General features: G+C 41.7%; 2 protein-coding genes across 8 annotated transcripts; one reads left to right on the top strand and one right to left on the bottom strand.

The window, feature by feature from the left end:
* Positions 1-14,171: 14,171 nt before the first annotated feature.
* Positions 14,172-51,725, top strand: GAS6 (growth arrest specific 6). The gene is made up of 15 exons (XM_042867179.1): positions 14,172-14,329; positions 14,482-14,648; positions 29,255-29,279; positions 30,060-30,122; positions 35,315-35,437; positions 37,287-37,406; positions 39,228-39,353; positions 39,776-39,897; positions 40,852-40,970; positions 41,358-41,547; positions 45,182-45,346; positions 46,820-46,988; positions 48,312-48,484; positions 48,905-49,133; positions 51,152-51,725. The coding sequence occupies exons 1-15, from the start codon at positions 14,185-14,187 to the stop codon at positions 51,301-51,303; spliced, it is 2,088 nt and encodes a 695-aa protein (XP_042723113.1). The 5' UTR covers positions 14,172-14,184; the 3' UTR covers positions 51,304-51,725.
* A 4,267-nt stretch (positions 51,726-55,992) lies between these two features.
* Positions 55,993-123,479, bottom strand: TMEM255B (transmembrane protein 255B). Of its 7 annotated transcripts, none has more exons than XR_006178235.1 (11): positions 123,412-123,479; positions 114,988-115,130; positions 110,668-110,730; positions 94,337-94,426; positions 92,384-92,509; positions 73,188-73,268; positions 69,585-69,670; positions 67,459-67,618; positions 61,916-62,059; positions 59,977-60,081; positions 56,622-56,703 (listed from the first exon to the last, which is right to left on the bottom strand). XR_006178235.1 is itself a non-coding variant. In XM_042868075.1 (10 exons), the coding sequence occupies exons 1-10, from the start codon at positions 123,470-123,472 to the stop codon at positions 56,536-56,538; spliced, it is 1,122 nt and encodes a 373-aa protein (XP_042724009.1). In that variant the 5' UTR covers positions 123,473-123,479; the 3' UTR covers positions 55,993-56,535. The 7 variants fall into 7 exon arrangements, 5 of the variants coding, with proteins under 5 accessions (XP_042724009.1, XP_042724011.1, XP_042724010.1 ...); XR_006178236.1 differs by lacking the exon at positions 56,622-56,703 and adding an exon at positions 56,716-57,471; XM_042868075.1 differs by lacking the exon at positions 59,977-60,081 and having other exon boundaries at positions 55,993-56,703.
* Positions 123,480-130,490: the final 7,011 nt, after the last annotated feature.

Genomic DNA, 130,490 nt, shown 5'->3' with positions numbered 1-130,490 from the left:
TTAAACATCTATTTTTGATTCATTTCTTAAGATATTATTGCCATTTATTTTCAGAAGGAAAATATTATGTTTGTTTTACTTTTGTTAAGTGAAATAAATGAGCTATGCTCACTTGCTACCAAGGGGAGTATTTCATATTATCAGTTCTCTTCAAGTCAGAAATGGGCTTGCAGTGACCTCACAGAAGGGGGCATTTCACTGTACAACAAAATGCAGTACTTCTTCCAGCTTTGTTGAACGTAGGCAAAATACATCCATCTTCAGAGATGATCCATGCACTAGCAGAAGCCCTTTCTCTCAAGAGTTCCACCTTGAGGTCCAGTGAAGGAGCATCATTCCAGGTAGTATAATCTGGGTTCTCTTCCAGCCCAAGACACTTTAGATCTACTCAAAGCAAAAGCAACTTCATTAATGACCGAAGGAGCTTGGCCTCTGTGTTGAGAGAGACTTGAAAATAAGGAAGGACTGGTTTAAAGCTGCTCATATCCCATTCTTGTTGTTTCTCCCCTTCATTCAACTTTATAATTCAACCATCAGTGACGTGAGGCTGCTCAAAATGGAAACATATTTGATCTAAATATTTATCACTCACTTCAACCCTTCCTACCGTGTCACGCAGGAAGGACAAAGTTATTTATGTAGAGGTGCAATGTGAGATACACACTTGTCTACTGGAAAGTGCTTTGAGACCATCTTGCTGATTTTGCATGGTTTGCTCAATTCACCTATCTGAGAACTTTCCTTTTACTTCTGAATAGCTTTGAATTGGCAATTTCATTGATTTTTGGAAGGCTTTATTGCCAGATGCAAACCAACCTCTTGTAAATCTCAGGGAAAAACAAACAAAACCAAAGCAAGGACAGAAGTATCACTTATCACAGATTCAGCAAGAGCAGGTCATACCAAATTAAGGCAATATCTTTCCATGGGATGGAAAAAGATTTATTCATTTTTTACAACAGATTTGTAGATAGGGTTGGAGCAATATCTCTTCAATTTAGCAAGACCTTGCTACCTGTTCACACAATGTTCTCATGCAGGTCACATACAAAGAAGAGAATTAAGTAAGTGGATGGAAAACTGTAGTCATAATGTTGTTATCAGTAACTCATGATCAGAATAGAAGGATGTATGAACTAGGCATTTCAAAGATTGGAGTCTTGGGCTATTCAATACTTGTAAGAATAACTTCAACAGTGTACTGAAAAGTGTACTTAGTACTTCCTATTTTGTAAACCAGGGAATGAAGGCAAGCCCTCTGGTGAACAGGATGGACATTCAAAAAGATCTTGAGAAATGAACAGTATAATTTGAAAAAATAATTCAGTAAAGGGAATATTGAGTATCACAGTCAGGTTTGCAGCTTGTAGTGTCTGTTAAGGTGCAGTGATTCAATATTGTCAAGCTGCTGTGAAAAACAGCAAAGTTATGCTGCTGTATGTATCTCCTCTGTAGGACAGATGACAGACTCCTCCTGAATCAATAGAGATCCACTGTGAGTGAAGAAAAATTAAAACATAGGCAGAAAGGAAACGTGAAAAGTATATGACAACACAGTCAAACAAGTTCCAAGAGAGAATTAAGTAAGGAAGAAAATCGAGTTCCTTGGAAAGAAATCAGAAGCATAATGTTTCGTGGTAATGGACAGATTTTCCAATGAAGGGTTGAAAAATATTTCACTTTTAGTTTTTCATTTGCTCTGGGAGGATGTAGAAAAGTCTTGATTAGTGCAGTCTGAGCCTGATTATTTCTATCAGCTTTGATGGAATAACAGTGCAAAGGCTGTCAGAGAGGGGAAAACACAACATTGAAGACATTATCTCAGTTTTGCTGTTGTCACTAAACACCATATGTGTAGTAGAAACATATTCCTCTCTTTCTTCTTTTCTTTATTATTGAAGAATATGTTTTTATAATGGTTTTTATAATCCACATTTCTGTCACTTTACTTGTTTTTGGATAGCATGTCAGAAACAAACAAACAAAAAACCCCAAATTTACCCAACAGTTCAAAATGAAGTGCTAGATCTAATCTCTTTGACTACCCTAAGATGTTCCAGAGTTCCCTTATTACTGCCATAGAGGCAACAGACTTGTGGTATCCTGTCTGAAAAATAGAATGCTTTCAAAATTTTACAACATGACCATGGCACTGACATGCAACTTCCATACTGATATAAAGCCTCACAATAAAGTACACATGTCTGTGATGGAATGGGGAACTGGAAATCAGTCATTGTAAACGAGTGTTCAGGAGACTCTGAAGACACAAACAGATGTTGGCAATGTCCCAAACATTACCATTTCCCCCATCAACAACAAACTGCTTAATCAGTAGGGAGCTTCCTGGAGGACTTAAGGATTTCCCCTTTATATCATTCTTCATCTGTAGGAAAGAAAATTCTCCAAGTAATCCCAGTCACACTCATCTTCTCTAGCCATAGATGACATTTCAGTTGTTGGTTTGGTTTGGGTTTGTGGTTGTTTGTTTTTTTTTTTTTTTTTTTTTTTTTTTCAGATGTTCTGCAGTCACAAAGACAAAACAAAAAGGACTCACAAAAACAAAAGAAACAGCTTTCAACCAGACAGGAATGTATAAATATAAACAGTGCTGCTGAACAGTCCAGCCAGTCGCATTTGCAGCTGCAGGGACCTATTAGGTCTTTTGAAACAAGATAGGCTGCAGAAGTCTTAAGCCTGCATGTAAAAACAACTGGACGTGCTACTATTACTGATAGTAGGAATATCTTCCCTAGATGCTGGAATTTTTGTCAGTGTATATCTTCCCATGGTTGTCCCATGAGCCTTTCCACTTTAAGATATTTCCTTGCTAACTGTAATCCCAAAGTGCCCGATAATGAGGAAAAAGGAAAAATGAGTGGGTGTAAACAAAGCTGAAGTCTTTGGAACTGATCAGCTTCCCTTCTTACAGTCCTCACTGCAAACCCTCTGATTCCAATTGCAATCCTTTGTGGACTTCCCACAGATGGAGAAACAAAATAAAGATTGCCCCAGTTTGGGTTGTCTACTGCCATCACTCAAAGCAGCATTAAGCCAATGGATGAGAGCAGGCATGAGAGCAGTGCAAGCATGCTTGTGTGGGGATTGGTGTTCAGAAGTTTTTTATATGAACGTCTATAAGCACTCTAGAAAAACTGCCACACAGCTATCCATTCACTGTCTATCCTACCTTGTCCTATTCTGATGAGCCCCATCACAGCCTACCGCACACACACTAACAAATTCCTGTGAGACTTGGAGCTTTTTATGCTGTAAGAATTTATTCTAACTTAAATTCTATGCTAGCTAAAGAAATCGCCCAATTGCTTAAACTAAGCTTTTATGTTGCCAACTTCATTTCTGAATGAGATGTAAGAAATTTAGGCACGTGGGCACTTTATAGATTTCACCATACTTCCTGTTTCTTGATGAAAGAAGTGTTTGCTGTAGACTCCAAGTTCATGAGACTGCACCTAGGTTAACAGTTTCTTTCATTTTTTCTTTTTCTTTTTCTTTTTATGCTTTGGGTGTTGTCTAGAATAAACTATCCAAGAGTTCTCAGAGAAGATTAATTTCAGGAAGGAATAGAATTTCTCAGTTCTTCTTTGGGATCTGGATCCTATGTAGGAATCTGGAGTTTTAGCTCCATAGAACATAAAAGAAAGAACATAAGCAACTTGACTCAAATCACAAAGGACTTCTTACATGCCGTAAGTAACATATGCTTGAGAGCTCTTATGGAGTGATCTTACTTCAGAAAACCTGATAAGGTGTAACTCAATACCCCTGTAGGACAATGTAATGAAACGCAAAGCACTGTGTCCATATGAATGCTTATATACATATATTCCTTATAATGTTCCCTTAGACTTACATATAGACCATCAAGATTGTGCGTTGATTTTCAGTCTCAACACACAAATACCTGCATGTGCTTCTCCTGCTAATTCTCCATTCCAATTGAACTGGACTTGAGGAGCCACCAGCAATCCTGGATGATGTCCAGGGACTGCCGGTAGGGAACGCGATGCCTCTGTCACCCTCTGTTCAGCCCTGTGGTCTCTTGGGACCATCTGCAGAATGTCTGATTGCTATCAACACTTGTTTGGTGTGGAGAAAGATCAGCAAACATAGTTTTTGCTGCTGTGGTAGTGAATGTGATAGTTTATTGGCCAGTATGGGCTATTGGATGGGCTATTTCTCACTCTTCCCAACATAAATGGAAACGTACAGGCAGGAGTTAGGACATATGCCAAAATACATTTTTATGGGCAAACAAGGCCCTAGGCATAGGGAGGAAGGAACATCTCGGGTCCTGTCTCAGTCTGCAGGCAGTACAATGGATGGGAGTGTGCTACCATGGCCTAATGGAGCCAATCCTGAGGTCAACTGAGCCTTCGGTCTTCTCTGCACAAACAACCCAGATCTGGTTCCAGATATTCAGCCAAAGATTTTCTTTCATAACCCCACATAATCCACCATCCACACATTGCACTAAACCATAAGGAACAAAAAGCAGTGTCAAGACATCACAATCAAATGATATTGGTCACAGCCTCCCTGGTGGGGAGGACAAGGGTCTTCTCATATCAAAGCACACTTCCTACCTGCTACGGGTAATTCCTGTCACTCTTCATGTTGCAGGACAGCTTTACACTCTTGTTCTGGAGAGTTAGCATCTTGAACATGGGAAAGAAGGCTTCTGGTTTCCATCTCTCCCATTGCCAAATGCTATAGTTCCCAGTGGCCAAAGATGACAGCTGACAGAATTGCCATAGGGAGCTCTCATGCTGACCTGTGGGCTTCTGTGATGAAATGTTGATGTTTATACCATAGACATCTGCCATGCAGCAATCTCTTTTTAGTTGATGAATGTGTATTCAAGAAGTGAGTACATGCATTCCAAAGCAGACACTTGACATATCTCAGATGAACTGTGCCACTAAAGATGTCTACAACCCTCAGTGTGCCATAGAAAAAACCAGAGGTGAGGGGCTTAGACACAAGCATCTGCCCCAAACACATCTGAAGCCAGTGGATTGCTTTCCCATGGATGTGTCTCCCTGAGCCACCATCCCAGCCTTCAGAAGGTGCCCACTTTGCAACAAACCTGGCTTCTTTGTGGGCTTTGTGCTTTCTTCTTTGCTTTAGGAAATCCCGTCACAGAAAGCATTAGTTGGGCATTTTGAGGAATGCTTAATTCTGTCTCTTCCTCCCAACCCCTTTCTCCCCATCACCACGGTAGGCAAAAATAGTTAAATGTTTGGAGTTAGGTTGCACGCATTGTTTATCCACACTTGCTCCTGCTTCTATGTCTAGCAGAGGAAATAACTTGCTACAATAAAGCATCACCCCATGAGGTAACATCAGATAAGCAAAGCTGGACAAAAATGTTTGCTTTGGCAATTCTCCACTTTCTTTAAGTTGGCTGGAGAACCTGCTTTGCTCTTAGAAATGTGAAGGCCCTGGTTGCACTCAACTGTAACACAGAGCTTCATGGTTTTCTTGGTGAGGTCCCTGTAAGACAAGGAGAACAATCTCACCATATCTGCCCCTCATGCACAACTGGGCTAATAAGCATCAAGCCAAACACACATCAAAAAACCACATCCAATGTTATTTGCATTAATTTCCTGCCCTTCCAGAAAAATTAGCCTTTGCAACCTGCTTATCCTCTGCAATCGGGAGCTGCACAATGCCACAGCCATATGCAATTCTGATCTAACACAGGGAGAACGTCTGGGGTCAGAGGCAGCCTCCTCTCCACCAGTGCCCCGTGCAGTCAATGCCAGGGAATGGGGGCAGAGCCAAGAAAATCAGTTGCCACACCAGTGGCACTGCCATGGCTTTTTACTTTGCACCTAACAGAAACTTTTCTAGTTCAGCTTCATTTCCAGGCAGAAAGTGCATCTGTCACAGCACGAGCATTGCACCTCATATGCAGGCTGGAAGCCCTAAATAGGCTGGGCTTACTTGTTGGTTTATTCTCTGACCCTCCTCTTCCTCCTTCAACAACAACATGTGTGCAGTAACAATATTTCTAGAGCACAGTGTTAAAACAATGCACACCTGATGACAATAGAAATACCATCTGGAAAACTTCAGTACGAAACGTTAAACCTAACTTTCTAACCAAGTAATAACTGAAGGGAATTTCTCAGATTTTGAGGTGTTTTCACTTGTGTTAAATTGGCTTATGCGGGAGCTTTCTGTTTAACACTGAGTACTTTGATAGGACAACGGGGAATGGTTCTAAATTGAGACAGGGGAGGTTTAGGTTAAATATTAGGAGGAATTTTTTCACACAGAGGGTGGTGATGCACTGGAACAGGTTGCCCAAGGAGGCTGTGGATGCCCCATGCCTGGAGGCATTCAAGGCCAGGCTGGATGTGGCTCTGGGCAGCCTGGTCTGGTGGTTGGTGACCCTGCACATAGCAGGGGGTTGAAACTAGATGATCATTGTGGTCCTTTTCAACCCAGGCCATTCTATGATTCTATGATTTTATGATTCTATGATTCTATGATACTTAACAGGATACTTGACATTTACACTTAGCAATAACCAGTGTGTAATCTCTGGGACTTAAGATCTGAATTTCTGGTTAAACAACATAGAAACAAACTATAATTTCACACAGTCATATATTTTTTGTGGTGCCGTGGGTGCCAAATCAGGGATGAAAGCAAACTGATGACAGACAAAGGGAACCCACTGACTCGCTGGGTGGCTGGTTTCATCTGGAGAGAGTCGATACAAGCCATGTGTCAGCAAATGGAGAGCAGAACTGCAGCAATGTCCAATACGGTTCTACACACAAGGCTTGGGGGTGAACCTGCCCACACACTGTAGCACTGCCATCCCCATCGCTGACAGACCCAGCTGCACAGGCATAGGGAGAGGAAAGAATCTGTCTCGAAAGGCAAGCACAATTCCATCTTTTTTTGTGTGCGTGTTGTTCTACCCATCATTCCTCCTCTTCACCAAAGAATTTGGAGATCAAGTCAAACGTTTATAAGAAGCAAACATTTATAAGACAGCATTGTAAACCTTGGACTGAAAAGACCAACAGACTTAAAAAAAAAAAAAAAAAGAAAGCCAACTTTAGCTCTTCCTGCATCTTATGTCTGAACTTCTTCATTTCCAGGCTTCAGTTTTCTAGTCTGTAAACAGGAACAATCTTTTCCTGTCTCAGAGCAGTACTGTAAGAAGATCCGTGATTCGTGGTTGTAGGGTGCCGTGACATGGCAATATGGAGATACACAGACACTCATATTTGTATGTAGTCACAGGTGGACACATGGACTTTTTACATTTTATTTTTTGCACACCTGCTGTTTTTCTCTTAGCCATATTACTGCCTCCCTAAACACAAAGCTTTCTGGTAGGCAAGAGGGTCTTGATACGTTTAAGTGAATACAGGCTTGCACAGGAATGAAATAGTGCACTTCCTTGATATATAAGCTTCATGCATCTTGCAAATGACAATGGCAGAAAGTTTTGACATTTGATAACAAAGGCAGAACATGGGCTCAGAACAGGCTTTCATTTGCAACATACAGTCACATTATCGGGTCTTTCAGAGCAACCTAGAACTGAAAAGTGAGGCAACGCATCATCTAGATCTGCCTCCCATAACTTTGCTGGTTCAAATAACACACTACTGAACTATATTTTGAATTTAGGCAAAAAAGGAATTTCTCTCTTTCTGCTGCCAGTGCCCTCAGACACAGGTCACACAAGCTCCATGAGAAGCTCTTTGTTTGCCTGACTCCCACATCGCAGCCCATATCAATAACACCTTTTGTTCCACGTTCTTGTGAGCCCTTCTGTATACCCCAGACCTCAGTTTTGTTTGCCTTTGCTGTAGTTTTTTTGTTTGGTTTGGTTTTTTAATAGAATCATAGAATCATTTGAGATGGAAGGGATTTTTAAAGATCACCTAGTCCAAATCCCCTGCAATGAACAGGGACACCTGCAGCCCAATCAGGGTTCTCATGTTGGGCCCTCCTTTCCTTGAGCTTTAGGAGATGGGAATCTCACAGCAGTCAGACTGATCAACAACATCACATCTAGAAAACACTTTCCTCACTGATGACAAGCTAGCAGCACAATAGCTCTGGCCTAACCTCCACTTCCACGTCACTATTAGTGGCACAATTCACTTTTTATTTCCTCCCAACCTGGACAGCAAGGATTTCCCTTCTAGAAGCACAACAAACCAAACCAAAATACAACACACCACCATCTATTTTAGAACTAAACTCAGAACTCCTGCTTTACTTAGCCTACAGAAATCTTCATTTTGTTGTTATAACAAAACAGAAATCAGTTTCTTGGTCACATCCATGGCTTACCTTGCTCTGGTGCGCTCCCCTCCACTGTTTCACTTTCTCCATCCTTTGCTGTTCCCTTTCTCCATCCTTTGCTGCAGCACCATGCAGACAAACCTTGCTGGAGCATGTAATTCATTGACAAAAGGCCACAGGAAGCCCTGCTGTCATTTTGCAATGTGGATCTAATGCAACTGCACTGCAAATACAAAGTAATAAAGATTTCGACTGGAGGGCAAAATGCCTTCCTTGTTGTATTTAACAAATACACATTCAGACACAGAATGTGCGTCTGTGTGTGTACACAAACAGGATGGTAGCAGTCTGTGCTTTACATTTGTGGAATTTCATTTAGGCTACCCCTTTTGTTCACCTTTTCGTAAGGGACAAATAACAAATGGACACATTTGGCTTCAAGAAGGAGATAAGTATTTCCTGCTGCCATTAGGAAAAATGTGAGAGACAAAAATAAAGTGTTACAGCATGGAGCTGCACAGCAGATGACTTATCGGCATTTTTACCTGCTTAAAATAAAACACATCCACATGAGAAATGTTAATTATGGCAAAAGATTGAACAGTTTTTGCTTACTTTGCCAGTACAGAACATTTAGAGTTGCCATTAAAGGACTGCTATTTTGTTACATTCAACTCAACAACATTAAGCTGCATTTCTGCCCTGGTGCTATTTGGCTCATTCAGAATATTTCGGCAGCCAGAGAGAAGGAGGCAGCTCTGAGAGTTCAGAGCATTTGCACTGCCACATCTCAGGGAAACAACAAGCTCACCTCTCACCACCCCTTCACACCGTGTCACAGCCTGGAGGTTAGCCAATGCCTTCCAATAAGCAAATCTTATTTCCATCTACAAGCCATTTTTGAGTTATGTCCTTATTGCTTCGCGTTGATGAGCGCAATAAGGAAAGCATCATGCCCTTCTGATAAGAAGCCCACTTCAAAGGCAGTCCTGGACATATCAGCACACTCCCTCCTGCCTCAGGGACCATTTGCACACGTGTTATCTCTCAGCTTGTCCATTCGCCAGCTTAGTGCTCATGTCATCCCTGCTGATATTTTGCAGGGCATAATGCACTGTGCAGGCTTGTATTTGTTCTGACAACTTGGCTGCAATTTTCTTTGCCTCTTCATGTCACATTTGAATTTATTTGTATTTATTTTCTGCTTTATTCAATCAATTAAGGGTCCCCTAGAAAACAAGCAGTTGTGGACTTCCTAAGACTAGAAATCATGATGAACTCATATGGGACTTTACACTTCAATATACAATTGATGATAAAATGACAGACAAATCACTTCTACTCACAGGGTTTATGAAATACTTTACACCACTCACAAATTCATTCACATTTGGGGAGCCTAGCTCAGAATGCAGGCTTCCTGAACTCTTGTCCTTGCCTTAGGTCAGGAATGGGTCCATATGCTCACACTACTTTTCCTCCTCCCTCTTGGTTTTGATCAATTTTTGAAGAGAGATACCAACTGAGGATTCGATTATGAAGTTTACTTCTGAGCAAATTATATGTGGAAGGTAATTCACTTACCTCCCATATCTTTCTCCACACATCCAACTCTATTTCTTTATCCCAAGATTCTTCTTTCACTCGACCCTATACTTGCTTTGTTTTCTCATTTGTTTCTTCCTCTAAAGAAAAAAAATTATGTCCATTTTGAAAATAAACATGCTATTTGCCTAAAGAGTGAAGTGGTGTAATGAAACCTTCCCAGCATTCAGGGAGCTGGGCTTGTTCAGCCTGGAGAAAAGAAGGCTGCAGGGTGACCTCATTGCATCCTTTCAATACCTAAAGGGAGCCTACAAACAGGAGGGGAGTCAACTCTTTGAAAGGGAAGATAACTGCAGGACAAGGGGAAATGGTTTGAAGTTGAGGGAGGGAAAATTTAGGCTGGATGTCAGGGGGAAGTTCTTTACAGAGAGGGTGGTGAAGGGCTGGAACAGGCTGCCCAGAGAGGTTGCTGATACCCATCTCTTGATGGGCGTTCCAGGCCAGGTTGGATGGGGCCCTGGGCAGCCTGGTCTAGTATTAAATGTGGAGGTTGGTGGCCCTGCATGTGGTGGGGGGGTTGGAGATTCATGATCCTTGAAGTCCCTTCCAACCTGGGCCATTCTATGATTCTGTGGTTCTGTTTGTTTTTCTTAGGAAATGTTTGATTCTAGCATGCTGGATAAGAGGCATTTTACAACATCACTAGAGATCTCCTCCTGAAATTTCACATCCTCCCACAAAAACATTGGCTTAATCTGAACGAACATACATGGGTGTGTGGTGCCAGGAAAGATTCATATTTGGAAGAGGAGAGATGAGATCATTTTTTCATATTGATCCAGGCAGAGGCTCCAGCCTCATCTACCACATGGCCTCCCCAGACAGGAGGAGATGCACTGCTACCATGAAGGATTCCCGTACTGCAGTCTGGGTTTCATTCCCATTAGATGACAGGAAGAAATCTTCATTACTTAGAATTTCTCAAAAATTCAGGTCTGTCTGGGAAAGCTCCATATACTGCTACAGGAGATCCTATCTTTGGGTGATGAAATGCTCAGCTGCTTCAGTAAGGATTTTGTACACCATTTTTCCACATAATTAAAAATAATTTGGTGGTGCGTTAAGACAGCAGAATATTTGAGATGCTTTAATGCAAAGTCATTGTCAGGCATCTCCATGATAACCTTTCTGCCCCGTGTTTTCAGTCTGTGGGCTCCCCTCCCAGCCTGCTCACATGTGGGTAAAAATTGACATGTTTCTCAACCTCTACAGAATTCTTGTGCCTGGAGCAACAAAAGGAGATGTGACAGGAGCATGGTATGATGGGCACGTCATCCTCAAGAAATAAATAGTTTAGGCCTTAATTTAATATCCTTAACTGGAAAGCACACTTGCAAAGGCCGGTTTGTGGAGCTTGGAGCAGGAGGTTGACTGCTTTATCTCAGTGTTGTTCAGCATGGTGAACAGCAGTTTGCACATTTCCTCACTGGCAGCAGACAGAATGCCACTGTCCAGGTTAACATTTAGGTTTGCTGGTGCCTGAAGACATTTTTCTGAGGTCAGTTCACTATTCTGACCTCTAACAATGGGAAATCCTATTGAGGTGGCACCAAGAGTGACACGGGGGGGATGACAGTGCAGAGCTTCCTGTCCTTGAAAATTCCAGTTTATTTTCTGCATCAGGCTGCAAATTATAGTTCACACAATTAAGGAGAAACTCCTGGGTCTTAATGTGCTGAGTTTGGCACATGCCCAGCCTGCAATGCATTCTAGTCAAATAACGTGGAATCAGCTTTCTCACTCCCATAGATGTTGCATTGACTCCTACACATAGAGATTTGCTGGTTAAGCCTTCCACAACCATCTTTTTTTTTTTTTTAATGTTCTCATGTGATCCCACATCCCTTTACTCCCTCCTACCTTGCAGAAAACTAAAGAAAAAAACAAAACAAAACAGAATGTCATCTTGGCAGCACTTTTGAAGGAAAAAAAAGCAAGAAATAAATGTGGAATAGTATGTCACACCATCATTTACCTCTAAAATCGGAGATAACCTTGTCATTGTGAGAAAATTTACAGTACATAGGTCTGAGCAATATGTCCTTAGGGTTAAGGTAGCATGTTATATGAACAAGGTGACACCAGAGAAGGTCAACATTTCACAATGCCCTAGGCTCAGGAAATGATATATAGGTGGATGGATGGATGGATGGATGGATCAGTGGATCAGTGGATAACTCGATGGATGAGTGGATGGAATACCCAATCCAGGATTTGTTACCTAGCAAATCTTTTTTTTTTTTAACTTTTTTTTTTTTGCTCTTTAACATCTTCTTGTAATATTTTTAATGATTTTTTTTCAAGTGATATATTAAATCTATTGCATTTTGCACATATTTCTTACATTATCAGTGTCTACTAACCACTAGAATCTATGAGTATCTACTAATCCTAAAGGTTCAGAGATATACCTGGAGATCTCTGCCTAGGTAACACGACCTTTAAGTCAAAAGGGAGTCTAAAGTGGGATATGCTGAGTTTACAGAGTGTTCCTATAACATTTGTTTCAGTATTTTCTGCAGCATTTTTCTGTCTTGATTCTCATGTTCCCTGAGCCCTCACTGCAACAGCTGATCAGATGGTATGAGCATGCAAATTCTGAAGAAAACGAAATCCAACTAACTGCTTAAATCAACCTTAAATTCGACATTGCCAGAAGAATGGAAGGTGGAAAATATGACTGTTAAAAGGACCTTGGGGCTCACCCAAGTCAGTGTTTGAGGTCTGTGCCAGGCAACTTACTGGAAGCTGTAATGAGGAATAGAATTAGTAGACTCAATGACACATTGGAGAAAAGTAAGCATTGCATATCAAGTAGAAGTTCACATTTTTGCAAATCCATTAGATTTTCGAAGAGTGATTTTGTTTGTAGAGAAGGTGATTCTGATCATATTATTTACCTGTATTTTTTTATTTGCCTTTTACCTTAGGTTCTCCAAGTGTGTTCTTATGAATAATAGGATAAAAAACTGTCTGAAAGGAAACTTGCCACTAGTTTACATAATATAAAGTAGTTTACAGAGCCCACAAAAATCTCTGCCTCTCGACATATTCAGAAAAGTTATGAGGAAGTGTAATGCCACAGTGATGTCTTGCAGACAGAAAGGAAGGTGGAGGGCAGCACTGGGGCAGCCACCTCACTGATTTGTTAGGTTGCTCTCGTTAGGTTTGCTGCATGCCAGCACAAGAAGCGGACGTGACTAAAGGGTGGGAACAAGAAGCACTAGGACTGTTCCTTGGAGCAACGCTGGAAACTACGGCCCAAATGGCCCAAAGCTCTGCTACTTTGGAAAGGAGTTGCTCCAGGCAGGACACAACAGAGGCCTATGCATGCAAACAAAAAGGGCGTTATCATTCACTCCTAAAAGACAGGAATTCAGGGTACCCTCCGGCATTACCAGGCATGGAATGCAAGGCTCAGGGTAGGCAGGAATCATAGAATCATTAGGGTTGGAAAAGTCCACTAAAATCATCTAGTCCAACCACTAGCCTATCCCACCATGCCCACTGACCACATCCCTCAGTGCCACATCCACACGGTTCTTCAACACCTCCAGGGTTGGTGACTGCATCCCCTCCCTGGGCAGCCTGTGCCAGTGCATCACCATTCCTGAGAAGAAATGCTTCCTAACATCCAACCTGATATATATGTAATAAGTATTGTTTACACTAATTACACTGTACATGCTATAGATAATTGTGGATATACAAGTGTCTGTTAGATATAGCAAAATAAATGACATCCTATGATCTTTCACATTCACTTGTCTGCTGAAAACGGCAGCAATAAACCTTGGTGGACTCCAGGCGCAGTTGGGAGCTCTGACCCACAGCTCTGGGGTCAATTCAGTATATAGATGTGGCACGGAGGGGCAGTTAATGGGGTTTCATGGAATTATAAGGGTTGGAAGGGACCTCTGGAGATCATCCAGTCCAGCCCTTTGCAGTAGGTTTTCTACACAGGACGTGTGCCCTGTAACCGTGGATGGAGAGCGGTTAGCATAGCGGTGAATGACATAGCGGTATGGATCGTGTCAACCTCTTCCTTCAGGAGCTGATTGTAAAACTGCAACATCAGCGGCGAACAAAACACGCCGGGACGCGGGGCAGAAGCCCTTTCCCGCAGAGCTGCGCGGTCACGCGGCCCGCCCCAGGCGGGGGCAGCCCCGCAGGCAGGTGGGCGGCTGGGGGCGGGCAGGGGGCGTGCGGCCGAGCCCGGTGCTCCGCCGCGAGGTGTGTCCCGCCCGCGGCGGCCGGGAGCCATTGGATGGGATGGGCGAGCGGCTTCCCCGGCGGGCTCGGCAGGCTCCTCGTTCCACGCCCGCCCCGCGTCGCTCCGCTCCGCTCCGCCGCACCATGCCGCAGCCCCTCGGGGCCGCCCTGCTGCTGGCGTTGCTGGCAGCGGACTGCTCGCAGGGTGAGTACCGAACCGGACCGGGAACCCGGCGCCGGGCGCGGCATCTCCATGGGAAGCGGCGGCGGGGGGCGGCCGGGCGCGGGGCTGCGCCGCTACCGAGCTCGGCCGCTCATCTCTGCCTCTGCCCTTCTTCCTCCCGCCGTCTGGCCCAGCCGTGCTGCTGCGCGCCCCGGAGGCTGCCCAGTTCCTGCGGCAGAGGCAGCGGCGAGCCTACCAGATCTTCGAAGAGACTAAGCAAGGGCACCTGGAGAGAGAGTGCGTAGAGGAGCACTGCAGCAAAGAGGAGGCCCGGGAGGTCTTCGAGAACGACCCCGAAACGGTAAGGAACGCGCAGGTGGCGGGTCTCCTCCCGGTGGGGATGCAGTGGGAGGAGGACGAAGAGCTGGGAAGCGGCTGGGAGCCCCGTGGCACAGCCAGCACCCATTGCCGGGGCCGCTGGAAGTGCCCCTGTGAGGAGGATGCTGCGGGTACTTGGGCAGGGCGTGCCGGCAGGATGCTGGCTCAGGGAAGGGCACCGCGCCGCCCTGCCGCGAGAGCACTGCAAGGTGACGCGGTGCCTCCCGGACTCCTCGCTGCCCTCCCGCCGGCTGTGCTGAGGGCTCCTCGCCCAGCGGGGAGGCAGAGCTGAGGTTTCTGATGAACACACGCTGACGCTCCCTGGTCAGCTTCAGCTGGGTGAGCGTTTCGGAGCAGGCAAGTTCAGGAGCTGTCACTATGGAGGCACGCCTGTCGGCCTCTATTGCTGCTACACTCTCCCATCCAGGTGTGGCTAGAAGCAACCAGCATGAAAGGCTGACCTTGTTGGGCTCCCTGTTGCAGGCTGTCACATCTGCCATCCTCTCACTGCACAACGTGTGCATGCGGCTGTGCTGCTTTACAGAGCTTGGCTCGCCTGCCCCATTCCTTCCTCTCCACGCTGCTTGGAAGCAGCCGCTCCTGATCTGGCACCCAGTAGCAGCAGGAGGTGTTTTTCTCAGGCCCGCACTGCACAGTGTGTTCCAGTTAATAGCTTGGTGCTTCGAGGAGATAGGGAGCGTGTATGCGTGTGCATGTGTAGGTGTGTTTGTACACAGCACATGCACCAGAGGCGAGGGAGGGACGGAGGAGCTGTTCTGCATCTCCTTGGGACAAGCCTTGACATGTGCGCTCTGTCAGGCACTGGCTGTTCTTACAAAGCAGTGTTAAGGGCAGCAGAGAGGTTGGCTTTGCTTTCTGCCAAGTTTTAATTTAGAGCTTAATACAGAGCTGCTGCCCAGGCAGTGTTTAGTTGTTCACCAGTTCTATGTGCATCTCATCGGCAGCTTCTGCCTGCAGCTGGGGTGCATTAAAAAGAGCAGGGCCAGGGGGTTGAGAGAGGTGATCCTCCCTCTCTGCTCTGGCAAGGCCACGTTGAGAACACTGCGTCCGGTTCTGGGCTTCCCAATTCAAAAAAGACAGGGACTTCCCAGAAGGAGTCCAGCAGAGGCCCACAAAGATCATAAAGGGCCTGGAGCATCTCCTGTATGAGGAAAGGCTGAATAACCTGTGTCTGTTCTGCCTGGGGAAAAGAAGATTGAGGGAAGGGATCTGATTAATGTTTATAAATATCTGAAGGGAGGTGGGATGCAAACAGATGAGGTCAGGCTCTTTTTGGTGGTTTGTAGCAATAGGACAAGGAGCAATGCCCTAAAACTTGAACGTAGGAAGTCCTATACAAATATGCGGAAGACCTGCTTTATGCTAACGGTGATGGAGTGCTGGAACGGGTTGCCCAGAGAGGTTGTGGAGTCTCCTGTGGAGATGTTTAAGACCCAGCCAGATACCTACCTGTGCAACCTTCTGTAAGGATCCTGCTTTACCAGGAGGGTTGGAGTCAGTGATCTCTTTAGGTCCTGGCCAACCAGGACAAGCCTTGTGATTCTCTATAATATCCAGTTTAGGAGAGTGGCTTGCACTGCTTTTTCAATATTCCAGTTGATATCCACAAGCTTAGAATAAGTATTCACTACAGAGCAGTGAGTGCAGGAGGAATCTTGCAAATGGAATTTGTAGTGAGGTAACCCAAGGTGAGCAGCTCTGCTGTCTGCTATGGGTGGTGGGCTCTGTAGATGTGTTTGAATCAATATTTGGGACTTATACTGTGTACTGAAAAAAACATAGGGTTCTCCCTGCGTTGCCTTGCTAATGAAAAGAGTGAAATCATTTGAGTTTAAATTCTTTCAGTGTGCAACATAAGAGCCAATCACACCATTTACGCGTGTTCAATAGTGCAAAGTATTTCAATTTTTTTGTGGTGTTCTCTTTATTACTGATGTTAAGGCTAGTTTTGGAAACCTCAGAAGAAATACCACTGAGGCTGAGTGAGCTCCTAGTACCTGTGTCCCCTTGCTGATTTCACACATGCTTTGTCAGTGACCTGGATAAAATGATAGAGTGCACCCTCAGCAAGGGGAGAGGCTAATGCACCAGAAGGCTGTGCTGTAATTCAACCAAACCTGGACAGGCTGCTGAGTTGGGTGGAAAGGAACTGAAAGAAGTTCAACAAGAGCAAGTGTAGAGTCCTACACCTGGGGAGGAATAACCGCATGCATCAGACCAGGTTGGGGGCTGACCTGCTGGAAAAGAACTCTCTAGTGAAGGACCTGGATGTGCTGGTGGGCAGCAGGTTGGCCATGAGCCAGTAGTGTGCCGTGGTGGCCAAGAAGACCATTGGGATCCTGGGATGTATTACAAAGAACATGGCCAGCAGGTTGAGGGAGGTGATCCTCCCCCTCTCCTCCACCATGGTGAGGCCACATCTGGAGCACTGTGTCTAGTTTTGGGCTCCTCAGTTCAAGAAGGACAGCAAACTGCTGGAGAAAGTCCACTGGAGAGGCCATAAAGATGATTAGAGGCCTGGAGCATCTCCCATACAAGGAATGGCTAAGAGACCTGGGGATGTTCAGCATGGGGAAAAGCTTATAAATATCTAAAGAGCAGGAGTCAAGAGGATCCAGGCTCTTTCTGTTGGTGCCTAATGATAGGACAAGGAGCAAGGGGCACAAACGGGAACACAATTCCATCTGAACATGAGAAACAGCTTCTTTGAAGGTGACAGAGCACAAGAACAGGCTGCCTAGAGAGGCTGTGGAGTCTCCTCTGGAAATACTCAAAACCCACCTGGATGCTTTCCTATGTTTCCTGTTACTGTAGGGAACTTGCTTTAGCAGAAGGGTTGGACTTGATTTCCAAATGTCCCTTCCAATCCCTACAATTCTGTGATTCTGCAGCAAAGCACTTTATTTTATCATGTAAAACTTCCTGGCTGCTGTTCTGACTCAGAGCTCCCAAGAGCTGTGAATTTACTTGCTCTGGGCAGTGTGTCCTTGTTCCTCACTGCCACATTGCTTGAATTTGGCTGAGAAGCAGCCATGGCACCTCCCATCAGGTGGATTTATGGCTTTCCCTATCTTTTCCAGCCAGCATATGGCACAAGGCATCAGATGCACAAAGCTTGGAGTCATACATGTGAGCTGTTACTACTGCAAACACTTGAAGCCACCAGTTGTTTGTAAGGCATAGATGATTTCTGGCAGCACCTGTGGATGTGATGAGCAGAATATTTTCCTCACCTGCCTTTCCATCTGGCTTAATCTTGTTACATTTTCTTGCTACACACCTGAAGTAGAGGAGGTATCTCTTTAATAGTGGAAATTATTATGCTGCCATCTCCCTGGTGTTGCATTTACACCCAGTCCTATTGGCTGACAGAAGGAAGCTAGCTGAGAGAGAGCTGGCTTGGGAAAGGTGAGAACTGTTCAACAAACAGTTGAACTAGCAGTTTGTGAGTTGCAGAAACTGCTGCCACACTTTGGCATATTTGGTACAATGAAGACTTCTTAGTGACTGGGGAAATGTACTGATTACTGTTGACAGCTGATGATTTCTTGCATGTTGGAAGGCTGAAATGTTTGTCTCTGAAGGCTGAATGTGGTCACAGAGGCTAACTGCTTAGGTCGTGTCAGAAAGAAAAAGCCGCACAACTTACTTCTTTAGGTTGGATATTAGGAAAAATTTCTTCTCACAAAAAGTGGTGATACATTGGCACAGCCTGCCCAGAGAGGTGATGGAGTCACTGACCCTGGAGTTGTCCAAGAACTGTGGGGATGTAGCACTGAGGTACATGGTCAGTGGACATGGTGGGAATGGACTGGTGGTTGGACTAGATGATCTGAGAGCTCTTTTCCAACCTTTATGATTCTTGCCTTCCTTAGCCCTGCAGGGATCCCCATGTGGGCTTATTCATAGGGAACATATCTGTGCATTGCTTGTATACACTATCAGGTCTGTCCACGTCTCCCCAGTTTTATGGCATAAAATTCCAGCATAAATCTAGCCCCATGGGTGCTCTCTGTGCTGGTGGGCAGTCTTGTAGCCATGATGGTTGAAGGTTCATTAGTGATTAGTCGGAGCTTGCTCTGCATCTCACCTTTCCCAGCCCAGTGAACAGGCTGAGGGTGTGCAGGAGGCCAGGCTGGTGACCTAAACCAACCAAAGAGTCATTCCATGGTGTGTAGCAACATGCTTGGCAGTAAAAAGGAAGAGGAATGGGGATTGGTTGGACATCTTTTGCTTGGCATCTGGCTGGACATCAGTCAGCCTGGTGGTGGTGAGTGTCTGCCTTTGCATAACTTGTTTTGTTTTCTTTCTCTCTCTTCTTCCACTTCTCTTTTGCTTATTAAGCACTTTTTACCTTGACCTGCAAGGTTTCTTGCTTTTGCTCTTCCTTTTCCTTTCTCCCTGTCCTTTTGCTGACAGGCCAGATGGGTGGCTGCATGGTGCTTGGCTGCCTACCAGGGTCATCCCACCACAGAGACCTACGACTTAAAGCTGAGATGTGAAATTACATTAAGTGGTTCAGTCAGACAGCTCCAGATGTTTAGATGAAATGGAGCAAGGCTGTTACGTGGCTTCCTTGATGCTTCCCAGCCAATGGATTCAGGCAATGGAAACATCCAGCCAAGAGTAATGTTATGGAAAGGTGACCATTAACTGGACGAGGCAGTAAACAGCAATGAAATTGCATGTTACTGTAACAGAGCACATTTGTTCTACATCAGGCCTTCATTGTTTCAGTGATCAGCTTTTCAAAGAAACTGCAAGCAGTCAGCAGAACATTGGCTTTCCCTGAAACCTGTGTGCGGGTGTTGCCACATGTGCCATTACTTACATCAACTGCTAATAATAGCGTATTAGGTGGGGCCAAAAAGCCATCCATTTGCAGGCCGGCACAGCTTTTGTCTTTTAAGTCACGGAAAATATAAATATCAGCTTGCCCAGACTGGAGGAAGGAAGATCAATTGAAACATTTTTAGATTGCGAGGTTTTTTTTAGGAGGCAGAACAAAACTCGGTCTGTGCAATTTGTATGACTATACATGGTAAAAACAAGTGCGAGCCCAGGTTAATGCATCTTGCAGCCTTTTTTTCATGGAGCTGGTGATAACATCCTTAGATGTTACTGAAGAATTCTAGGAAGGATTTTGTGTTACAGTTTCAGTTAGGCTACAGATACCAAACAGGAAAATGAAAAAATGATATGGTGGGACAAAATAGAGGTGAAAAGCATATTCCTCGAGTTGTGAACTGAAATGCAGTGCATTATGTTTGTAAATGGGATCTATTGGAAAGATATGCAAAGTAAGATGGATGGTGAAGTTGCAGAATATTTTGGATGTGGAGATAAGAATGTTATCTCATTTCAAATGTTGATGAGGCCTTATAAAAGGCTTTGCTGCAGAAATATTTGACCTTGGTATGCATTCAAGGTACTACAGCTTGTTAACTGACTGATAAACTGCTCTGGAATTTGGTTGACCTGTTCTAAAAATGTGGCTAGCCAAGCATGTAAAATTGAGGGCAAAAGGTAACTTGGCTGCTGGTGTTCTTGGAAACTTTGGAAAGTAAATACAGCAAAGCAGGTTTCTTGTGCAAGGAGTTTCTCTGTGTAGAAAGGCTCAAAACAGTGAAGGTATGAAGCCTCATCATTTTGGACCACATCAGTACAGCATCTGTTTGTCACTGCTTGTTGTGTTTGCTGCTGTTGTTGTTGAAGAGCTGCAACAGGGAGATGGTGGAGCCACTGTCCCCAGAGGTGTTAAAAAAATGTGTGGACGTGGCACTGAGGAACATGGTTAGTGGGCATGGTGAAGATGGGTTGGGGTTGGACTAAATGGTCTTAGTGGACTTTTCCAACTTAATGATTCTGTGAAGGGATGCACATGGCACAGAACTGCAGAATTACAGGCTCGAAGGTAAGTGGGAGGTCCTGTCCTGGCCCCAACTCACAGCAAGGTCAGCAGTGACTGCACCAGGGTACTTGGGGCGTTTTGATTTCATGGCTTGAAAACTGCTGATCCTAGCATCCTAACGTCTAGCAATGCCAGCATTCTTTCTTCTAGGCTGGGTTTAGCAAGAATCTGAAATACAGATGAAGCGATGTGTAGGGTATGATAGCAGTCAGTTTGTAGGTTTTCATAATGTTGCTGAGTCATTGTTTTTATTTCTGTATTTGATCTGTTACATAACATGGTCACAGTAACATAGATGTGCTTGCATGTGCTAGAGTCCAAACTTCACTCTGGTCTTTTAGGAAGAATGAGTGGCAGATAATATTTATTTCTAAGAATATCAAAATAGATGCACGTTTGTAAATACTAATAGCAAAAGTATGAAGGCATGTAGGACAAGAATTAAGTGGGAATGTTAAGCAGAGTAAGGCTTCTTTGAATAATTCAGTAATAGATATGTCATCATTCCTGTGTAGAATATTCCTCTCTAGATCCAGGCAAAAGTCTGATTTTATTTGCAGAGAAAATTCTTCTCAATGCATCAATTTGCTATGGCATTCTGGCAGTGTTCAAGAAGAGTTGGATTTATAACCAGTATAAATTTTTATATTTGTTCTTACTGGTACAGAATTTATCTAAGAAAGGAAGACAGTTACCAGACAACTCCTCGCTGCAGTTGACCTGCTTGGATTCGATATATGGAAGAATGGCTTCCCAGGCACAGTGCTACCTGCTTAATAGATTTCGAGAAAGAAAATAGGAGGAGATCTAGACTTTTGTGCAGAAATGTCTTGAAGGACAGAAGGAAGTTGAGAATTTTGACAGTTGAGCTTTACGCTACAGTGACATGAAGAATCCCAGCTCCCTGTTGTGGTGAGATCTGAATGTTCACCAGGTTCTCCCTTCCCTTTCTTTCTTCTAGGATGGAAGAGAATTGCACCAAACTCTAGTAGGTCTGCTTGGTCTTGATGGGGACAGTGGTGCAGGATGAGTCTATATACTTGGCAGTATGGACTGCCATCTGCTTAAGGTAGTGGACTGTAGTAGCAGGAGGGATGACAGAAATACTCAAGCCTGCCCTAGAAGGTAGCTTGTACATTCATTAGCTACATGCTACATTATCAGAAATCACTGAGAGGGGTGAGCCAGGTTTGCTGCTGGTCAAAGCAGACAAACTTCCATCAACTCTGCAGGAGTTAGGCCTGCCTGGTCCTTAACTGTTTCCACTTGTATGAATTAAGTCCAGGTTTTCAGAATAGAGCTGGAAATACTGATGCAGCCCATCATGGAAGCATTCTACATTTCAGTAAACCATAAGGCAAGGAGCTAGGGAGAGAGAACAAAAGTGGCTGAAATTGCACCAAGGGGTTATTTAAAGCTAGAATGGAAAAAGGCACTGAGAACGGCAAATTGAAGCAGGGATTATATAGATTTGGGGCAAGGAGGAGGATAATGGAAAAAACAGATAATGTTAGGTTAATTTGGAGGTTTTTTTTTAGCAGAATACAGTAGGTTTTAATGAGAGGGGAAGAAAGCCACTTAAATAAATGAAGAAAGCAGTGTTGTGGTTATGGCCTCATTTTGTTTTCTTTCTAAATTAAAAAAAAAAAAAAAGGAATAGCCTACTGGCAATTAATACAGACCGTGTTAGTACAGATGCTTGAGAATCAGGTATGGGAAACACTGAATGTGTATAAGTTGGCAGTTGTGGTTCATGTGCACTCCAAACTCAAGATGAACTTAATGGATTACAAGCAATTACTTTCCAGTAGATACGAAGAACAAGGATGGAGCCAGCACCAGAGATTTAGAGAAGGGATATAGCAAGGGAGATGTGGGCAGCATGGCTGCTCTGGAGGCTGTGGGACATGGAACTGGGTTGTGAAGAGGGGATGTCTTGTGGCAACACAGCTACAAAAGCAGCATTTAAAATGTTCATTAGCTCATAGTTCATTTCATGGTGAAGTAATTCAGCAACTGCTAAATGACCCAAATGTGGCAATTTGAAAGCAGAACCACTGGCAAAGAATGGGCTGGGATTCTCTCAATTTGCTTCTCCTCCTGAAAAGTAACTCACATTACTTTTCAGCAACTTTGCATTTACAGCTCAACTGATCTAGTTGGTTTAAGCCCATTGCCTTTGCCCATTCTGTTCACCCTCCCTGCACAGCAGCTTGTGTGACTGAATGGACTAATTTAAGGAACTGATCTGAAGAAAAGTAATCTGGAAGGAAAAAGGATCATTTTGTGTCTGGGTTGGTTCTACTAGCCCCACAAAGGGCTGTACCACATCCTGAAAAGGATAGTGTATTTTCAGGAAGGGAAGGCCATGTGCTGAGAAGAAGCAAAAAGATCCTCACAGCACATGCTGTTGAAGTAATGAACGAAGAACCAAGCTGTGGAGAATGAGACTGAAGTTCTTCAGCAGGTCTGCCTTCCATATTTGTACCTTCATCACTATTTTGTTGTGTCTTGCTGTTCTAGAGGCTCTTCATGCATGTACAAAGTCTGTTGGGAAGTTTCTGTATCTGTTGTGTGGAGTTTTCTTCCTGTTCCTTTGAGTAATGGAACCAAGAGGAAGAGTAAAGTTGCAAACCAAGGTGGATACCCAGGAAAAGAGGCGAGTGTTGCTGTTCTCTTTGCTCTGCATCATTTTACACTACTGGCCAGTGGAGTGTATAAATAAAGAGATAAAAGGAAAACCTGTCATGGTTGTACTGTACAAATTCACGTGCATCTGGAAAGCTGCTGCTGCATTTGGCTGCCTCCTGGAACAGCAAGTCCTAGCTCAGTTCCAGAAAATGTGTGGGGCTGGGACAAAAATGCAAAAGTTACTTAGTTATTAAAGTTATGAACAGGGAAGTGTAAAGTCGGATTCTGTCACAAGGGCCTGGCGTTGTCTCAGATGTACTTCCCCATTCCTGCTTGCCTATCCACGCTGTGGCAGAATGTGGTGGTGCCTTAAAGTGACCAAACATTGCTGCTGTGAGATGTGCATAAGCAGAATCCTAAGAAACAACTTGCAGTATCTTTAGAGTACAATAAAGGGGAAAAGTACAATTTTGTCTTCAGTGGATAAAATACTGCAGAACTTGTAGGATAGATCACAAGCATTTAAGCTACATTCACTGGGATGTATAATCTCTTCCATTTTAAATATGACTTAAATAACAGGAGAGCAGTGACACAATATAGGATGCGAAGTGGAGATGGTTTTTTTACTTACGTGAGGTGTTTTGTCAGATCCAGTTTCCCTGAATTTGCTTGAAGTCTGTAATTGACAATTGAACCACAACTGCCAGTGTTATCTGAGCCCTCTCTTGCCAGACTGTGAGGAGTTTGCTCTTTGCATGGAGAATGCACGTTGTTCCAGAGCAAGATAGGAAGAAAACTGGCTGAGCATAGAGCTCCTCAGAGGAGAAAAGATTTTGCAAGTCTAATGGCATCGACTGAAGCTTAACTTCTATGCCTGTAGTTTCTATTGAGATAACGATCTGAATTGTAGGACTGTTCAATTACACAGTATGGGAGGGAGACCAGTCAATCAGCATGAGCCTAGGGCCCAGTTTAAAAAGCAGTGCAGAGTGCTCTTCAGCATTAATGAAATTTGCATTCCCAAGCTGCACAGTTAAACAACGGTTGTTGTAAATGCACACCCAAGTCAAACAGTAACTTGCAGCCAATTATGGTTAGCAGTGCCATTGCTCTGCAGGCCTGTGGAGTGGAAACATGAAGTGTATTTATAAACAAGGAGGTCATACAGTGCCCCAGGCAGACAGTCCTGAAAGGAAAAAAAAGGAGTCACTAGATGGAGATGAGAAAAGGGCATGATGTGGGTGTTGTCGCTGTGCTGAGGCAACAGATGACAAGCTTGTCTGGTACTCAGCAAATAGAGCCCTACAGAAACATCAGTTGTGCCGAAGACAGGTTTTTTTTGCTGACAGGCAGAGCTGTGTGTTCTGATACGGGCTTTTTATTCTGTATTTTATTTCTGAAGGCAAATTTTATCTCATAAGCAGAACTGTGAAGGCAAAGTTAATTGGACTTGTGCCCTTTCATGCTGCTCTGCAATGTCTGAATTTGGTATAGCTTTTGTTTGCTTTATTCTTTGTAATCTTAGCAACCTGGAAGCTGCCAGTGACAGTAGCCTGCCTGCACTAAGAAACTGTTTTTCAGAAATTACCACTGCTTATGCAAGTCAGTGAGATCCCTCAGTGATGGCAGTATTGAAGTCCTGCTCTAGATTTTCATCTGCTGCTGTCGCGTCTCAGACATGGGGTTGGTTGGGTTCAGTGCTGATCAGGATTACTTGACCTGGTGCTCAAACAAAGTAAACAGAAGCAGCTGGCAGACCCTTCTGGCTCAGGTTCTCAGTGCTGCCGATTACTTTAAGCAATAGTGAGAACATTTTCCTGGTGTAGACATGGTTATTGTTATGTTTGCAGAAGGGTTATTTATACACAGTGACTCATGGAAGGGCTGTTCTGATTTGGTGTTCTTCCATTGTCTCTAAAAAAGTAGCAGGACGAATGGATGCCCTGTAGAATTTTATTAACTTCTGGATCCTACCACTAAGCAAGAGCTTGGCTGTGGAGTTGAAAAGAGGTTGTGAGCATAGGAACATTGCAAGTTTCCTTTTGCAGGGAAGTCGACAATGGTACTTCTGCCCAGTTAACCCCACAGCCCTGCAGTGCCCTTGCGAGTCCCCATCTGAAGTACTGTGTCCAGGTCTGGAGCCCCCAGTACAAGAAAGGCAGAGAGCTGTTGGAGAGGGTCCAGAGGAGGGCAACAAAGATGATCAGGAGGCAAGAACACCTCTCCTATGAAGACAGGCTGAGGGAGCTGGGCTTGTTCAGCCTGGAGAAAAGAAGGCTGTGGAGTGACCTCATTGCAGCCTTTCAGTAGCTAAAGGGAGCCTACAAACAGGAGGGGAGTCAACTCTTTGAAAGGATAGATAACAGCAGGACGGGGGAAAATGGTTTGAAGTTGAGGGAGGGAAGATTTGGGTTGGATGTCAGGGGGAAGTTCTTTACAGAGAAAGTGGTGAGGTACTGGAACAGGCTGCCCAGAGAGGCTGTGGATGCCCCGTCCCTGGAGGTGTTCAAGGCCAGGTTGGATGGGGCCCTGGGCAGCCTGGTCTAATATTAAATGTGGAGGTTGGTGGCCCTGCCTGTGGCAGGGGGGTTGGAGATTCATGATCCTTGAGGTCTCTTCCAACCTGGGCCATTCTGTGATTCTGTGAATTGCCTAAGTCTTGCACTACTGTTGAATGCTGGAATCCTTAATTGACTTTACTGCATCAAAAAGTGTTTCTATACCATGCATATGTTTGTATGGCAAGGGTGAGGGAGTAGTGCTTAAATCTCTGCAAAGAAAAGGCCTCTTGAGCTGAACTGCAACCAGCCTGCAAGAACCTGTCTGGAGGATGGGCGTACTGCCGTGTATGTGGCTGGAAGGGCGGAGGCCTACAAACACAAGGCAATTCTCCCTCTCTACCTGAGAGCTGTGCTGAGTTGTACCGCTGGGGCAGATGGCATACGTTAACACTAGTTGACAGGTGGGAACCAGGCAGAGAGAGGGGTCACAAGAGGCAGGAGTACATTTTGGTGGACTTGTCAGGGGCAGAGTTGTAAAACCATCTCTTGTGAGGGTTGGTCTCTTTTGAAGGTTGGTGCTCTTCTGAAGCCTTGGCTGGAGCACCTCTGTCTTTCTCGTGTATGCGCTGTGATGTTACCACCTGACAGTGAAGTCAGCATCTATACAGAAGCCACAGTGGTCAGAGTTAACTAACCTGCCTTTGGATCCTGGGAATCCTGAGGGGCTTTCTGGGTAGTGAGATGTTGGTGAGCCCCAAGTTTAAAGTGACTAGTTGAGAAATGAGCAAAACAGCAGCAAGGAATCTTCTTACTAACAAGCCTCAGAGCATTTCTCCTGACATTCTTGTTGGATCCCAGAAACAGAACTGAAGACTTCTGGTGGAGGGACAATGAATCTGAGACTTCCGTTAGGGACGTGATGTATATAGGACCGAAAGATTTCATCTTCCTCAACTGCGGGTCATTAAGACATTACAGCACTGAAGTCTGACACGGCGTTGTAGAATTGAGTGTTCTCCATTTTTCTTGGACTCTCAAAATAGAACTGAACTCTTCTGGTGGAAGGAAAATGAGTCTGAGACTTCTGTCAGAGACGTGATCTGTACATGGCTGAGGGATTTCATCTCCCTCCGTGCTCATGGTCAGTAAAACATTACAGAAATCTGAGAAAGCGTTACAGAATTGCACACTCACACTGGAAACAGTGCGTGTCTGGCTGTCCTGTGCAAGTTAGACACAAGATGAATCTTTGACTGGACAAACTTCTGATAAGTTTGGTTTTCTGTTTTGTTGGGTGTGTTTTTGTTTTTTGTTTGTTTTACACCTTTGCTTTCACTGATTTCAAGCAGTTAAGCAGGCAGCCATGCAATATGAAAGCTCCTAATTCTTGTCCTGTGAATGCAGAAAAATAGTTCTTGCCAGTGTCTGGATTATTCTAGTGGTGGTGGTGAAATACATCTGCACATTTTTGTGTGAATATTGAACGAAGGGGAAATAATAAATATATATGTGGTATATTTCATCACTTGCAGCTATCTTTTTCTCTTTGAGTGCTGGCTGAAGTTCAGTTTGTGGCTATAGCTGAGCTGGATGCTCATCTGAATAATCCCAATATTTAGACTGCGTAGATGTACTTTTCTTTTGACTTTATTTTTTGACTTGTCTTTTCCAAGCCTAAGCCTCAAAAAAAAAAAAAAAAAAAAAAAAAAAAAAAGGATTGGGAAATGTACTGAGTTCTGCTCACTCAGTTTCTTAACCCAAAGAGGTATTATAAAGCTCAGCCTCAAAAGATGGTAAGTCTATTACCTTAATATTGGAATTGGAAATTAGATTAAGTGTGGGCTGCTTCTGCTGCTTCTTTGTTGAGGCTTTCATGATTTAGACTGTTTATTTACATGGCACATTTCAGTAACTGGAGCATATTTTCCAGAAATGATTGATTATTTTCTGGAGGATGACAGCAGTGAAAAACTCTTTGTTTATATGACCTTGACAACCAATTGATTGCATTAGACAGTCCAGGTCAAACTGAATCACAGTGTGTGCCTGTCAATGCTCTTCATACACATTGTATATATGCATGATCTTATCCAAAGATCTGTAATAAGGGGAGAAAATAAAATGTGTAGTTTCCAATCTTAAACATTGCATGGTCCAAATTAATTTTGTAGAATATATGACATCTGATGTCCCAATCTCTCTGTAAATACATTGTGATACTGAAATTGCTTACGTTGTGTAAAGGAGAATTATAGTATGAGTACAGTTTCTTGGTTAGCTGAGAAATAGCTTAATTTAATTTAACCAGAAAAGTTAAACACATATGATTCATGAGTTTTCCCTCAATCACATGCCTCATTTACAACATCAACAGTTCTCAAACTAGTGACTTATATAGACATCACAAAATACAGTATGAAGTTGGAAAGTTACTTGTTCCAAAGTGATGAATTTTTACATTTTTTTAAGAACGCAGTTTAACAATCTGCTTTGACCATTTTCCTACCCTTCATGCAGCCCAGCTGCATTTTCCTGCTTTACTGTGTTGGTGCAAGCAATCATACAGCTAGCAGGGTCTCATCAGGCTGAGTATTTTCAATGCTCAAGGTCAGATCAGCAAAGTGCTGGTCTTGCCATGTGGCTGCACTTTGCTGACACAAAGTAGGGAGTGACGACATGTGGCCATGTACTGCCAGAGAAGTGGGAGAGCCTTTGGCAGTCTAGTTGTAGTTCAAAGGAAGTCATTTCTAGGCATTTTTTGCCCGTATTAAACACTTCTGAGATACATTTGGACCTCTCCTAAATGAGCAGCTGTGATCACAGAATATCTCAAGTTGGAAGGGTCCCACAAGGATCACTGAGTCCAGCTCCTGACTCCACATAGCACTACCCAACATTCAGACCATATATCTGAGAGTGATGTTCAAACACTTGTTGAAATCCAACACTCAGTGTCAGCTGCCCTAGGCAGCCTGTTCTGTGGCCACCGCCGTATGGTGCAGGACCTTTCTCTAACCCCCAACCTGACTAGGAGTTGTAGGATATTCACTGTTAGAAAAGCAAGAAGTACTCTTTTTATTTTTGTGGCTACTGTGTCATGTGCTCTGAGTCAGCAGAGGGACTCTGAGGAGGCACAGGGTGACTAAGCTGTTCCGTACCTGCCCTCTGGTTTTCATCCATAGATCCATCTTCCTCTCTGTACCTTACGGTGAGCAGCTTTGCCACTGAGATAGTGATAAGGTGGCTTAATGCTCAGTCACTACCATTGGCAGATCAGCTGTCCAACCATGCACTGAGATAGGAGCAGATGTTCCTCACTATGCTTGTGAGACAGAATGCATCTATGACCATGTATTTCTTCTGGCTCTGAATGAAGGAAATGAGGATGTTTATGTTTGGATCTTGTTTAACAACTGCTGTGCAAGACCACCAAACTAATAGCAGCTGTTAAACACTAATAGAATGACAATAAAAGCAAGTATCATTCAATAAATCTTTGCTTTTTTTTTTTTCCTCCTACAGGAATATTTTTACCCGAAATACTTGGGTGAGTCGCAGCTTTTATGTTGTTACCTCATTGATACGTGATGCCTAGCACTGGAGTGTGTCACAGCTGAAGCTTTTCTAAGGAAAGCAGTGGAAACCAGGCTGCAATAAGCATGGGTTTCTAGTTTTAAGACTGACTCTACATTCATATGTGATTTTAAGGGCTTTTTTTAAACTTATGTATTTGCATAGATTGTGTGTTTTTTGTGTGTTAAAATGTTGATGTTGCATTTATTATTTGTAGCCTCTAGAGCTGCTAAATAATTTAGTCTTTCACTTTCATCCCTTTTAAATTATCTTAGCTATTAATTAATCTCCATATTTTAAAATTTTACTGATTGGTCCACTGGCTTTTTCTACTGCCTGTATCATCGTTGTGCCACCATACTGCTTTCTATTTGTGTTTAACCTGTAGCACTTAAAATCATAAATTCCAACTTTCTCCAATTCCAATTTGAGAAAACTCCATGTGCCTTTTAGATTCAAAAGAGATTTACTTGGCCAGATTTTAGTAGCTACTAAAATGCATTTAGAATATAGTATCGTCTGGTGAAATGATCGCTCTGTTCAGATGGCTTATAACTCTACATCAAAGCTAAAAAATGTTTATGAACTTTAGAAGTCTAAGACATCTGGGAGATTATACTATTGCATAGGTTTTGCATCCACCCTCCAAAACCTTGCTTAATGTAACATCAGCAGGCTAGCTGTCTTTTTACATGCTTTGAACAGCTGCCACGTAATCACTGTAATAATTTCAATTTCATTTTCTCTTCTTCAGATTGTATTCACAAATATGGGTCGCCGTATACAAGAAGTCCAGATTTCCTTACATGCGTACATAGTAAGCACTTTTGTTTTGTATATTGTAGTTAAATGTTCTCTTGTGCTCCCTGAAATGATGAAACCAGGCCAGTTACCTACATTTTTAACTAGTATTTTAGTACTGTTCTTCCTATTTTCTATGCTTGACCTCCTGTACTGATTGTCTAATCTGAGCAACAGAACGAGGCTTGTTCACTTTTAGAACCTTTTGCCTTTTCTCACACATCACTCAGTGGTTTGATATTTTATGATGGAGGACATTTATTTCCTACCAGTTACCTGATGTCTGAATGGACTGAAAATCAAGAGGGACAAGTAGTAAGATTTACCATAAGGTTGTATTCCATGCTTGTCCTTTAGTTTCCTTTTGAATGCTTACTTTGGCTTTCCCCTGATAAGTAGCCTTAAAAAAGCTTACAGTCAAACCCAGTCTTATGTCAGACTTTTGACAGCTTTGAGTAGGAGGTCCTTTGTGCTCATCACATGACTATGCTGTAGGTTTTACAGCCTTTAAAATTTCAAATCAATTTGGAAGTCAATTTGATATCTGTATAGAAGGGAGAGAGGTATTTTGCTCATTGCTAACAGTGGAGATTGGTGTTTCAGTAACTTACGAGACCTTTCCAGTTCCCTCTTGAGCTTAGCAGCACTAAGGATACCATGTAAATATTCTCTTAAAGATTCTTAGTTCCTGTGGAAGCAGATCAGCAAAAATGGTGAGAAAAATGTGCGCACATGTATTTATTTTCATTTTTGTCCCTGTGGTTCAGTTTTTTACTGTGACCAAGCTGCGTCAATCTTGTGTTCATACCAGTGCTACCAAAGCAGGATCAGGATTTTGTCAAGCTTTTGTGTTTATAAGAGCTCTTTTCTGAAGAGTGAATTCCAGAGTTAGTAAGTGGTGTGTCTAGACTTATCGTCATGTAATGCCCTCGTGTATCAGTCACAGAAGTTGGAGCCAACAGAATGGGAACAACTCTCAGGCCTGTGGTACCTGTGTGCTGTGCAGACTAATTCAGTGTGGGATATGAGGCTGGGTGCTTCCCTTTGCTCTTGTGCATAGCACGCCAGGGAGGTGGGAGCTGCTGCTGCAGATGGTGGCATCAGCTGGAAACACTGGTTCTGAATAGCCGATCCGTGCTTCAGAGACAGAAGTCTGAAGGGTGAGGATGTTTTCTGTGTTCTGAAAAAATGAGAACTGAGTAATTGTTTTTAGGGATTCAGTCCACTGGAGATGCGGTGGTTTGGCAATAAAATGACAATGTTTTCCCCCATTAAAATACTAAAATATTTTTAAGTGGCTGAGTTTTGGCTAGCCATTGTTAATTCACAGGAAAAGGAGCCTGAAATGTGCTTGGAAAAATGACAGACCTTGTGCTTAGCTGATTCCAGCGTGTCTTATTTTTCCTAGATGCTGCCAAAAGGCTATGTAGCTCTCCAGGGTTAGTGACTGCAAGACACATTTAAACACAATGTTTCTTAACAGTCTCCTTCTCTTCTCAAAACAGGGTAGTAGAAGGCTCTTTTAATCTGACAAGCAAGGACACTGCATAACCCAACAGTTGGAATGTGACTAGTTTATGCTAGAAATAAGGTACGCGTTTTAACTGTGGTAGTGAATAGGCAGCTTACTGGGGCATATGAATATTCTCTTTCATAGGATCTTTAGATTGGGGCTGCAGGTAGGGTTCAGCTCCAGGTTCCAGCTGCAGGTAGCTGCAGGTGTTTCCAGCCTATGGCTGTGTAGGTCCTGTTGTAGTCAGTGGAGAGTAACTCTCTGTTCAGTAGCTGTGCAGTGATGCCACTGACCAGATTGTGTCTGCTCTAGGGTGAGCCAAATCAGTTTATGGACTCCACAGCACTGACTAGATCTCCACTGACTGCAATCAGAACTTAGACGCTTGCTTCACATATAGATATTTGCTTTACACATAGATACCAATATTCTGATCTGCTGAGATGCATTTTTTTTTTTCTAAAAGAAGGTATTATGGGTCAGCTAGGATTTAGGGATTTGATTCTGCAAGAGTTTGGAAAATGCTACAAGATTTTTTGGAAACCCAAGTTACATCTGACCTTAAAAAAACAATAAGGTTTTTGTTATGCGTTGAGTGTTGTAATCTTCAAAACCTAGCATTTTCCAAAAGACGTTTTAATTTGTACCATTTATTTATATCAAAATACAAGTTCAGAATTCAGACTTATGAGCTGGAAGCAGCAATGGCTGTTCTTAGGTAAAGTCATGTTTCCACATGTACTTGAGAAATTGAAACAACATTGTTCTCTGTCTGCAATTATGGGATATATATGTGCCATCAGACAGACCAAAGCACACAAAAAGTGTCACTTGTTTATTACTTTTAATACTTCTACTGAAGTCTGATGTGTAAATTAATGGGAACAAGAGCTCTTTTTTCTTTTACAGTGGTGTAAATCAACTTCAGTGAAGTTGGTGGAATTACACAGCTGTGAAGCCACAAGGAGTGCACAGGACTGTCTTGTGTTTTCAGATGCTCATGAGAAGACAAGCAGATTGTCAGCATATTTTTGATGGGATATAAATATTTTATTATTACACAGTATTATTTCCATCTGGGTCTGCAAGACACAGGAGAATCAAGTTTGAGGGAAATTGTTGAAGCACAAGGGGGCTCAAGGTAGCCCTGTTGATCTGTATTGGCTACCAATACAGGTGACTGAGAACATTGCCATGTCTGGGAAGGTTGGTTAGTTCTGCTTCAGAAAGACTTGGCTTACCATCTGTAAACTGTTCTATTTACAAATTCTGATCTGCTCAAGAAAAGGAGCTGCTCTGTGATGGTTCATCCCCGCCTTAACCACTACCTCTGGTGGTGTGTTTCTGGGCAGGGTTTTACCTGGGATATTCTGATGGGCACATGCTGGAGGCAGCCCACATGACTGTGCTGTATTTTGTGTGGCACATCTTCTGTCTTATCAGTGGCTTTGCCTCAACTCTGCAAAGCTAGAGTGGTGGGGAAGAAAAGTAATGCGGCCTAGTTTGTGCTGAGGAGATAATTGTTTCTGTGAGGCTCTTACAGGTTGGGTTTGTATGCTTTTCCTGTAGGGTTACTCAGGCTCTAGTTTCTGAGCATCAAGATGAAATACTGAAAATACACATTTATTTGGCAGGATTCTAGTCACATTCCATCCTGGAACAGCCCTCTGGTTCTTTCCTCCCTTGTCCTCTGTAGAGCATTTTGCTGAGGCTCAGGATGAGTTCTTATCTGCTCAGTGAAGTTTCCCCTGGCTAGGAACTGAAGCTGTGCTAGTTACAGAGGAGCAGAACTTGAAGGGAGGGAGTGGCTGGAGCTGTGTTTTGATAGAGGTGGGTGAAATGATAAAACTGAGATAAATGCCCTACAGAGAAATAAATGGCAAACACTTTTATATTGCGCATTGTGATAAATGAAGAATGGACACCAAATAAGAAATCAGTTCTCCACAGTAACCTGGATAAACTGCAGCAGTAATGTGTGGCTAACTTCAGCCTTCAGGTAATTCTGTCTAGTGTGCAGAGTTTGGAGTAGATTGGGCTGTCCACTGGGGGTTGCATTAATGAATAATGTGCAGTGCAGCCCATGGTAAGAATTTGACATTTTTTTCCTGGCAAATATAACACGAACACAGTCCAAACCTAGTGCTTATTCTCTTACCTTATTTTTCTGCCTAACATAGCACCTAACAGCTGGCCAAAACACAGCCCAAAAGTCCAAAAGGCCCATGGGCACAGTGTGGTGAACAGAGTGCAGTAGGAAGAAGTGTGTAAGGCTGCTAATGTTGCACATAAATAATACTTCTAAAACATTGTTTTGACTGCATATGGCACTTCTCATGAAGTTTCTCTAATAATTTTTTACAGCAAAATGTGTCAGATGTCTGTACTTTGTCATTTAAATCAATGTATTTTTTCTAAGCAGCAGACATGGTCCTGTGCAGAGGGCTGCTGCTAATTGGGTGCTGCAAACTTACCTTTTGTAAAACTTTTTGTGTAGTCTTCCTTTTGTCTGGGCTGAATGGGTTTCTGCTGAGTTGTAAGGATTCGCTGCCAAGACTGTGGGATTGTAGAAAGTGTTGCTAATAACAGCAGACCTTCCCCTAAAGGCTGCTAGCTGCAGCAGCTGTGACAGCTTCTGTCTCCTCCACCAAAAGGACAGGGTAGTCACTGCTCTGTGGTGCTGCCAGCCCCACTCTGGCACAAAAAACTTCTACATCTACACACCAGAAGAGAAGCCCAAACATCATGTGTTCATGTCTTAGGACTTCCTTTTTAACGTATCCTGCATTGCTCCTTCTGGTTAAGGTTGTGAAAACAGCTAATACCTTTACAGTCTTAGAAAGTTGTAATCTGCAACACTGCTAGAACATATAACTACATAAGAGCTCCCAACTCATTTTTCAAGAGAACAGGGAAATCCTTAGTGCCATCATTCAGCTATCTCTGCACAACACCATCCCTAGAGTAATGGTGAATTCTGTTCTTTACTCAATTGTGCAATAGTTTGATACTTGTTCCCTCAACCCTCCCCAGAGCATGGGCATTGCTTTCTTTGGCCCTGTAGAGACCGTCCATTGCTGACTGTCGGAACTTGGCTTAAAAGTCTGTGTAGGACTTTATTCTGCGTTGGCCTGCTAGGAGCATAGCATTGTCTGCAAACCGGATGATTGGTTTGCAGTTCTGATGCCATTAACTCATTGGTGTTTCTTATTTATTTTCATTCTACGTAATAGAAAAGCCTAAATTGCTCAGCTCTGGCAAAAATATCAGATAAAAATTTTTTATAGCAATCAGTCTATCAACCTTGGTGAAATCCTCAGTTAAATTACCAAAAGTAAATGAAAAGATCACTCTTCTTCCTTGAGTGTTTAATTGCTGTCTGCTTTCTGTTTTTCCAAAAGTGAGGAGAGTAGAATTATAGTTATTTCAGGAGATACCCTTCAAACATGGGGGGTAGCAGCTCACTTCCTTTTGCAATTAAATGAATTTCACCTCACATTCCTGGCACAGCTTATTTGGCAAGTCAGCAATAGGCATTGTTTTCCAGTTTTCTCAGGTGTGAGTTCTTCTGATAGTGATTCTCTGTTAGTATTTAAATGTCTTGATTTTTAATAGGAGCTTTCATCATTGACCTCAATGCATTGTTCTGTTTTGTTCTGTGTTTGTGTTTGTTTTTAATTCCTTTTGTAAATCAGATTTGCCAAATCAGTGTTCTCCTGATCCTTGTTACAAAGAAGGGACTGTCAGGTGTGAAGATCTCAAGGGGGACTTCTATTGTGAATGCAAACGTGGCTGGCAGGGAAAAACATGTGATAAAGGTAATGCATGTTTTGTTCTCTTTCAAATCTGTAACAGCAATGTGTTGGGTTTTGCTGTATTTTAAATTAGTCACTGATACTGTGATGTCCAATTCAAAAGTCATAGTACTGAACCTGCATTACACACCACTCATATTTTGCCCTTATAGAAATCATATAACTGCCTCTCAGCATTTTAAAAATGTCTTTAATGGATTTCACCTTGGTGTTGACAAGGAAATTTAAGAGGTTATGCCCCAGCTTTCCGTCCCACTCCTCTGGAAAGGGCAGCACAAGTGAATTGGTAGTTGCTTTGCAAATGCAGCTCCCTCGACTGATGCTGTTAGCACTGTGGTAACAGAGGGCAAATTGCAGATCTTGTTAAACTGGCCCATCTTCCCATTCCCTTGTAGAAGCAACAGACAATTCTGGCAGATTGAATCATAGAATCATAGAATCACCAAGGTTGGAAAAGACCTAAAAGATCATCCAGTCCAACCGTTCACCTATTACCAATAGCTCCTACTAAACCATGTCCCTCAACACAACATCCAGCCTTTCCTTGAACACCCCCAGGCTCGGTGACTCCACCACCTCCCTGGGCAGTCCATTCCAGTGCCTGACCACCCTTTCTGAAAAGCAATACTTCCTCATGTTGCCATTTCTTGCTAATGCACGAACAGGTGACGTTAGTCTGCTATATCCCTTCTCAGCGGTGCGGTATTACTCCAAATCCACTCATAGAGTGGCATAGATTGGATGGGACCTCAAAGCCCACCCAGCCCCAGCCCCTGCCGTGGGCAAGGCTGCCCCCCACCAGCTCAGACTGCTCAGGACCTCATCCAACCTGGCCTTGAGCACCTCCAGGGATTGGGCACCACAGCTTCTACTACAGTTTCTATTCATTTCCCACTTATATTCCCATCGTCTCCAAAGAAAATATTCAGGCAGAGTATTTTTTCATACAGTACGTCCCAAGCGCAAAGAGATCTTCTGTATTCTGTAATGAAATACTGAATAATTCCTCCCGTTGTTCTCTGATTCCTGATTTTTTTTTCTGGCTGTCAGGGCTGCTGCTGTTCTGCCTGCCAAAATTAAATGGCTGCCAGAAGGCACGGTTAGCCAGTCCAAGACTGTGGCCACTAAGAGAGCAGCAGATCCAAACCCTGAGTTCCCATTGTGAATATCGTGGTGAAATTACAGGATCACTCACAAGCAGTTTATTTAAGTGTTTGAGACAGTTGATCCATGGGCTCTCAGCAGCCTTGAGTAACTGGCCAGTCCAAAGCATATCCCCTCTTTTTCATACAAAATGCCATGAAATTGCTATTCTACTTACCAGTTGACTCTGGAGTCCCTTATGCAGACAAGGCATAGTGAGCAGGTAGGGCACACAGAAGGCTCTGCTGAATCAAGTAGGCCTTTGCTGCTGGTGTCAGTGGAGCATAGTAGCTGTGAATTCACTATCTCTTGTGTTCTCTTGTGCTCTGTAGTAGTGAGGATATCTTTATGTGTTGTTTAATACCAAACTTACTAGTCATTGTACCATCATAAAAGTTAGTTGTAGTACATGTTCTGCAAGCAAATTCTTCTTCACCTCTATAGGCTGAAGATACTCTCCTGCACTATCTGACCTGTGGGGGAGGGATTCAGTTGCAGCTCCTACTCTGTCTTTTCTGTTATCAAATGAACTCAAGCCAATGCACTTGAAGTGCTTGAATGCAATCTCTCTGCTTCTTGTAACCATCAGGTTGCAGATGTGATAGTGTTCCTCGTTTGCTCTTTCCCTTTCCCAGCTCCTTGCCCCAGTCTCATTCCACAGATCATGTCAGAGGTGAAAAGCTGACTGCAATACTTTCTTTTGGTGCAGATATTGATGAGTGCAAAGTGCAGCACGGTGGCTGTAACCAGATCTGCCTCAACAAGCTTGGCAGCTACCGCTGCTCATGCTACAGTGGGTACGCTCTCAAAGACAGCAAAACATGTGAAGGTAAGCCTTCCTGTCCTGCCTCCCAGCCCAGCAGAAGCTGAGGTCTGGGATGGTGACAGGTGCTCATGCCATCACTGTATCCTGGCTTCTCTGTGGTCCCACCACACTGCTCTCCTGTGCCCCTAGTACAGGCCAGATTCACAGAGGTCCGTGGTTGGGGTTGTGCTAAATCAGTGTAACTGATCAGTGCTTGTATCCTGACAGAGAGGAGGAAGGGCTGCCCGGGTGCATTGCTACACTCCTTCCCAATCTCATGAGCTGTAGTGTATGTGATTATAGTTTTTATTTTGCTTACTTATTGTTTCATTTTTCCAAATTTAGGTAAGTGCAGCAGCAAGTAATTAACTGAGATAGATAAAGACAGATAAATGCACTGCCACTGATTGTTAATAGCTGCAGAAAGGCCCTTGTGAAGGCACATCACTGTTTGACATGGCAACTGGGAGCAGAACCTGGAGATCTGAAGTAAATGTCTGAAATGGTGGAGTGAATTTACGTAACAGAACTTGAGCAACTGAGATTTTAAAAGTGTTAAGGAAATGCGTGCTGAGACATACACTCATTAGTGATCACAGATAGCTGTTAATGTCTTTTGTGTCTTGTGAAAAACAAGCAAGTCTGCTTATACACCCCCTATGGATGGACTGACATGGTTCTGAGCAGTTCACATACCTGACTCAACGTATTTATGCTGACAGCCAAAAAGAGCAGGATTTTATTTCTGTGTCACTTCTGCTGTTTGAAGTGATGATGGTATGGCCTACATGGCATCCCTTGTAATGTGTACACACACGCAAATGAGCTGATGTTACCTTTGAATTGTAGTGTTTATTAGAACTCAGTGAGTATCACACACAAGCTACGTGTCCATACCCAGCCAGCATGTTGCTGGTATTCATAGCAGATGCAATTAATGCTAGCTGGGATTTTTAATTGCATTTTAATGCTTTTGTGCATTTTGACAGTCTCCGGCTGTTAATTCTTATCATTTTGTGCATACACTACAGCATTAGTTTTTACCTGTTGATTATAGACTGGGCTATAGATAGACTACCACAGACTACTTCAAATACATGGGAAAATCACAAAGTGTAACATGCAGTTGTAGTTTTAACATGTTAGAAAGCAAAGGTAAATATTAAATTCTATACTACAAATGTTTTTCCAGTACCAGGATTTTGCTGGGTATTAGTTACCAAGTTAGAAAAGCGTTTGCTTGCTTTTACAGGCCTCCAGTTCCAGTCCATTGCCTGCCTTTGTATGCACAACAACCACACAACATCTCTCAGACAAGGCTTGTTCTTTGTGACAGTCCTTCTTCCTCAGTTCCCCTTTACTAGTGCAGATCGGCAGATTTGGATCTCAGTTTTGTGAATGTGCTGAAGGAAAAAAAAGGTAGTTTGCTCATCTGAGAACAGAAATCTCAGCTTTTCCACAGACTGAGTGCTGCTTCTGTGTTTTATTAAAAATCATACAGCTTTTCCTCATTTCCTGGTGGCTGCTTTTCATCCCCCAGTTTCAGCCCCATGGACAGTGGGTTTTTGGTTTTGCACGGGGTTGCTCTGTTTCATTTCCAGGCTCATTTTGCATTGTTCTTTCCAATGGTGTTTGATGGCTTAAAGAAAGAAGCAACAACTGGTTTTGAAAGCCTGACATTATCCCTCATATCTAGATGAGCCTTAAAGGTAGATTCTTAAAGATACTGTTTTTTCATTTACTGGAATAGAGGGATCACTTGAGCCTGAACCCACTCCAGTGTGCAAACAATGAAGTGATTTTACTCATCTCATGTATAGTGTTGTTTAATTGCTTGTTTTGCAGACATAGATGAGTGCGCGGCATCAGCAGACATCTGTGGAGAAGCTCACTGTAAAAATCTGATAAGCTCATATGAATGTGTTTGTGATGCAGGCTACAGGTATGATGAGCAGAGAAAGACTTGTGATGGTAAGCTCATAAACACAATAGCGTTATTACATGCTCTGAAGCTATTAGAGAAATAACCGGAAATTGATCATCAGGGTTCAGTAAAAAAGGTCTTACTGCCTTTCGCTATTTGTGAGCAACACACTGAGTTTGCAGTGATTTTTAGTGCATGAACCAATCTGTAGGAGACAGAGTACTGAGATTTCTTGAACTTACGAGAATTACAAGATCTGATGGAAGCTCAGAAGTATCTGTGCATGTTGTTGTCTCTCCTTGTATACTCTGGTGTAGAGTAAGTACTGTCTGTGTATATGGAGCACATGAGCACAGGCAGGTGAAAGATGGTACAAAATAACACTGCTCTTTTTTTTTTCCACCAAATAATTCATTTTCAGATAAATCTGGTAGCTGTTTTCTTCTCTCTTCTTTGCTGATCTTTGTAGATATAAATGAATGCGAAGAACAGCTGTGTGAACAGATGTGTGTCAACTTGCCAGGGAGTTACACTTGTCATTGTGATGGCAGAGGGGGAGTAAAACTTTCCCAGGACATGAATACATGTGAGGTATGTCAGACTTCATTGATATAACTGCAGAATGGTCTTTTAATTTACATTGCAATTGAGAATAACTAACGAAGCGCTGGACCAAAGCCATTTGAGCTGAGTGACCAGCAGGAGGGAGTCAGAGTGCCAAGGGTGCATGAGCTGGGGGCAGTAGCTCACCAGGTAAGACAGAGGGGTCTTGTTAGCCTTTTATGGAAGTCTGTTCACTCAGAGTCTCTCTTCTTAGGCTTCTGCTGTTCCAGTCCAAAAAGAACGTGACAGTGACCATAGAATAGAATCTCACATTAATCTAGATTGAAAAAGACCTTCAAGATCACAAAGTCTAGCCATCAATGTGACTTGCTGAGTCTCATCACTAGAACCCTAGTTCTACAACCACACGTCTTTTAATTATCTCCAGGGACGAGGAATCCACCAATTCCCCCTTCCAATGCTTGACCAGGATAGCCCAGCAGCCCTCTGTTAAGCCATGAGTTACGACTAGTTGCACAAACTGATCGGAGTTAGGCCCAGTGGGACCAAGAGGAAAGGTGTCAGGGCATACCATGTAAGTTGCAAAACAGCACTAGGGCTTTATACATCCCTGATCATTTGATTATATGTTCCTGAGCATTTGATGGGCTTCAGTGGCAAAGGCTCCTTCTGTGTAAACCAGCCAAGAGCTGGTAGTGTTGCAGGCACCGAGTTGCAGTAGAAAACCTTATGCTGTACCTTAACAATGTGATTTCATTTCACAACAGGAAAGCATTCAATCAAGGCAAAGAGGAGGAGAGAGGGAAGGAAAGATTAAATGTTTCCAGAACTAAAACAGATATTTTAAGAATTAAACCATTGAAATGCCTTAGCCTGCTGTATGTATAGCAGCTGTGTGTTTGAGAAAAGAAGGCAAACTGCTTGGTTCTTATTCTGTTGTGTGAGAAGAGTAAGTGCTCAAAAAATGTGTTTTGATTATAGAACATAATACCATGTGTGCCTTTTGCTGTTGCAAAAAGTGTTAAATCCTTATACCTGGGGAGGATGTTCAGTGGGACTCCTGTCATCAGACTGCGCTTTAAGAGGAAACAACTGACAAGGTGAGGACAATTTTGAAGGACAGCTGAATGTGCTGGCCAGCTCTGATGCATGCAGTGGAGTCACTAAAGTAATGATTGTTTCCATGACCATATTTATTTGTTAGAATTATGGAGTCCTGTCTTGCAAAACATTATCCAAACCAGTAATTGAGAAAGGCGCGTGACCACAGAGCTCCTCAGATAATTTCTAAAATACATAAATGTATTTCTTATTCTTGATGCCATTTTAAAATCCATCTTCACAGCTAAAGTCTTTTCAAGAGTGCATTAAAAGCTAGTATGTTTTAACAGACCATAACTGCTAGAGCTGATGCTATCTGTATGGAAAGTACTGGTGGTTTTTGAACTCTGCATAACTAATTTATTTCTTGACACCTGTGCGGTCAGACTTGTGGCTGAGTTCGACTTTAGAACCTTTGATCCTGAAGGTATCCTTTTCTTTGCTGGAGGCCATCAAGACAGCACTTGGGTAGTCTTGGCTTTGCGCAAAGGACGGTTAGAGCTGCAGCTGAAATACAGCGGAATAGGCCGCGTGACCAGCAGTGGACCGCTCATCAACCATGGCATGTGGCAGACGGTGAGTATGGACTGCTTCTGGGAGCTTGCCTTTCTTTGCTTCTTCCTTCTGGGCTCTGTTAAGCATGGCTAGACTCTCTGTACTCTTTGTATTTTTGAGAAGATGCTTTTCCAGCCTGTTCATTTGAGCTTCTGCTTGCACACATTGTCCGTGGAAAGGTGAGAATGGGATGCTTTTCCAAACAAGTCAAATCTTACTTTATATCCAGTGTAAACTAGATAGCAGCACTAGTTTGCATTTGATGTTACTTTGAGAAGATGCCTTCTGGTTGGGGTTTGGCAGGGAGAAAGAGGAAGATCTTTTAAGGAAGTCTCCAAGGAGGGTTAGTTTTGCCTATGATACGTGTGTTTGTTATGGGTTATTCATTGGTTTAGTGACAGGGCTCAGCTCTGGGCCTTGACAGATCTACTATGCTACACTATGCATTTTTTAACTCTTCAAGCCTGTTTATAAACAAAACATTCAATTTCCCTTGTAAATATATTGGAGTATGCTAGAAATGGTGTGACTTGCTGCTTATTAATAACATAATCCCAGCAGCCTCAAGAGAAGATGCGCTGCATCTGGAGCTGGTGAGGCTTTACTTTCTTGGTACTCTCAGAATATCTCCTGGTGATTCAGGAAGTATCATAGAGTATTACCATTTGTGGCAGGCTCATAAAAAGAGTCCTGTAGCAGGATCTATAATTAGATTGCAATTTATATATGCCTTTTCCCCTTTTTTGTCTTTTCTCATTTAATTAGATGTGTTATCTTTAAGTTGATGTGTCTGTTGGGCAGAAGGTAGGAAGTTCTTTGTTAACTTACATAGTGTTGCAGAAGTTGAACAGAGCAGCAAGGCAGATTTAGAGGCTGAGCAACACATAGGAGGCATACAGATATGAGTAGCTGAGTCATTTTCTGTTCTAACTTTTCTTAGAGTTAAGAAAAATAAAATTACATATTAAAGAAAAAAGGTGGGAAAAGATTTGATTCTAATGAATACAAGAAGTGCATGCATTGCCAGCTCCTGCTATTTGATAATATTTCCAGTGAACAAGGTGGTTTTTAATTCAGTTCCTTTACTGCCCTTGAAAGAATTTTAGACTCCAAATAGGATCTGTAGAGGTTCAGCAAAGCTGTAAATAATATGTATGACATGCTGTATCTGGGCAGGTAGGGATAGCCTTGAAGTACTTATTTCTGAATTAAAGATTAGTCCTGCTAATTTGCAGTATGGTGAATCTAATTGCCTGCACAGGGAAGATGCTGGTAGGAGATGTAAAAAGCAGAACTGATGCCACTCAGATGGTTTAGGAGTTGCAAAAAGCTGTTATTACCATGCTAAGCCATTTAAGACAGGAGTGTAACGTACTTATTGAGTGCCAGACCGCATTATGAAGGAATTACAAACTTTCCTGTACTAGTTTTGGTGGGAGATATCAGAAGCATATTTTCTATCTTCAAGCAGTGCAAAATGTTCAAACACTTGGGAGTTGCAGAGTAAACAGTACAAAGGCTGTGTTTGCTTCCTGCAGGGAGAGAAGGGAGTTTGATAAAAGTAATTATTGTTTTCAGGCAGCAAGTACAGTTGCTGGTCTCCTGCCAGTCCTCAGTGCCAGGGCTCTTATCTCCATGCATTGTCATACCCAAGGAATTGGCTGAGTTGCTGCAGCAGTGTGATTGGTTTGCTTTTCTGTAGAGATCATAGAATCATGGAATATCCCAAGTTGGAAGGGGCCCATGAGAATCATAGATTCCAGCTCTTGGCCCCACATGGCACCGCCCACCATTCAAACCCTATGTCTGAAACCATTGTCCCAACTTTCCTTGAATGCCAGCAGATAGCCCTGTGGGTGCTGTGGTGTCTGTGTCAGTGACCAGCAGTCACGCGGTGGGACAGAGGTGCCACTGCAGCCAGCAGTGCTGCTGTTACCTTGGGCTAAATGGGACTATTTCTCCTTTTTCCTTTGTCTGGTGTGGTTTTGAATTTGGGAAGTCCTATTGAGGAAGGGTTATTGCTTTTAACCTGTCTCCATGAAGCCACATATTTCAAGTGTGGATTCTCATGCATTTTTCAACTTCATCTTCAGTGAAGCACAACCCAGACCTCCTTGGTCACAGTCCAGACTCAAGTGCCATTTGGGAGCCCTTAGTTTTGGTTTGACCTGGATTTTGGGTATTGGTGGGAACTTCACAGATCTGAGGAAACAGTAATTTTCCTATTTAACTTTCAGCAGATAGAGAAAAAAATATATATAATTATTATTATTATTTGCTATTTAAAAGCAAATTAAAAAAAATCAACGGTTCTTGATCTCGAACAAAAGTTCAAGAATTTTGAAAACTTCAGGCCAATATTTCTACTGAGGTATACTCTCTGATGTTGATCTGTCCTAATCTACTTCTAGGTGATTATTCTCAGCATTGAAAACACAAAAGAGCAAGCCTCAGGAATAGCTTTTAATACAGTGATGTGTGTGTAATCCAGCTGAATGAGGTGGCATGTATGATCTGACGAGAGTAGATAATGCAGTCACCTTTTGTTTATCTTGATTTCACTCCCCAAATCATCATTTATTTTCCTATTTGCAATGTCTAGTACTAGTATGTGGACAGTATGGTTGGCACAAGTAACAGCTTATTCAGGCTGACAGTTAAGCAATCCCAAGCAGATTCATCGTTGGCTCTTACCCAGCAACTGTCTGTAGCCCAGTCCCTTGCTGAGCAGCCCACTTGCTTTTGAGCAAGGAGCAGACAGAATTAGCCAAGGCAGGATGCCAAAAATCAAAATTGTATGCCCTTCTGGCTAAACCTTTTGGGATCATCGAGCTCTCTCTTGGCAGTCTCCAAGCAGACTATGGCACAGTACTCAATGCTCTTTGCAGCAGGATGAGCTGTTACCACAGGCTGTTGGGTGTCAGCCTTGGGCTTCTCCTCCTCCTCTCTCCCCATGGATCTGGCAGCTTCGTAGTGTTTCTCTTTGCAGCCTGGTCTCTTCCTTTGTAAGGATGCAACTTGTCACAGGTTGTTGTTCCTGTGTGACATCCCACGTAAAGCAATTCCACTCAAATTGTGGCAAGTTTTTGAAATTTCAGTGAGGACAGACTGTTCTTTAAAGCAGCTTTTAGGAGATGTGGAGATACAACTCGCAGAGACCTTCTGAAAGAAAATGTGCCTATTGCACGTTTTTATGACCCTCTCCAATGTGACATATTCAATTATTCTTTTTTGGGGGTCAGCACTCTACAACTACACTTAGTGTGGCTGGAAGGCTTCTGCTTCCTTCACTGGGCCAACAAAGACACCTTCTTGTCTGTCTTTCCGACTTTTCCTTTCACAAGCTGTCACAGTAGGAAGTTTCTCATTAATAACACGTTCCTGCATTTAAATTTTGTTTAGAGCAACCTGCAGATGTCATGTAGTTGATCCGTTCAGTTAGTTGTGATGCTGTTCTGGAGTACCCGGGCTGTCTTTGCCATTAGGGGAACTCCAGATTGTTGAAGGTGGAACGTAACTTGACAGGTAAACAAAGAACCTTGGGAGCACACAATATTGCTGCATCCTGGGGATTTTGCTTGTGGCGTCTGTCCTTTAGTTGAGGCTGCAGCTCATTTCATACTGACATTTTCTGTTTACGATTTTATTTCTTCAGATCTCTGTTGAAGAACTTGAGAGAAGTTTGGTTGTAAAGGTCAACAGGGATGCAGTTATGAAAATAGCTGTGTCAGGGGACCTGTTTACCCTAGACAAAGGACTGTATCAGCTGAACCTGACAGTAGGAGGCATTCCCTTCAAAACAAAGGACCTTATTGTGCCGGTAAGAACAGCATGATCACTTCTGTTGTTTTGTAGGGCTTGATTTTGTAGGGCTTGATTTCACTGATTTGTGTTGGGATAATGTAGAGCCCTTCTGATTGCAGTTCAGCCTTCCCTGAAACAGGCAGCATTATCATCTTCTGGATACAGATTTTTCTCCACTGAGTATAGAGAGAGCCGAAGCCAGGAGCAAAGCTGAAACTCTTGGTGAGATTGAGTGAGATGTATTCCACTCCAGGCCTACAGAATTAGGGTACCACAGGACTGGAGCACATGGCAAAGCCCTGAGAACTAGCAGTGACTGTACTGTCTTGGAGATAGTGAGTGGCCCTGGCATGCCAGGAGACAGCGCTGGGCAAGGATAACATTGTGCCCTGCAGCTTTTTGTATTGTGACCAAAGTTTGAGCTTCATGGGTATTGTATCACAGCTGTGTTGCTCCTGACTTTTACTCTTTTGGTGCTGTAGGACCCAAAGGAAAACAGGAGTCTGTTTTTTTCTTTCTAATTCAAGTAGGTAGAGCATACAAACGAAAGTTAGGACACTCTGTGGATGAGATTGGATGATGCTGCATGTCTGAAATGGCTGCTGCTCAGGAAGTCTTGTATGTCCACCACACGCAGAGCTGGCACCTTGAAACTCAAATTGGCATCTCCTTGTTTTTAAACGAGGTGACAAGCTTGTGGCTCGGGGACAGGCAGCGCAGCAGCTGAGGCAGGCTTCTGTTCCTCTCATGAAGTCATTCAGGGCCAGTGTTTCTCTGAAGCACTAAGCCAGGGGTGTGGTCTGGATATATGGTTAAGAGCCAAAAACTCCTGAGGTTTTTATCCTGGCTCAGACACTTAATTCTCTCTGCTTCAGTTAACTGGGGAGAATGCTGCTGGTTGAGGCGCTTTGCAGGGAGCTTTCTCTTTACACATTACCTTGCGTTTTAATGCTGGAGTTGGGTCCAGGATAACAGCACGAGAAGGTGGAAGGAACAAGGTGTGCAGAATAGCATGCACAGCCACCCCTTTCTTAAGCCAGAACACAGCTTCTACCGTGACCAAGCCCAACATGATGTGTCTCATGAAGGCTGTTTTGCAATGACACAAAGGATTTATTTACCCTTCCATTTGGCCTCCAGTGCTCACAATGCAGAACTATGGCAGTCACAAAGCCCTAGCTATAAAGCTTTAGAATTAATTGCAGTAATGCTGTGCAGCATGTAGAAGCAACAGAATCATTACAACCAAATGAGTGGTTGCCCTAGCCAGTGCCCTTCAGTCCTGAAGAAACAAGCTGAGCCCAGAGCAGTTTCATGGGGAATACTGACCATTCAGGCTGCAGTATCGGGGTTGCCACCTGTTGATTTCCATGTTTTTGGCATATCAAAGTAATTTATCCTATTCGATATCATAATATCCTCTGCACCTGAAATAGCCATTCTTCACTCAACAGTAGTTTAAGGTGTGAGATAGTGATTTTCCTCCTAGATAAACCCTCGGCTGGATGGCTGCTTGCGGGCATGGAACTGGCTGAATGGGGAGGACAGCACTATCCAAGAGACCATAAAGATGAATGAAAGGATGCAATGCTTTGCTGTAGCAGGACGAGGGTCTTTCTATCCTGGCCGAGGTTTTGCTATATTTAATCTTACTTACAGTAAGTACTTCTGTTGGTTTTTTTTCTGACTGTTCTCCTGCCGTTAAACGTATGTGGTTAATAAACAGTTACAATTCTGTAGGTATGCCTAGCTCAGTGTTGACTGATGCAGAAGAGACTGCTAGCTGAGGATGGTGAGGAAGTGGCTAAACTTGTGATTCACAGCAAAGGAAGGCTTATTTATCGTGGCTAGCTAGTAAGGACATGGCCAGCATGAGTTTGGTTCTCTGTGTGTGGCTCCAACAGTGCATTTCACACCTCAGCTGACTCCAGCTCAGCTGCAACACTGGAAGCTTCATAATCCCTCTGTCAGCAGTGAAGCTGCCTCCAGCCTTGTCCATTCTCCTGAACAAGGAGAACTCCAAGTTGTAGTGTCAGCTGTCTGTCATAGAATCATAGAATCCTTAGTGTAGGAAGGGACCTCTGAAGGCCGTCTAGTCCAATTCCACTGCACTGAACAGGGACACCACAGCTAGATCAAATTGCCCAGGGCCTTACCCAGCCTGGCCTGTTTACCAGTCTGTTTACCATACAGATTCAAAAGCTGCAAATTATGGACAAAGTGCAGATGAGAGCGTTTCACACAGATGAGTCTTCAGCACCTTCATTTTTATATCCTTCTTTCACCTACAGGCAGTAATCCTCCTCTTTTGTTGGGGAGATTATTTACTTTTATACTTAGAATATTGCAAAATATGATGATCCAGCGTAGCTAATACATGTGGGAAGGCTGCAGAGACAGTGGTCCTCATAGCCAGCATCAGTTTTTGAATTACAGGGGCACTGGGTCAATAAGGAAGATGCCAGCAATTTTAATTCCATATTCAGCAGTTGAGACACAACATCACACAGTTCTGACAGGGTGATGATCAGGAGGTGATTAGTTGCTGATCAGTGTAGTGTGCTTTTTCAGTTTAATATAGGCTTTTATAGAAGCGTATGTCAGATTTGGACTTAGATGCCTTAGTGACTTTTTGACAGTCAAGAACAATGCCAGAACTGGGTGCCATGCCTTGCAGCAGTTCTCTGAATGTCATGGCTTGACAGCCATGGGAATTTAAATCTCCCTTTGTGATAAAAAACTGAACTTTGTCTTTTGACATTCTGAAGAGCAGTATTTCTGCAGGGATTGCAGAAAGTAAAAAGAGGAAACCGATGCCACTTTCTTCTCTGATTACATTTCAGGTGCTTTGGCATTTTTTCCTTAAAGAAATGTAGCAGTCCATGTGCTCATCCATCTATCCTTTTCTACTGACAGAAACTGCACATTCTACCATTTCACCTGTTATTCTTATGTCTGTCTTTTTCGTTTTCTTTTTGTAGTGCAACCTTCCTCACGGAATGAAAACAAAACAAGTTGGAAAATAGAAGTAAATGCTGTAATTCAGCCAGCAACAGATACTGGTGTGATGCTTGCTCTGGTTACAGAAGGAGCATCTGTCCCTCTATCATTGTCTTTGATCGACTATCACTCCACAAAGAAACTGAAGCAACAGGTACAGACTGAGCATTTTTCTACAGAAGACTCCTTGCTATTTTGGGGGACCTGGTAGTCATTTTCACAAAACAGCTGTCAAGTTATGCCTGCTTATTTGTACTTGCCAGTTCAGTACATGGTCTGGGGCTGGAGTGCTGAAGTCCTGCCTGTTAAGGATCTGTGTTGGACAGTTCTCATAAACTCTTTGCAAATGTAGTCTAAGTAAAAGATGGAACTGGTCACTTGAATGCCAGCATATTTTGTTAAAATTTTCTGGCATAAAAGCTGTTCAACATCATAAGTGAAGGATTTCCATTCTCTGGAGCTCAGCAATAATCACAAAGCAGACGAGTTTAGGTGTCACTCCAGACATTGTGTAAGTGTGGGTACGTATAATTCAGCTCACTTCCTCTTTACTCTTCTTTCCCTTACTGTCTAGTTTGTCATCTTGGCTGTGGAGGACACAGTTGTGTCCAGACTGGCACTAAATCTCTGCGATAAGAAGGAACACTCTGTGGACATCCTACTTAAGAAAGACCAGTTATCCCTGAGGGTAGATGGGATGGAAGGAGAGAGTGAATTAAGCACCTCTGAGTTAGAGGACAGCCTGTCCATCTTGGAGAGCTCTTTGCAGTCAGCGGTGAAGACGTACGTGGGAGGATTGCCAGGTGAGAAGCCAGTTTCCTAGTAGGGCATTCAGACTCTTACCTCACCTTGAAGAGATGGCATTCAGGAAAACTGTCTCAGCTCATTGAAACAGGAACCTCATTCTATGTTTCTGCTTGTGCAGGCTTTTTCTGCAACACAGGCATCTGATCTCCAGAATGTGAGAGTGTTCTTGACCATTTCTTTTTTTCCTGAATAATTGTGTCCTTTGAGGACAGTGGGAGACAAAAATAGGAAGAGAAGGTCTTACTGGTCAGCAATAGGGATGGTTTTTCTGAATGTTAATGAGGTGAGAATGTATGAGCTTCGTGCTCTTACCTAAGTTCTCCTTTTGGGGAGATCTCAGTTCTCATCTGTACTCCACAGCAGACTTTGATAGGAAGTGTCAGAATTGGCCCAAGGTTGCCATGAGGACATAGCATTCATGCCATAGCACACAGCACCTGGCCTCCCAGCTTCTCAAACATACATGTCAGAGTTTTCTGCTGTTTTATCTCTAAAATCTAATCTCATGGTCTGACTCCCAGGTCTGTATGGGCTCCTGGTATAGAAGTTCTCTGATAAAATGACTCATTCCAGCAGTCATGAGTGGCCTCAAATTGTCTGACTGAAGCTTGGGAAACGTGGTGATTCCCTCTGGTTGATGTCCTCTTCAGGCTGAGCACAGCAGTCCACAATTTGCATATCTCCTCTCAGCAGAGGGTACTTAGGGCCCAACCAAGGGGCTATCACATTTTTCTGGCTTTTCAGCAACTTAGCTTCTTATCACGGGTCAGTTTGCAATTCTGCTCTAAAACTGAAAGATCAAACTTTCACCTGAGTCATGAAGTCAGGGGGTTGCCTCTTTTGGCTGGGCTCGCTTATCAATGCTGAGTCCCCAGATACAGCTTTCTCCAGAGCACCAGGGTGCACTGTGAGCCAGCCATTGTACAAGCAAGAGATGCAACCTGCTTGCTTCAGGTTGCCCTTAAATACATAAACTCAGTCCTGTTCTGTAGCTGCTCCGAGTTCTCTGTTGTTAGCTCAGAGTAACTGGGTGAAGCACGGATTTCATTACCTAGAGCTAAGTGGTATCTGTCATAGCTATGGCTCTTGGACCCATTTGGCTTCTGTGGATGTAGATGCTTTCCCCTTTTGCTCAGTTCTCCTGAGAAGCAGGAATTCCTGCCTCTGGTCTGCTTTTGTCATTGAGTGGAACCCAGCACTCGAACTGAGAAACCTTGTCACTTTGCCAATTGAATAAACATTTCAGCACCACGGTTGGATTCATCATTCTGGGTTAAATAACTGTATCAAATGGTCAGACCTAAATGAATTTGGCTTTACATTGTTTTTTCCCTGATTCATTACCCAGTGGACAAAAAAAAAAACCAAAGTGCAGTAGTCATGCTTAATCTCTTCGGTCTGTTCGCAATGAAGAATCCTGGGTCAAGATATGCATGACATTCCATACTAAGTACAGGTAACACTGTAGATGCAAAATAAATAGTTAAAGAGGGAACGTATAAGTATTTACTCTCTCTTCTGTGCCATTTTCAATTCTATTAAGTTCTAAATGATGTGAGTTATATGATGCATAGGTGTTTGTCCAGGCAATGTGTATACCGACCAGGTGAATGAGCATTTAAAGACCTTTTGTTCTTTACAGGACCACATTTCAAACAGACCCATTTCTAATCATAACAGAAAATTTGACCAGATTTGCAACTGTAACACAAAGAAAATCTTCGTAATAATTCCAGATTGTATCTTACAAATCCATTTCAAAGGATGTCCTTAAGCTCTGCCACACAGGACAGCAATCTCAGTGATTCCTTTGCTGAGTGTTGAAGACATTAAGCGCATGCTGACAGATTCTTCAGGCTCAAAATTTAGTTTAAATCTACGTGGGGTACTATAAGACAGGCACCCACTTCTGTGTACGAGTACAGTTCTCTAGAAGGCGATCATCTGAGCGTAGGTACAATGGGTGTTTTTGTAGAAGATGCCCTCAGAGATGCTTGTTTTTCCTTTGGCACAGATGTTAACGTCACCTCCACTCCAGTCACAGCATCCTACCATGGCTGCATGACAGTGAAGCTGAGGAGCAAGGCGCTGGACTTGGATGAGGCTCTGTACAAGCACAGCGACATCACATCCCACTCTTGCCCTCCAGTTGAGGCAGGTCCATAGGTACCACTGCAATGCGAAAGTTTTGTACTCACAAACTTTCAATGCTTTTTTTTTTTTTAAGATATAAATTATTCAGACCTACCGCACTGCGTGTATAGTTTCTCTTTAAACACTGAAGTTATGTAGGAGCTACTGATCCTTATGTCAGATTGATTATTGAAATACTCCTTTGCTTTGAGGTCTAAAGGTTGTAATATATTTGTAAATAGTTCGGAAGAATAATATTAAGTAAGGCAAAAGTACAGAATGTGCTTAAAGTGAATGTTATGTTTAGACTATAAGAGACAGTTTTATCTGAAATTCGGAAAACCTGGTAATATATGAGTGTGGACTGGAAGAAAAATAATAATTCTGTATTATTTTTAATACCAACACTGCTTTCTGATTTGCAAAATATGAGAGAATAAAATATTTACATACAAGTTCTTAATTTACCTGTACTCCAGTTATTCTGTACTCTGCTCTTTGGCAGTGGTATCTCAGGCTATGCCTGATGTGAAGATGAAACTAGTGAGTGTTTCTGTTTCATTTTGGGTTTGTTTGTAGATCGGGGATTATGTGCTTATGTCAGTATTCCATGGGCTGTAGAGCAAATGGTTGCTGCTGTTGTTATTGCTGCAGCTCTGGTACTGCAGATAGAAGACTCAGTTGTGACCTTTAGAAAAATTCTGGTCAGCAGAGAATGGGAAACAAAACTGGGTCAGCAGGAAACAGAAGGAAAGGTTCCATAAGCTGAAAGCCATATGGCTTTTCTGTCAGTAACCACTGAAGCTAATGATGAGGTGTCAAGAACTGGGAATATTATGTGGTGATGACATTTTTTTTGCTGCTTGATTTTTAGGTTGGCTCATTCACTGTGAGCGTAATGGGAGCACAGAGGCTTGTGATTGTAAGAGCTCACCAGGCCAAATTGCAGTGCAGTGAGGATATGCTTGTGGGTTTGCTCAGAAGAAGCTGTAGCACCATGAAGTGCATTTAATTTTTAAGCTGTTCTTGTGCAGCTGGGGCAGGCTTTGCCTCCCCTGCCTCGACACGCTTAAATCTTGATTTATTTGGTCCTTGTCTTCCATCAGGTTAGATTAACAAACTGAGACTGAGAGAGAGATGCTGTGGTGGAAATTCAAATACTGGAGGCTAAGGTGACCGAGAGGTCATGGATTAGTCTAATAATCTGCACATGACAACATCTGTGACCAGTATATGGGGACACACGGCAGCCCCAGAGGAAAGGATGGAGGAGGGTGAAGACTATCCCAAACTTTTACTAGTGTTCTGCCTTATTTAACAGAGGAAAGAATTCTCTTAGCATTAGGCAGCATGACATCACAGCTCCATATCATGGTCGAGTAAAGCAGCAATGATGGAATAGGGCAGAAAGACAAGAGCTTTATCACTTTCAGCTAACCTACTCTTTTACACTCAGAAAAAGACCTGTCAAAAGTCCTGCTTATGCTCAGGTATGACCAGATGCTAGTCTGAAAGGATAATTGCTAACTAGACAGCAATAACAGACAGATTTGCTGGCAGACTGTGCATGGGTAGTAAAACACAGAAGCAGTCCTGTGCTTTTGCTTTTTGTTGCTAAGCAAGAGAAAGCAAGTTATTTCCAAGAGTGCTTTCTGCTACAGTCAGTGATTCTGCATCAGCTAGAGATGTGATGGAGAAGCTAATAAACATCTATGATTCCAGTGAGAGCAGGGAACCCTGAAGGTACTGTGGTTTGTTTTCTGTTTCTTTTTCCTGGTTATTCATCAAAATACGTCTCCTACTCTTTTAACTTGGAGAAGCTCTAATGAAAACAGGACAAACTTAGAAGATGAAACAAACCGTGTTACTTTGTTCTTTGAAAAGAAGTGTGTTAGCAACCAAGTCTTATGTCTACCTTTTTTTTTTCTTTTTTTTTTTTTTTTTTTTTTTTTTTTTGTAGTAGTTCCCAAAAAAATAATGTGGCACAAGTGAATCACAAATACTCCTGACCTTTGTGTTAATGCAAGTCGTACTATTTATGAGGCCAGATACTGGAGACATGAATCCTGTGCTACGTAGTGGTAGTCTGCAGTCTCAGGCTTAATACTATGTGAAAGAAACTATAATTCCATCTTCTAAAAGCAGTCTCATTCAGAGTTAAAAATGTCTTCAGGACTGTGCATATCTGTATGTGTATGTGAAGATACTTTGCAGAGATCACAACCCCCCAACCCAAAATGTGCTTTAGAAGAGAAAGGCACAGTCTGGAGAATTACAGAAAGGGAGTGGGGAAGGGGAACTTCTGTTTCAAGCTTGATTGCTTTAATACTCTAATACTGGAGGAAAAGGCAGCTGCTTCTATACACTGTTGAAAAGAGGAAAAAATATAATAAGAAACATCCATTAATTCTTCTTCAATCACTGTTCTTCAACCCAAGAGAAATACTGTTCTAAATACTGTTAGCAGTCCAGCTGCTCAACTCAGAAGGAAAAGGTCTGTTCTGGGTTTTGAGTCCAAAAGTTCAAAGATGCCCAAAAGTGAGTGCAGGTGGTTCTCCAGGGAAGAAAGTACATGTGGAGGTCCACTCGTGTTCCACTCAGTGCATGATCAGGATGGTTGTGTTCTTCCCAGCATGCATTTGCACAAAAAAAGGGGCATTTTGGATGGGTTGAATTTTTACTCAGAAGAAAAATAGTGGTCTCCTCACTGACTTCTGTTTCTCTTAATTGGATTCAGATCACTGACCTTATCAACAATGTGTGCAAGGCACCTTGTAATTGACCTCAGCATTGCTTGTCTAAAACTTTGCATATCAGAAAAAAAAATGTAAAGGAACAAAACATGGTTTTTATGACCCATATAATTTAACCTCTGATTTTATGCATATTAATACTGGTTTTTATAAAAAAGAACAGAGATAGAGCACATGAATTAACAGAGGTTCATGAAAGGTGGAAAATATTATGTAAAAGGATGATCATACTTTGCTCTATTTTCAGCAGGTCTGATGGTGTCACTTCCTTTCATAGGAAACTGTCAAGCAGGCTGGTTTTGTTTATATAGCATTTCTTTATATTTCCATCATATGAAGCAGCTGCTTTAAAATCAAGTGAGAAATACCTTCCTTTCCCCACTTTGCTCTTTGGCATTCAGGAAATTTCTGTAGCTTCACTGCTGTCTAGACAGTAAGATCTACAGAGTAAGCAGTGGCATCATCTGTCTTTCAGAAGCAAAATGCGGTGGTGGGATGCAGACATCTGATGGGTTTTCATCCTATAGTAGCTACTTCTGCCACAAAATAAGAAACCCATGTGCTGAAGGATCTGAACTGATGATCGTGCGTGCACAGTGAGGGGGACACCAGAAGGCTGTGCTGCTATTCAGTAAGACCAGAACAGGCTGTAGAGTTGGGTGGAAAGGAACTGAAAGAAGTTCAACAAGAGCAAGTGTAGAGTCCTACACCTGGGGAGGAATAACCGCATGCATCAGTCCAGGTTGAGGACTGACTTGCTGGAAAAGAACTCTCTGCTGAGGGACCTGGATGTGCTGGTGGGCAGCAGGTTGGCCATGAGCCAGCAGTGTGCAGTGGTGGCCAAGAAGACCATTGGGATCCTGGGATGTATTACAAAGAACATGGCCAGCAGGTTGAGGGAGGTGATCCTCCCCCTCTCCTCCACCATGGTGAGGCCACATCTGGAGCACTGTGTCTAGTTTTGGGCTCCTCAGTTCAAGAAGGACAGCAAACTGCTGGAGAAAGGAGAAAGAACTGTGGAAGGCCACAGAGATCATTAGGGGCCTGTAGAATCACCTTTATGAGGAAGGGCTGAGAGATCTGGGGCTGTTCAGTATGGGGAAGAGAAGACTGAGGGGATCTTATCAACACTTATAAATATCTGGTGGATGGGAGTCAAGAGGATGGGGCCAGACTCTTTGTTGCCCAGCGACAGGACAAGGAGCAACGGGCAAATAACTGGAACATGGGAAGTTCTAACTGAACATAAAGAAAAGCTTTTTCCTGTGGTGGTGACAGAGCGCTGGAACAGGCTGCCCAGAAGGGCTACAGAGTCTCCTTCTCTGGAGATATTCAGAACAGGCATGGGCACTTTCATTTGCAACCCGCTGTAGGAACCTGCTTTAGCAGTGGAGTTGGACTCGATGATATCCAGAAGTCCCTTCCAAGCCCTACAATTCAGTGGTTCTTGTGACAGGGTACAAATGACTTTCTTCCTATTAGTGACACTGTTGCAAGTATTGCTCCTTTGCCTTGTCAAAGGGTTTTTAATTTTGTACAACAGGAAAAAATATGAGGGAATTCCAACCTTTCATCAGCTCTCTTTCAGTGGTTGCAGAATTACCCTATCCTAATTGGGACAGGTGCAAGTCAGCACGAAAGGCAGGAATGGTGTGCAGAGGTTGATAAGCTTAAAAATAAATAACTGGAGTTAACACAGAGTGGTTTTAGTTGTGACCCTCTTTTGACTAGGAAGGAATTAATTCCAATACTAAAGTGCAGATTAAGTAACTGTCTGGAAATGGCATTTTCAGCACACTGACAGCATTTTACTATGCAGACTAGATTGACACAAGGTACGAATCAAGGTTACCAAGATAAAAAAAAATCCAGTAAAATACACCTTTCTGTGTGAAACTGAGGGAACTATTCAGTAGAGTGTATTTCCCTCTGTTCTTTCTTCTGTCTTCATAAATATAACAGCCTTAGGTACAGCATAAATATACACAGTCAATTTTATTGGAAAATAATTGACACACTTTTTTTATTGGTACAATACTTTCACCAAAGAGGGTTCTTAAATAAATACCACAAGCAAACAAACACCTAGGCTCTTTCTACCCAAAGCAATTGACTCGTAGGGCTCCAGAATACTCATTCAGACAACACAGACTAAAACCCTTCTATATTGGTTTATGAAAGCAGAGTACGTATGCAGAGTGTTTTCTTCAATTCTCCTCTGGAAGAAAACCATTCTGCAGTATAGGGAGAAGGAAAAAACTCATGGTAAGTAGAAAGCAGTACTGCATTTGACCTCAGGCAGACTGGGTGGTGACCTGTCACCCCACTGGGAATGAGCCTGCCCTGACATTTCCAGGTTTCTGCTCTGCTTAGTGAGATGTGCCTAAAAGCAGAGTGTCTGTAACACACTCTGTAGTGGGTTCCTTGGAAAGTCTAGTGCCTGCACAGCACAGGGCTTCCAAAGGTTTCTTAAAAACAATACCTGCTAACTACCTCAAATAAATACTTGGTCCTATGGTGCATATGGTGGAGGCTTTTCTCCAGGCAAGAAGTAAGTCGGTGCATAGAGGGGCGGAGCATTGGGGGGAAGACCGTAGCTGGAGCTGGACTGAGAGGGAGGCTGAGTATCTTCTGATAAAGAAATGTCAGTAGATGATGTTCCTGGAAAATTGCTGGCAGGCTGTATGTAGACAAAGAAAAATATTTTCTTCAATAAAGAATTATGACCCCCGTTTTGCAGCTCTTAGTTGTTTGTCAGTTAAGTCAGATAAGTATTATCAGGTAAGTATTATCCAGTATGGCCCATGGTTAATTTTCTCTTGCATTGCAGCACAGCACTCCGAACACCTGCATAAGGGTAGCAAATACAGTTTATAGTGAAAGAAGACAGATTCCATCTGTAACCCAAGTCATTTTTAATTGACATTGTGCATACAGCTAAGCAACAGAACAGAACAATAATTTCTGCAGGTTTCCTGGGTGAGGCATGGAACGCAACTGGCTGATTAAGTTATGTGCAGCTGCTAGTCTTCAGGCATCACTCTGACATGTAAGTTATCTCAGAGTTGTAATACTTGCTTAAATGCAAGGTCTTATTGCTATGCCAAATGCAGACTTCTCTTACAAACAAATTTACAGTTAGGCATGTGTCTCCCTGTAGCTCTTTCAGCTGTCTTAGTTATTATGGGGCTTTGGCTGGAAGGAGGCATGACAAATGACCTTAGGAAACAGCCCATGCTGAGTAACAACCAGAGTTTGTTAAAACTTAAGGATGCATCCAGGAACTAAAGTTTTGGATACAATCCTACTACTACTTTAAGCCAAGTTTTGCCTTTTATCGCAAGAGGGTCAGGATTTCACTCCTCCCCTCACATGCCAGCACATGGCAGTCCATGGGCTTCATCAGAAGAGTTGTGCTCAGTTCCCCTCAGGTTCAGGCCTAAAGTGCCTGGAATTTAAAAAAAAAAAAATAAAAAAAATAGTAATCATGGATCTGTTATTTCAAGGGAAATGAAAAAATCCAAGCAAGAAAACAGTGCTGTCTTGGGTACTTACCATCTAGATAGTGATACCAGGGCTGATACTTTGCTGGTGGAACCTCAGAGCTACCCAGGGCTACCAGTCCCCATGGCACAATACCCATCTAGCTTCTTTGTAGGACCTCAGGGGACTGCAAACTCCCATGGAGAGGAAAAGTCCTGCATTTGTACCACAGCGTGACTTAGTGAGAAAAGAGATTTTGCAGCAGAAAGGGTGTTTATGTACCGCCATTATCCAGGAGGCAGTGGAGGTAACACCCAAAGACCTGCTGGCTAGATCAGCTCCAAACATAGTTGTTGAGCTTAGTGTGGTTTGGTTTCTGGTTTGGTTTTGTTTTTGTTTTTTTGTAGCTGTTGCTTCTCTCACCCTTGAACTGCATCCACCGTTTCCACACATCTGTCTGGCAGTGCTTCTGTAATGAGCTCTTTGTTTGGCAGGCACGGCTGCCACAACCATACCACTGTCATCACCTCCAGCCTCCACACAGCTAATCACTTACCTGACCAGCTGGCAGCTCTCTGACTAAGACTGGTTGTGTCTGAGTTGTTCCAGTAAGGACTGAGTGATTTTGTTATCACATGCCACAGTAAAGGAAAGAGCTGCTGATTACAACTTTGTCAAAATGCATTCCTGTTGTCTCTTTTTATTTGCATTTTCTGGTTTCTGCTTGTGGACAGACTGTGAGGTAAACTAAGCATTTACTAACACCCCAAAGAGTGATTTTTAATTATTTTTTTTAAGACTGTTCACCTTTCCAGCAAGCAGTTACTCAGTGAGATACTACAGAACACTAGGAACATATCATAGAATCACAAAACTGCCAAGGCTGGAAAAGACTTCCAAGATCATCTAGTCCAAGTGTCCACTTACCACTTTCCCCACTAAACTAACCATACCTGATCAATTCTTAGGTGAACTCTTAGCTGAACAAATTTTGTTTCTTTTATTGCCCTGAGCCACCATGTGTGTGACCCTACCTTAACTGGAGCAGGTGCAAGTCAGCATGAAAAGCAGTAATGGTGTGCAGCCAAAGGGAATGCAGAGAAAGAAAGGTGCGTCTTAGGGTCTTCCTCACCAGTAACCTTAGGAAGGATACTGGAGGAGGAATGAGGACTGAGGATGAGTTGCCAGCCTCCAGTTGGGCTTCCCATGTGAGCTCAGCTCCTGGTGCTCAATGCTGAGGCCATCAGCACCACCTCTACCTGTGCAGGGCTTGCATGGCAAGGCTGCCCTGAGAGTGCTCCTGGGAGTTGGGGCTCTGTCACCCTCTGAGTCCCCAGCCGTGGTAATGTTACTAAGTACTGCCAAGGCAGAGGTGGATCCTGGTCTACTTGGAAGCAAAAATTTTACACCCAGGAGATGCTCATGGTTACCCTCTGAGGCTCCAAAAGTAAATGCAAGGCCTGTGTAGACCTTTGGCCATCAGATAGCTTTATGGCTGTCTGGCAAACCTGAGACCATCTCACATGTAATATCATTAGGCAAAGGTGTCACAGCCATAAGATACAAGGTTCAGCCTTGAATTTTGATGTCTCCATTCAGGTCTCAATGACATCACCACCTAGGTGAACAGACCCACTCAGATGGAGTCTTCTACTGCAGACATCTAGAGCTTCATTCTGCTGCCTGCACATCAGTGTCTAGCCCATTTGGGGTGCCATGCAGCATGCCAGACATCCATACTGATAATGGTATAGGGATGTTGAGACCTGGACTCTCGTAAAGCAGCAGCAAGTACCAGGTTGGCTACCTGGTCTTATCACACAGCACTAGATCTCAGCCAACGGCCCCTGCATTTAGTTACATTAATCACAGTAGTCCCAGACTCTTCAATTGCCTTAAGGACCAGCACCAGCTAAGGAGGTTTTCTGGAGGTCTGAATGCAGCAGCAGGGCACTAAGAAGGATTGTAAAGGCCTCCAGCCCTATGGGTTCAGCCCACAGCTCTCAAAGGATGAGCATGTTGTATGAGCATTTGGCTGTTCCAAATAAAGTCTGTTTCTCACATTCACTTTTTTGTAAGTTTGAGTAAGTTTATGATACCTCATAAATATTGCATTATATCAAAGCACAAATTGTCTCCAAAGTACAACATATTAGCTTATACATACACCAAGACTGTTTGCTTTTTTTTTTTTTTTCTTTCTTCCAAGAAAAGGATTAAGTGCTTTCCCTTTTGGATGCCCTGCACTTCTTGCTAACCTCTCCTGACTTGGAGACAGCTGGTGATGTCCACCTCTGAGTGTCAGGAAGGGAAGATAAATAACACGCTTCTTAGAAAAAGTAGAAACTTGTGGTGGGGAGAAGTATTTAAGTGCTAGTTTTCGAATGCAATTAAGAATTTGGGATAAATATTTCTGTTTGCCAGTGGACAAAGGACTGAGCAGTTGCAATCGATCCTCAGGACTACTTACATGCATTTTTTCAGCTTCATTGCTTGCTTTTGTCTGTTTGTCCCCTTCTCTCTTTACTCTTGGCTACATGCTAACTGAACTCTGACGAACAGCACAGCTTTTCAGCTAAAAGCAAACAAAAAAAGATTTCTGGGTGTACTCTTTTTTTCCTCTGAACCAACAGTCTGCAAAAGTGCCTCCTCATTTTGTTAATAACTACAGCGTGCCAAGGACTGTTCTTTGGCTTTGAAGCCAACTGGCACAGCACATATCACATCCCTACAGCTGAACTCTTACTACCAAAACAGTGTGAATGTCTGTATGCACACTTCCAATCTGGAATGGTCCATTGCTCTTGCTGTCTCCTGAGCCCTTCAAAGATGTTGAGACTGTTAGGTGAACTGGACCAAACCCATACCAGGAGGGGGCTAGCAATTCACCGGTGTGGGTGGTCATTGGCCCTGAACAGATGTGGCCCAAGAGGCTGCAGGTAGCTGCTCTACATCCCACTCATACTAAATATGCTGTACTTTCTATTGAGAGGAATTACAGAACGTTGTACCCACTGGTCTACAGGTACACAGCCTAAGTATAACTAGTCACTGGATGAACACATCAGCCTTATTGTAACTTAAAAATCTAAAAATGCTCACAGTTTTTCTAGTGTCTCAGTGCATTCAGCTATTTACCAACTCGCTTCTGTGTTCATCTCACTTTGTTCACTCTGTGCTGCATTGTCTGAGCACAGCCATGACCATGACTGACACCTGTTGTGCCAGGCCCAACACTTTGCTATGGCCAGGAGTCAACTCTGCAAGGGAGGGACAAAAGGGAGATACAGAAACCACCTTGCACCTGCAGGGCATGTGTCATCCCCCAGAGCACAACCCAAACTCTGGTTAGGTACAGATGCCTAAATGTTGTGTAGTGGGAGAGAGATGTGTCCGAAAAGATACATTTTAATAATTCTCACATTAAGCAGGGAGCCATTGCAGCATGGGCTACCTTCTACAACAGCCCTCTGAGGATGTGAGGCATCTGGCTCGTGGGACATACTGCCGAGACCCTCTGTGGAGGGAATTAGTTTTGCCTGTGCTCCACAGAGGGTCCCTGGCAGTAGGAATGGTGCATTTTCCACTGAAGCTATTTGATAGCCAGCTGGAATAGGAGCAGGCTATGAAGGTTCAAACTCCTCTGGTAAAGAAGGGTCAAGAGGCCTCTTGCCACCAGGCGATGAGGGCAAAAAAAAATTGAACAACATCCTCAGTATCATTCACTGCATTTTCTAGGCCAGCTCTGGGCTGGACTCACCAGTGTTTAACAGCAGCTGAAGGACAACGTTCCTAACCCCTCATTTGTACTCTTTCACAACATTCCATGATATTGAATTTTCTTTGGCATCTAAAAACACTTCCTCTTTCTGGTTTGTTTTGCCACTAAAATCTGTACTGGTGCAATTAAAAACTGTCTGATGAGAAATTATGGCTAATACTCAGCCAAAACCCTTCCTATATCACTCAGTTTTTCAGACCTTTATTTGCTCCCCTCTCTTGGTTTCTTTCCATCTGATGAGTCTTCATTTTCTGTTTCCCATACTAAAAATAATGCAGGCTAAGGTATATATAACTGATGCAGATGCCTCTGCTTCTGCTTTATCTAGCCCAGCATAAGAGCTGTTTTCACCTCTGTGACTGTTGCAATGCAGTTCTAATCCCACACTAGGATTTCAAGTCAACAGGCAGAGTCCACAGGATGACCAGAGAAAACGTGAGATCTGAGAACAAATACGAGAGCTAGACCTAGGCTAAATGATCTTGGAGGCACGTCTGTGAGTTGGGATCCAACCTCCTGGCCTTGCTCCAGGCCCTTCACAAGCCAAGAATTACCACTGCAGAGATGGCACTGTGTAATGGCTCAAGGTTTTCTGATGGAGTAAAAAGGTTGCCATTTTGTACTGTACCTGAAGGGGCAACGGGTAGGATGGATATGTAGAAATTGTTGCTGCAGAAGGACAAAATCCAGCATACGTCAGGATCTGCTGGGTAGGGTTGTACAGGATCTGAGGAGGTGGTGCAGCACTGAAAGCAATTTGGGACATAGGTACCTGTTGAGCATAGAAAAAAACAATTTAATCAGCACCATGCAGAGGGGTCCAGAGCAGTAACTGGTCCCAACACTACAAATAACATTACATTTTAATAACTCCCGATTTCCCAGCGTGAACCAGTACTACAAAAAAAATTAATAATAATTTAAAAAATGGTAAACAGAATGAGAGGAGGGTGTATCCGGAATAAATTTTTTGGCCAGAATTGCACGGCTATTTCAATTTTCTATCCTTGGAAAAAAGACAGCAGGTGCTTCCCTAGCAGCAGTTGCAGAAGCACTGGCAGGACTCCAGACCAGAGACACCCTGAAAAGTGCAGCATACAGCTTTGACTGCTTCCTCTTATCCACTCCTTCACACTTTGCTGCAGATTCTTTCCAGTAGCTACTACTGATGCCTCTCTCAGCTTTCCTACACAGTTCTGCAAAAACCGTTCTTTCCACAGCTCCCACTCATTTGTGAAATGGAGCTCTCTTCTGGCTCTGCAGCACCACCCCATGTATGCCTATCTCATTCCTGCTGCACAAAATCAAGAGAGATGCTCATTTGCATCAGAATTCAATTGACTCCTTTATCATATCTCATCACTCTATTGGCATGCCCCTTAACTGCAGTTTGTAATAATGTTTGCAGGAAGAAGTAATAGCTCTCTGTATACCAACCAATGAAATTAGGAAGAAAAAAAAAAAAAACACAAAACCCAACAACAACAATAAGCAAAATGAAAAGCTGAATGTGACTGTGACTTGTCTTCCTAAAACCTTATGCTACATAACCATTTGCAGAGGATGACAGAATTCTGCTTTGCAAATTGAGACAAACCCAGTGGTTTCTCTCCTCTCCTTTGTTTTTATTAGCAGATTCCTTTACATGAGAGCATGGAATTTTCTTTTATACAGTGATTGCAAGACAAATACTGAAAGCAGCAGCCAAGAGTTTTTTTGGCATTTCCTTTCAGACTTGACTTATCTATGAGAGACATGAACAACAGCATCCTTCAGAGATAGCATAAACGCTGTGATTGAGACAGGAGGGGTACATTCATTCTTTTTGCAGATGGAAAACATCATCTAGGTGACTCGTGTACTGCATGAAATTATCTGGCAGTCCAGGCTCTTTGGAGAAATTCAGCACCTCAGGAGCTGGCACAGAGAAAGGCTGTCCCCGAAAGCAGAAGACCTATTTTATAAGAGACGGCAAATCTCTCATCTTCAAGATACAAAACATTTCCTTTTTACAGACCCTGATGAGTGCATACAGTTGTTCCTTCTTCTTGGAACCTCTCTAAGTCCTTTTATGTTCTCTCCAACTGTAGCACCAGCATTCTCCACTTGCTAGGGGTGAAGATTACAACAGTCCTAGGAGATAGGTTTGCAAAGTCAATAACCCCAAATCCACTGATCAAGCATCCAGGCTATCAGCTTGGAGCCAGTGATGACTTGCAGGTATTGAGGCTGGTTAGGTGCTGATATCGAGTATTCTAGTAGTGGTGCTATGATAAATTAGTCACGTGACATGCAAGGTGTTTTTGTTTCAACTGAGATGGAATTGCTTTTCTTCAGTGTCTGGCATGATGCTGTGTTTTGTTTGTAGGAGAAAAGCAATGCTGATAACACACCATCATGTCAAGATGTTGGTGAGCTGTTGTGGAAAGCCAAGGCCATTCCATTTCTCAGTTCCTACTAGCAAAGGGCTGAGGGCAAGAGATGAGCCAGGAGGGGAGAGAATCAGAACAGCTGACTTAAACTGGCCAAAGTGATATTCCATACCATATGGTGTCATGGGGAAGGAGAGTTTTGAAGGCACTGGGAGCATCTCGCTCACTTCCACTTGCTGGGGGTCGAGCTGGGCATCAACTGGGGGGTGTTGAGCAATTGCTTGTACATCACTTGTTATATATACACATATGTATAACTGTCATGGCTATTATCTTTTTTTCCTCCTCCTCTTCTTCTCGATCTTAGTAAATAGCTTTTATCTCAACTCAAGAGCTCTACTTTGTTTTTCTTTCCCATTCTCCCCTCCCCCAATCCCACTGAGAAGGGGGGAGTGAAAGAACGACTGTGTGATGCTGAGCCACCTGCTGGTTAAACCACAATACAAGGGTAGGCAGAGACGTTTTAAACTGAAACAATTCATTTTAACATCAAAGTGCACCTTCTCTTGCAAGACATGAGGGTAAGGGAAGAATCATAGAATCATAGAATGGCTTGGGTTGAAAAGGACCACAATAGTCATCTACTTTCAAGCACCCTGCTGTGTGCAGGGTCAAAGAAGAAAAGGAGAAGTGTGACAGGAATGATATTATTTCATCTGCTCAGATTCCCTTAAAGACTCCAAGGAGAATAATTTAAAAAAAAAAAAAAAAGCAAGAGACTCCTCCAGGACCAGAGGTCATTCAGATGTATGCAACCCTAAACTCAAGGCAGGCAGATTCCTTGGGAAGGTGTGTCAAGAAAACATTTCCAAGTCATCAGATGAATACCAGGGCAGGGAAGGGAGATATTTTAGTTAACTCTTTATAATAGCAGGTAAAGTTTTTCATGCGCTTTTGTCAAACATAAGAAATGATCAAGATATTTTATCATTTTGGATACTTCTATTTACATTATGTCTTCGTCTGCTGTTGTTAAAGAAGACTTTAAGGTAACCACCTAGCCTGAGTCTCATATCCATGCACAAGGTAGACCTGAAAGGAAAAGTATTGACACAACTGCTGTGGATACTCCAGCAAATCACAGGAGACAGCCCCAGAGTGACACAGGGGCTACAGAGAGCTGATACACCAGAGCTCAGGAGAGGATAAAGTGATTCCCGCTGGGTCAACACAGCTCTCTGGCACACAGCAAAGCCACAGGGAGCATGCCAGGGTCTGCAGAGAATGTGTCACAGGAAAGAAAACCGTAAGAATATTTATTTGCTATCAAAAATGTGATGGGTGTAGATGCAACTACCCTGTTTTGCAAACTCTCTCCTTCCAGAATGTTTTGGCTGCCAGCATTCCGCAAAGATAAACACGATGTTTTGTTGGAGTAGTTGGCCAGCCTTGTGTTGCCTGGAAGCCAACCTCAGAGCTCTGCCCTTAGGCATTGCACTGAGCTGCAAGTGACATCCTGAAAGAAAGACAATTGTCCTCTCACATGTTTTGAAGCCTTTTCTTATTTCAGTCCCATGCTCCCTTTTCTCCCTCTTAAGTTTGATGTTTTCTTGGCCTCCTACAAGTTACCTCTTTCATAATTAAAGCAAACAGCACATGAGCAAAGCTGATGTGGTCTGTACCTCAAAAGAACTCTGAAACAGCACAATCTGGAGCAAGGAATAGTTATTTCATTTTGGATGGATCATTTAGTAACTCTTTCACGAACATAGTATGCATCCTCTGCTGGGCTGATCAACATAAATTCTCCTTAAGCTAGTGAGGTGTTTTTTCAGCTCTTGCTGTAGAGGAGATATTAAACAGCTTATTCAGATCAAGTTTCTACTTGGAGCCCCCTTCATTAGACCCTCTCCAGCTTGCTGTCCCTTAGGAGCTGCACAGTGATACCCCCTTGCAGCACTGAGATCTGCCTGGGCTGGAGCTCACTCCTGCTACAAAGCTTCAGCCCAAATCCCATTTAAGCCTGGGCTGATGCAAGGCAGATTTAATGGGTGCAGTGTGGCTCTCCACACCTTTCCACATCTCAGGGAAACACTGATAGCCCTGGTTCAGATTCCTAAGCAAGAAGCACTGAGAAAGCTTCTCTCAAGCAGCTGTAGCTGTTCACATCTAGCTAGCTGCAGTTTGCTACTAGATCCTTGCGAAGGTCCCTTCACACAAAGGATGGTCAGTTGCACATTGATAACATGCAGAAATTCAGTATGATTGCTTGCCTTGAGTTAGAGAAAGGTGCAAACATTTGCAAACTTTTAGCAAAGGTGAATTTCACATAACCTATATGGCCCTATTGCATGGTTTTAAGGCCCTTGTAAGCTTCTGCTGCCAGCTGGTTGCAAGGCAGCAGACAGTAGGCAACTCTTTGGTGACACAGTGGCACAGGCTGCCCAGGGACAGTGTGGAGTCACTGTCCTTGAAGGTGTTCAAGAACCATGTGGATGTGGCACCAAGTGACATGGTTTAGTGGGCATGGTGGTGATAGGCTGATTGATGGTTGGTCTTAAAGTTCGTTTTCAACCTTAATGATTCTATAATTCTGCCCCATCCTGTTCCTTTCTTCTCAATCTGCTCCTGCACCAGGGTATCACAGAAGGGAGGGACTTGTTCTACAGAAGCAGAAGGACAGATAGTAGGGCTCAGGGATGAAAGGGCTGCCATCACAACATCCAGAACAGGAAGATTCAGCTGCCATCAGTTCTGAACTTTTGGTAGCTCATACTCCAGGTAACATGGCTGCAGAGCAACACAGGAAAACGTCCTCTGAGATTCCTCCTACCCTGTGTAGCCACCCATTTTCCAGGGCTGCCTCACTATCTCCATCAAGGAGCAATGACTTGCTGCTGCTAGTGAAAGATATTTTTATAAAGAGAGGATGCCTAGAGCACTTAACCATCTGTCACTTCTGGCAGGTGATGCTCTAGAAATGCAGGAAGGCCACAAAGGGGATACTACTCCCTGCTTCATCTCTCTCTTCTTTCCTTTCATCTTTCTTCTTACTTCTCTTCCATGTGAATAGTCACAAGAAATTTGCTGCTGTCACCAGCAGACATTTGCTGTTCTCACACAGCGCTTCTGCTCTTGAACTTCAGTCCTATCCCCACACCTTCACCTGCTCAGTTCAGAAGCCCTTTGGGTGGGGGATCACTTATGCTTCTGAGTGCCCATTCCATTGGGAGTCACTTCACTGGTCCATTTCTTCTCACACACAGCCTCTTCTGAAAGCAGTGGCATGTATCAGTGTGATACAGGGAGCAGTTAAAGAGAGGCAGTCTTCAGTGAAACAACAGAGGAGATTAATGTGACCTGAAAATAATTATTTGAGTAAAAACTTGACAGGTCCTTCAGTGTTAATCCCTATTCTTGGAAAACAAGTACATAAATTATCACACTAAGGACTTTACTTTTATGTTATCTACAAACTTGCAACCTTTAACTCTGCTCTTGCTCACATGTTCAGTGCTGAATTAGAAGGAAAAAAAAGATGTCAGAAATGAAGCACCAGCATCTGTTCATGCAGATGCCTGTTTTTCCCCTTCCACTCATGTACTGACCAGACCTGACCTACTTAGCTGTGAGCAGCTGGCAACTGCTTAGCCTAAATATGTGGATCCAGATTCCCAGACCACACATGAAACAAGTTTAAAGTGCCTCTTTTGTGTACTTAACGCTTGGTTTCTAACTCACTTGATAACATCAACAAGCACAGAAGTCATTACAGAAGGCAAAAAACTGTAAGCCTTACCATGTCTTTAAATGCTCCAAGAATGGCTGCTGTGATGATCCCCAGAAACAACCCGATGATGTTCAGGACTGTGGAGGACCACAGCAGCCTATACAGGTGAACCACATCCTGACAGCTGCTCACACCAAGAAATTCATAGTAGCTGGAGGACTGCTCTGAGCTGAAAGGGAATGCAGACAGCGTCACTGCTGTGTTTTGCACAAAACAAAGAGAACCAGAGGATCTAAATCTCTCCTGCTTACTTTTCTCTCTGGCAAAGTACTTAATCCACACTCCCACCTATGAATGTTAACAGTGCTTGGATGAACTGAAGAAAGCTCTGCTTGGCTAAAATAATCATTAGACATTTCACAGAATCACAGAATGGCCCAGGTTGGAAGGGAATTCAAGGACCACGAATCTCCAACCCCCCTGCCACACGCAGGGCCACCAACCTCCCCATTTAATACTAGACCAGGCTGCCCAGGGTCCCATTCAATCTGGCCTTGAACACCTCCAGGGATGGAGGGAACATTTAGTTCTACAAATACCAACTCCAGTTAAGCTGATCAGTGTTGGCACAAGTAAGGTATCCTAATTCTTTGCTGAGGGCCTCAACAGAAAGGTAACCTGGTTACGGGTGCTGCCCTTGCCATTTAGATACTAGCTCAGCACAGCTCTTTTTACCAGTTCACCTGGAAATCTGCTGGCATCTCTGTCAAGTTTCTCCAGCATTAATTCAACCACAGGAAAGGAGACTTTGCAGCTGACCACATTTGTTTATGGTGTCTGCAGTTCCAAACTAATAGATGCTATGAAGTACAGTATAAAGATATGCCTTCAAACTATATACTATACTACCCAGAAGTTTGCTTGTTTTTATTTGTACACTGCAATGGTTATTGTAGACCAGGCATATTGTGGAGTCAATCCTCATCGCCTTGCTGAAATTGGGAAATGTTTTACTGCAAAACCTGAAAACAATGTCCTGTTATTGTTCTCAGTACCTGCCCTAGTGCTGGGCAAAAGCAACTCTGTCATGCATAAATCTTGTGAATTACCTCATATTGCCAGACTCATTGTCATACACTGAAATTCTACGTCTGATAGCATGCTGGTCAAAGCTGACAGAGGACTGAGTCTACTCAGGGCTGGTTATATGTGAAAAGAAGAAAAAAAGTACACGACAGAACAGGAGACATGGGAAGAAAGAAAGATGTGAAATACACAGAGGAAAAGAAAGAAGAGGAAGTCTATGTGAACTGTAGATGGTTACAGAGGCATGGTAAGTGCATGATAAGATGATCCTGAGCTGTGTGGAGAATGAATGCAGCAGAAGATGCATTCCAGGAAATTCTCTTTGGCTTCTTGTATGTGGCAAGTCATGATGCTGCTTGCCATTGGAATCTACATTGCAGGTGGCCAGCCAGTTGTGTCAGTTCATTCCATTTCTGTTCCTCATTATAAACCCCTGGACTTGGCTGTGATGTAGTTTTCCTAACCACCGCTGTAATCCTGGTAAATGACTGCATGGCAACTCTGTGATAGCCTTCTGCTGATCTTTGTAAGGATATCCAGACGTTTCCTCCCTTCTTCTCTCCTGGCTTCTCATGCTTCAGTAATGATGAAGTCATATGGACAGCTTCAGGAAACACTCACAAGACCCTCTGTATCTATCCTATGGCAACTCAGTAAAATCCCATGCATACAGAATCTATTACTAACAAAAAAGCTCTGCATTTGCCTGCAGTGTGATCTCTATGTATGGCCACCTGTGTTTCTATTCATTTTGTTTTCCCCATTTTGGTAGAAGAAACGATTAATTAAATCTAGTGAGAAAACTGCATTGCAAAATCACCAGTAAATCTTGACAGAGCTATGACAGAGTGGTTGGATTTGATCACGCAGCAAAGAGCTTATTGATATACTTGAGAAAAATGACTACAACAACAGATAACACAACAGATAACAACAGATGAGTCCTGTCCATGACATCTGGATACCAGTGACCAAGAAACTGACTTACTCAGCATGCAAGCCCTCTGCTTTGCTTCTCCAGACCTAATGGGAAATGTCCCCATCACTGATGAAGAAGGACAAACAACGAGGGATTTCTCAGAGGCCATTGACTGCACACAGGTACTTACTTCTCACAGTTGTACAGGTCACAGCAATAGCACGTGTTACTCTTTACTTTCAGCTGGCACTTGGTGTTTAAGGTGTAACATGTCACCTGCCAAAAAAGAAGAGACCAACTTTTAATCTCAGTGTTTCAGTGCAACGTACAAGTCACCATACTGACCCCCAAGATTCAGGTACTGCAGTGCACTTACTGTTAAGCAGGATGGTGTTCCAGGGCACAGCAAAGTTTTCAGTCACTGTTACAGTGCTCCACACTACTTTGCTAAAACCCGAGTTCACAGCGATCCCTACAGCAGTGACACAGTGACAATGTGTCCTGGGAGACACACTATGGTAAGCCACCGCATATAAAATCCTTTCTAGTGGGGAAATGGACAAAAAGGCCAGTTTTTAGAAAATGGGAGCTCTTGCCTGTCAGTAACATCCTCCCAAGGAAAGGAAATAATTAAGAACAACAGCAACGATCTCCAAACCCACAAACAAAATCACTCACAGAAGATCCAAGCACTCCAGCAAATAACTAACATTCACAGCAGACTCCTGAATATAAAGCCAAAAAGATTTATTTTGCAGGCTCCTGAATATAAAGACGAAAAGATTTATTTCTGTGAGCAGGAACTGCATTGACTGGGTTAGTACAATAAAGGTAGATACACATAAGCCAATCTCAATCTAACTAAACAAGAATCTAACTAAACAAGAAATCCTTTTAATGAATCCTTAAATATGGTAAGTATGTATCTTCTATTTGGCTCCACAGTCCAACTGAAATATTTTACATCTTTTTCCTGAGATTTTTAGTTTGCGTTTGAAATCCTAGAGAACTGTTATGTTTTAAAAGCCAGCAGGACAGAAAATACATTTTTTCTATGGTTTTTGACAGAAAAAAAAAAAAAGCTGTAACAGCTGAGAAGTATTTTGTTTGCAAAATGCATATAAAATGCATTACTGAATGGAAAATTCCTCATAATGATAGAGCAGAAATACCTTGCTTAGGTAGCTTTTGAGAAGCTTCTGTCAGACAGTTCCTCTCATTCCTGCTTAGCCATGAATATGTTCTTTTATGAGACAGTCTTCACAAATGTTACCCCATGTTTCTCAGCTCCTGAGGTTTGGATCTACGCATCTTTCTTAGTGTGAAAACTGCCATTGTCAATGAGCCTGTAGTCCTCATGTGTTTGCTCCTGACAGAAAGGAAGATCTTATGCAACTATCAGCACCAGAGAAAGTTCACCTTGCTGCTGATCTCAGACTTGCCAACTTGTTCTTAGCACCATTTATTTCAACAGTGAAGTTAGAAGGGGGATAAAACTAAAAGGAAGACAAAACGATGACTTGGGATTGCTTCGCTGCCCAGGACAAGGCTAAATGCATGGTTAGCCTCCAGTACAAACCAGCTGTTCTAATCCAAAATGGAAGTTAGATTATGAAAGGATGGTTCCAATTTGAATTGCAATCATATGTCAATGACTATCTCAGATTAATTGAGATCCACCTCAGAAGTAAGTGAAATATCACATGGCTATTTCTTGAAGCATTTTGAAAACTGATCCTGGAGTAGACCCTACCAATGTATCTGCTACCCAGGCCATTTTGTTCGAAGGTTCTAATACTTTTGCACTGAAGGAACACAAGACTTTGGCTTTGAGCCTCTGTCCACAGACAAAACGGCCTAGGACTCACATAGCTAAAATACTCTTGTTCCATCACACGTGTGGTTGGGACCAGAGTATATTGTAACATGGAGAGGGCTGCTAAAATGTGGCTCTTTTTTTTTTCTGATACATGGCTTTGGAGATCATTTCTGATAGAAAAAAAAAGTAGTAATTTTTTTCTGATAGAAAAAAAGAGAGTTCCCCTCTCCAGTTTGCCCCTTCTAACTGTGGAAGGCTAGAAGGATGAAAGAAGGAGATTGGCAAGATCTTGGACACAGAATCACAGAACGATTTCGCTACTTCGAGGTTTCAAAATGTATTAAATTTTTGTCCAAGGGAGTTATTTTAGTTGTCTATTTTTGTCACTGCATTTTTAAAACATGCATAGAGCAAGACAATCCTTTTTAGGAGATCAGTGGATAAACCAAAATAAACAAATTTCTGTGTGGTGTGAGCAATGGTGGAAAACAGGCCACTTGTGGGTATCTTGCATGTCAAGGCCTATTTTTCCATTTCAGTGACCAGACATTTAACTTTTTCATATTCTGGCTGTTTTTGCCTGTCTATCCTTCAGCACAATTCAAGAGAAATTCCCACCTCATGGAGATTGCAAGAAAATCTAATCATTTTTGCCTTCAGCAAATAAAAGAAATATTACCACCCAACTCCATGAGCTGGAGACCACTCAGAAGCTAGAGATGGCAATCAAAAGGAAACTCACTCTCAGAAAACAATCTGTCTTCCTGGTTTGGTGTTTGCCTGGAATGTAGAGCATTCTCCTGCTGGCTAACTTCAGGAAAGCAAAAGCCAAGTTCAAATGCCACAGATTAGTAACTGAATTAGCACATGCTGACTCCAGCTCAGTAGACAACCAGACAAGAATGTTATTACAAACTAACCACACTTTTAAAAAGATATGTCCGTGGGGGACTTTTTGATAGAATAGAGAAAGGAGTTCAGTGCAGCCCAAACTTTTCCAATATTTCCATTTGCTATTCCAATTATGACATTTCCAATATATGCAGAGCTAAGAAAATCTGTCCAGACAGAAGACTGAGGCTGGGGTCACCTGCAGGGAGTTGAGGTCAGAATGACCTGAGCTACAAACTTATCAGAGGAATCAGAGGCATTATATGGGATGTGTCTGTGCCTGGATGTGCATTGACATGTTGGAAGTTTGTCAGGGCAGCTCTTGAAGCAAGGAGGTCAATGAAACATTTTTGTCACGTATTGTCTGGAAACGACAGCAGGGTGCCCTAGCAACAAGATTTAAGTAATATTAACTGCTTAGGTTAGTAATAGACTTTGCTAACCTACCAAGAATTATTAACAGTAGCATTCCCAGTACCCCTTTTCACAACCACAGGACAAGTGAATATATGGCTTCTTGTGAGTTTGTTCTCTATCCTGCTCTGCCTGATTTCCTTTTCACTCCCAAAAATTTACCATAATATTAAAATGAATAATAGGAAAGGAAACTAAATCTGGATTTCTCCAGAGGCTAACCCTTTGGGTATAAGCACTGTTCATATCATTTTAATATCCTTGAGACAATAAAAACTGCACACAAACCACTGACATTCTTGGCCTGAGCAGGATAAATACAGAGAATACTTGAAGTCTTCTGGACATTGCAGGTCAACAAAAACCTCCTCAGAGAAAGTCAGTGTGATAAAAACATTTCAGACATCTCTTATACAATATATATGATAATCAATCCAATCCCAGAGTAGTGTGTTGAATACAAACACTGATGATGACTCAAAATCTTACTGATTGTAATGATTTGCAAACATCAGAGCTCAGGCAGATGGGGGACCACTTATGGGAGGGAAAAACAGTTGGGTTACCATCAACCTACATGCACAGAGATACTCTAAAATGACTGACTTCCTCCTCCTCAGCCCCTTGAAACACAAGAGGAATGAACATATGAGGAAGCAAATTTTTTACCTCTGTTTGGTAGGCATCATATAGGAATCCTACTCCACTTGAATAAAACTGGCATCTTCTGTTATACAAAGGTCTAGGTTCCTGTAAAGAGAAAAAAATATCCAGAAAAGCACTCAGTCTGGAGGAAGTTTGAAAGCACTGTGTCTCATATCCCCATGCCGGATGTTTACAGCTCCATGAAGCTGGAACCAAAGCAGACAGTTGGGTAAGCAGCTCACATACTCTGGTATTGGCTTCTTTCTGTAAAAGATCTCCTCAGTGTTACATTTTTCTTCCTCAGTTTGCCATTAAGCTATCTGAGTATCATTTAATTTTCACCGTCCCTGTCAATTATCTTGAGAGGACATCGCCTGGGATTAAAATACTTCCTTCCCCAGTGTCAAACAGCACTACTATGTGAGAATGGTCCAGTCACTTCTTTGCCTGGTACTGTTTCTTACCCAGCACAAAGAATTACTTTACCATATGTCTTCATGATACATGACTTTCTTTTAAGGGATTTCAGCAATGCCCATAGTGAAATAAGGTAGAATACCTGACACTTTAAGCATTCCATTTACTTCATTCACTTCAAAACCACCAAACAAAACAAACAAACAAACAAACAAACAAAAAAAGAATAATGAAGAAATGAAAGCATTCAGGGGAAGTACTTCACAATAAATTTGTTTTTGTCTTCTTTTCCATTTATGCTTATTGTAAAAGGTATATTTGCTGCTGTTTTGCCTGTGACAGTTCCCACAAGCTGATACAAAGGAGGTGCACAATGAAATATCCTTGGCTAGATGAAAGATGCGTGTTTCTGAACTTGGCAAAAGGCCACATGAAGGCTAGAGGGTGCATGCCTCAGCCAGTTTCAGGACAAGTACATATTTGCCTAGGGAGCATTTCGCAGCTGAAAAGTTCTGTGTGATGTGGTATATATCTCAAACCAAAGTGTGAGAATGACTTGTGTTATCATAAAATAATTTTTCAACTTTTTGACACTTATCTAGTCCCAAGTCATGATCTGGACCTTCAAAGCACTCAAATGCCATCATCACTGTCAGTCACATCACTTCCAAGAGAGAAGATGGCATCTCACTATCTGCTGTTTCCTCTTTCCATGCTAACTTTCAAGCAAAAGATCATTTTGGTTTTTAGCAGAAATTAGTGTCTGTTAACTTTCACTGCATCAGCCTGGGCTTTAAAGCTTTTTGACTCATTCACGACTAACCTAGGAATTGCAGAAAGAGCTATGCTCTTTATGATCACTTCTCAGTGTTCTGTATTTGTTAGATAATGAAGTGTGAACTGTATAAATCTGCTGACCCAAAATACATATCAGTAAAAATGCAGAGCTAGGCAGGAATGCAGAGAGGTCAATGAATAAAGTTCATCCAACAACATGTTGGCTTCTCTGATTACTCTAGCAAACCTAAGAAAGTTTGGATACCATTTCCTAAGGGTTAGGGAAAGATTAATTTCCTGCATCCAAAAATATTTATATCACACAAGTGTAAGAAAAAATGCATTAGTAACTATTATTTTCTCAAGAGGAAATGTAAATACCACACAAACAGCACAATGTGTCTTGAGCTAGGACAACATTCTTCCACAGGCCTGGAAAAGCATCAACCCTTAGCCATGACTTCCAGGGACAGATCTGACTGGGAGAGCTAACAGGATTGCAATTTCTCAACACGCACAGCAAGCACAGGATCAGCCAAAGGCCACACTGTACTTTTCTCTTCACAGAGTGTCATCCTCCAGCACTGATTAATCTGTTGTTTGGGGATGAAATAGAGGTGATATGGGAGAAGAGTGAGCAGTTCAGATAGCTTTTTCTAGCATGAAAAGCAAATCCATGAAAAAAGATGTCCATCATATCCACAACAATAACAAGCTTCAGTTTTATCCTGGAAGAAGATCCTGGAAGATCCTGGAAGTGAGACATGGTCAAAGGCATGGGGAACCAGATGGCATTCTCCTCAGCCCTGCTGATAAGAAAAAATTACTTGAGAGCTGGATGGATCTAGAGGGTCAACAACTGGTACATTTGGTATATTGTCAAAAGGAATTTCACTTTTATGGCCAGTATCTAAGTGGAGGCTACAAGAAAAAAGGGGATGGACACTTTCGTGGGGTCTGCTGTGATAGGACGAGGGGAAATAATTTCAAACTAAAAGAAGGGAAATGTAGATTGGATGTCAGAAAAAAATTTTTTATCACAATAAGAGTGGTGAGGCACTGGAACAGGGAACTGGAAGAGATACACTGTATTTCTTGCCCTTGGAGACATTAGAAGTCTGGGGCTCTGAGCAATTTCATTTAGCTGTTGGTGCAGGGGAGTTACAGAATCACAAAATCGCAAGGTTGGAAACGACCTGCAAGATCTAGTCCAACCACCCTCCCATTCCTGTTAGTACCACAAGCTACTAAACCATATCTCAAGTTGGACTAGATGACATTTAAAGGTCCCTTCCAACTCAAATGTTCTGTGATATCTCTATATCTTAACAAAAACAGTGAGAAAGCTGTCTAATCAGCATCCATCAACTGTTGGAAGACCATCTCCCTAGCCTAATCTCTTGGCTCACATAGATTTACTACTCTTTACACCTCCTTCCTCTTATTTAATTTTTTTTTTTTTTAAAGGTCCTTTTATTTATGTGGTCTTTGATGGAGAAAGCAGTTTTTATCCATGGGTGCTCGTGAAGTGCTAGAAGCACTGTCCCTAAAAGAGAGATGATTGATTAAGCCATGCCAGCTATTATTGCTTCATATTGCCATGCACCAAAAACGTCAGAGCTGTGTTATGGAAGGAACCACTGTGAATACAGTTGATATATCTACATGCACAGTCATAGCAAGTGTGTACATTTTCATTCACCCAATTTTGAAAAGCAGGCCCTGTGCTCTGCTATAGGCAGCTTTCTATGTCCAGCCTTTTCTTCTAAATACATCTGTATATGCAGTCAATCTGGTCATTCCAAATCAAAACAAATGAGTGATGGTAGGGTGTGTAAAAATAACAAAGTTAGATAACATTTTTTTACACAGGCATTTGCAGAACTCAATAGCTAAAGTATGCAGTTTTTAAATATGGGCAAATTCAGGGTGCTGAACTGCTGAACTGTTACAGGATTCAATTTGATTTCCAAGTCACAGAGGTGCTCCTCAGGGATTTACATGAATAAGACACCATATACACCAAGTGTTTAAAAATTATCCAACAGGATGTCACACTGCATTAGCACCTGTTGGATTTTATTGGCCTCTTTCAAAACAAAGGCAAATGAGACATATTTCAAGGCTATAACATTATTCCTGATGAACTGCTCAAAAATACTTTGTCTCTAAATAGTGTTCACTGTAGAGTGTGTATGAAAATAGGATAGCCACCAGTCCTTGGTTCTGCTGCTTACAGCAACACCGGTAGCGACAGAGCTATTTTTCTATTCTATTTATGTATTTAAGTGCATACACACACGCACACACACACATGCTATTAACAGTGGCTTTGAAGTACATAGCAATAATATCCTATTATACCCCTACTTATTTTTGTATTTAAATAAATGCTGCATTAAACAACATTTTCTGAACTTAAACTGACAGCAATCTGATTACATCTGCCTGTTACACATAGACACACTCATCCATGATGTAAAAATGGTATCAGTATATAACAAAAAGATCTGAGTATGCAGACACAAAAGAGAAGATGACTATCACTTTTATAGACAGCAATAAACAAATTCAGGCACACAGCTATGTTTCTCTACAGACTTCTCCCTCTTTTGGCCAACCTGCTGGTGTTTTTCCACTACATAACATCAGTGGAGCTCCAATTAGCAGATCTTAAAATTTTTAGTTGTGTGAAAAAAAATCTGGATAGCCAGTAATTCTCTTAATTGCAGGCAAATTGGAGTTCCTCAGAATAAAACCCTACGGATGAAAATAGCTCTCCCTGATCTTTTATGTGGTTTTTATTTCCATATTTTGAATGCATGTGTACTAGAATCTGTGAATGATGAACAGACAGGTAAGAGGAAAGGCTTCACACCAAGTAAGACAAGATTCAGCCCAAATATAGAGGGTTTTAGTTTTGCTGGCTGCATATACCAATTAAAAAAAAGCAACACATTTCCTTGATAGTGAGAGCACTGCAATACATCACTTGCATAAGGAGAAGAAGGAGAGTACTCTGAATAATATCTTTGATGAATTTGACCTTATGTCTTTGGAGGATGGTTTTGTGTAGCTTTTAACTGAGGTATGGAAAGTACATATTTCTACTCCTGTTTTTGTTTCTTTGGAGAGCACGTATTTTGGATAACACAGGGAAAATTCCACCTTCTTTACCTATATGCTGCTTTCTGAAAATGGAGACGCGTAAATGGTATTGACTGAAATCTGTGCCACACTTTACAGACATGAAACATAATTTGCTTAATAACTTACTGAAATAATTATATAGTGAGGGCTATTTTTTTCCAATTGCAGTATTTATTTCGTGTTAGCTTCCCTGGCTACATCAATAGAAGTGTACATTAAAGAATGCCAGGAATCATTCCCAGGCCTGAAACTTGATTATCCAGCCCATTAGGTTGTTAGAATTGTGCCTGTGATAGCTTTGGCTTGGGCAAGCTGTCAGTCTTCCAAAATAACTTTGGTGCCTGGTTTGAAATAGCGTGGGCCAACAACCATTCCCAATAAGCAATTTGGACATTGCCACTCCGTTTGTCACTCTAAGAGATGTAACAGTAATGACTTGAGCTTTTCCACACCAGTTGCCACAGGGACCAGAAAACGGATCCAGGCACAACAGAAAGATTAATAAAAATAAAACTGAGCAGTCTAAAATCAGACTAATGTTTTTAGTGGCTCATTAACTTGAAGTGTTTTATTTTCTACTTGTTTTTCTCTATTACATTTTTGTAAGTCTTTTTTAATCTACAGCATAGATGGCAGCGAATATCCGATGAATTGCCAAGATTTTTCAAGTTTAATCCTAAAAGCAAACTGAAGCACAATTCTTCAGCGCCAGCTCAGCCTTGTGCCAGCAGCTCAGCGTTCCAGAGATTATCACTCCTTTCAAGATCAGGCTCTCTGTGAACTTTATGAAAGCAGACATGCAGGTATGAACAAAGAGGTATTCTTGGCAACCAGCTTTTATGCTTTTCTAGAGAGACAGATGAAAAGGTGACATGGTTTAGTGGGCATGGTGATAATGGCTTGGCGGTTGGACCAGGTGGTCTTCATGGCCTTTTCCAACCTTACTGATTCTATGAAGCATAGGTATCTGCCTCTCACTGACTCTGTAGCTGAAGGCATGAGGCAGCACATGGGAGCATACAGACCAAAGAGCCTTCAAAGAATCTCATTAAACAAGGTGCCATCATAATAGCAGTCTGTGAAAGCAAACAGAGTGTATTACGGTCTTGGAATCTGAACTGCAGTAGATTAGCTGCCATCCTGTACAAGTAATGAGAGGTAATGTTACAGATCTTTTGTCTTTCTGTATCTCTCTGGTTAAGAACTGTTTCTCAGACCTTCAATGCATTCCCAGAAGAATTTTCGCATATTTTTAACATGTTATAAACACCTTCCATATAGGCTGTGACATGAAGTTCCTTAATAGGAACATTTAAGAATAAGGTATGCATTAGCATCCTCAACACCACAGCAAGAAAGTTCTGTACACAAGAAAAAAAAAAAACAAAAACTACTTTGTGCCCCTGAGACTTGCAACTCCCACATGAAGCACACAATTATACCTCCTGAAATCAGAAGCAAGTTGTTTTGTTTTTTTTTACTGTTGCTTTCAACATTTACTCACTGGTGGCTAACCATGCAATTCAGCTTTCAGTTCACAATTTCTGGAGTAGAAGAGGTTTTCAGAAACCAATTTATCTTTCATAACTTCACTATTTTAAGAAAAGAGCAGAAATAATATCCTTCTCCCTCTCTACACTCTCCCGTTTGAAATACTGAATGCATATCAGCTGATGGAAAACAAACTAATTACAATAACCACTACAAACCAGTTAGCTTCTTACAGATCTATATTTTCTCTCATGCTTGGTAGAGAATCTTGAATCTCCTGGTAGACCACAGAATGCCCTACCTTTAATTTGTGAGAAGTTGAACTTTGGTACACAATGTTATTAAAACAGTATTCCTCATATGTTGCTCTGGAATTTATGTAATAATGGCATTATTTTCATAACTTCTGTATTTCAGAGAGCACCTGGGGAGAGATATGAGCCCAACAGCAAGAGTCACTGGGCAGGATGGAGCACAGGGAAAGGAGACTTTTTGGAAGGGCCAGTGTGCTGGGGCTGCCTGTCATCACCACTGGGCAATGTAGGCTTCTCTTCCCCTTCTGTTTCAGGACTGATCTTACAGGAGTGCTAGGTTGTGGCTCCAGGCCTTTGATACACTGGCTTGAGCAGGCATGCTCCTGACTTCGTGACTGCAGTACCAGCATACTAAGCACTTAACTAGCAGTGGCACCTCCCTCTCTCTTGCATTCACTACAAATACCAAAATACATAATAAATTGGCTGTGAGCATGTGGCTGACAGCAATCTGGAATGCTGTGATTGTACGAAATATTAAGTTACATGAAGTCTACTGATACTTCCTACCTGTTTCACATTTTGACTATGCAACATACAAGTCTTTTCTAGAGATAATAACAGCACTTATCTCATTGCCACCAAGCTCATCATCAGCTTTTGAATCCAAATGCCAGTCTAGTTTTAGCTTGTCAAGTGTGACTCTAAATCTTTCTCATTTCTGCATTTTCCTCCCATGTGATACTAGTGTTTGCTTCCTACTTTTTCTTCTCTGTTTTGTTCTCGAGAGCACTGCTTTGACTAACAGCATAGAAAGTCCTGGGCTGCCAGGGAGTACACAGTGCATAGTTGGATTTGGAAGGGTGAGCACAAAAAGAGAAAGAACAAGCTATTTCTGGACTCTCACAGCCCAATTTCTGTGCCCTGTGAACGTAACTTGGGAACTGACCTTCTCACAGACATGCAAAGCTCCAGTCTAGGGACTTCCCCTGTCTCATCTGCTGTTCAGAAATAAGCACTCCAGCACTGAGAATAGGAAAAACAGGCAGTATGGCTAAAATATTTCTTAACTCTCACAAACCAGATTTCTTTCACGTTGTGCTTTTCAGGAGCTCTTTTCAGGAATTCTATTTAATTTGAAAGACTTGATCCTACAGAATTCTTTTCTCTTAATGTTCAGGAGCACTAGATGTTCACATTCAGTTCCTTCAAACCAGCAAGAACACAGAATACCTACATACTCTCAAGGATGAAAACACACATATGTGGATCTATCTCATTTTGCACTTCCTTGGTGTCCTTTTTGTTCCACTTTGTTTCGTAGTGGTTGCCTCTATCCACTTTATTTGAGAAATATTTCAGGACTAGTACTACATCTACAGCCAAGGAAAAGGCCTCCAGATGCAGGAGCTGACCCGTTGGTACATGATGTGCACAGACAGGCCTGTTCCATATGAATAAAATTCTGTTAGGAAAGGTTAAGTCCTCTCCAAATAGTTTTTGGTTTTTTTTTTTTCCAATGACTTTTGGCTATACTTTGCCTGGCATGAATGTGAGAGGATAAGTCCATCAGTCTTCACAAGCACATGGACAACAATTTAAAGAAGCAAGAGTTGCTACTCCCGCACATCTCCATGGAGGCTCAGCAGGCTGGAACCTTCAGCTGCTGCAGGCATAGGTGGTGGCAGGCAGCACAGAGGTGTGAGCAGGGCTGCTGAGAGATGCTGCTCACCTGAGGGCTGTTGTGCTGCTAATGGTATGTCATCAGAGGTGGTGGCTTTGGCTGTAATGGAGAGCCAACGCCACACAAGACGCCAAGGAAAAAGACTACTCCTGCCTTAGTGCATCACACCTGTGTTAAATCCAAGCCTGACACTAGAATAAGACTTGTTTTCCTTTAGTTATGTTTCATTCTCTAATGTCTCTCAGGATGAGGTGTGGACCTTCCAATGGTACTTACAGTAGCTATCTTACGTAGTGAAAAATTTGTGTAAAAGCTACTGGTAAAACTAAGTTTCTAATGATGCAATTACTGATATTATTAAAGGCTACAATTCTAGTTATTGCTTGATACAGTTAGATACTTAATTGCTTATTATAGCTGATTACTTACATTGATTACATTACCTCAATTATAAGGTTTGTAGCATGAACTGATTGCTGTCTTGATTAAAATGATGTTGCATCACTTGAGTTATTAACTTTTTCACAAGAATATAAAAACTGTTTGTCTTGTTTGTGGTAATGTAGTTCAAATGTATGAAACAACTCTTCTCCTCTTTGCCTTAAGACTTGTAAAATACATACGAAACATATAAATCTTTGAGAATACTACTATAAGTAATCTTGCAAAACGCTGAGCTGAACATCTGAAATACTAAATGACTTGCTGACTGAAATGCAGGTTTTTCACATTTATCATGCTCTTGTGGAATTTTTTATATCTTAAAGAGAAGGAGGAGCCTGTGTGAAATGCACTAGTTGAGCAGCGTATATATTGAATATATATATTCAAATAAGATGCTTGAGGTTTCAATTTTAATTTTCAGGGCATGACACACCACTGATAGGGACCTCTAAATAACCCCACTATAATCCGAGTAATGCACTAATTCTATCTGAATTTTTTATATTTTATGGGTATTGAGCAGAAAATACACAAAGTAGCTGTTTATGCCCAGCAATTCATCATCAAACTAGCTTTCATGTCTCTAGAGGAAGTCACCCCACTTGGCACTCATCACAGCACATGGAGGGGCTAGGTTGAAAAGGTCTATTCAAATGGAGGAGATTGCAAGATGAGGCCCCAAAAAAGGCTGAGTGATCATGAGCTGAAACCTCCAGAAGGAATAGAAAGACGGAAGTTCCAAAATCAAGATGATCTAAACAATTAGTGAAATGTTACATGCATATCCTGATTTTCCCCACCTTCATATGCTTGAACTCATTTCAGAAGGGAAGAGGCTCCTGGAAGCATTCAAGTCCAGCCTGGATAGGGCTTTGAGCAACCTGGTCTAGAGGGAGATGTCCCTGCCTATAGCACAGGGGCTGGAACTAGATGATCTTGAATGTCTATGAGACACAGAGAGCACAGATGCAGATGCAGAAGACTATGATCTAAGGAAACTACAACAGCAGTGCCATTTCACATACAGACTAAATCCTGCTCACATCCCCTCCATGGTTACAGGACAATTATTTGTGCAGAATGTGCAGTCTCCCTCCATATCTCTAAAGCAGTCAGTGTAGTTTGCATCTAATTACACTGAAAAAAAACCCTAAAAGAAAATGATTTATTTTTGAGGCCAAAGGATTTAGAAGTGCCAGATTTGCTATTATCCCAGTGCACTAAAAATTCTACCATGGTGCATACTGACACTGTGCTCACTGTGAGACAGGATAGTGTAATTTAACAGAAATGACACTTGCTTCCATATACTCAACTGTGTGTTATTCTCTTAATATTTTCTCCAAATGGAAACTTCAGATTTTAAGTAAAAGAGCAGACTTTCTCCCTCATTATTACAATTGTAGTAAGAGGTCCTTTACTGTACTTTCAAGTAATTCTTACCTCAAAGCTCAAACAATTCTGCATTTAACTGCAGCTCAAATGACTAAACTAATGAAATTAAAGAGGGACCTCAATGTGGGCTGTTAGATCTCAACAAGGCAAGCCAGTGGAGCAAGGCCTGTGTCTCTGGGGTTTCAACTAATCCTTCTTTGCCTCAACTGTGAAGGCTTTGATCCTCTACTGTTGTGAAGAAGAGCCAGGAGGCCTAGGACAGCTTTCTCCCTGGCCCTGTCCCAGAGGTTGCAAAAATGGAGTGCCCATGATAAATCTAGAGAGATGCTACTAGGAAAAAAAACAAGAATCTCATTTTCTTTGCCATTGACAAGAGATTCACTCTTCGGCATCCAAACATAACATGTGTGCTGCATAATGGTTCAAATATTTGTGTTTGGATGACACATTGCCAACCCTTTTCCCTCGGGATAACAAGTTAGAGCAGGGAAGAATATTAGACTTAGCTAAATCTGGAAAAAACTTTAGGTAAAAAAACAAAAGAAAAAGAAACTATACAATCAGAAGGCTTTGCCCCTTCTAATGAGAGGCTCTGCAAACTGGAAGAAGCTCTCCATGAAAGGGGCTCCAATTACTTTTCTTACTGAAAAATATCTGGCAATCAAATTAAAGTAGCCTAACAGGTCTTCTGTAATATTAGTATATTCAGGCTGTACATATGGAACTTAACTGGCCAAAAAATAGAGTAAAAGAAGCATCAGACTACATATTATTTAGAAAAATACGCTGAAGCCTTCCTGCACCCCTTATACAGCATAAATTCTGTTTCTTCTAGACTAGAAAATATTAGCTAGATGACAGTTTTGCTGACAAGCCCTTAGACACATCAAAAGATTCATCATGGGGTTGTCATGTGTGTTACTTGATAGCTGACGAATGGTGTTTTTAGTAGAGAGAATCTTTCGGTTATGGTCATGTTAAAGATTGTATTTCCTTCACAGATTTCAATTCCAGAAAATCTGCATTAAGAATTCTGACCAACTGTTTTCTACATTTTCAATATGCGAATCTGAAACAACTTCCAGTAGGGAACACATTCTGGCAATAAGATTTAACCTGACCATAAAAGCAGTTCACAGAGCCCTTCTTTTGATAGCCTGCTCTAGAATGACCCTCTGAATAACAAAGCTAAATAATTTCACCTCAAGACTTCTGTGTTAAGTTCATAACTTCTGGATATATTTCATGAGGTTACGTTAAAAGTAATGTGAGATTTGAAGATGTCAGTGATGGAGAACCATCCATAACCTTGACAAAGATGATCCTACAGTTTACTGTCATCAAATCTGAGTCCACTTCATGGTTTCAATTTGTTTAGCATTGACTTCAACTCACTGTACCTGTGCTTTTCTGCAAGACTAAAGAGCCCTCTACTATTAGGTAACCTTTGATTATGCCAAGACCAACTCCTTCCAGGCTAATAATGTTTGCTGCGGAGCGGAGAGAAACACAAGAGCTAGACTCACTAATCTAGCAGTAGTCATATAGGCTATACATATACTGCCAAATAAAATCCCAGGACTCATTTTCAGTCTTGAATCCAAATCGTTCCATCCACACTACTAAAAACCATACAGCCCACTGTTACCTTTAGGTGGAGATTTATATTCAGGAGAGCTTGCAGTGGTGGTCAGAGAGAAAGCACCTGCTAATCACCAGAGATAGATATGACGCTTGAGTTTATTCCATAGCAACAGAGCAGACATGGACACTAATACCTTATAAAATACCCACAATTATAGGTGAATTTCCCCTTGCAAGTGGGCACTAGTGTTCACTAATTCACAGGCTGTGTTAGCTCTGTTAGGTACATCTCCCTACTAGAGGACTTTCCATTTACTAAATTTATGCTTAATTCCTCCTTATACCTGCTGCTTTTCACTTTTCTAGTGGTTGTAGCCTAGAGCTAAGATGTTTTTTCTCTATTCTTTCCATGTCAACTGAAAGTATTCATGAGATAAAAAGGCATCCCCAAAACCCTTCTTCGACCCAGGAAAGAGCTTCTGAGCACTGATGTAACTGTGGCTGCTGTGGGGGAGATCTTTACCTGAAAAAAAGGTGATTTTGCTTGTCGAAAGCATGTCAGAGCAGACAGCAATGCAGAGTTTCAGTGGCCTAAAATGGCTGAAAGCATCTGACATCTGACATACTGACATCTGTAGATACCTCTTCAAATTAGGCTAGAGGTCTGTCCAGCACAAGGAGCTCTACTATCTGGATTGTGGTGTGCAAAGAAGAGTATTCATCCTTTGGCTTAAAGTATATTCAATCACATTTGGATGCATGAACATAAATAACCATTATACAAGTGTGGTCACAGAGTCTTGCAATACAAAAGAAAAATCTTGGAAGAATGACTTAGTCTGGATGCAAGGGTCTCCAATCTTTAGATTAAATCCATTAAAAAAATTAATTCCCTCCTGTAATTAATCGGCACTGTAGGAACACAGTCTGTGCTTCCCATCTCAGTGTCAGATGTAAGGTCTAATACTAGTAAATACTGTGTGATAGTTGGCTACTGACTTCAAAATGCACAGAATATAAACTTATGCACTTTTTATTGAAGAATTTTATCAACAAAACCCGTTTCACCTTGGTGGACCAATAACCTAATCATTATTACTGGACTAGTGTTTGTTTTCAGTTAGAAATGCTTAAAGATCACTGAACTAAAGAAAAAACAACAAAAAACACCTTCATATTATATGCTACACAATGTTATTATATTAATGAGTCACACAGGATGGAAATCGAATTAAAAGTGATTAGCTGTAATTTGGCTTCATGTAGCAGAGAATATAAAATGCATTTTGTATTCTCCAGAGAAGCTAACTGACTTAAGAAATTAGCTATTCTTCAAGTTGAAAATTCTACCACCAGTTTTCAAGGTAACAACTTTTTTTAGACATGAAATACAGATGTTTATTTTTTCTTAAATGAAAGGCCAACAGACTTCTTCAGAACAATAGACAACTTTTAAAAGATTGGCAGAGCATGGGTTGAAATGTGAAAGGCTCTGGGGCACAAAGGTAAATTGTTTTACAAACCAACCATGGATTTATGAAGCCACACTGCAGTGAAATACAGAACTTCTTGGTAAAGCTGCTGGGCACTCATGTTGCAATTCTTGACCAAGTTTCTGCAATCTGCACAAAATACTTTAAAGATGGGAAAAGGACAGACTTTCTTGGCCATTGCCTGTACAACCACCAGATGGTGCCATCAATTTTTGAAAGCACATACACAGCATCTGTCTGCTCTATCCAAAGACTTAGGAAGCAGCAAGAAATGAGCAATTTGCTGTGTGGGCACCCCTGCCTGTGCTCCTGGATTTGAAGCAGAAATCACCAGCTCCATTGTAATGCAGTGGCTTGGCAATATATAGCCTACCTTGCTGCACCTGAAGGGAGCAGCCAGGCTATCTAGTCTCACTGTCACGCACTGTCCTTCATGGCCATGGTGACTCAGTCCAAAGGTGTAAAATCCCACACAACACTATTTTAGACATGCTTTCTGTGAGGGGAAAAAGAAAAAAAAAAAGCAACACTCGTCTCCCTTATCTAGTTATGCGGTGGCTGTAGTGTAGAAGCCAGAGAGAGCATGTTGGCCAGTAGCAATATGTATGTGTCCAAACCCCACAGCTGGAGCTCAGCAGTTCCAGGCAGCTCACACTGAGCCACAACGTGAGACAGCCAACAAATTCCAACCAGAGGGATCAAAACTGCCTGAGCCCAAAAGGGCAGCCAATACACCAAGGAAAAAGGAAAAAGCGCTGTATTTGGTATTTGTAGTGTTTCAGCCAGAAGAGTTACAATGCAAAGCAAGCCTGATCTACATCCTTTGAACAAGCTGAAGGAAGTAAAATCCACACCCAGCTGAACACTCCTTTTTGCAGGGGCTGCAGTTGTATAAAGTAGATTTTTCTCCACTGGATGGGGGCTGCCATATTGCTATTACTTAGTACAGCAGCTAATTTACATTAGCCTCACTCAGATGAAAGACTCCATTTTCCCATCCTTAGGTCTCTAAGCTTCCTAGAAAGTAAGTTAACAGAATGTCACTCTTACTAAATAGTATTTTGCATTAACACCCATAAGGAGAAGACATATCTCAAGTTTTATTTCTAAACCCTTAAATCTGTATGTAGTTACTCAGCTGATATGCTTCAGCAATCAACTGATCTCAGCTGCACTTAAATCACTTTACTAAAGATCTTATGTTAGGGTTATGTATTTTAGCCTCCCCTGGTTCACGTGCAGATTCAGGGCTGAGTACTATCATGATATGCTTCAATTTAACTAACCCCTGTTAAGGGGAAGAAGCCAGATGAAAGGTAATAAGTGTGATAGTGTAGTGAAAAGCACGACGCTTTGAAGAAGGAGAGGAGAATCCAAGGGGAATTTTAGCAGTACCTGGTTTGATGTGCATTGTAGATTTCATGGCAGAAGAGCAACTGTGCCTTTCTACACCACTCTCCTTTATACACCTATTCCTCAAATAACTGCATGAGTTTTGATAACTTCAGTGGAAAAGAATGATACCTATGATAAATGTAAAACTGGTACATAGACCAAGTCAGAAAAAGTGCAAGAAGGGAGCCCAAAACTGGAGTCTGCCTCTCTTTTTCTGTTCCAATTCCAGCACATTTGAAGTGTTGAGAACAGCTTGTAAGAATCTGCTGTTGTAAATCAAAGACTCACACTAGCTTGGCTTCTGGTCAAGATGGGAATTTGAACTTTTGCTTGAAATGAGTGACATCATGCCTGAGGCACCTTGGAGTACCTCTTCTGTATAAATGCAGTCACATCAAAATACTTCAGCCAGACAAGATTACTTATAATGTGTAAATACAATATATTATTTCCAAGCCACTTTCATCACACATAGCACACTTTCATTACACAGGCTCTACAATGGTTAACAGAATTCTATATACTGCATTATGAAAAGCCTATGCATGTTATCTTAATCCTCTATCACTTCGCTGCTGTGATCCAAGGAAACCTGAACCAAGAACAAAAAAGGCCCCGGATCTGAAAACAAAAACAAACAAGCAAAAACAAACACTACTAACAACAACAGCAAAAAAAAAAAAAAAGAAAAAAACCCTCAAACTTTTGTGTTTTCCAGCAAAGTTCACCAAATCCCACTGATCTTCTCTCTGGGCTAGTTTTCCCAACTTTTCACTTTCCAAAGCTTTCTCGGTTTCTTGTTTGTGGAGATTTAAGAAAATGCTTGAATCAATTCTAGTCTCTCTCTATAAAAAAAGAGTCCTGGAATCACAAAACAACATACCAATATGTTTTTCTTTACTATCACTTGATTACCCTACAAGCCCACTTCAGGCTTCACTTCTAACATGGTGCCTTATCAAAGTGATTCCTCAAATTTCTGCCAATTAAGTAAGTTGTACTACATTATTGACTACCTGTAATAACTGACCTGATGTGCATCTGATTACAGAGCCAATTTGTCATAAGAAATTTACCATCTTTTGAGGAGTCACTGTCCATTACGCTTCCTAAACGTTTTTTCATAGATGTGTCCCAACCCACTCAGATAAGAAATATGGAGGCTGATGTTAGAAGGCCTGTATGGGAACTGCTAAGTTATGGGCTGAACCAATGATTGAGCACCAGGTGAGAAGGAGTGGCTAACGCAGGGAACTCAGGTAAGCTACTGGAAGGAGGGACCTTGGGTCCACCTCTCCTTACTCTTAATTAAAGGTCAGCAGCTGAGGGAGCAGCATCTCTATTCACAGACTGTGCCCTTCACCGGCCTTTGGAAAGGGTGAGCCACTTTTTTTCTGTACTGCTTTTTAATAAAATCTTGACAAATATCTTTAGAAGTACGCTCATATCCTAGTAGGAGGCTCTATCATCACCTTCCGTTGCTGCACAATGCCCCTGAAATAATGACTATTTCTGAGGAATACCTTGGAAGTACTTCTAAGACGCCTTAGCAATACAGTCATTGTTCAAGGTTTTTATTAGACCTTACAGTTCTCTTTGGCAGAAGAATCTAGCTCCAATAACAAGGGGACAGGACAGTGCATATGTGCAGCAATTTCAAGCTGTCAGTTTATGCTGTCTCTTCATTGCACCACATAAAAATCAGACTTTCGGGAAGAAAAAAAATTCACGCTATTGAAAATCACTTCCTATTAAAGCAGTTCATGCCTAAATATAAACCACATTAAACCAGAACTTCAGCTAAGAGAATGTAGCAAATATTAACTATAGGTACATAAGGATCATTACCAAAGATTGAAGCTTTATAGACAGAGAAAATTTGTCCCGGTTCAGACTTAAAGCCAAAAATGGTAACGAAATGCAAGCTGGAGCATCTAAGCATCTTTTCTTCTTTCTGTTGATAACAGAAATTTAGAAGATAAATCTAATGCACCTTTAAACACAGCTGAACCTAAAGCTAAAATCTTTGACGACATTCTATCAGTTAATATCCCACATAAGAGCTGGAATAAACCCAAGCAACAGTTCAGGCTGGCTACGTAGCAGTTTGGCAAAACAGCCCCTGAGGTGTTTGCAGACAAATTGGATATATGTTGGCAAGGGAGACCTCACAGCATTTATGGCCAACTGTGTGTTAGACTGCATAACCACATGCACCAGTACAGGTGAGCTGCTGGAGAAGAGCTCTGCAGAGAGGGACCTGGGTGACCTGGTGGACAACAGGTTGGCCATAAGCCAGCAGTGTGCCCTAGTTGCCAAGAAGGCCAATGGCATCCTGGCGTGCTTCAAAAAAAAGCATGGCCAGAAGGTAAAGGGAGGTGATCCTCCCCCTCTACTCTGCCCTGGTGAGGCCTCACCTGGAGTACTGCATCCAGTTCTGGGCTCCCAGGTACAAAAAAGACAGGGATCTCCCAGAAGGAGTCCAGTGGAAGGCCACAAAGATGATACAGGGCCTGGAGCATCTCTCTTATGAGGAAAGGCTGACCAACCTGGGTCTGTTCAGCCATGAGAAGACTCAGAGGGAATCTGATCAGTGTCTATAAATATCTAAGGTGTGGGAAAGGGAAGAGGGCAGACTCTTTGTGAAGATGTGACTCTGTGTGAAGATAGGACAAGGGGAAATGGCCACAAACTGAAGCCTAGGAAGTTCCACACAAATGTGTGTAAGAACTTCTTGACAATAAAGGGTGACGGGAGCAGATAGGTTGTGAAGTCTCCTCCTCTGGTGATGTTCAAGACCCACCTGGATGCCTACCTCTGCAGTCTGCTGTACGCAGCCTTCTTTGGCAGGGGGGGTTGAACTAGATGATCTCTAGAGGTCCCTTCCAGCCCTACAATTCTGTGATTCTGAGAGGAGAACTATAATCCTATATATAGATACTATATACTATACTGAACTACCTGAAAAACTGATATTCAGAAGATAAAATCAAAGTGTCTAGAGAAAAGATAATGACAACAGTTCCAAGTCGCAGTGTCACAGGTATATATGTTTTTCTTGGTGGTGGTATCTTGAGGTCTTCATCTCTGCTGCTGTTTTTAGTGAATCTCCCTGAATACACCTATCACGATGTGGTCTACAAATTCCACTGAGCAAGATCAAAAAGCAGCTTTTAATAGTCAAGCAGAGAGGACTTATCCTTCCTAAGTCCCTCGTTTCTTCTAGAGCTTTCAGGCACACAAGAGTTTCTTTTTATCTCATGCTTCAGGAAAAATAAAGCTTAGACATGTGTCAGTATTGATATTCCCTGATTTCCAACTGAGTGTGTTTAAAAAAAAAAAAAAGCATTTGTCTCTACAACTTGCTTGCCCATGGCTTTGCTACCCTTCTCTTCATCTACCTGACTTCCTCAGGAAGCTCTTGGAGGCAATTTCCTCACTTCTTAATTTCTTGCTGTTGGCTATTTTAGTATCTGCCTGAGGGGATAACAGCAAAGTTAAGGATCGTGTAGCAGCTGTCAAGGCTTGCAGTCACTGTAGAAGGCAGTGGATACAGCAAAGAAGGTTCATGTGAGGTGGGAGATGGGGTCTCCTGGTTACAAGAAGTTGCTGAGTCATCCATATTAGCTGTTGCACAATAACAAAATGTCTCAAGCAAGCACTATCAAAGATAATGGAGTCCTGTAATTACCATATTTTTCTAAAATAACATCACTGTACATTAGTTCTAATTTTGATTTTCTCCATTTGCCCCTTTTTTTTTTTTTTTTTTTTTTTAAGGGTAAAAATGCAGCTGAAGGGTGAAATTATATAATGAATTGCATCTGCATTACTCTTTTTAAATAAGCTACTGCTTTAAAAATTGAGCTACTTTTCCTTCCATTTTTAAATTTTGTAAGTGCTGTGCTCCAGATCTTTCTATTAAGCAAAGTGTTTTCATCTGAGTCTTAAATAATTTAAACATCTCTTTCCTGAAATATATTCCTTTCCAGGAAGATTTTTTATCAATTTTATGCCCTCTTGAAAAGAAAATAAATGAAACGGAAAAAAACATTTTCTTATTCCATGCACACTGTTACAAGAGAAGCAAAAAAGACACGCAACAGTAATAGTCTCCATTTGACAGCAGGCACACACTGAGAAAGAGCTGTAATATCATTATTTGTTGTCTTAGCATCCCTCGTAACTCACATGAAGTTAAAAATAAAGTGATAAACAGCAGACAGTTCTTATTCCAAATTGATGTGAAGGAGGATGTTGTACTCGATGTCTGAAGCCAGCCTGGCTTCAGCTAGCACTTCTTCCCCCAGGAAAAAGGAACTTGGAGTACTGGTATCAGCACCCCAATACTGGAGACAGAAAAGTGAACACTGCGTATGTTCTCCTTGTGAATACTTCTTGGTTTTAATGTAGGCCCAGGCACCTGCTCTGACATGTCCACAGTTTGTCCTTTCCTTTCCTTGAACGGGGGACATTTTATTTTCTTTTTCCATCAACTACACCAAAGGCAATGGACAAAGAAGATAGCACAAGACAGTTCTGAAAACTGCTGGTACCAGCCTGTGGCAGAACCTAGTGAGTTGCAAGTGCTCTTCCTGAAGAAAAGGAGCTGCAAAGCCTCTGCTTTGCAATGTAGCAGAAGGCAATGTAGCAGCAATGACTCCATAGCCTGCATGACATACCTTCTCTTAAAAAAGCCCCGTCTTTCTACAGATCAGACTGTGAGAGTATCTACACCAACATCCTAACAGATTTCTCCTGGTCTATTAGTCAGAAAAATGAAGTGATATGTATAGTTGTTTCATGGGATCCTATTAAGCTTATTAGACAGAGGAGCAGAACAAGATGAAATGAGAAGGATATTGACACACAAATTAGTTTTCCAGCTAAATGGTACTACTAGTTATTTCTTCATTCTATAAAACGTGAAGGAGATCAGCAGAGACAGATCAAGTGTAAACGTTTGGAAATAAATGTAAACAGATGGAAATAGATTTCTATGAAGCATGTCATGCTGTGACTCCATCAGCTCCTTGTCATTGGATTGTACATATCCAACACACTGAGGAATTCCTGGGTGGTGAGCAGCCCATTCTAGTCTCCAGCCCCTCACAGATGACATAACTGCCCACTCACTGACTTAACCAGATGCAGAACTACTTCTAGGACTGCAAAATGCCTTCTTGTCACGCCAGTGGGATGATCTTGTGCCTTCATGCTCCGCTGTGATGACTCTCTAGTCCATACTCTCCCTGGAAAGCACTGCAGTGAACTGAATCACTTTTAGTTCACAATGACAAATCAAGAGCATGACATAAAAGAAAGAGATGCCATGCAGCTATTGATGCACCAATGAAGAGGAGACAAATACAACCACTAGATAGAGGCTCTGTTTCTTCAGATACAAGGACATGATAATATTCAAATATGATACAAATGCTTCATTTAGTTAGGAACCAGTGCTATTTCTAGAATAGTTAAGTAAGATTTTTGAAAGAAACTTAAGGCCAGAAGGGTGAAAACTGACTAAAAGAGTGCCTAAAAAAATGAAAAGAGTTGATGTTCATCTCTGTTTGAGATTCACTGGCCTCCGACACAAGAACTCACCACCAAGAAGGTGAAAGCACATGTAACCTCAGCAATGTGTGGTTGTGGCTACATAATGGCATCACTGTGATAAGAGCTGATTGGCCGCAGTGTCAGCAAACTGTCAGCATATGGCAAGGAGAACACAGGGCTCGCCATACCACCCTGACTCTCAGGCTGGTGGCAGGCAGAACTATTAACATGGCTTTCCCTTTGCTCTCAGTGTAGATCATGTGCTATCCTATATACAAGACTGACTACCAGTTAAGTTATGTTTGAGTTAAGAATGGTATGTACTTCTGAAAACCCTACTTAGTGGGCAGGGAAGATTAAGAAGCTACCACACAAAATCTGGAAGAAATACAAGTAAACCCAAACAAGTCACTAAAAATGGCAAAGTGATGCTGAATAGGAGCTTATCTTATCCTGTTAAGAGTCTGAGGTAACCTATGGCATTATGAGCCAACAGTGATCGAAGGAGAACAACCTATCCCCTCAGGAACCATGAGATTCAAGGGTTTTTTTTGTTTTTTTTTTCTTCAAAAAACACCAAGTTCTTGAAGTTTCCCTTACTGTACAAACACAATCCAAACATCTTCTAATGACCACATCACAGCAGGACAAAAATGTCTGATTCCTGGGAAATTAGGAGTTAGAGCCAATATTTGAATAAATGGAAATGGTTTTCTGGGGCATAACAACTGGACTTTTGTCAGCAGAAACTCTGAATAGGAATCTGCTTCCTTCTTCTTCTAAGTATCTCCCATGAAAAGTGGGTTTACACTTCTGTCCTAATCAGAGACAAAGTTATACCAGGAGTCATCCAGTAGAATGGCCATCCAAGCAAAAACAGGTCATGTCAGAATCTTACGGTGTTTGTTTAGCATGAAACATGATTACAAAGAAGAGGGACTGGGTTTGGAAGACATACTGGAAATACTAGTCATTCTGAGGTAAAGGACCCAACCTTTGATGGCAGGCAGATGATGAAGTTTGGATCATTTGCAACTCAGTAGGTACATCTCCAACAAAAGCCTGCCACATCCTCTGCTGCCTGTACTCCAACAGAATATTCCTTTCGTGCTGCCACAATTTACTTTCATACTAAGACTTCCAAGGAGACTTATGGTTCTCACTACCATTTGGTGCTTTCCAAATTCTGACCATGCTCACAAATCCTATGTGCAAAAGGAACCAGAAGCTGGTGGTGGTTGAAGCATCTTCCATTTGCAAACAGGCATGCATTTTATCGCATCTATCATTACATCATTTTACAGCACCTCAGTGTTTGGACCTCTCAGTGATGAATAAATAGTTGGTACCATCTCTAGACACTGGCATGATGGGCTTTTCTGTTGATTTTTTGCCAAAAGATATTTCTCCAACAAAGAGAATTATCAAGAAATAACATGCTGCTAGATACAAGCCAAAACAAAATGTTTTCCTGCTAGAAAGAACATAAGTCATCAAAAATGAAAGATGACAGAAAATCACTATACTTACTATATGCCGTGCTGCAAACACTCCATCAACTATTGCACAACAGAATGCTGCTACCACGCCAAAGCTGATAAACACGATGGAGGCTACTAACTGAGAAGAGAAAAACAGAATGAGAAATGTTTTCAATATAATTAAATAGAACATTTTACTATTTTTTCTAGTATTTTAGATGACTTTTTTGCCTGCTGTAAATTCATATTTATGTGGTTGACTGCCAATCATAGAGTAAAAAGAAAAAAAGCAGAAACTCTTAATGCTGAGTTGACAAACAAGTTTAGAATTAAGAAAACTAGCTCAGTTGTTAAGAGTTATTAGATTCAGCACAGATTTCTTTTAAATTAACTCATTTAATAAAACAGTAGCAGTATCTGTAAGGAGCACAGCAAAAAGCAGTGTTCCTGTTTACATGAGTCTCTAGAGTGTCAGCAATTCACATGCACTGATAAAGGCATTATAAGAAGTTCATACCTAGTATGTGAACATAGTGTACAATGCCACAACAAAACCACAGCTGGCTTTGTTATGCAACTCAGACTCCTAGAACTAGCACCTCCAGAAGGGCTGTGCCTCTCAGCCTGTCCCTCATTTTCAGTGTTGGCACAGCATGGCACAGCCCAGCCCAGCAAAGCTTAGCCATGTGCCACAACTACAGCACAAACACTGCACTGTCCTCATTAGCCAGCCAACTTTGTTTGAATTGTTATTAATCCTTTACCAACAGGACTCTAGATGACTTAACACTTGACCACTCCCTTACCAACAGCCAATAGATGTGTGACCTGTTAGTGCCTCAACAGGTGTTTTCCCATTAAAAGCTTCAGGCTCTCAAGTCCACAATTCATTGCAGGTCAACGCAAAGGGCTTGAAAGTACTTCAGAAGCTATGGATGTCCTTAGCATGGCTCTAGCCTGAGTGTTAGGAGCATGTACAAAACTCTTATCTGAATTACCTAAGTACTGTTTTTGCATGCCTAGACCCTGTAACATACCACAGGACCTCGCAAAAAAAACAACAACAACAAAAAAAGACTCTTTTGCATATGTTATGCCAAAAAACAGTATAAATTCAACAGTGTCAATAGGGGACATGCCACTGGTGACTTTCTCAGGAAGATGCATATTGGGCAAAAAAGAAATTACAACCATAGAAGTCCATAATATTAAGTATACAGGTCAAAGCAATATTAACATTTGGATGTAGGAGTTTTCAGTAAGTCAGCAAAAAAGTACAGCTTACTTAAAAGCAGAAGGCTAAAAAAAATCACAGCTTCTGAATGCTTTCTGATAAACCATTTTATTCTTTTGTTCGCTCAAGATCATGGTTTGTAATCACAGGTGGTATGAAGTGATCGCAGGTACTGTGATCTGAATCCTTGGCATGGGGAAGAAAAGGGCACACAGAAATGCCTGAGGCTGATTGCGCTGGCTGATGTTGAGAACCTGCTGCACATTGTCTGCAGCCAGCTCCATCCTGCAGTAGCAAGGCTGAAACCCTGAGAAACCACTGCATCACCTCTCAACCTCTGCTATCCCTTGGCTCTTGAGCATGACAGAACATGCCTTATATTCGGCCATCTAAAGGTCTTGCTGCGAAACTCATAAGATCAATGAGGGTGCGGCTCTCTCTGGCTTCTGGCAGAGAGCTGTTACCACTGCAGATTCATAGGTCTGAGGCAGGAACATACTACAGAACCTGACTGAAAAAGCAGCAGTGTTTAAAGTCCAAATTAAGTCATTATTGTCTGATATTCCTATCTTGTTTTTCAGGTCATAGCAGTCAGTCAAACAATTAATGGGCTTAGCCGGGTACTTCCACGCTGCCTGAGTCCATGATAAATGTACTGGAAACTGACCTCCAGGTGGCTTTTCATTTCACACATAAGTAACTTATTTGATGATTTACTATCCCCAAACCAACATTTTCTATTCAATGAGAAAGCCTAAATCACCTAATAAGAGTAAGCTGACCTTTCAGTTTCACCATGCAGCTATAAGAGAACACATAGAAAAGTGCATGGTAAAAAGTATCTACAGTAGTTAGGATTGACTTTGTGTTCCTCCACCATGTGAGCATTTTTCCATGCAAGGAGCTGCATGAAAGTCAGAGGTTGTCAGCCAGGTTCTTATTCATGCCTGCCAGCAACCACTTCAGTGAGTAGTCTCTGGAATTAAGAAGCTCACTTATTGACGGAAGCAATATTTATTACACAGCAGTAGTGGCAGAATGTGCTTCCAACTCAGCTGAGGTACTTCTGACTTCAATCGACTTCCATGTGTTTCAGATAGATAAAAGAAGTACACAGAATCACAGAATGGCCGGGGTTGGAAGGGACCTCAAGGATCATGAATCTCCAACCCCCCTGCCACAGGCAGGGCCACCAACCTCCACATTTAACACTAGACCAGGCTGCCCAGGGCCCAATCTGGCCTTGCATACCTTCAGGGACGGGGCATCCACAGCCTCTCTGGGCAGCCTGTTCCAGCACCTCACCACTCTCTCTGTAAAGAACTTCCCCCTGACATCCAACCTAAATCTTCCCTCAACTTCAAACCATTTCCTCTTGTCCTGCTATTATCTACCCTTCCAAACAGTTGAACAGATTTATATTCTTCCTCAAGCCTTCTGTTGCTTACTGAGAATGCAATAAACACATAAACAAAATATAAATTGAATTTATTTTCAAAAATGCAGCCGAGACAGCCAAATGGAGAGCTGCTGTAAATTCAAATGCTAATTTTCCTGAGTGGTGGGTGATTGCTGGAGCTGTGAGTTTACTAAGCCTATCTATATCAAGAAAGAAAAGCAGCACACTTCAATTATATACAGAGAATTTTGTTGATAGATAGGGCAGCAGTTTAAAAAAAAAACACTGATCCATCTCATCATTACATCTCCATTTTTAACAGCAATATGCCTTATCTGGAAAACTATTCATTATTCATAACTATCTATTTTAGCAGTTATTCAAGGAACAGTTTAGATCTTGCTGCTATATTGCTGTGCAGACTTCTCTACACCTGTTGTTACTGGAACATGTTTGCTCTTGGTCCATGTACACAATTTGATAATATGATTACTTACAAGGGAAACATGAAATCAGTTATTAAACAGTGAAAATTGAGCTATGCAGGTCTAACAATCCAAACCAAAGGCCAGATGTATTTCAGTAAAAGGGAGAACAAAATAACACTTAGAATGAGGGACTTTTGCACGTGCTATTAAACAAAGAGCAGCTACCTTCAGTCGTGTCACAGAAATATGAAAATACTCAAAAATGCCAAACTAGTGAAAGGTTGGACTGCTAAATCCTCACATGCCACCTTCTTTGAGAAGAGGTGTGTGTATTTTATTGCAAAAAATGTACCAGCATTGGAGAACCTCTTGTCCTTCAGTGGACACATAGCACATTCGTTCTCAGTCCTGTGCAAGTAAGTTTGCTGAAGAAACTGTGCCAGGGACAGCCCCTGGACATGGAACTGATGTAGCCACACTAGCTGCAGCCATGCACCCACTTAACTCAGATACTTCAAGTACCCAGGCACTCTGTGTGCTGAATCAGACCTGGCTGGGATGCTGTCACCTATGTGATACCATGAGACATGCAGCAGATACAGAAAATGATGTCAACCCTCAGAATAATCTAGAAGCTAGAACTTCACCAACTGTTTTCAATATTCCTGTGAAACATTTCTATGAGTTTCACTGGGTCCCAGGTCATAGTTCTGTCAGATACCTGGTTTCTTCGTGACTCTGTTAGTCCTTACCTGCCTTCAGACAAAAGGTGTGACTGTTCAAATAACATAAATCACTTCTACCACCAGATGCCTTTTGAGGTGCCTCATCCTCTCAATTTAGACTGAGTAGATCTGAAACTTCAGAAAATATTTGGATTTTTGTTTTCTAAATCACTTTGGTAGCAAATATATTATATCTAACAGACTGCCTTTGCTCATCCTAAATAGTTTTTCCATTGCACAGCCTTCAATCTCTCCAAGCATTCTGCTCTACAGCAAGTCTCTCTGTGACTTTTTTCCAGACAATTACCCTCATCAACATAAACTGAGAAGCACTACTATTACCCAAAGCGTTTTTCTCCAAGAAATGAGACCTTTCAAAAGGCTTTGCCACATGCAGGTTCAAACAAACATATCTGGAAAAGACAGACACATGCCAGTCGTAGGCTGGCAGTACATTCTCAAAAATAAAGTTTACTTCATGGAGCTTTTCACTGGTTTGATTTCCCTATGTCTCCAACCTCAGAACTTAGTAGAGGCTTAAAGAAAATTGCTGTGCTTTTTTTCTGTACACTGAAGATGAAGCTCTAGGAATAAATGCTTACAAAAACTATGTCACAGGTGCAAAACAGACAGCGACTTTTCACATGCGGCACAATCTCAGCCAGGAATTGCATGATGGCAGCTTAATAGGGCTGTAGATTAATATTAAATGCAAAGCTAATATGAGAAAACTCATTGCATTGCACTTGAGATGCTACTATCGATTAAATGCTGCCTGTGTTGTGAGGTGAGAGGCCATAAAAGTACTTCCAATTGTGAATTTATTTGGAAAATTGTTTTATTTGTAGCTCACCTCCTCCCACAGTTGCCACTTTATTCCCCTGCTCTTAGAAAAGAAGCTTTTCTTCTGTGATCAAAATTAAGCTCAGGCAAGGCTCCTACATGGGTTTTCACAATTGGGCCAATTAGGTTTCTCTCTACAGGAGGTGATGTGCTTCACAGATTACAGCCTGCCAACCTATTCTTTCCAAAGGTTGATGCTTCAGTAATAGCACTGCTGTAATTCAGGCTCACCTGGGGGACTGTCACACCACAGGAGAATAGGATTATCATGTTCATTATTCATTAATGCCACTTCCAGTCATAGTACTAGTTACAATGACACAAATTCCTAATGACGACAGACTTTTCTCACAGCCTAAATAACAGCTGAAAAACTATTTCCCAGATTGACTTGAAGATGAAGGAGGTAAGAAAAAAAACACAGTAAATGTCTGTGTCTTAAGAGCACCAGTGCCGTTACAGTTCTGGAAGACAAGAGCTGGAGCTCGGATCTCATCCACAAATGTAATTTACTCCCAAAGGTAAGACACCTAATAATGTAGCAAATGCCTAGAGTAGATACTTGTATTACCAGCAAGGTAAGACAGACATCATTGAAAACCTTCTGACAGACACTGTGCACATGATGCAGTCGAGTCTTGTGACTTTAGATTAAGTGGACAAGCTAGAAGTCTATAGCCTTTCCCCATCATTGCTACTGAATTCATTAAATCCAGTAATATGTTTGTTGATTATCACAGATCTTTGACTGAGATTTCCTTCTCTCACTGCTAATTCTATCTCAGACTACAGAGCTGAGCTTATGCAGTTGCTCATCTGAAATGGTGTCTTGCTCTTCCATCCCTAATTTGAGCACCTACTTTTCAGCCCTCTTTTCTGTTGCCTATCTCAAATCATAGAATCATAGAATCATAGAATGGCCTGGGTTAAAAAGAACCACAATGATCATCTAATTTCAACCACCCTGCCATGGGCAGGGTCACCAACCACCAGACCAGGCTGCCCAGAACCACATCCAGTCTGACCCTGAATGTCTCCAGGGATGGGGCATCCGCAACCTCTTTGAGCAACCTGTTCCAGTGTGTCACCAAGGGGGTGCATTGTTGCATACAAGCTTCTGTGCGTGCCTGTGACACAGCAAGCCACTCTCTAGGTGGAAAGCTGTTCCCCAAAGTGAGTTAAATCAGGCAACTATAAGAGGGGGAAAGCATTAGACCCAGTGCAAATGAGAGAGTGGACTAACTGGCCAAGGCAGATGGAAAGAAAGCAGAAGAACTGACAGAAGCCATTAGGTTGTCTCACCTCTTTTCTGTAATTTGCATTCCTGGGAATTACTGAAATACAAGGCAGGTTTTAGCTGTAATGAATCAATGATAAGGGCTGGATTTATTATGCTGCTTGTGATCAAGAAGATTCTCAGGTTTTCCTGCCTGAGAAGAAATTCACTGTTTTCCAGTATTGTTTCAGGGATAATTAGGAAAAATAGCAACATGAAAAGGCCAGTTGGCGGAACACAAGGAAGGGAAAGGTCCCATGAGAAATTTAAGCAAATTCACATGCACAGAAAGGCAGAATTAATTAGATAAATAAATGTTGATACAGAACACAGAAACCGCATTAGAGATATCAATTATGCCAAGGAGAAAAAAAAGCAACAAGATCAAATCCCACTTTCAAAATAAAGCCAGCACTTCCATTCAGAAAATATCTCTTCTTTTCTTGCTCCATGTCCTGAAGGGCAGAATAGTAAAAGGGAGAATTCTTGACATCTACTCCTTCAATACAGTTAATTTGTGCCCTATGCAGGCACAGTTAATGCATATTGCTTTTTCTTAATCTCCCCCAGTTGTATTGTTGCTCAGCTTATGCAGATAATTCATTAATTACTCAAGTCCCAGTGGCAAAGGACTACAGGAGTGTCCACAGTGTAGCACAGCTGAGTAACACAGAAGGAAGGAAGCATAGACATCTAAGACTGCTTATTGCAGCTCCTCCTATCACACAGAGAGATCCTGAGGACAGGGTAAGTTTATTTACTGGTCAGGTGAACAAACTCCTTGAGTTACTGGGAACTTATGACATTTGCTGTAACAGTTATGGGGATGGGAGAAATTAGCATCTGATCATATTGACAGCACGCTCAGTATTGTGTAATGGATGTGCTGTGTCCCACAGCAGGAGATGGCTTATACAGTCCAGCTCCATGGAGCAATGTACTTCATGACCATGTGTTCTGGCTGCCACACCAGCCCTCATCCCTCTGAGATCTGGGACATTCTGTACTGGGCACAGCAGAACAACCCAACACCACATAGTACCAGCACCTGGGCCCTTAGAGACAAGAGAAAGAGAGATGTGCCATGCTGCATGATGTGGAAATTGAGATGGCAACCAGCAGGGAACATGTTGCTCTCGGTACATGAGGCATGAGGGAAGCGTCCACACAGTGTTCTTTCCAAGTGTGTGCACACATCCTCTCTAGGTCCATGCATATTTATGGACAGTTACCTGAGTCACTAGGCAGTACTGCTGTTTTACGTCTGTCTCTACTACTGACACTGGATTCTCTGCTGCAATACTCATGGATACCTCTGTATGTGCTCAGTGACTTCTTCCTAGCAAATCTCCCTGCATACTTTGACTTACTAGGTGTTTAGCCGGCTTTGGTTCAGTTTCCTTCAGCTACATGCTTTCTAAATGAGTTTTTTATTATTATGCAACTGCTTTTTCCATCACTTTTGACTTAATAGTTGTCACCGTCTAACATACTGGCACCTCTGTTCGAGAAGCATCCATTTATTATTACTTCTGCATCCCTCAGCATGTTCCTTGCTGTCTCCCTGTCTCCACTAATCTTAAATTATTGTTTTTATTTCAAAACTGTGGAGCCCTCTTTTATGGCATCTTCACCACTGTTTTGTCAAACAGGGATAAAATTTAATCACCACAAGTGTATCAGCCATTCCCAAGCAGCTCTCTCTGCTTGTCATTTCTTTTTAAGGTGTGAAAACCCATAGACCAAACCAACGCCTTAATACCACTGTTAAGCTTTCTCACAAGGCTTTCCCAGCCATCTGTGCACACAAATCTCTCCCATTCTCCTATATTCCCCTGCAGCCAGCAGTTGCTATGCTACCCTCACTGTTTCTGAGATTGAGCTCTTTATCTCTTCTGCAACTCCAGTCATCTAGAAAAGAGTAATGGAAACATTTTGCCTTAAAACTGTATTGTCCAAATAAAAACTCAGTTCCCTGTATGGCTAACTCAGTTCCCTAGTCTAGGTCTCTCACGTGGTTTCACCCTCCAGAAGTGCTTCTTGAACAAATCCATTATTTATACCAATCCACTTTCCCCTAATCTTACTGTAACATATCCTGTCTGTTAACTTTTAATTTGAAGATACAGTTTCTGCAAAAGATGCTATACAAAGTAAAGCTGATTTTTCCCATATGAAAGAATGGTGTGAATTCAATCAGCCATTATGAAACATGAAACAAAGTTATTCATGTATTTTTCGTTCTCTCAGAACCTAATGTCAGCTACAAACCAAATCTAAAACAGCCAGAAAACTATTTCAAATTGTTTTGTGGACAAATGTTTGCTAGAATGACCAAGTGAATGAAATCAACCTCCATCAAGCAATTTACATGCACTTAGACTTTAAAACTGGAGTCACTGTTACACTGCAGTCAGAGAATGTCTTTGATGTATGTGTAAATAAAGAGCACATAATAAATTCAAGATAATTCATTCATAATGAATAAATGCTTGTCTTGGCTCAGTTAAAATTATCATCACTGCTGATGCAATATCTCTCAGATCTGCTGAAGTCTCAGGACAGGCCCAGCTACTGGACTCCAGAAGATCTTCTTAAATCAGTATCAGATGAAAGGCAGAACTGCACTTGCTTCACATTTTCCGAGACAAAAAGCAGAAGGCAATCTAAAATAGTATTTTTAATCTCAGTGGGGTTGTTTTATTATTGGTGCTCTTTTATTCCCCCCATAGCATACGAAGATCACTGTTCACACAGGGTGTGAAGTCTCAATACATATTTCTGGAAGAGGAATGTTGCAGTGCACATGCAAGGTGAAGCACTAGTTCTTACACAGACTACTGGGTGAAACCTAGAGTGTTGTTTGTATGTGTTGGAGCTGCTAAGAAAATTCTCCTAAGGGATGGATTTCATCATTCCTAACTCCAGCTACTTATAACCACTTATTTCAGCTACTCATCTCTGCTCCTCTGCAGCCAACAGAGGGCCAGGCACTTCCAGAAACTATTACAGGATGGGATTAATCACCTTCTGAAGGAATGTCTTTTTTTTCCATTGGCTAGAGAGGAAGCCTAGATGAGGAAGTATACATGCTGCCAAAACCAATATCTTGTCAATACTTCTTCCATTCCCTTGATAGTGGCTGCTCTGCCTTATATTTTCACTTCTCCACATCACTACTTTCCCTCAGTCATTTGCCTGGGATAGTGGAGTAAGATGGGTAATGTGGAAAGAGAGGAGGATGCCTTGGATTTGATGATGACAGAATAATATGATACAGAAAACAGCAACATAAACACATGTGGAACCAGCTTAAGCAAGCTTTAATCCAGTAGGAACTTCAGACTTGTAAGAATTTGAGCATCAGCAAAATTTAAGAATGGCTTAAAAGGGTTAGAAATTTAGGAATATCAAATACATAGACAAGAAGCAAAAATCAAATATAGCATTAAAGTAGACAGGAATAAAAGTGAAACAAATGTAGATTCACCAATCAGCAGCGCTGACATTATAGGAATCCATCAGATATTTCCTTAGATGGATGCTCCTGATTATTGATACTGATTAAAGAGGAACAAGTTCATTTCATCACTTAAACAGAGACAGCTGTTCAGAGCAGTATGAAAACAATAAAACAGAAATAAATAGCATGCTGTATATCATAAGACCTTGTTCTCCCTGGTGAAATGTGATGAACTGACATGGATCAAGACTATTATGGCTGGCACTGTTTAGCAGTACGTACTTAACACCAAAATCTGTTTTTATAAATCTGCTTTCACATTATAGTGACTGCACTGTTTTCTAAGACATGCATGCTGCTTATCAGAAATGCATTACAATCAAATTATAAATTTTCATGTACTGAAGTTCTGCCTGCTGTGCCTGGAAGATTGTATCTGGCCAGCTGGGGTACTCATCTATTTAATTTTTCAAATCAGAAGCTGTTTGTCTTTTTTTCTGGACATATCTCATCTCACCTTATCATCCATGCACACATGAACATTTTTTATCCGAGATTCCTTACCAAAACTCTTTTTATCCCCCATCGCTTGCTTGCTTGGGAAAGTAATGAATTTCCCTATTGTTCCACAAACACATTTAATGGGTCATAAAGTTTACTTCTGTTCTCAGCTGTGTGACTGTAATGCTTTTATTACATAAACAGCATGAGAAAACAAACTGGCACAGGAAAAAAAAAAACATTATCCTGTTATGCCCTTAATTCTACATACTGTTTCTAAGCACAGATCTTACAGGACTACATCCCTAAAAATTTCCATTTAACAAGATGGAGAATTTAAACTGAATTGGCAACTTAAGTCTCAGACTCAAAAAAACAGTGCAAACCCTAAAAAATTACAATGTTGAGAATAAACTGTGCTGGTGCGTGCATATATATATATATATATATATATTTATATATACACACATACACTTACAAATACACATACATGTATACGTACATACCTGTATCTGTACAATAAAAGCTTCCAGAAGCAAACTGAAGCCATAATGGCTGCCAAGAGAGCTCTCCAAATGGAAATCAAAGTATTTCCTTCCTCCATGTTCCTCCTTTGTAATAAATTTGGCAATTCCTTCTGCCAAAGACAGCAGTAAATGTGGTAGTTTCTTTCTGATCTAGAGCCTGATCTACCACCATATTGTGTCACTTGGCATCAAAGCTGGGTAAGACCTGGGACAGGTACAACAAACAGACTGGCCTAGAGTCAGATGAGAGGGAAATAACTACCATACTATACTGCAGCTAGATGCAATTGGTGGAATATCTGTTGGTATGTGGTAACTGGCCTGGAGTGGCAGTGTAGCATCCTGGTCTTTTTCCCCAAGTCTGTGGTTCCTGTTATCAGAAATATGTGGTTAGCAGACAAGATGAACTGCCAACAGCCACTGCGTATTTAGGCATTTCAGATCAATTACCCAGCATCTAAAAAGGGTTCTACTGCTGTCTTGTCACATTTTTATAGCTGCATTGGAGAAAAAGAGATTGTGTGGGTGGAATAGAAGATGAATGGAAAGCAGCTGAGACCACAGAGCAGTGGTCAGTGGATGGGCATCCAGGTGGGAACCTATGTTCCTCAGGGTGCCCTGTTGGTGTCAGGGCTGTTGAATATCTTCTTTAAGCCCTGAGTAAGGGCCCAGGGTGCACCCTGAGCAAGTTCACTGAGGACACCACGGCAGGGAGCAGCAGTCAACCACAACTCTGCAAATATTCGGTCCAGCAAAACCTGAAATAACTTTGAAGTTGCCCCTGCTTTAAGCAACCAGTTGAACCAGAGGCATCTTTGAACTTAAATTCTCTTATTCTGCCAAAACACTGCAAATGGGGTAAAAATACAGAAAATACTGCCCCATACTCAACATTCAGAATGAGCAAACGCTTCAAATAATACTGACTCATTCAAACCTTAGAGAAGACAAGAGGTGTTATAAAATATGACTTTGATGTTTATGCTGTAGTATATTTGTATTTACTATATATTGGAAATAATCATTTTTAATGCACAAGGTCAAAGAATGGAATAAAAAATTCTAGCATATTTTAACTCAGTCCTTCATTCTTGAAATACTTAGTAATAATAAAAATATCTCATAACATACTAACTAAAATAGAATATAAGTAACTTTCCTACTACCCACATTTTTATTGCCTATATAGTTTCCTTTTTTAAATTTCACTCGCCTTTACTTTAGAAGGTGCTTTCATACCCACAGACATACACCTGTCCTCCTCCTTTTCAGCTGACATAACTGAGTCTTCACAACATCTCCAGTTATTTGCCCTACTTCTACATATGAATTTTCCTTCATGACAAGGAATACTGGGGATTTCCTAGAACTACCATGCATGGATGACATGCAAAATCCTTCTCCAAAAGTACTAAAAAGGGGCTACAAAGCAGCTTCCTGCCAAATAAGGGAGCTAACATTGAAGACTGCACCATGTTTATAGATAAAAGGAGACTGGACAGTCTACATACATACATACTTCCCTGCTTTAAAACTGTGCAGTTACTGTACAATACCTTCTGTGATCTCAGGATTACCGAAGACAAATATAACTATCACTTAACATGGGATTATTTTTACGACTCTTTAGCTTCCTAAAACTCAATAGTCTAGTCTAAATCACCTTTGAAGGTTCCTTCCAAGGTGTAAGGAGAGAAGGAGATGCTTTTAAAGGACATCTCATGACAGCAGTCCAGGAGCTAAACATAAGAGAACAGGAAGATGTTGGTGCTCTATGAAAGAAGTTCTCAAGGAATAAGCTGCTTGAATTTATCAGCTCATAAGATACTGTTATATTATGAAAGAAATGCAGATATTTAAAAAAGAGCTATCACAGAATCACAGAATGGTTGGAAGGGACCTCAAGGATCATGAATCTCCAACCCCCCTGCCACAGGCAGGGCCACCAACCTCCACATTTAATACTAGACCAGGCTGCCCAGGGCCCCATCCAACCTGGCCTTGAACACCTCCAGGGATGGGGCATCCACAGCCTCTGTGGGCAGCCTGTTCCAGCACCTCACCACTCTCTCTGTAAAGAACTTCCCCCTGACATCCAACCTAAATCTTCCCTCCCTCAACTTAAAACCATTTCCCCTTGTCCTGCTGTTATCTACCCTTTCGAAGAGTTAATATGCTCATACAAGCTATGCTTGACCTCATACAAGAGTCACTGTCAACCTGAAGTGCTTACCTGTATACAAATCTCCATGTCTGGTTACAAAATGTGCAGTTAAATCAAACCATAACATCTAGCACACATTTATGACTGAAAGTATGGTAACAGGACTTTACAGTTGTCATCATTTTAAAGGTGCTGAACAAGATAAGGATGATTGCTAATTTATTCTGTTGTTATTATTTTTACATCAAAATTAAGTGTTTTTCCGTGAATAGTCTGAAATATAAGCACACAAAAAATAATCACTATAATCACTGAAAAAAGAGAAATGCTGTAGACCTTCTTGGCAGCATGAGTTCCAGTAAGACTTACTACTTCAGTAATGAAAATGATCTGCATTTCCTCTGGCACTACAGCAAGGACTTATTCCATATATTTGTGTAGTCTACAGAATTTTAATGGTATTTCTCTTCATGTAATCTTGATGCTTCAATTAGCTTAATATGTGGTATGGAATCTGTCAGCAATTAGCATCTCACGAAAATCTACACTAAAGCCAGTTTCTTTCAGGATGCTCGATTGGCAAGAAAAACAAGAAGCACAGTGTGTCTGAACAGAGCAGAGTAGGTATCCTCACTGATCGTTTTTTACATACATTTTGCTAATTTGTGCCTACCAACACTAATCCTTCCCTACCTCTCTAACTAATTTTAGCATCTTGTTTTCTAATCAGAAATACATTGTACTGTATTGTGAGGAGATGGCAGGCAAGCAATCAAATAAGCAAGGATACTTCATGTCACATAATCAGCTACATTTGATTTAAGTATTGTAGTATCTTGCACACATCCATCAGGACTATACGCCTTTGGAATGTGGCACCATAAAGCTACGCTCTGTTCTTTAAACCATAGCCTGCTTTGCCAGGGGACAGGGGAGGAAAAAGGGAACAGCAGCACATTATGCTTCAATTTCTGCTGTTTGCTAGTTCTAAACATCCTGAATCAGTGCAAAGGCATCTTATCCTCAGTCAAAGGGAGATTTTATTCTACTGGTGCCAAGCTCTGCATAACAGAGGCAAGCACGAATGCTGAGAGCTCAAGTGAAATCATGCTAGTCAATGAGGCAGAGCCTGATTCTGCAAGTAGCAGTTCCTTTAAATTAAAGGTTATACCTTGGTCAGCACATTGAAGTCCTACTGTGACTCTGGAATGCCAAGAACAAGGTCAAAGAAGTGCAGCATTATTAATGTTGTGTTTTAAGAACAACCCATCGTCCATTCTGCCTAAGTGTGCTTTCATTCTTTCTCAAACTCCGTGTTTACATTTATTGACTGCTGGATTTTTGCTGGACCAGCTCTGCTAACCATTACATATTTCATACTGCACTTAGCATTTCATCAACTGTGAAAAAAATTAGACTTACAGAGGGCAGATGACAAATAAATACAAATTCAAGATAAAAACTAGAAATGGATTTATGAAAACATCAATTAGAAACAGGTGTGGTTTTTTTCTTCTAATGTAACTGAATCCACTTTAATTTTCAACTAAAAAAAAACCAGCAAGAATGAAGTATTGATTCATTACAGGGGCCAAAAAACTGTCAGAGCTACACTGGGTTAAGTTCAAGTTTTATACAGAAGTAAGTGTCAAAGGAATTCCAGTTAAAAAAGAAGTAATTGAGTAAACAATTCCTTTTCCTCCATGTCCTCTTTTGTTGTGATGCAAGAAATAGAAATTTGAGTTACCAGAATATGATTTTTTTCTATTACATTTCTATGCTTATCTAAGTATTTACAAATTATTGATGCCTGCAAATTTGTTTAAGCTGCCCTAAACCTTTTCAATTATATGTACTCAGCCACACTCCAGGGAATAATTGCTGCCCTCAGTTGTAGTATGATGTAAACCCTTTCCAACTCATTTCTGAAACATGTGAAAGCAAGCCACTCAGCCTTAGCTGGATAGTGTTAAAGGCTTTGCCTACTGTGGATGATACTCAGAACAACAAGCATAATTAAACTTTCTAGTTATTTTCTTGGTCTGTTCACTAACAAAGCAGTGTTTCAACAGCCAGATCATAACTGTTATTAATAGAAAGCTGTTTTCCTTGTTCCACGCTGGGAAATGTAAACAGGCTCCAGGACCAAAAATACTGGTTTTATCCCCTCTCCTTGTGCAAACGATACAACGCATTGAGTCTTACAAGCTTTGGCAGGATCTCATCCACCTTATTTCTTTTTATACGCCATTTTATTTTCTGGTAAACACAGAAGCACTGGAGAACTAAGAGGCAGGACAGGGGAAAAATGAAAGATAAAATAAGCCTAAAATATTATGGTTGTTAGTAAAGTAGCATGAATGCTGTGGAAGACAGTGGTATTGTTATGTACCCTCTTTCTTTAGCTTGCAACTTGGAACCTTGGAGTTCATCCTTGTCTCCAATTTACAAATAGAGAAAACAGTTCTTATAAAAACAAATAAGCTGTTTTGTTACCAGCAAAATTAATTATTAATGTTGCAGATTCATGTCTCACAGGTCACATCCCACTTGGAATCCTTAGTTTTCCAGGGTGGAGAGCCAACACCATAGCACCAGAGGGTAACTAATTTATACTTCTTTTCTCTGCCACCCGCATATTTTCTGAAACTTGAATTGCACATCCCTGGGGTCTCCACCTCCCTGCTGAATTTGCCTGAAATTGGTTAACACATTCAAAAAACTGAATGAGGAATAGAGAAAGATACAGACAAACCTCATGACTTTATCAGTCTCATTTCTTTGGGAAGCCCAGGCAGAAACAAAAGCAAAGTAGAGCAGTATTTGAAAGTATACCACTTAAAGTTTCAAAAAAAATGCAAAAAAAACCCAACCCTGATATTATGAAATAAGTTTACCTACAAATAATGAAATCAAGATGGGAATTACTAAGAAGGAAACAGGAGATCACAACAGACCACTTAAAAAATGTAAGGTACATCAATCATTTCTTCCTCTAAGCTTAACATCACTCTTTTGATTTACACCTGTGAAGGCTCTGCATTATTAAATGAATTGTAGTTCATAATGCTTAGCTGTAATCAGTCTACTGTAAAGTACACGTTGGACATGATTTTATTCAACCAAGACAGTGCTATTTTTTGCTGAGAGCAAGAAAACTCTAAGACTTTCTACAAACCCAGTCCAACACACCTTTCTTTACCCAGATGGCCCCAACGACTTTTTCCAACCTCCTCACGTAAATAAAAGCAAGGGGTTCGCAAGACAAGCTAAATATAAAACAAACCACAAAGCAATATCATATCCTGTCTGATTTAGTCAGGGAATCTTGACAGCAAGATTCTTCCTTTCAACATGTAGATTTTTAGGAAAGCATTGTTGATTGAAACTTCCGTAGGATGAAATTGCCTCTTATGATAGAGCAGATCACTGGCACATTGATGCCCAAACTGGCATATCACATCCATTTTGCCTCCCTCCCCATCCTTTTCTCTGCTGCACAGTCCTGGACAAACTCACACTCATCTGACCCTTCTCTGGATCAACTCACTAAATCAGCTGAAATTAATTTAGTTTAAAAAAAAAAAAAAAAAACAGGTTTTTATTGTCAGAAATGGTGACCCCATAAATCATCCCTTGCTCGATACAGATAGAAACATGGTCACTTCATACTTCTCAGCTGCTTCTTAGAAAATGTGAAAAAAATGACTAATATTTTGGAGCTTATTGGAGCAGTTTTAAGTCAACTGAAAATTTCTGCTCTTTGTGTTTTTAAGACATCGTGATACAAAAAATTAGAACAAAAAGTGATATTGCTTACCATTTGTCTTCTGTTCTCTACCAGGTGGATGCCAACAATCCCTAGGAAAGATCCAAAGCCAAGCTAAGGTAAAGAACAAAACCAACAGAAACATACGAGGTCAGATTATTTGGTCAACATACTAAACCACAACAGTGAAATCTGAGCAGGTTAATCATACCACTATGTGGGATGGGTGAGGGGAAAAGGTAAATATTATCACTGGATAATCATATAATGCAACACGGAATGACCAGAAATCCAAATCTTCAATATTTCAGATTAAAACTTGTAATCTAATAAAGGAAAGTCTGTGAAAATATATGCTTTTATAACCTGCCTATTGTCACCATTATCACATATTGTTTTACAAATTGTAAAGCAAAAATTAAGTGATGTGGGAGGAAAGAACACTGACATTTAGCCCACACATCATTGTCTTGGAAAAATGTACAGCTTAAGTTAACAGGAGTTTTCCTCAAAAAACAGGTGCTTTACTGCCACGCAAGTGACCTAAATTCATAACCCTACATTGGGTTTGTTTGGTTTTAATGACTAAACACTATCACACAGAAAAAGTCCCTGCTAAAATGCCAAAAAGACAAGGACCAGTCACAACCATAACGGGAGAGAGGAGGAAAGGAAGGTAGAGTAAAGCAGCATTTGTTCTTGTCAGTGCTGCTTTAGAAACAGGGCGGCAGGAAAATGCCGCTCCCTATTAGGGGCCTGCGAAAGTTTGGAGAGATGGAAACTGCTTGCATTCTTGTCCAACACGAGGTAAAGTGACTACGGGGAAACCAGCCTTTCATTCCAGCTTTCTGGCATCAGGATTCCTTCCCATCTGGCTCATGTTCATTTGAATAAAAGTGTGCCCCACAGGCAAGACCTAGCTGGCCAGAGGTTTAGAAACAGCCACAGCAGTGCTAGTGCCATTGGGCTTTCTCCTGCTTCTCTCTTCTTGCTTTGCCTGACTATGATTCTTCGCCACCACCTTAGTCTCAACCTCATCACTTTCACATTTCTGGCTCCACTCTTTGCTACAGATGGCTCTACTCTGCTTGGAGAAGCTCTCAACCATACCCTTAGCTCACAAACAATCACTCCATGGATGGAGCATCACTTTTCTGTTAAGGAGTCTAACCCCCTTCCTGGTGCTAACTTCAAAGTCTCTTTTCCAAGCCCAATTAAGTTTTTAAGGACTAAGCATCCCAGCCAAGGGCTTGAGTGAGGCCCATGAACTCCTTGCTCTTATGCACAACTGCTCACATCAGAAAGCAAATCTCCTGTAAGCACTTTAATATCACACCAGGAACCCATGATTCTTCCTCAAAAGGCAAATGTAGGAAAAGGGATTTGCTATTGAGTGTTTTGGGAAGATTTATGTGAAAGGGAGGCACAAGTGTGAAAAGCAGAGACTAAAAGAGTGTGGAAGCGTGTCTGAGCTGACTGCTGAATAAGAGAGAGACTTGGAACTGTGAGCAAGGACACGGCGTTCAGGGGACAGCAACTTCGTAAATTAACACAACTACATCAAAATGACAGCTGGTTCCAACACCAATTTTTCATCAGAAGAAGAGAAACCCATGCAGTCCCATTTAAGGCTTATAGAGTGGACACAGTGGAGCAATATTATCCACATGCAGAAAAAAAAAAAAACACCAAAAAAACAGTAAATAATGAACAATAGCAGTTTAATCAGAAGGTGTAGAACCACAGATAGAGATCATACCATAAGACCACAGAATTACTGAGATTGGTTTAGTGTTATATTTGCTGCTTTTCCTGTCTGTTAAGATAATAAGCTGCTTGGGTTGGGAACTCTGGAAATTAGAGTAATATGATGACAGAAATATTTGGACTCTGCAATCTCCTGGTTGAAAGATTATAAAAAAGATTATTAAAAAAATACAAGTAATAGTCACACATAAGTGGTAAGAAGTATTTAAGTATAAACAGTATTTATAAGGAAGCAAGGTTGAAGAAGCTCCAACTTCCAGCCTGAAAGTTAGTTTCTTACTGTTAAATTCTATGAGAACTAGATGTTATTTTTAATTGAAATTGGCACTGTCTGATCTCCTAAACTTCTCTGAGCCCAACAATTAAATAGGTAACGTGGAATTCACTTACCAAGCTCTAGCTATTTAGAAGTTTGGGATCAGTGCTATGCCAGTTTTCTAAGCTCCTTCTACTGCCCGTGGAGAAGAGGAGCACCTTTTGAGGGTTATTGAGCTCTGAAAGGTCTTCCATAGCCATCTGTCAGTGCTGCACTGGAGTCAGCAATCTCAAAAAACAGGGAAGGGACAGCAGAGCTCCTCTGACTTGGCCAGATATTGTACAAGGGTTGCAAAATATTTATACCAATTAACCACCACTCTTTCTCAGTTTGTTCAGTAAGACAGCATGTGCACAAAAAGAATTCCAGATTTTAGGAAAACCAACAATTTTCTGAAGGGAAAATGTAATAACAAAGACTTTGTTTTCAAAACATTCCGATATATCCTAGCTATTTTGAATATTAATGGCTAACATTTAAAAATTAGTATATTATTTTATTTTTATGGGTGAGCAGACATTGTTTTCTTTCTAAAAGAAACTAAATGCTGAAAAAAAAATTTCTGAGCACATGAGTTTATGGCTTCTTACACTGACTCTACATAGCTTTCCAAAGAAATTCCTTTCAAGGGAACAAATGCAGAAAATGTGACCTTCTAAAATACTTTAATTCAATTTACAGAAGATTTTTATCACTATTAATATATTTATTTCAGTTTAATGAAAGGAAGAGTCATTCTTCTAAGGTCTTATTATTGGAACTACTTCTTGTACTATTTTTAAAACACCACTCCTTACAGATCATTATCCCAAAATTATCTTTCTGAAAGACCTATTCTCAACATTACACTAAGATGTAAGAGGACTTGCTTAGGAGGAACAGTTCTAACTCATAAGTTATTAATGGCAATGCAAAATGTATGCACAGTATTAAAAGATGAAATGCCCTCTTCTCTGGGAATTTCATTTCACAGAGAACAAGAACCTTGCAACACATCCACAGAATCATAGAATCACCAAGGTTAGAAAAGACCTACAAGGTCATCTGGTCCAACCATCCACCTATCACCAATAGTTCTCACTAGAGCACATCCCTGAAAACAATGTCTAAACATTCCTTGAACGCCTTCAGGGACGGTGACTCCACCACCTCCCTGGGCAGCCTATTCCAACACCTAACAACTCTTTCAGGAAAGTAATATTTCCTAACATCCAACATGAATCTCCCATGGTGCAACTTGAGTCCATTCCTCCTCATCTTATCACTGGTTACATGAGAGGAGGCTGACCCCAAGCTCACTGCAGCCCCTGTTCAGTAGTTACAGAGAGCAGTAAGGTCACCCCTGAGCCTCCTCCTCTCCAAATTGAACAATCCCAGCTCCTTCAGCCACTTCTCACAAGGCCTGTGCTCCAGACCCCTCACCCCTCATTCGGTACCTCTTTGGTACCTACCTCTTTTCTTTTTTTTCTTTGCATGCTTTACCTCCTCTTGCTGTCTAGGGGAGAGCAAATCAGGCATAGAGACTTTGCTGCCCTTGTTTTTCTTTTTTTCTAAAATTCAGTTCATTCACCTAAAAAAACTATTCATCTCCCAAAGTTTTCCACTCTTTTAGATATGACCAATCACTTCTGAGATTAGAAAAAGCCATAGGGGTTGAACCAGCAAGGCCTCCCCAGAAGACACAGGAGCACTACAGAGTTAAACAGATGCAGCATAAGCCTCATCTCCAGTGCAGGTATATGTTTAAGCGCCCTGCTCCAAAAGTAAAAACAAAACAAAGGATCTGGAAGGAGAACTTGTTCATGAGGACACCCCAAGACTGTACAAGAAGATGTAGAACATTGGTAGACTCTAGGGAGAAGCTTCCATATGCCCATCAATAGCATTTTCCCTCCACTAGACCTAGCAGAATTCTTGGCGTGTAGGCAGAAGAACAGAGTGACTCTTTGCACCATCAGGGTAGTAAAAATGCCTGTCATGTAGTCCCTTGTATGCCCACATTTGTAACAAATTATTGGGAAGTCAGGCACTGCCTTCAGCACAGGCCAAGGAGTTCAGCATACTGCTGTGTGGTGCAAACTTGGTCCCTCTGTGTCCCCTGAAAGCCTCCCCTTCAGGGCAATTCAGTGTTTACTCCCCTGCATAATCACACACTAGAACTAGATCAAAACAAATAAGCATCTTCTTTCTGTGAAATGCAATACAAATTATTTCCTTTGTTTTCTTTTTATGAGTTAGAGTTTCCTGTATCCAGCTGATATAGTTATCTAGTAGGTTTCTTTACTCACAATGATGCCTGGGTAGTAGCCTCCCACAGTAACATTTTCTGTTCTTGTTGTAGCTGCCAGACCTATGGTCAGTATGAAAATGGACACCACCAGTAGAGAGACTGTGAACCAAAGTGAAGTCTTCTTCCTTTTTGCAAATTGCCCTGTAGAAAGTGGAGTGGGGGAGGGGGAAGAAAAGAGTTTTGAATTGCAAAAATTGCGGAACAAATACAAAACAATCAACCATTTCCATTTGTTAAACTCTTCTGTTGTTAACCCACTGCTGTTCTCCCACTAATGCAAACTGCTGGCAGACAACAGAGAGACTGAAGAAATACAGTTAGCTGGAACTCTACACAGCTTAATGCGCACACATTAGGCACATGTACAAGATGAGCTTTTATTAAGCTGAACTGAATGTCAGGTGATGATAATTATGCCTTATTTTCTGTAATAATTAAGTTGTTGTTCACATCCATAAGTCAAATCCTGCAAGCCTTGAACAATGCTTACCTTTGTGAAGTTCCAATTTTAGTCTATCTTGGCAGAATATACAAATTTATATTTTAAACAAGATTAGCATATGCTCTACATACTATCACAAAAAAAAAAAAAAGAAAAAAAAAGAATGTTGTGTTCATATTAATACTAAGGCGAGCAAAACAAACGATACCTCTGAAGCATATCTGTGGTGCAGTTAATCAACTAATGACATATGGGATTACCTTTTCTAGTAATAGCTGCTCAATTAAGTGCGTTCATTGAGAGGACATGGAAATTCTTCATTATCAATCCATTCTTCACTAGGTGTATGAGTTTAAATAAAGCCAGTTCTGTTTCATCAAAGTCAGCTCAGAACTGAAAAGCAGACTTCACATGTGTAACTCCACAAGTCAGCTACCTTTCCCACAAAGTAAAGTGATTGATTCAATACATCTACCAGATTTTTTAATATATTGAAGTGATTTATTCTTACTTGACTTCTAGACTTCACAGAATCACAGAATGGCCAGGGTTGGAAGGGACCTCAAGGATCATGAATCTCCAACCCCCCTGCCACATGCAAGACCACCAACCTCCACATTTAATACTAGACCAGGCTGCCCAGGGCCCCATCCAATCTGGCCCTGAACACCTCTAGGGAGGAAGCATCCACAACCTCTCTGGGCAGCCTGTTCCAGCACCTCACCACTCTCTCTGTAAAGAACTTCCCCCTGACATCCAACCTAAATCTTCCCTCCCTCAACTTAAAACCATTTCCCCTTGTCCTGCAGTTATCAACCCTTTCAAAGAGTTGACTCTCCTCCTGTTTATAGGATCCCTTCAGATAATGAAAGCTGCAATTAGGTCAAGCCCTTTGAGCTCTTACAGCTCACAGTTTTAAGTTTTTCTGACATTACTAAGGTAGCAATCTGTTCTCTGTTCCATCTCAATGGATACAGTTCTCAGGCATGCAGCTCCAGGAGTGTTAAGTATGGGATGGAAATGCAGAACGTTACACACCAAATGAAAGTATACTGGTTAACCTCAAGACTCAGAAAAAAGGGAAGTAAAGAAGAAAAGAAAAAAAAAGTCCTCCTTCAGCATATGGATTAGGGTACTTAGTTTCAGATTCCCAGACAATATCCAAACTAGTTGCTTGTTGTAACTCATATTTACATTACTGTTGTAGTCATCTGTCCAACCTACTGTGTATCTGTACAGTCTACAATAAGAGACACATAAAATATAGTGTGGCCCAATAGATTTCGAATTCAATGCTTGGCTATGCTGATCATCTTTCTGAAAAGCTAGAAAAGTTGTTTGTGTTGAAAAAAGAAGTAAAAAAATAAGTATCTTTATTATGTATATATCTGGAGACTGCTGAGTCTTCATGAAGCCTTGTCCAAGCATGCACTGGAAGCTACCACTTCAGTAGCACAGTTGTTGCACGAACCAGCCCAACTACCATAACAGGGAATTTCTGTCGACTATTCCATTTACACAGCAGAAATGTTTTTCAGCAGAAAACCCATAGGATTTCCTGTTTTTTTTTTCCTCCATTTTTATAAAGTTTCACATATCTGTCCAATGAGTCATTTTCTAACCTACAGAAAAGTATATGTGGAAAAGAGGCTGGCTTCTCCAAGTCCATTCAACCCTCTTCACATCTCCTGAGCAGTCAGTCAGGAACTCTTTGTCAGAGATGAATTCTCTGCTAGTGTGAAAGACTTCAGTAATCTTCCTTATCCCTAGAATAGAAATCAAGTTATAAGTCAGAGAACTGTGCTGGTAGTGATGATGGGTTCCTTCAGGGCACCAGAGCAAGGCTCTATTCTTCTTCAGTAGAAGACTGAAATGTGATTCTTCCCACACTCACTCAAACAGACAGCCTTTAATCTGACCAATGCATTCAGGACCTGGTTTGAACCTGGCCTCCTTATTTGACAAGACATAGTTCTTCTCATTCCTTCTAACTAAACACAATACACGCAGGGAAACAAATATAAAAGGACTTAGAAAAATAAAATAAATGTACACTTCTAAATTTACCATAAAACAATGGTCATAGATAAAAGAAAGAGAAGGAAAATAGTTGGGAATTAAGCAGCTCTGTCTACACATGTTTAGAGAAATACGAATTCAGACTCAGAAAAACTTTAAAAAGTTGATCAATGTTACTTACCACACCATCATACAGCAAACCCCGCTGTCACTACACAGACAGCAGCATCCGAAACACTGCAGAGGAATAGAAGGGCTGGAAGGCAGGCTTACTCCAGAACCTTTACACTTGTTTTCCCACCATCACCGTATATGTACCTTTGCTTCAGCCTCTGCTTATGTGTGGGGAGGCTATGGGTACATGACAGTGATTATTTACATTCAAGTATCAATATTTTTAAAGAGATTAGGACCATCTCAAATGTAGATCATACACGTAATAATACAGTGATGCATACAGATGAGTAATGTGCAAGGGAACTACAGTGATGCACAGCAAAAAATGAGGATGAAAGAAGGTCTTACATCAAGGGTGCTGCCTTTGTAGAACACTCTCTGACAAAGCTTTCCCAGTGAATGATCCTTCTTAAGCACACCAAATCAGTTCAATGGGAAAAGGAAACTGCAGCATGGTTGAAGGTGAGACCAACATTTGTTATTGGGAATTCTTATCCCAGCCTAACCCTCCACAACTATGAAAATCAGACCAGAAGAAATGATGAAGTTTCATAACTATTCTGCCTTTTCAGAGCTACTAGATAATTGAAAGAGCTACTTCAGAAAGCTGAGGTACTCGATGCCTGCGTTCACCAACAAGGTCTCCCTTTCAGAGATAAGATTCAAGGAGAAGAATTACCACCTGCAGTAGATAAGGAGTAAATTAGAGATTACTTGAGAAAGATCCACGCATTCAAGTCCACTAGACGGACTATATCTATGGATACCAAGAGAACTAATCCCTGCTGCTCTCTATCATCTTTGAAAAGTCACAGACACCAGGGAATTCTCAGTAACTGAAGAAAGGCAAATACATTACCTATCTTCAAAAGGCCAAAACAGTGATTCATTGAATTATGACCTGATCAGCCTCATTTTCATTCCCAGGAGACTGGAACCAAATATTATGGAGCATGTCCTTTTGGAAGACATTTCTGGGCACATAAGCAAAAGAAGACTGGCAACAGTCACAACTGACCAACCCAACTGCCTACCACAACAAAAAGTCTGTCATTGCGGAACAGTGAATGTTATTCATGCCAAATATGGCAAAGATTTTAACACAGCATCCTACAGTGTTCTCAAAACCAAGTTGAGACATCATGGTCTGGTTAAGTAGACAAGAAAGTGTTAAAAAAACTGGCTGGATGATTGACTTCAGAGAAAGTGGTTAATGTATAGTGTATACTGGAGGTCAGTAACACATATACAGACCAGAGGGGTCTGTCTGGGGGACCTGTCCCTTTTACTGTATTCATTAATGCCCTGGAGAAAGTGGTAAGAGTGCATGCTCTTCAAGCTGGCAGATGACAACAAACTACAGGACTAGTCAATACTATGGAGGGCAGGGTTGCCATTCAAGGGCCAGCAGAAAACTTAGAGAATCTAACAGGCAGAGATAAAGTTCAGAGCAAGCTATGCCTTGCAATGAGGACTTACTGAGGACTGCTAGGCTGGGGAGCAGCTCTGCTGAAAAACACCTGGGGGTCCTGGCAGACAGTGAACTGAACATCAGCCAGTGCTGTGCCTTGGAAGCAGAGGTGAGCAGAAGGCTACATTAACAAGAGCATCACCTGCAGATAAGATAGGTAATTATGCCTCTTTGTTCAGCATTTGTTGGATCACATAATACTATATTCAATTTTAGACCCCCAGGACAGGAAAGACATCAATGAGCTGCAACACGTTCTGCAGGAGTGCCCTGAGAAGCTAGAGGGGACTGGAGTACTCACTTTGTAAGAAGAACCTGACAGAACAAGGCTTGTTTGGTCTGCAGAAGAGATGGCTTTTGGCAATGCCAGTAGTAGTCTTCCAATGCCTACAAGGTGGTCATCAAGAGGACAGGGTCAGGCTTTTCCTAGTGGTACACAGCAGAAGGATAAAAGTCAGTGGACATAAATTGAAACGTGTTTCAGGTGAGTTATAAGGAAAAAAAATAAATTAACATTAGGACAGGGAAGCACTGGAACTGGTCTCCCAGAGAGGTTGTACTGTCAAGATCCTTGGAAGTTTTGAAAATCCAACCAGAAAAAGCCCCGAGCAACCTGGTCTGACCTCACCACTGACCTTGTCTTCACTAGGAGATTGAACTGGCAGCTTCCTAAGGTACTTTCCCACCAGAGCTACCTTGATTCCATGATTTTACAATAGTCAAGACAGCTAGATTAAAGGTGGTTTGGGTATGTGTGCTTATATCTACTGTTCCAAAACTGCAGTTTTTATGTGGATGTACTCTAAAGGGATGTAAGAATGCAAACCTTCTGAAGGTCAGTGGATCAGATGATTCTCAGCCAAGTGTTACTGAAAACACTGAATGTCAGCTTTCATGAGACATGCCAAAGAGCAAAGCTACTGCATTTTCAAAGTAACACCTGTACTGGCAAAAGCTAATCAGATTGCATGGAGGTAAAGCATATGTCCAAACTGCCTTGTGAAGTTTTGATTATATTGTATCTATGATATCAATAATTATATGCAAAAAAGAAAGACATGAGTTTGATAGCCCGGATTAAGTTTGCTGGAAAATATCTTAGGAAAAGGCATGCTCTGATTTGTAACCGGAGCAAATTGGACTTAGTCAGATAAAGCAGAAAAGAATGTCATTATTTATAAGGTCTTTTTTTTCTGACTGTACTATATTTTAACTTTGATATTTACAGCTGCCACAAAGCATAATTAATTTATGCATGTGATACCCTTCAATCTTCACATTCTTTTATTTTTTACCAGCTACATCTCAAACCGGATGCAAATGTCCAATCCTACCTTCTTTTTTATATTCTACACTAGAAGCTCTCACAACTACCTGTAGCTAGCAACAGACTTCACCCTTAGCAGAAGTGACTTACAGGTGTGGAGAGAGGCCCCTTCTACAGATACTGGCACATGAAATCTCTTGTTTTTAAGGAACTGTAAAACTAGGTGGGTAGATAGTAACTTCTAATAAACTGCTGGTAGTCTGGGTTTTCTTAGACACATCAAAAAACCATTTGGTGCCTTTATCAAAATGTGTATAAATGATATGTATATACCTCACCAGCTTATTGTGAGGACTAAATAATATTTGTAAAGCAGCACAGTATCTTCAGATGGAAAGGGCTGCAAATAGTTCTTACTATTATTCCCCTTCTGCTATTTCAGTCATGCTGTCTCCCAAGATTTTTCAAATCTTTATTTACTGCTGTTTGTACCAGTTGCCATGCAGCTTTTGGATCTGCTTTTATTACTTTCCCGTGGGTCTGTGCAGCCAAAAAGCAATGCCAGACCGTTCCCAAGGGCACGGCACTGTTCATAGCACAGAGACAGCCTGATTCTTCCCCAGCAATTCTGTGGTAAGCACTGAACCAAAGGCTGACCATGTAAAAAAAAAAAAAAAAAAAAAAAGCCATTTACAAGCACAGGAAAAGTTGCTGTCAGTATTTCTAAGTTGATTTTTCTCCCCTGTGGTTGTTTTGTGGTGCAGGAAACAGTTAATGAAGGCTTACAAGTTTTTAACACTGAAGTGACTCTCAAAACAATTTTGACAGTTATCCCCTTAAACTTCTTTGATCTCTTACTCTGAGCCTCGCTCCACTTTGCTTAACACACCAAATTCATATCTTAGCGTGCCAAAAATCAAGTGCATGGAAAGAAATCTTCTCATCACATTCTCAGTAGCTTGAGAGCTGGTCAATAGAGAGTGTGCACATGTTATTATCTCATCCTCAGGAGCAGAAATAAGAAGTGCTCACTGAAGATCAAGCTTTGCTTGTCACATAGCAACAAAATACAGCAAAATTTCTTTGTTCATCAGTGGCAGAAAGCCAAATTATTTACAATGCTCTGCTTACAATGACCAGGGGGATAAATTCAATTTGCTGGACAATCATGGAAAATGAGTGGTTTTATGGGGAGGGTATAGATTAGATTTCTGGTAGAATGCAAAGCATTAGGTCCTTTAATGAACTGCAGGCTCTGTATTTAAGTGAAGAAAAGTATGAGTTTAAAAGGAGAATGAATGAATTTATGATGAAACATGTCCATGGTATGGAAAGCGGGCAGTGGCCAAGGAAGGGAAAAATAGAGTGAAACAGTATCTCCCAACTCTGGAAAACTTGCGTGTGATCTGCAATTTAACTCAAAAAAGTCTAAATTTAGACTGAGACAACTCTCTTTTACTAACTTTGCAATTCCTTTTAGAATCCAGCTCCAGACATCATAAAGTCTATAAAATTTTTGCAAGGAAAGAAACACTGCAGGATGTAGCAATTTGCCGGGACAAAAATCACATTTGCTAGGTATTGGTACCATGCAATTTCATACATTCGTCTTTGATCTAGTTAGGGTGATCTAAATGGAAATGCTTATTTGAAATAATGCTCCAGCCAAACGTGTATGAGTGTCCTAATATGAGAAAAGAGATAAGTGAGGAAAGTTTGGTAGCAGAAAGAAAAGGTATCTCTTCATTACCTAATGAATGAATTCCAATTTTGTGTTTCAGAGTGGCATTGATCATACATAACAGGATCATTTAAGCAGAAAGTCACCACAGACAGAAAAGTATAGTATCAAAGCAGTAAATGCAAATTCTGCATCCGCTGCTTTGGTGCTGCCAAGCAAATATTTAAGGGAAGAAGTTTGGAGCTAAATTAATAATTTTTAATTACTGCAGTGCTAACATCAGTGCAATCTCTCTCCTGGCTATGGCTTTCATTGCCTATTTTCCAAAATGCTTTTGCCAGCAAATGAATCCTACGTTGCTTCCTAAAGCTAAATGTGATGGACTGAGATGCTTAAAAGGGATACTCACACCTAGATTAGATTTGCCAACTACAACTACAACTAGAACTGCCAACTACAATTGGCAGTTGCTGTCCCTTCCCTGATAAATGCTTGACTTGTCCAGAGTGCTGAACTAATTCAGGCAGATGCAGCAGCGCTCATTCTAAGCCACAAGATAGCAGCGTGTACCAGGTCTGTATCTTTAATTTGTGAGGAATAATCCATCAGTGTGATATATATTCAACTCCTTCAGAAACACAGAAACAGGTCTATCATTAAAAAAAAAACAAACAAAACACCCAAACTCACTGTGCTTTGACACTGTTGTGTGGCAACAGTGCTACCATGCAGTACTGATATGACCTCACGGCTTTGGCAGCAACTGTTTCACTAATAAATAATTGAAGGAGCATCTCAGCATTAGTTCAAGGGCAGCCTGCAGATTTCCAGTGTTCACCTGAAAACATTTGTCAAGTTATGTTATGGCACTTCTTCCTGTCACCTTTTCAACACTGAGATGGTTCTTCTTCCACGTGTAAGGAGAAGTTCTACGATTCTAAGTTTAGGCTCTGCCACGGCTGGCAGTGAGGACCTCCGTGTGCACAGCGAGGACTGCATACCCCCAGCACCGCACTGCCGGCTGTGGTCCCCCCTTCCCCTCAGCACTCCCACCTTCTCCTCTCTTCAGACAGAGCAAAGCCATATCGTCTGAATGCTAACGCACCAGCACCGCGATTTGTTAACCACAGCGGTCCGCCGAAAAGAAAGAAGGCAGTTAGTATAGTAAATACCTCAGCACACGGCTGCAGCCCCGCCGCCCGCCCCGGTACCCATCTCCTAGGGACGCGGGCGGACACGCCTTCGCTCCTCCATCCCCTCCAGCCAACACGGCAGCGAAGATCCGCTGCTCTCGAGGCTCGCCGCGGGGCCCCGAACCCAAGAACCCCGAATCCCCGAGTTGGCGCCGCGGGGGCCGGGGCTCACCTGTGGGGTCCAGCAGGGCCAGCGGACCCGCCATCGCGGGGCCGGTCGCCGGCGCCATCATCCTCCGCGGGCGGCTCCGCTCCGCGCCGCGCTGCCGCCGCGGCTGGCCGCGGGGTGCGGGCGGCAGGGCGGGCTCTCCCCATGGGGAACGCGGCGGGGCGGGGCGGGGCGGGGCGCGCGGTCAGCCGGCGGTACCGGCGGTCCGTCCGGAGGTACCAACGGCAGCTGTCCGAGGGGAGGGCGGCGTGAAGCAGCCTTCGTCGCGGCAAGCCGTCCCTCCGCGGCTCTCGGGCGCTGCTCTGCCCTGTCCCTAGCCGCCCTGCCCCGTGGAGCGGGCTAGCCACGAGCTGGGAACAAACTTCTTTAGGCCTTTTCCAAGTGTGTTCTGCTGCATCGTCCAGTGCCCGCCATTCCTTCTGCAGGACTTCTCCCTAGCAGAGAACAGAAGAACGTGTTTTTGTGGACAGTAATTTTGGTAGGGTGCCAACCACTTTGCTTACATTAAGGCATTCTTAGCTTGTAGTAAACCTAAGCCTCTCTGGTTAATGTCCTTGGCTTTTTATTGCTCAAACCTCTAAATGTATAGATGTACATGTCCTTAACTTTTTCTTTCACATATTTTCCCAGAAAATGATTACGTGAAATGAGACAACTTCCTCAGCCACCCAATAGTCTGTGGCATCGTGTAACAGAATCATAGAATTACAGAGTCGTTTGAGTTGGAAGGGACCCTTAAGGATCATCTAGTCCAAACCCCTGCAATGAACAAGGACACCAACAACTCAATCAGGGTGCTCAGAGCCCCATCCAGCCCGACCTTGAGTGTCTCCAGGCATGGGGCATCCACCAACAATCTGGGCAACCTGTGCCTTATCAGACCTTATTCTAATATACTTCTTCTTTATATTTAGTCTAAATCTCCCCCCTTTTAGTTTGAAACCATTTTCCTATGTCCTGTCACAACAGATCCTGATAAAGAGTCTGTCCCCTGCTTTTTTATAGCCCCTGTTTGGATACTGAAAGTCTGCTCTCAGATCTCCCCAGAGAACATTCTCTTATCCAGCTGAGACAGACTGCAAGCCAGCAACAAAGGGCAGCCACAGGCTGTGTCAACTCCGTGTCCCAAAGCCACTGCTTTCTCTTTGTGTCCTCTAGATTAGAAGGGTTGAAGGCTGTATTCTGTATGGGAAAGAGAAAAATGGGGACAGAGGTAGCATTTGCACTAATAATAATTATTAATTATTAACAGAGATGAATAAAATAATGTGTTGCAAAGACAGAAAAGGTGATGGGACAAATAAAACATTCACAGCTTATCATTTTTACAAATCCCTGAAAGGAGGTTATGGTGTGGAGAGTGTCAGCCTCTTCTCCCAGGTAATAGTGATAGGGTGAGAGGGAATGGCCTCAAGTTGCACTGGGAGGTTCAGGTTGGATATTAGGGAAAAATTCTTCTCAGAAGTAGTGCTGAGGTATTGGCACAGGCTGTCCAGAGAGATCACTGAGTGGAGTCACCATCCTTGGAGGTGTTCAAGAACCGCGTAGGTGTGGCACTGAGGACTGTGGTTAGTGGGCATGGTAGGGATGGGCTGATGGTTGAACTAGATGATCTCAGAGGTCTTTTTCAACCTTAATGGTCCAATGATCCTATGACTCTGTGATTTCTTTAGTGAAAGTGCGATGCATAAGAGTTAGTTTAACCCCTCTGGTTCAAGGTTGACTATGGACAAGGATTTCCTTTCCATAAATAACGGAAGACTGTGGAAGACTTTAATTCCCTAAACAGGGTTTAGAAATTAAGTATCTGAATGTATCATGTGTTGTTGGGTGCAATGGGCCGTAAGCATTTTCTACCAGCAGTCACCAAACAGACACAGTTGAAACATCTGAATGTGGAAAAATCATGGATTCTAAATACAGATTGAAAAATCACATGATGTACAGCACTCTCACCCCAAGTCATAAGGTACATCAGGTTCCTGCCCTAAAAAACAATGGCACAAGTAGACAAGAATAAATTTAGATCATTTTGAATTCTAAGCCTGTTGACCAGCATACTTCCTCCAACATACTGAACAGTTTCTCCCAACTTTAGGTCCTCTGCAAATTTAATACACCCTGTATCTGATCAAGGCCAGTGTTGACAATCAGATAGTTCCAGTCAAAGGAAGGACCTCAGCACTTTCCATCTTCCAGGACACGAAACTTCAGCGACTTTTTTCATCGCTTCTACAGTGTTGTCATTTTCACTATTTCTCTGTAGAAAGGTCTGGTCTGGTACCAAGTCCTCCTTTATCAGTTTCTTTAACTTGTGAGAGTTATTTTTTCAGTAACATCTTTTGAAAATCTACTGTGGGCTTTTGTTGGTGGTGGCAGTGTTTTTTGGGAGAGGTTTATTCAGTTTTATTACAGTTCAGTGGACAGAAACCTTCTTTCCAAATTTTTCTCCACAACTTCTAGTCTCAGCAGGAATTATCCCAATTCTCTTTATTGCTTCACCATCATATTTGGTGGTGCTTTCACATTCCTCAAAACGTTTAGGGTTTGTCTCCTCCTCCCATTATTTGAACTCCTAACTGAAAATCAATAAACCAGTCACTGCTGAGGCTAAACTCAGGACTCTTAATTAGCCAGATCTCCCAGTGACGCAGGATTTTGACAATAAGGTAAGAAGAATTCCTTTGTTCATAATTTATAAATAGTATTTATTGGCATGGTTACTGGTACTATTCCTCCAGGAATACATTGCTTTAATTCAGCTGGACATGCAAAGGAAGTCGTGCAGGAAGTGGAAAAAGTACAAGATAAGTAACCAGCAGGTAGTCATTGGTATTAAAAGACAATTGCTGGACAAATCACTTCAAAAACTCTGCTTCCTGGCTTCAGCCAGTTTCCAAGGTGCATTTTGCTTGGCTGTGTTTTGTTGTTTGTTTGTTTTTTAATTATGTTTTCTTGTTATCAGTGAAGGTTTGAAAGAATGTGCCAGCTAAAAAGGGGACTCAAGAATGTACAGCTATGTATAACAGTGTTCAGAGGTATCCAAGATAAATGAATTACACACAGGTCCATGTGTGTCAAAAGTGGGTTTAATTGCTTTCAATAAACTTTTCACTCATTAATTTATACTATCAGTTTTTGAACTCCGTAAACTTTTAGGATTCATAGCATCTTATGATATGTGTGTCACGTGAAGAAGTGGGATATACCAATGGAGAAGCAAACTGAAAAGAGCCAGAAAAACATTAAGTGTCAGGCATATTTAGAGCCATAGAATAATATACCTGAGGAAAGGTACTTTGCCCTTACGAAGAAAAACAACTGCTACACAGTACCAAAAGCCACTGGATGTGTATCTCTGCAAGATGGTTAGTTGAAGTATGTTTGAAATGCAGCAACAATACAACAGCAATAAATGAGATCAAGCAAAACAAACAAACAAACAACAACAAAAAAAAAAACCCAGTTGTGTTGTGAATTATACATTTGTACACAGGTAAAAAATATGTATATGGTTGTACTGCTGTCAGTTCAAAAAGAAACAGATAATCAATTTTTGGAGTGCATTTTACAGAAACTCCTCTAGAAAATGTGGCTTAAATTTCCGAATAAATTATGCTATTGCAAAAAGAATAACTCAATCTGAAATCTGGATGTGATGCTGATATTGTTTCAACATGTACAATTTCAATTACACTTCTAAGCAGCAAATTTAAATGTTTAATTTAATTATTTTGCCTGCCTTAAAGCATTTTCAAAAATTCCTCTTACTGTACAGTGAATTATACTATCCACTTAAATTATATATATTTTTTAAGCCCAAAAGTAAGAGAGGCATCCTGTATCTTTCTTCATATCAGCTGCTGCCTAATTTAGTCAAGGTGCCCTTCATTTCTACTGTGGTAGACACAGTTAAAGTCACGGACAATGTATAATGCAGTCTCAGTGATGGAAAAGAACTCCTTGCACCTCTCTCTTCACAAGCTTGTTTCCTCTAGGATGTACTCAACAGTTTTGCTCAGTTCAGATTTAAAGTCTCAGCTATGTTGTTCTCTACCTTAGCAGACTGTTTTACAATTTAACTGCAATCAAGGAGAGCCAAGAGGCAAGTTTCAAGCAACAAGCCCCTCAAGAGTTATAATCTACTGCAACATTTGTCAAACTGGTCTCATACTTGCTTTATAGAGTCCTCATACTTAGATAACACACAATATTCCTCAGAAACTCTGGATAATACAATATTAAATCGGAGTGATATTCTGGTATAGTTTCCACTGTATCAAACATTTATTGGTATAAGGAGAACAGAAAAGTTTGGAGCATGGAGTAGTTTGGTCACTTGTGATAGTTTGGTCAACTAGGAAGATGGCAGAGGAAGAAAGTGAGCAGAGACAAGTGGGTCAGCCCTGATGCTCACTGAGAAGGCACTTAACCAGCCTTGGAGAGCTACTGCAGTGGTGGAAAACAGCTCTCTTTCTCTCTCCCAAAGGCCCTAATAAGCCACTCAGGTAGACTGTTTAGAGTAAAGTAAGATGATGGGCACTTAATGTAGTACAGTCTCAATATTTTTTTAGTACACATGTCCACTGAAAAATCAGAAGTGCAGCATTTACTTCACACAGGAGAGAAGAATCTTGCCAATGTTTAAAATGTTGTGTTTAGGATTAAATAAATCTCATTTAGACAAAGACAGTGCAAAGTACACCAACAGCAAGTGGGCTCTGGGTATCAGAGCCAAGGTGGCTCTTTGCTAGCATCAGAGTAACTTAGTGACTTAGACCAGCCCCTGCTTTAGCTATCTCCCAGTCTCCTTCCACACCACCCTAGAAGGGGCCACCTTTACACCACCCCACTTGTGACAGCACACATGCTGACTAAGACAAAGCTGAAAAACCTGGCCTTTAGTTTTAAAAGGAAAGATGATGCTGGATTCTCTGTTGATACCTCTGTAGGGAATAAAGTGTTCAATGAAAAGTTAGAACGTCAGTATTTTATCTTTCAAATTCCTATCTTGCTTTATTATGGCAGCACAAAGGAAGGACCACAGCTTGGTTTATTCTTTCTGCTTGATTTGAAAGTACCAGAATTAATGGTGCATAGTGGTGACATGGACTGCCTGTGGAGATAAGGAGAGATGTTGAAATAAAAAAAAGTGACAGGTTTTAAAATGCATTTTCTATCTTCAGGGCCAAGACACTTTCAGCAGCAGTTTAGAGCTTTCCAGTCACTTTGTTCCATAAAATACTAAATTATCAACAACAGAAAGAAAGTTAAAAGTAGCTGGTGGACCGTGACTTGCTACCGGGGAGGTTTAACCACCCAGAAGATGGACTACTGCTTGCTGCCACGGGAGTTTAGACATGCAGATAGAGGACAAAAGGTTCAAAGCCACTGCTGCCCAAAACATTTCACAATGGAAAAAAAAATGTATAGAAGAAATAAAAAGAATAAAAGTTCAGAACGGATTAGAATGAGCAAGAGTCAGACTAGCATTTGATGTATGCAAGGCCTTCATCCCTGATGACAAATCTCCATCTTTCCTTAAGATAATATACCAGATGCAAGAGGATGGCGGAGATGAAGAGGATTTTCCTGAAGGACTTTGCTGATCCCACTGAATTGAAATGGTAGAAGGAGGGCAAAATCAAAGCCCTTCTGTCTCACTTGCTTTCTTTTATTCAGAACTGCCTGTTACCCTGGAAGAAAGCCCTGCTAGTTTTGGCAGTGCTGCAAAGTTCTGAAGAGTGACGGTCCAGTGCTGCAGTTCAAAAGGTGACAAAATAACTGAAGAGAGCTGCAGTTGCTCAGGAGGAGTTTCAAACCAAGTGCAGCCACTGAAGACAGCCATCTTTTAATTATCTGCTTTATTCCTCCTCTTCAGCAAGCAAGCTACAGAACTAGATAGAATAAACAACAGGTGTATTCTTTGCCTATGCACAGTTGAAAGCAAATAAGAGAACTGGAATAAGAGCAGGAAATCAGTCTCTCTATTGTGCAGGTTTTTTTCAGTGCCAGTAACAAAAGAGGTCAAAAGCAGAGTCAGCTTCTATGGGCTGTAAGCACTGCAACACCTATGGAGGTAAATGTGCAAATGGTGTCTGGCACCATCCTTGATTTCAGAGTTTTCAAGAGACAAAACAAGTAAATAAGTTATGTCTGGAGATAAACTGACTCTTCATAGTAAACAGATACCTTGATAAATGAGAATCTCCTTTTGCCTCAGAGACTGAGAAAGAAGGTTTATATCTTACGTTAACCTTGTCCTCTTATATGACTGCTCATTTCAACAAGTTTAAACTTAAGATGCTAAATAGATGGGATGGGTTTGTATCCAAGTCTCTTACAGTTTGGATTTCCTCCCCAGATTATGATCCAGACATCATTTTTAAGGTTGCTACTCTTAGCTGCAGCATCTGCTTGGTTCCAACATAAATGCAACAGTAACAGATGATTCACAAATTTCTTATACTTGTTCCTGAGGTTCTATTAGAGTGTTATCAATTGTCTACAAATCAAGCTTTTGTTTAAGTTGATGAGATAAATGAAGCTGTAAGAAATGTAATATTTTCATCAATCACCTTCAAGCATGATATTGAATCTGTTGTGGAAATGATGCAATGAACTTTTAGAAATATGTTACTGAATATTTACTTAGGCTAATATTCATATCTCTTTTCCTTTCCAAGAATAGCCTTGGTTTGTGACACTTGGTTTGCCTGGTTTGGAGAAAAGGAGGCAGAGAGGCAACCTCATTGCTCTCTACAAGTTCCTGAGGATGGAAAGTGGAGAGAGAGATGTTGGTCTCTTCTCCTTGCTATCTATTGACATGGCAACAGCATGAAACTCTGCCAGGAGAGGGTCAGACTGGATAATAGGAAAGATGTATTTACCATGAGGGTGGTCAAAAACTAGAACAGGCAAGGTGTTTGAAGATGTTTGATGCCCTTTGCCTGTGAGTGTTCAAGAAGTATTTGGACAATGCCCTCAATAACATGCTGTAACTTCTGGTTAGCCCTGAAGGGGTCAGGCTGTTGGACTGAGTGTTTGAAGTCCCCCCCTCCCCTCCCCTCCCCTCCCCTCCC

Source organism: Lagopus leucura, unplaced genomic scaffold (genome assembly GCF_019238085.1).
Source record: "Lagopus leucura isolate 7727_CA_CO unplaced genomic scaffold, USGS_WTPT01 Super-Scaffold_100001, whole genome shotgun sequence".
Lineage (NCBI taxonomy): Eukaryota > Metazoa > Chordata > Aves > Galliformes > Phasianidae > Lagopus > Lagopus leucura.
The sequence above is the reverse complement of the archived record's forward strand: the minus strand, read 5'-3'. Positions and strand labels throughout refer to the sequence as shown.

What these genes read in the sequence shown, in the direction of transcription:
- GAS6 (XM_042867179.1), top strand. Translation starts at nt 14,185, where the DNA reads ATGGGCGAGCGGCTTCCCCGGCGGGCTCGGCAGGCTCCTCGTTCCACG. An exon ending in TTTTTACCCGAAATACTTGG is followed by an intron (nt 29,280 to 30,059) that starts GTGAGTCGCAGC and finishes TCTCTTCTTCAG; the next exon opens with ATTGTATTCACAAATATGGG. An exon ending in GTACGTGGGAGGATTGCCAG is followed by an intron (nt 49,134 to 51,151) that starts GTGAGAAGCCAG and finishes CCTTTGGCACAG; the next exon opens with ATGTTAACGTCACCTCCACT.
- TMEM255B (XM_042868075.1), bottom strand. Translation starts at nt 123,472, where the DNA reads ATGATGGCGCCGGCGACCGGCCCCGCGATGGCGGGTCCGCTGGCCCTG. An exon ending in GCTACTACCCAGGCATCATT is followed by an intron (nt 110,731 to 114,987) that starts GTGAGTAAAGAA and finishes TCTTTACCTTAG; the next exon opens with CTTGGCTTTGGATCTTTCCT. An exon ending in GACCTGTACAACTGTGAGAA is followed by an intron (nt 67,619 to 69,584) that starts GTAAGTACCTGT and finishes ATTCCCTTTCAG; the next exon opens with CTCAGAGCAGTCCTCCAGCT.